The 117,000-nt window shown below is 45.9% G+C and overlaps 4 protein-coding genes across 6 annotated transcripts; 2 read left to right on the top strand and 2 right to left on the bottom strand.

Annotated features, from left to right (window-relative positions):
- Nucleotides 1–3,963: 3,963 nt before the first annotated feature.
- Nucleotides 3,964–18,301, bottom strand: med21 (mediator complex subunit 21). The gene is made up of 4 exons (XM_055650519.1): nucleotides 17,961–18,301; nucleotides 16,275–16,389; nucleotides 15,058–15,158; nucleotides 3,964–5,425 (listed from the first exon to the last, which is right to left on the bottom strand). The coding sequence occupies exons 1-4, from the start codon at nucleotides 18,000–18,002 to the stop codon at nucleotides 5,249–5,251; spliced, it is 435 nt and encodes a 144-aa protein (XP_055506494.1). The 5' UTR covers nucleotides 18,003–18,301; the 3' UTR covers nucleotides 3,964–5,248.
- A 2,926-nt stretch (nucleotides 18,302–21,227) lies between these two features.
- Nucleotides 21,228–47,440, top strand: tm7sf3 (transmembrane 7 superfamily member 3). 3 transcript variants are annotated; one of them, XM_055650516.1, is made up of 12 exons: nucleotides 21,228–21,571; nucleotides 30,093–30,244; nucleotides 32,498–32,645; nucleotides 33,537–33,657; nucleotides 37,642–37,810; nucleotides 38,623–38,791; nucleotides 39,532–39,618; nucleotides 41,049–41,129; nucleotides 42,804–42,956; nucleotides 43,404–43,501; nucleotides 44,912–45,074; nucleotides 46,020–47,440. In XM_055650516.1, the coding sequence occupies exons 1-12, from the start codon at nucleotides 21,490–21,492 to the stop codon at nucleotides 46,280–46,282; spliced, it is 1,686 nt and encodes a 561-aa protein (XP_055506491.1). In that variant the 5' UTR covers nucleotides 21,228–21,489; the 3' UTR covers nucleotides 46,283–47,440. The 3 variants fall into 3 exon arrangements, with proteins under 3 accessions (XP_055506491.1, XP_055506490.1, XP_055506492.1); XM_055650515.1 differs by having other exon boundaries at nucleotides 21,230–21,571; nucleotides 38,614–38,791; XM_055650517.1 differs by lacking the exon at nucleotides 21,228–21,571 and adding an exon at nucleotides 28,812–28,939 and having other exon boundaries at nucleotides 38,614–38,791.
- A 982-nt stretch (nucleotides 47,441–48,422) lies between these two features.
- fgfr1op2 (FGFR1 oncogene partner 2) lies at nucleotides 48,423–60,918 on the bottom strand. Its single transcript, XM_055650518.1, has 6 exons — nucleotides 60,824–60,918; nucleotides 56,740–56,876; nucleotides 53,181–53,298; nucleotides 52,101–52,243; nucleotides 51,017–51,130; nucleotides 48,423–49,312 (listed from the first exon to the last, which is right to left on the bottom strand). Exons 2-6 carry the CDS (start codon nucleotides 56,872–56,874, stop codon nucleotides 49,178–49,180), a joined length of 645 nt encoding a protein of 214 aa, XP_055506493.1. The 5' UTR covers nucleotides 56,875–56,876; nucleotides 60,824–60,918; the 3' UTR covers nucleotides 48,423–49,177.
- A 6,039-nt stretch (nucleotides 60,919–66,957) lies between these two features.
- On the top strand, nucleotides 66,958–107,680 carry slc17a8 (solute carrier family 17 member 8). Its single transcript, XM_055650514.1, has 12 exons — nucleotides 66,958–67,200; nucleotides 73,158–73,416; nucleotides 76,540–76,658; nucleotides 81,824–81,938; nucleotides 86,570–86,657; nucleotides 92,266–92,352; nucleotides 93,473–93,615; nucleotides 94,875–95,024; nucleotides 98,765–98,897; nucleotides 101,024–101,134; nucleotides 103,104–103,231; nucleotides 106,924–107,680. The coding sequence occupies exons 1-12, from the start codon at nucleotides 67,100–67,102 to the stop codon at nucleotides 107,275–107,277; spliced, it is 1,788 nt and encodes a 595-aa protein (XP_055506489.1). The 5' UTR covers nucleotides 66,958–67,099; the 3' UTR covers nucleotides 107,278–107,680.
- The last annotated feature ends 9,320 nt before the right edge of the window (nucleotides 107,681–117,000 follow it).

Here is a 117,000-nt window from a genome sequence, read left to right as displayed (position 1 = left end):
GCCCAAAATTGCCCACATTACTCCAAATACGGCCTGACCAGCACCTTATAGAGCCTCAACATTACATCCATGTTTTTTTATTCTAGCCCTCTTGAAATAATGGCTAGCATTGCATTTGCCTTGCTTAACCTTCAGGGAATCTGGCACCGGCACTCCAAAGTCCCTTTGCACCTCAGATTTCTGGATTCTCTCCCCATTTAGAAAATAGTCTAATGGTGTTCCATTGCCGAGGTAAGATTAAGTTTGTGCGGGTCAGTTTAAGAACCTGAATATTGTGAGAAAGCACGTTGAACATGGTGTCAGAGGAAATGTTAGAGGTAGGTACAATTACATTTCAATAGTACTTAGATAAGAATGGTTTGGAACGATATAGACCAGGCATGGACAAGAGGGCAGCACAGTGGCTCAGCCGTAGAGTTGCTGCCTTACAGAGCCAGAGACCCGGGTTCGATCCTAACTAAGGGTACATTCTCCCTGTGACTGCATGGGTTGTCTCCGGATACTCCTCGGTTTCCTCCCACACTCCAAAGATGTACAGGTTCGTAGATCAATTGGTTTCTGTAAATTGTGTGTTAGCATATGGGGTGGTCACTGGTCGGCACAGACACGGTGGGCTGAAGGGCCTGTTTCTGCACTGTACCACTAAAGTCTAAAGTATGACTGGCTCAGATGAGCTAGGATCTGTGCTGTATTTATCGTGACTCATGATTGGGGGGGGGGGGGGGAATTGATTAGCAGCTGATGTGCCATATGGTATGTACAGAACAGGAGCAGTTAGCAGCAAAATGGTAAACAGTCCATAGGAGATCACGGTTGTTGAGTTAGTGTTGTGCAGTGTTCACGAGCCTGATATTTGCTGGGAAGAAACTGATTGAACCTGGAGATCACAGTTCTCAGGCTCCTGAACCTTCTTCCCAATGGTAGCAGCAAGACGAAAGTGTGGCCAGCATGGTGTGGATCTGTGCTGATACTGGCCGGCTTTTTGAGACAGCACCTCCTATAGATCCCTTCGATGGTGGGGAGATCTATACCCATGATGAACCGACAGTGTCTCTCAATTATCTTCTTAATTCCTGGGTATTCGAGTTACCGAACCAGGCTGTGATGTAACCGGTTGGTATGTTCTCTACTGTGCAACTGTAAAAGTTCAATAGAATATTAATCGATATACTAAATCTCCTCAATCTTTTAAGGAAGTAGAGGTGATACAACAAATAGAACTGGTAAAACCTCTCATGCATACATTAATTCAGAGTGCTTGTACCCAATTAAGTGCCTGCTTCAAGCTTGCTCCTTGCCAAGCCACATCATGACATATATGCAGAGTGACGATTCATTCGAAAATTGCAACGCGCTTCCTTGATTCGTCATTGCCACAAGAACTGTGTCAACATTGGTGATTAGATTAGCTAGAACAAGTTGCCTGCTGGTAACTAGTAGAGATAGGGAAAGATTGGACCAAATGACGGGAGTGTCCCGGGGAGCTCCGTGAGTCCAAACCACCAGCCGAACAACCGCGCCCCGGTAGACACCGACTCGCCGGAGAAGCCTGGCGGTGAGGCCTGTTTGGGCCGAAGGAGCAGTGAAGGGCGCCTTGGTGGCAGCTTGAGCCTCAGCAACAATGTGAGCTTCGGCGGCCGGCGGTGGGAGGGCATCGCGATCAACGGTCGATGAGCGTGGGGGTGGGGGTGGGGGGGGGAGGAAAGAACAACGGGGACTCGACGTGTACCTTGTTGTGTATTGTGACTGTTTGGCAGACCAACTTCTCTCCGTGGATGAATAAAGTTTTGTATTGTATCATATATACCCCAAGCACAAATTTAGTGTGCACAAAGCCCATTTTGATTGGATGCAAAACTAACAAATAGCCTTAAATTTCTAAAAAAAATAAATTTAACTATTTGCAGGTGCAAAGTTGAGTTAGTTGTCTTATGGACAAGTTTGGTGAAGTACAGGTACACACGGCTGGTAAAGTTGCATGTTCAATCTTGGAGTTACTCCTTTATAAAACTAGACACAAATTCAAATTAACACATTCCTCCGAGCATGAGATAATCCATCACACCTCTTAAAAGATTACTCAGTCATGCAAACCGGTCAGAAAACTGACCTGGGGGTTTCAGGGGAAGGTGCCACAAGCTCGTTATGACAGGAAAGTAGTCTGGAAAATCAGGGGCAACATAAATAAAAGTTCCTCATAATAAACTGAAATTATCACATGCTTAACATCTAATCTTACAATGGGTGGCTGCACTGGCCTTGTAGTTTGAAGACAGGGATTAATCAAGGATAATGAGCATGGCTTTTTACACGGGAGATCCTGCCCAATTAATTTGATTTAGTGTTACCTGAAGTAATGGACTGTTTCCACGAGCACAAGCTGGTAAGGCATTTGACAAGGTCAAAAAAGGAACTCATAGGATCTGGGGCAATTAGATCTAAAGTTTTCTGGTTTGGAGGAGAGATGGGGTGTTGCTGGTTGAAGTTTGTTCTCGCTCTGCGACCTGCGTGCAAAATCAGTGTTGAGACCCGTATCTACATTAGGCCGGGAATAAAACATAGAATAGTGCAACACTGGGATAGGCCCTTCTGACCACAATGTCTGTGCCAAACATGCTACGTCAAATTAATCCCGTCTCCTTGCACATGATCCATCTCCCTCCATATGCTTATCACGGAATACAAGGCTGGGAGATTGTTAGGGCAAATCAGGGGCACTGTATTAGTTCTAGTCACCACATTTCAAGGATGTCATTGCTCTACAGCGGGCACAGGAGATTTACCAGGATATTAGACAGTCCGAATCCAAAGAAGAGTCTCGACCCAAAATGGTATCTGTTCCTTCCCTCCACAGATACTGCTTGACCTACTGGGTTTCTCCAGCACTTTGTGTTTTCCTCAAGATTCCAGCAACTTCAGTTTTTTGTGTTTTCACAAAGGCATTGACTGGGGTGAAGAGCTTCAGGAGAGGTTGGATAAACCAGATTTGTTTTCTTTGGACCACTCAAGCGAGACCTGACTGAGGTACATAAAATGAGCATAGATAGGGTAGATTGTGAGAAACCTATCCCCTTGGCAGAGTTATCTATGAATATGTTTAGTGGGCATTTGAAGTGTTTTCTCACATAGGTTGAAAGCTGCAATGCACTGCCTCAGGGGTGAGAGGAGTAGAGATTCTCACAATATTTAGTACTTCATTGGCCATCTGCAGTTCATGGCATAGAAGACCGCAGACTTAGTACTGCAAAATGTGATTAGTGCAGATGGATATCTGATGGGCAGCATGGGCCAAAGGGCCTATTTCTTAGACATTCACTCAATAGAGATTGGCCAGAGTCAGGAACAGCTTGGTCCCCATTGTGATCAAACTATTGAATAGTCTTATTCTAAGTTAGGGGATAGGCCAATGAAGTTAGCTAAGTTCCACATAGGTTAGACAATCATTATAATTTCATTACTTTATCCTAAAATGTCCTCTATGAATTCACCTTGATGCAAATTATATTCAAATCTAGACATCTTCCAGCAGACAGAAACATGTGCAGAGCAGACAAGATTGCCATGTGTTTAACGTGTTCATACTCACCTTTTTTTAATTTCCACAGATAAATGACAACTATATTGTTCATTTCACACTATCTACTTCAATCATTGAGTGAGGAACCTAGCCTACAAGGTGAACAAGTTTGTACCCATGGAAACACTAAAACTGCTGTTTTGGCAGACAACAAAAGAGGCAGGTATACAAATAAATTGAAAATGAATCTACATCTATCAATTTTTTTCTCATTAACATACCCAATATTGGGGCCATCAACTTATAATATAATAATTCTGAACAAATAAATCTAATCATTGACGTTATATATTAGTCAAGTATGATTAATAAACATATGTTATGTCGGAGGTGCTGATACACCGTATTGGCGCAGACCATCACAAAAAAACAAACAGGTAATGAGATTGTGTGCAATTTCTTTACATTTTTGCGATTTTATTTTCCCTTGAGGAATTGTCAATGTCACAGGTAATTGGACACCAATCATGGAATACAGAATACACTTCAACTGTGCACTGTAGCCCAACAGGAACTATTCACATGTTAGCAGCGTGATGATGCAGAGGGAGTAGGATTCAAGGCAGATGACTGCTTCCTGACAGCAGACATCCCTGTGACTCACTGCAGCCCCAGCAAGTCCCTCAAAGTTCAGTCACAACTTTAAATACAATACATAGGGAAGAGAGAGTACAATCTGCCTTCTGCTGGTTTGGGGGAGGGGAGAATAGGTGGTTATGAGGCTTTGTGCACCACAAGAGCTGGTCACCAAGTCTTTACAGATACATTTTCATTGGTAGCAGGCATGGTTACTGCCTCAGCCATGCATTGCTGTTGTTGTTGCATTGCCCAACAGACCAAGCTCACCATATTGTAGTGTGCGTGATACTCATACCCACCCTTGCCATGAGACAAGGCTCTCTGCCTCAAACATGCAGGTAGTGTGCAGGAGGGTGATCTGGTGACTGGGTCACTTTCCACCCCCATGGCTGTGCTCCAATCCAAGAGCATCAGTAATTGTAGTTTTACCCCTGCACGTACTTATCATGGTTTCAGAACCCAGTGATAAAACATTTCTCACCAGACAGCATTCCTGATGTTGAAATGGATACAACATCTGGCAGGACAGGTTTTTGAATGAAACTGGTCAACATCATACAGAGAATACAGCCTGCTTAGTTGAACAGTGGTTATTGTGATATTGTACAGAGTGTGTGAAGGGTAGAGGGAAGCAATTGTGTATTCACTTTGACAGATTGATTGAAAAATACAGCATGGAAACAGGACCACCAAATCCATGCTAATCATCGATCACCCGTTCACACTAGTTCTATGCCTAGCCACTTTTGCAACACTCCCTACACACTTGGGGCAATCTACAGGCAACCTACAAACCTGCATCTCTATGGGATGTGGGAGGAAACCAGTGCCCAGAAGAAATCCAGAGAGAACAAACAAACTCCACACACACAGCACTCGAGGTCAGGATCAAATTCGGGTCTCTGGCTCTGTGAGACAGCAGCTCTACTACCTGCTGCCATAGACAGGAAATTTTCTTTCCGGCTCAGCCACAATCAAATTGATGGTTAAATATTTTACCAAAATCTTTTCAGTCGTCCATCTGCAACGAAGCAAAAGTCTGTGGTTTCTTTGCATGCCAGTCTAAGCAGCAGAAACAGTTGCTTGCCAGTGCTAAGATTCAGAGGCATGGTGGCTATAATCACTGCTTCTTGTGCCGAGCTGTGACTGGGCAATGTCTGCTAACGCGCACTGAATCTTCTCCAGAAGCACATCTCCCCGGTACACGACTTCCTCCAGGCGGGCTGCTGCCTCGTGGTTCTCCTCCTCCAGCTGACGCAGGCTTGCAGCCTAGACATTGGAAGACACAACAGGATGAGACCAGGGTGCAGAGAATGGGCGCTCAGTATAAACACTGGAAGAACACCAACAAATGAACAAGAGAAATGAACATATTTGCTTGGGCAGCATACAACCCAGCGGTATGAATATGGAGTTCTCTAACTTCAAGTAACTCTTGCTTACCCTCTCCACTGACTGGTTAGCATGCAACAAATGCATTTTCACTGTACATCAGTACACGTGACAATAAACTAAACTAAAAAATGTAAAGCCGGCGGGAAAGATATGGGTAGAAGGAGACGGGAATGAGAAAGAGGAATGATAAAAAGAAATGGCAGACTCGAGGATGGGAGATAAACACAAGGAGTGGAAAATAGAGCTAATATTGGTAGCTGGATAATTATAAGCACACTGAGGTGGGGTGGGGGGGGAAGAAGAGTGGTGATCGGTAATATTACTTGAAATTGGAGAATTCAATGTCCATACTATTGGGTTGTATTAAATTAGATTAAACAACTAAATATTAATCTGTCTGCAAGGGGTCTCAAACTGCATGGGGGTTTACTGTGCACAAATCAGTCACCATTTTTCTTGCAGGATTACTCTTCATAAAATAATTCATAAGCAATGCCAAAGACTGCAATAGTAGTACATAAAACAAGTTTATAAATCAAGAAAGGAACTTATTCCCCGGAAGCACATTGCTTGAGATTAGCTAATATATTAAAACCACTGGGTGCTGTACTTTCTACTTCTGCAACAACCCCTTGCATGTTTTTTTTGGGAGGATAGTTGATACATTTGAAAAGCATGGACTTGCAATCCACCGTAACTGTTCTGCTAGTCATTTAACTAGAGCTTCACCGTACTGCTAACAACATGCCTGTTCTCCTGCTCTTAACTTGGTCCCAATATACTATTCACCCAGTCTCTACTTCCCATTCCTTTGTCTTTACTGACCTAGAACAGCTTATGGGCTGGGCACTTCCATTAAACGTCATCACTCCGATTTTCAAATCCCAAGCTCTTTGCCTCATTGCTCGTTCTAAATGCTTTCAAACAGGCAACGGAGAGGCAGTCGTGCCGAGGAGGATGGGTCGCGCCATGGGGAACAAAGAGGGACTTGGCAGGGAAGGGGGTGGGATGCCAAGAACAAAGAGGCCCTAGCAAGGGGGTGAGGGGTATGGGGGTCGCAGAGAATAAAGAGGGAATAACATTACTTTAATGAGTACTTTTGTGACTTTGTTGGCGTCAGAAACATGGCGACTCTGTACTTTGTGTATTATATGCAAAAACAAAGAATTTCACTGTACCTAGGTATAAGTGACAATAAAGTATCATTGAATCATTTAAATTCATGTGCCTTTATCCCACAGGTATCAGATCTTCATATGATCATAAGATCATAAGTGATAGGAGCAGAATTCAGCTCATCAAGTCTATTCCACCATTCACTCATGGCTGATCTATTTCTCCTTCCTAACCCCATTCTCCCCATCACCTCTGACGCCTGTACTAATTAATTGACATCTTCTTGCCAACAGACTCTCAATCTTCCTGCCTGAACAGTTCTACACCTTTCTAAGGTTGAGTCGTCTATCTGAATGCCTCTTCACGATGCCAATGAAAATTCCACAAGGACAAACACCTTGCAACGCACAAAGTTCTGGAAGAACTGTGAAGATCAGGCAGCATCTATGGGGGGGGAATAGAGATGGGTGCAGACTTGAAACGTTGTCTGTACATTCCCTCCACAGATGCTGCCTGACCCAGAGTTCCTCTGGCAGTTTTGTGTTTTGCTCATGATTCCAGCATCCACAGTCTTCATCTTGCAATGTGCCACTCTATTGAAAACACCCTCTAAGGCAACAAAGCTGCACTGGTTAACAGAGTCTCAGATCAAAGTGTAATCATTAGGTTACTAGTGGCACTCACTTCCCAAACGCAATCAATTAACTCTAATCAGCTCACTGTAGCCAGTCGTGGTAATAAACCCAATTCACAAACTCCCCCTTGCATTTTGCACACTGCTGACACAATCCCAAACACCTTTCTACTCTAAATTTATCTCACTGTTCCCACTCAAATATTTTAAAAAGCTAATTAGTGTAGAAATCTTACACAGGAAGCCTTTAGCCCATGGCAACTGTACCAACCTCCTCTCCTCAACCCCACCCATTCAATTACATTGAAAAGGACCCAGTAAAGATTTACAACAATGTTTCCGTGTTTGGTAGGTTTGTGTTATAGGAGAGGCGGGGAAGTATTTTTTACTCCTGGAGAAGATGAGGCTGAGGGGAGACTTTATATCATCATGAAGGTCATTGATGAGGTGAATAGCCAATTTTTCATGTGGAGGAGATTTAAAAATAATTGGGGGGACGACTTCGTCCACACAGAGGGTGAAGGATATATGGAATGAGCTACCAGAGGAAGAGTATAGACGGGTACTATTACGACATTTAAGACTCGTGGATAGAAAAATTTCAGAGGTATATGGACCAAGCGCAAGCAAGTGAGACTAGCTTTGTTTAGAAACTTGACAAGATGGGCCAAAGGGCCTGCTTCTGTGCTGTGTACTTCAATGACTCAAATAATTCTTGTTTCCTTGAAAATCCAAAGCAAATATTTGCTCTGTGTGTGTGTGTGTGTGTGTGTGTGTGTGTGTGTGTGTGTGTGTGTGTGTGTGTGTGTGTGCTGACAAGGGCAAACATTTTAGTGCACCAATATTTGACAGGCAGCCGGCAAGAGTTTGCAGAGATATTTCCATGAACAGCAATGCTTTGAACACTTAATTATTCTGTCAGTAGAGGAAGAATGTGGGATTTGGCATGCAAGCCCTCCCCGTGTTACTTCAAACAACGTCATAGCATATTCAACATCCACCAGCAGGTGGAAGTGCATACACAGCCTCTGTTTATCACCGCTTCCACAAGATGGCAGCCTTGGCAGAGACCCATCACCCCATGCTACACTGCCTTCAGCCTCCATTGCCCCGTCAAGAAAGGCTCACACCCCGACATCTGCTGTTTCAGAAATTACTCGGAAGCAAACAAAGCATTCACAGGGAGGCACTGCTATTTTGTGGTTTCACCAGGAACTGCTTGGACACAAAGAACTTGAAAACAAAGTGCTGGAGATGCTCAGGCCCAATGAAAAAGTTTTCAATCTAAATGGCATGGGATTAGGAAATCAGGAGGTGCAGCAAGGATGGCTTCAATGAAAAAAAGCTTGCAGGTACAGTAAGATGTTACGATGAAAAATGGTACAACTGCCAGCATTGACGTTTGACAGCTTCTTCCTAACAACCATCAGACTATGGAATTGTCCTAGTTGCACTAGAAACTTCAGGATTTGTTTTGTTTAGCACCATATTGTTTTCGTTATTAATTGAACTTTAAAAACAATGATGTTACCTATTGATAACAGTGCCTACAAACCCAAAGTGCTGCTTCAAGTAAGAATTTCCTCCAGTGATGCTGCCTGACCCACTGAGTTACTCCAGCACTGTGTCTATCTTTGATATAAACCAACACCTGCAGTTCTTTGTAATTATGCCTCCTCTCATTCATGCATGTTACATGCTTCAAGTTACATGCATGTCCTGCTCGGTCAAGTGGATTTTGGTTTTAATTTTTTTTTTAAGTCATTAGCTTTGTTTAAAAAGGGATAGCAGAGAGAAAAAAAAATCCAGAAACCTATAAGAAACATCTTGAAAAAAACGACACGTTTTTCTCTGCTCACCAAATGAACAAACCGATGTGGACGGAATTATATCTTCATCCTCTTAAAAACGGCATAGTTCCAGCTTCATTTACAATCAATAACAATGGTATTGCATGCTAATCACGGAGAGCAATCCTTTAGCACCTTGCACGACTTCAGACGGTCAAAATGCTTCCGAGTGGTCAACTTTGAAAGTGTGGGCACTGTTTAATGGAACTGTGGCAGCACTCAGCAAGCCCCACAAACATGGTGAATGAATATTACAAGAATCAGAAGGGTCTTCAGCCTCCTGTGGCACCACAGTCTAAGCTGACAAGGGCAAATTTTGACATGCTGGCCTTAATCAGGCAGGGTATTGATTGTAGAATTTTGGATAGACACAAAATGCTGGAGTAACTCAGCGGGATAAGCAGCATCTCTGAAGAGAACGTTTCAGGTCAAGACGCATTATGTACAATTGTACAAGATCTTGCCGAGGCTGCACTTGGAATATTACATTCAGTTTGGGTCACCCTGCTGTAAGAAAGATGCCATTAAGCTGGACAGTACAGAGAAGATTTACAAGGATTTTGCCAGAATTCGAGGGCCTGAGCTATAGGAAGAGGATGGGCAGGCTAGGACTTTATTCCTTGCAGCGCATGAGGACGAGGAGTGATCTTATAAGGGTGTATAAAATCACCAGGCGGCATAGATAGGGCGAATAAACAGTCTTTGTCACAAGGCAGGAAAATCAAGAACTTGGGAGCACAGATTCAGGGTGAGAGGGGAAAGATAAATTAGTAACCCCTGGGGCAACCTTTTCATACAAGAGTGGGTATATGGAATAAACTGCCAGATGAATAGTTCAGGCAGGTACAACACAACATGTAAAAAGCATTTAGACAAGTACATGGATAAAATGAATAGGATTTAGATGAATTTGTGCCAAATGGGCAAATGGGATTAGGATATCAAGTGGGATTAGGATATCTTGGTCGGTATGGGCAAGTAGGGCCAAAGGACTTGTTTCCATGCTATATGATTAGAACTTGAAACATTAACTCTTTCACATATACACATGCTAACTATTTTATGTTTTTGAAGTAAAGTTGAAAAATGAGGCCTGGCCCAGGAAGAACGGTAAATTTATCTTAAAGGTTGAGAAACCACAAATATTTCCACTTAGAGATTTTGAATTTAGAGAATTTAGGGGTTTCACAAACATGCTGGGGGGGGGGGGGGGGGGGGGGGGGGGGGGGGGGGGGGGGGGGGGGGGTGGTCTCTGAGCACAACAGGATGCGAGACTGGTGCCTACGGAAAACAAAACAGTGCCACTAACATTTAGTATTTTAATTTAGGTATAAAGTAGGATGTGGCTTTGTACTGAATAGATTAACTTATGATCTGCAGTACCTGCCAAACCCACAAGCTCCAGCACAGAAAAGGGCAAGGGCAATCTCATCATGTTGGCTCACATCTTGGACGACAAGCTAACAGAAAAGACAACGCATGGCACGGGAGGCCCTTCTATCCAGCATGATTGTGCTGGATGAAAAGCTCACCAACGTCGTACCATCTTCCAGTACATTACCCAATAATGTCAGTTCTTCACTTTTCTTCACATTTAAACATTTTTATATGGCTTCTACATCAACCAACCTGACAAGCTGAGAATTTTATGTTTCTTCTCCAAGTCAAGTCAAATCAAGTGAGTTTATTGTCATGTGTCCCTGTATAGGACAACAAAATTCTTGCTTTGCTTAAGCACACAGAAAATAGTAGGCATTTACTACAAAACAGATAAATGTGTCCATATACTCTGATCTAAATATATACACACATGAATAAATAACTGGTAAAGTGCAAATAACAGAAAGTGGTTGTTAATAATCAGAGTTTTGTCCGAGCCAGGTTTAATAGCCTGATGGCTGAGGGGAAGTAGCTATTCCTGAACCTGGTTGTTGCAGTCTTCAGGCTCCTGTACCTTCTACCTGAAGATAGCAGGGAGATGAGTGTGTGGCCAGGATGGTGTGGGTCTTTGATGATACTGCCAGTCTTTTTGAGACAGCGACTGCGATAAATCCCCTTGATGGAAGGAAGGTCAGAGCCGATGATGGACTGGGCAGTGTTTACTACTTTTTGTAGTCTTTTCCTCTCCAGGGCGCTCAAATTGCCGAACCAAGCCACGATGCAACCGGTCAGCATGCTCTCGACTGTGCACCTGTAGAAGTTAGAGAGAGTCTTCCTTGACAATCCGACTCTCCGTAATCTTCTCAGGAAGTAGAGGCGCTGAAGTGCTTTTTTGATAATTGCGTTAGTGTTCTCGGACCTGGAATCCTTAATCCTTAAACTCTATATAGACAGCACCCATAGTCAGGATGAAACCCAGGTCTCTGGCACTGCAAGGCAGCAACTCTACTGCCACGCACTGTGCCGCCTCTGTTCTGTTTAACAGAAAACATCCCACAGCCACTATGTTCTACATCTGGAAATGTCCTCAAATCTCCACTGCACACTCGACAATGCAATCATACCTATCCTATAATGTTGTGACTAGAAGCATACACCAACCTCAAACTGTGGCCCAGATAGCAGTACTCAGTGGCTCGGCAGCATCTACTGGAGACTCGAGTCTCAGATAGCATCTTGCATTTCAGTTTTCGATCTTTGAGATTGCTCAACTAGGCCAGAAATTTCAGATTCTCCCTACCCACAAACATGCCGTAAAAGCACAAATTAGGACCAATAAACAAAATTTAAATTTAATGCTGTATTCATACCAAGCATTTCCATGATTGCAGCAATAATCTTACGTGCTGATCCATGCTCTCAGGTCATCTGTCTTACATGCAAGGCTCCCTGCATTAAAGTAAACGCATACCCTTCATGCTTCCACACTCGTCTATCTGCTTTGCCCACTGGACTTGCCTGGTCTAATTTTGATATATGATTCCAAATCCACAACTGCACTATCACTCCGGGAGCATCCTCTCCTCCAAGACCACCTCCCATGAAACCAACTCCGCCCCCAGGACAGAGCCAGCCTTCCTGATGAGTTTGTTAATCCTATTGCCGTCCGCTGCCTTTGCCCTGCTGCCCCAGCACACGACAGCGGGGATGGCACTGGCTACCACCGATTGGTAGAACATCTGCAGCATCTTACTACAGACGTTGAAAGAGTGGAGCCTTCCCCAAAGTACAGCCGCCTCTGCCCCTTCATGTACTGGGTCTCAGCGTTCCTGGACCAGTTCCAGTTTACTGTCCAGGTACACTCCAAGGTATTTGTACTCCCTGGTAAAGTGCACATCCACACCATTGATGGAGACAAGGGACAGGGATTTACCTCTCCTCCTAAAGTCCATCACCTTAGTCTTATCGGTGTTGAGCTGAAGGTGATTCAGCCCACACCACTCAGCAAAGTCATTAACTACACCTCTGTATTTAGCTTTCTTCCCCTCACTGATGCAGCCCACAATTGCATAATCAACTTCTGTAGGTGGCAGAGCAATGAATAGCTGCAGGGGACTTCCCGCCCTTCCTGATGGTCACCCACATATTATCTGGTTGAACTTTGGTGTGACCACTTCCCAAGGATCTCATCTACATTACTCTCTGCTCCCAAATACTCCTTGACGAATCCAACTGATCCATGCAGTCTGAGCTGAGCTGCAACAGGAGGTTTCCTGCAAATATAGTCGTCGGGCACACTCAACCCGATCGCCCACATTTCACAGGATGAGCATCCCACTCTGTTCACTGCCATTTCTACCCCTCAATTACTAATAAGACTTTACTTTGACTTAGCATATCACTGCTCAGCCACCACATGGAAGCCGAACAAAACACAAGGCATGAGAATTTTGGGAGTCCGTGGCACACGAGGGTAGAAACATGCATGCTTCTACAGAATGATTATATTAAACGTGACGGTATGGACACAAGACTCAGGGTGCCAAGCTGCTGTTGTAAAAGCTAAATACAATTAATTGTCTGCACCAACCACATCTATACTGAAATTAAACAGACCTTTGTTAAGTTTCCTCTGCAGGGGAAAAACACATTTCACTTTGAAAGTGATAATTCCGCTTTACATCATGTGCATGAATCACATTGCACATTTTAACTGCAACGTAAAATTGTTATGAAACAGGATGAAGTATGACAACTGTATTTCTTCATACACGACCACATCACAAGAAAGTTTGCCAAGTAGTTTTATTCTTCATGTTTTCTCAATCGTTGAACATGCAGCTTCTTATCACATTATTACCCATCGCTAACTGCCCTCAACGACATGAACTGCTGCCGTTCTTTTGGTGACGGCATACCCTTTACACTGTTGGGAGGGCAGACTTACACCTAGTGACAATGAAGTTGGTTCCCAGTCAGGATGAGGTGTCACCTAGAAGGGGACATGCCAGTGGTGGTGCTCCCATGCCCTGAACACTCATTCTTGGTGCTAGAGGTTGTGGGTTTGGAATGCGTTGTTGGAGTAGTTTGGGCAAATAACTTTAATGCATATTGAAGATGGCACACTGCGGCGAGGAAGGTAAGAATGCATGTAATGTGACATACAAAACAAGCAGGTTATTTTAATCCTGATATTGAGCTTCATTGAGAGTTCTTATCTAAACCTCATCTAGACAACGGATAGTTCTCCATCACACACACGTACAACCTAACCCACATGAACACTAAAAAGGATTTTAATGCGTAAGGTGGCAAGAAATTTGTCACAAGCTACCTATTCTCTTCAACTCAGTCTGAAGAAGAGATCCAACCCGAAATATCGCCTATCCATATTCTTCAGAGATTCTGCCTGGCCCACTGAGTTACTCCAGCGGTTTTTACCCATGTCCTTTTACCCCCATTCGAGGACTTGGTCTTGTAACCATTGTATTTGCATCTGCCATAAAATAGCAGTTTTGAGTGGCTTAAATGCTAAAGACACAAGAGACTGCAGATGCTGGAATCTTGGGCAACAAAATCTGCTGGAGGTGGAGGCAGCAAAGGACTGCAGATTCTGGAATCTGGGTGGCACAGCAGTAGGGTTGTTGCCTTACAGCGCTTGCAGCACTGGAGACCCGGGTTCGAACCCAACTACGGGCGAGGTCTGTACGGAATTTGTACATTCTCCCCGGGTTTTCTCCAAGATTTTCGGATTCCTCCCACACTCCAAAGATGTACAAGTTTGTAGGTTAATTGGCTTGGTACAAATGTAAATTGTCCCTAGTGTATAGGATAGTGTTAATCCATTGGAATCGCTGGCCGCTGCAGACTCAGTGGGCCGAGGGCCTGTTTCCACAGTGTATCTCTAACCTAAACAGATGGCAAACTAAACCAAATACGCAAAGGGGGGGGGGGGGGGGGGGGGGGGGGGGGGGGGGTGGAGATGGAAACAGACGGTACCTACCTCCTCCCCCACAGTAAGGGACCCACCTCCTTCCCCACAGCAAGGGACAGATTGAGTGGGTAGTGGTGGAGGGGGGAAAAAACAGGGCGATAGTGGGCTGCGGTTTAAAAGGAGGATGTGTGTGAGAGGGTAACTGGATGGATCAGAAAAAAATGGGGGACAGGAGGGGGAAAGCAGGCAACCTGAAATAAGAAGCTTGTTATTCTGCCACAAGTGTTTCTCCGCCCAACTCCCTTGGAGAAGTTAAACCATACATAAACATGCCAGAGGAGTGATGCTTCAACTACACACAAACTGCACACTTTCAATTTGACAAAGCAGCCCACTTGACTTCATCAGGGTATGAAGGAGGTTCTCAACCCGAAAGTTCACCCTTTTCTTTTCTTCAGAGACGCTGCCTGACCCACTGTTTTGTGTCTAATCTGATTGATTTGTTGCTTTAGATCTGTTAATGCAGATTTGTCCACAAATAAATCTGTTACAGCCCCACCACTGACAGAATCGCTCAGGCAGCCACTCCTACCTGCAGAGCCGCTGTTGATTCTTCACTCGGTAGCGAGTCGACTAACACATCAATGTCTTTAGCAGTCCTTGCGATCAGTGCAGCAAAGAGCTGTGCATATTCTGGGGACAGTTCAGAATTAGGCAATTACACAATTGTTCTTTAAAGTCTCACAATGACATGAAATGGTGAATAAACATGACGTGGTTGTAAAATAGCCCCCTTTGTCATCCCAAATTTGCACTGATTTTCAAAGCAGGGCTGTTGACGCAATGTGTCCACATCAGTCCCATTAGTCCCAGTCTGAAAGAGGGTCCCGACCCAAAACATCACCTATCCATGGTCTCCAGGGCTTCTGACTGACCCGCTGAGTTACTGCAGCACTTTGTGTCCTCCCAATTTTCTCATTAGTCCCACCCCAGCCCATTCCCCACAGCCCCAATATTTATCCCCTTCATGCATTATCACGTTTCTTGTGAAAGTTACAAATGAATCCGCCGTGGCCAGCTATTATAAGACGGCTTTCCAGGTTACAATCACTGCCGCAAAGAGAGAGCCTGCATTTCCCTTCGCATTTTTGACAACTTAAATACACCTACTTTTTACATCAGATTTAGAAAGACGACTTGATTTATCTCAGTCTTGACAAATATGTCATGATTTGCATGGGCCAGGGGTACTGACTACCGTACCACCAAAGGGATCTACAGGAGGTGCTGCTCAAGGCAGCGGGCAAAACCAAAATCCCACACCACCCGGGCCACGCTCTCATCTTGCTGTTACCATCAGGAAGAGGGTACAGGAGCCAAAGCACCGTGACCTCCAGGGTCAAGAACAGCTACTTCCCAGCAACCATTAGGCACTTAAAACACCATGCACAGTGTTAACCACAACCCTACCTCAGCAACAAATTATTATGGACTTTTTTACAGGTTGCCTTCCTAACCACATCCTACTAGGCAAGTTTTATGTAGAACAGTGAGATTCACTCCTCACAGCAATCCACACTGACTCTTAGAAAAACATTTTGTTTTCTACGCTTTCAACCAAAATGAATAATCACACATCTCCCCACAGTATGTTCAATTCAATTCAATTCAATTCAAAGCACATTATTCGTCCCCGAGGGGCAATTTAAAAGGGCGCATTACAGTAGCTTTTTAAAGCTACTGTAATGTTCCATCTTCAGTTTTTGAGGAAAGCTATTGTCATGCATCCTCGTTCACAGAGGCTCTTACCTTCTGTCGGGTTAGACGGCTGGTCTTTGTTTATGGCAGTCTGAATGTTTGTAAAGGATGCTGGAGGAGCACACTGCTGCAAGACACCAATAGCATTGCAGAACTGGTCTGCGAGCTAAAGAAAAATAATTTATAGTTAAATTGCTGCAAACATCGTTATCAAGGGGTATTATGGGTTACAGTAATAAAGCAACTACCATACAGATCAGCCATGATTAAATAAGGGCAAATGGGGCTATCTTATGCCCCTGTCCCACTTAGGAAACCTCTGGAGACTTTGTGCCCCACCCAAGGTTTCCTTGTGGTTCCCGGAGGTTGCAGGTAGTGGGAGCAGGTAGGGAGACTGACAAAAACTTCCGGGAACCACACGGAAACCTTGGGTGGGGCGCAAAGTCTCTAGAGGTTTCCGTTCAGGTTTCATAAGTGGGACAGGGGCATAAGATGGTCGGCATGGACGAGTTGGGAGGAGGGTAAACGGTGTAACCATGTTTTTGAATATGTGTAATGCAGCGGTCAGAGGGCCTATTCCTGTGCTGTATGTCCTCCAAACGTCAGCAATCCAACAGCGGAAACAGTGTGATGATGTAGGGCCTCCAATGGGATCCAACCACTAATCACATCATCTCCAACGGGATCCAACCACTAGTCACATCAGCTCCAACGGGATCCCACCACTGGTCACATCTTCCCATCTCCATCCATTTCTGCCTTCTACAGAGACCGTCTCCTCCGCATCTCCCAGGTCAACTCGTCCTTTCCCACCCAAACTACCCCCTCGCCAGGTACCTTCTCCTCCAACCGCTGGAGATGCAAAAGCTGTCCCTATACCTCCTCCCTCGACTCGGTCCAGGGACCCCAACAGTCCTTTCAGGTTAGGCAGTGGTTCACTTGCACCTCCTCCATCCTCATCTACTGTATCCGTTGTTCAAAATGTAGCCTCATACATTGGCGAGACCAAATGTAGACTGGGCGATCATTTCATTGAACACCTTTATTCAGTCCGCCTGGACCTACCTGATCTCCTGGTTGCTAAACACTTTAATTCCACTTCCCATTCCCACACTGACCTTTCTGTCCTTGGCCTCTTCCATTGTCAGAGTGAGGCTAAATGCAAATTGGAGGAACAGCATCTTATATTTCATTTGAGCAGCTTACGACCCAGTGGTATGAATGTTGATTTCTCCCATTTCAAGTAACCTCTGCAATCCCTTTCTCTCCATCCCTCCACCACCCAGGCCACACCAGCTTTTCACGATCTGTTTCCTTTATCATTATTCATTCATAGCATATTTTTCATTAATTGTTCTTTACATCTACTACACCATCTATATCTCTTGTTCCCATTCCCCGTGACTTTCAGTCTGAAGAAGGATCTCGACCCGAAACGTCACCCAATATTTTTCTCCAGAGATGCTGCCTGTCCCGCGGAGTTACTCCAGCATTTTGTGTCTATGTTCGGTTTCAAATAGCAACTGCAGTTCCTTCCTCCACATTGCATTACAAGATCTTGTTTAACATTACTAGTGAAAGAAGTGAGTTGCCATATCGGTAGGAGAACTCAGCCGTGAAGTGGGGGGAGGAGAGAGAACGAACAGAAGATAGGATAATAGAGATACGACTTGAAATTGGAGAATTCCATGTTCATTCTGTTGGTTAGTGGGAAGGGAAAGAGGAGAAGCCGCTCACCGAGTTGACCGCATCCTGCAGCTGGGTCAGCCGATCCGCCATCTTGCAGCAGCAGCAACAAGCCGCCTCACCATTGGACCCCACACTTAGCAACGGCCAACCAATCCGCGCCCGTCGTACTCCGCTGTCCGGGCGGGGACGGGCGGCCAATCAGCGATCGTTAACCAAAGCGAGACGGCCGCCCGGCCATCCAATCAAATCGCCCGTAGACAACAAAAGCTGGAGAAACTCAGCGGGTGAGGCAGTATCTGTGGAAAAATGCAGTAGCCGACGTTTCGGGTCGAGACCCTGCTATTGGCTGAAGAAGGGTCTCGACCGAGTCGCCTGAAGCAAATCGCCCATACAGATATATTCAGCCAATCGCAATGGGCGCTCTCACAATGAGCCAATCAGCGGTGGGTATTCTGCACGGCATCACGCCGATCCATCCAATCAGATCGGGGACAGGCGTGGCCAACCAATCACGTGTAGGGACGAGGGAAGAGCCAATCGGCCAATGTGAATCAGCCAGTTCCAGGTTGTCACGTGGCTTCTAAACTTTGGGTGTGACCTTTGTCCTGACCTTTCTCCTCCTTGAACACTTTGTCCTGACCTTGTTTGGTCGATGGATGAGGATTGAATCTTCACTCAGCAACAAAGGGCAAATCATTGGCAGATCCAGTACTGATGGCGTGCCTCGTGTCGAGCGCCACCACGGTCACTCCTCTGGTATCAGTGTCCAACAGCATCGATGGTGTCCCCACTGCCCACCCTCTTCACAATTCTTGTGGTCTCCATGTTGGCCACCACTTTGGGTGTCCCTTGTGTCGAATGCCACCACAGTCCCCCTGGTCTCAGTCACTGTTGATCACCATCTTTACTGCCCACCACCACCCTAGTATCAGAAGAAGGGTGCCGACCCGAAACGCGACCTATTCATGCTCTTGATGGATGCTGTGTAACCCACTGAGTTACTCTGGCAGTTTGTGTCTTTCCCCTGGTGTTTAATACTTTTGGACTCAATTGTTGAGAATTCAACGCCACTGGTGGTGTTACTTATGTCCATACCCACGAGAGTCCCTGAGGTCACTCAGGATATTGAAGATAATGGCCAAGAAAGCCTTTACCTCCCGAGAACGCTTAGGAATGTTGGAGTGTCCGCAACAACTCTCACCAACTTCTACAGATGCACTGCAGATAGCATTTTATCAGGATACATCACAGCATGGTTTGGGAACAGCTCCATCCAAGACCGCAAGAAATTGCAGAAAATTGTGGATGCAGCCCAGACCATCACACAAACCAACCTCCCTTCCATTGACTTAATTTACACCTCATGCTGCCAGGTCAGGCCACCAGCATTATCAAGGACAAGTCTCACCCGAGCCACTCTTCCTCTTCTCCCCTCTATCACCCAGAAAAATAATATAGAAGTGTGAAAATGCACACCTCCAGTTTTAGGGACCATTTCTTCCCTGCTGTTATTAGGCAACTGAACCATCCTACCAACAACTAGAGAGCAGTCGTGATCAACTATCTACCTCATTGGAGACCCACAGATTATCTTTGATCAGACTTTACTGGACTTTATCTTGCACTAAGCATTATTCACGTTATTCCCATGATCATATATCTGTACTGTGGATGTCCTGATTTTAATCGTATTTCTGCTGACTGGTTCGCACGCAATAAAAGCTTTTCACTGTACCTCGGTACACGTGACAATCAATCAAACTTATATGTTTAAGAAGGAACTGCAGATGCAGGAAAATCAAAGGTGGACAAAAATGCTAGAGAACCTCAGCGGGTGAGGCAGCATCTATGGAACAAAGGAAATAGGCAATGTTTCGGGCCAAAACCCTTCTTCAGACTGATGTGAGGGTGGAGGTGGGAAGAAGAAAGGAAGAGGTGGAGCCAGTGGACTGAGGGAAAGCTGAGAAGGGGAGGAGAAAGTAAGGACTACTTGAAATTATAGTCAATGTTTATACCGCTGGGGTGTAAACTGCCCAAGCGAAATATGAGGTCCTGCTCCTCCAATTTATGGTGGTCCTCACTCTGGCCATGGAGGAGGCTGAGGACAGAAAGGTCGGATTCGGAAAGGGAGGGGGGGGGGGGGGGGGGGGGGGGGGGTTGAAGCGCTGAGCCACCGGAAGATCAGGTTGGTTATTACGACCCAAGCAGAGGTGTTCGGCAAAGCAATCGCCAAGCCTACGCTTGGCCTCACCGATGTAGAGCAGCTGACATCTAGAGTAGCAGATGCAATAGATGAGGTTGGAGGAGGTGCAGGTGAACCTCTGCCACACTTGTGTCGGCTTGGGTCCTTGAATGGAGTCAAGGGGGGAGGTAAAGCGACAAGTGTAGCATTTCTTGCGGTTGCATCAAACTCATATACTGTTCAGACCCATTGACTGACCTTTCCCCTGTCCCTATGTAAAGTCACTGAACAACCAGTTGCAGTTTACCAAAGTTCCACCCGTACAGATCACACAGCAACCTAGAGATAACATGATTTGTGCAGATTATTCACACAGAGGGTGCTGAATCTCCTGAATTCTCTGGCCCAGAGCCTTGTGTGAGCTGGAACATTGTTGGTGTTTACTGAAGATAGATACAAAATACTGGAGTAACAGCAGGGCAGGCAGCATCTCTGCAGAACATGGATAGGTGACCTTTTGTCAAGACGCTTCTTCAGACCATATACTGACCGATTGCTGCAAACATTTTAGAACATAGTACAGTAATGGGCCCTTCGACCAATAATCTTTGCACCATACACAATGCCAAGTTAAACAGATCTCATTTGCATATACATGATCCACATCCCTCTATTCCCTGCACTTCCATGTGCCTATCCAAAAGCCTCTTAGACGCCACTATAGTATCTGCCTCCACCACCACCCCAAGCAATATATTCCGGGCACCCACCACTCTCTGTGGGGAAAAAAACGTGCCATACACATCTTCATTAAAGTTTGCCCCTCTCATCTTATATCTATTGGCTCTAGCGTTAGACATTTCCACCCTGGTGAAATGGTTCTAACCGTCTACCTTATCTATGCCTCTGAATTTTATATTCCGGATTTATACTGCGTTTCCGATATTTGCACGTTATCTTTTGGTTTAATACTGTTTGGGGACTAAAGCTTATACATAAGGCTTCATAATTGGTGGGAAAGATTTAAAAACAAAAAGCATTGCAATTTTCTGAGCAGCAGTAACATTGGTGGCAATTCGTCAGCGAATCAAACGAACGGCCGGAGGGCAGGGAGCATATATACCGGATAGTGCCAGTGAAGCGTTGTATAAAGAAGCTCCCACTAAACAGCGCCGGCCGAGTCTTGCTTTTTTTTTAAATTTAGTTGGGTGCAGGCGTCTGGGGGGTAAACCCGGGCTAACCCAATTGGGATTGGTTAGGGGTTGGGCTGGACAGCGAGTTAGAGTTAAAAGTTGCTGGATAGTCGGCTCCCGAACACAAATAGTTTGAGGGTGAGGTTTCCTCCTACAGCCGGCCGGGGGAGAAGCCGTCTTAAGTGGCAGTGAGAGCCGGGACATGTACTCCGTCTTGGGGCCGGGGAGTGTGGGCTGGGTCGGTCTTTTCTTATTCCAGCTCGCCCTGCCACAAACTCTGCCAGGTGAGTCTATCTCTCTCCGTCTGTCTCTGTCTCTCGATATATATCTATAGATAGATATAGCCGGGCAAATATGTGTGTGTGTGTGTATATCGCTGCGACTCCAAACAAATTTACCGCTGAAGGGAGACACAAAATGCTGGCGCATCTCTGGAGAGAAGGAATGGGTGACGTTTCGGGTCGAGACCCTTCTTCAGACTGACCACAGAACATTACCACAGACCCTTTAAGCCCGAATGGCTTTAAAGCGCCGTCCCGCTGACACAAAACTCGATCCACGCAGCTGAAAGTGAACTCTCTGCTACTTATTTGTTAACGAGCCCAATAACGAAGCAGTGAAGTTTGTCACTTCTCAGTAAGTGTCTGGACACGAGATAATGTCTTACTCTACTTGCAAATGTTTTGTAGGTAACAAACTTCTGCGGACAATCGAACCCAGCTTTAATCTGTTTAATTTATTTCTTTAGCGGAGGGCTGAATGCATTGTTAGATTTTTTTGTTGCAATTTTTTGCAAGAAAAGGAGCAGCATAACAGAATATGTGATCAACACACACACACACACCCCACCCCCCAACACCACAATGCTGTTGAGTATCAAACCTACAGTGTGTTTATCGAGACACATACTCCAGCTCTTCGTGACTATCTTCGGTTTAAACCAGCATCTGCAGTTCCTTCCATCACAAAGTGTAGGAGTAACTCAACTCAGCGCGTCAGGCAATGTCTTTGGAGAAAAGGAATAGGTGACATTTCGGGTTGAGACCCATCATCACCAGAATCTGATGAAAGGTCTCGACCTGCAACGTCACCTATTCCTTTTCTCCAGAGATGCTGCCTGACCCCTGAGTTATTGCAGCATTTTGTGTCTATCTTGCTGTAAACTGTAGTTAGCACTGGGATAGGTGATTGGTCTAACATTGTGTGTGTGCTGTGATTTTAGTGTGCTACTGCCAGAGGCTACATAGTGAAAACATAAACACAAAATGCTGAACGTTGGCAGGATTCGGGGAGACCCAATAGAAGTAGTATATAAAATAAAGTAGATGATCAAAACCTTTTGCCCAGGGTGGGAATATCAAATGCGAGAGTTCATAGCTTGAAGGTAAGAGGGGCAAAGATTAAAGAAGATGTGGAGGGCAGTTTCTTCACACAGAGGGCGGTGAGTGGCTGGAATACACTGCCAGGGGTGGTGGTGGTGGCAGATATGACAATGGTGTTTAAGAACCTTTTAGATAGGGATATGGATCATGTGCAGGCAGAGGAGAGTTTAACTTGGCGTCATGTCCTCCCCTCTCCATCAGTCTGAATAAGGGCCCCAACTGAAAATGAGGTTTGTACATTTCGCTCTGCAAATGAACAGGGTACTGATTTGGAATGATCGGCCATGATCATATTGAATGGTGGTGTTGACTCGAAGGGCTGAATGGCCTATTCCTGCACCTATTTTCTATGTTTCTCTACATCAGCTATTCAATGTAATTGTCAAAGCATCCAGTCATTGGCAGACTCTTCCATGCTAGTGGTGTGTGTTGTGGAGGCAGATGTTTTGCTGTAACTACAACACTATAATGCAGTAACACTATATTCTGCAATCTGGTATTTTTCTCTTTACACTATCTGTTGCACTTGTGTCTGGCTCGATTGAACACGTATATATAGTATGGTTTAATAGCGCATGAACTGAAGCTTTTCGCTGTATCTTGGTTGCAAGTTCTGATAATAAACCAACTTGTGGTCTGACAACTTTGCAACCAATCCTGCTTGGTGTATGTGAGGCAGTGGTAGATGGTAGGCTCTATCTACTGTGAGCAGTTTCTAGTAGCACAAGGAGACTTTAATAGGCAGCGAGAGTTGTGCAGGGAAATCTAAAAGGGACAATGAGCAGCAATGGGTTTTTTAAATTGTCACGTGTGCACTGTACAGTGAAATTCTTTTTGCATAGATCACACCTGCACGAGTCGCCATATGTTGGTGCTATTTACCAAAAGAAAAAAAGTCCACAGTCTGGGCCATGTGCTGGATATATTGCCCCAGGCTGCTGCAGTTCAGTTCAATTTATTGTCGTGTGTTCTGAGGTACTGTGAAAAGCTTTTATTGCGTGTTAACCAGCCAGTGGAAAGACAAAGTGTTTAAGAAAGAACTGCAGATGCTGAAAAATCGAAGGTACACATAAATGCTGGAGAAGGTTTCGACCTGAAACGTCGCCTAGTTCCTTGCTGCTGCACCCGCTGAGTTTCTCCAGCATTTATGTGTACCAGTGGAAAGACGATACATGATTACAATTGAGCCATTCACTGTTTACAAATGCAAGTTAAGGGATTAATATTTAGTGCAAAGTAAAGTCTGAACAGACATAATCCATGGGTCCCCAATGAGATAGATAGTAGTTCAGGACTGCACTTGTGGTTGTGTAGGATGGTTCAGTTCCCTGATTACAGCTGGGAAGAAACTGTCCCTGAAACTGGAGGTGTGTGTTTTCACACTGCTATACCTGTGGCCTGATTGGAGATGGGAGAAGAGGAGGTGGCCGGGGTGCGACTCATCCTTGTTTACACTGGTGGCCTTGCCGAGGCACCGTGAGGCATAAATGGAGTCAGTGGAAGGGAGGTTGGTTTGTGTGATGTTCTGGGCTACCTCCACATTTTGCTGCAATTTCTTGTGGTCTTGGATGGAACTTTTCCCAAACCAAGCTGTAATGCATCCCGATAAAATGCTTTCTACGGCGCATCTGTTGAAGTTGGCAACGGTTGTTGGTGACATGCCAACCACCTCCTCCGTTGCCCACGACCGGCTCGGCCCGTGAACCGACATCCCTCTCCTTGCCCAACCGCCTCTGTGTCCCGGGTGCGTCTCCTGTAGCTGACCTTGAAGGCGCTGGAGGCAACACACCGGTCCCTCTCCCACTACCTGCTCTTCGAGTCCGTGGCTGCTGGCTCCCCGCTGGATCTTTGCCAATGCATCGCTGGGTCTTGCTTTGTGGAAACTGATCCAACTGCAGTCATCTAGTGGGCGGTTAACTGGACAGGGGTATACCAAAAGCTGAGACTGGATGTTAAACTCTGGTCAAGTTCATGATTCTAGAAGATAATGGATGACCTAAACCATTTATTTAAAATTAAAAAAAAAAAAAAAAAAGTACTGGAGCAGTTCAGCGGGTCGGGCAGTACCTCTGCAGAACATGGATAGGTGATGCTTTGGGTCAGAAGAAGCAGTCCTAATCTACTGTCTACCTCATTGGTGACACTTGGGCTATCTTTGATTGGAGTTTACTGGCTTTACATTGCACTAGGCATTATTCCCTGATGTAAATTTGTTGTTTCTGCTTACCCCCCACCACCCCACTTGTTGGGCATTGAGTGCCTTCCCTCCTGTGTTGCTACCAACTAGGGTGGAGTGGGGGAGGGGAGGGGGAGGGGGGGGGGGGAAGAAATCTTTAATTTAGTGAGACAGTGTGGAAACAAGTCCTTCGGCCCATAGAGTTCATGCCAATCCGCAATCACCCCTACATTAGTTCTATTCTACACACTAGGGACAATTTACAGAAGCCAATTAACCTACAAACCTTCACATCTTAGGAGTGTGGGAGGAAACCATAGCACTCCGAGAAACTTTCTCCCTGAACCTTTCCAATCAATGTTCTATTTAAATACTTGCCTCTACAACCACCCACTGTGTGGGGGAAAAAAGAGTTACCTACTGGGTTGCTATTAAATCTTTCCCTTCTCACCTTAAACCCTTGTCCTCTGGTTCTTGATTCCCCTACCGTGGCTAAAAGACTCTGTGTGCTCACCCTATCTATTCGCCGCGTGATCTTGTACACCACTATAAGATCATGCATCATCTTCCTGTGCTCCAAGGAATAAAATCCAATCCAGCCTAACCTCTCCCTATAGCTCAAGCCTTCAACTGCTGGCAACATCCTTGTAAATCTTCTCTGCAACCTTTCCAGTTTAATGACATCCTTCCTGAAAACAAGGTGACCAAAATTGAATGGGTAATTCCAAGTGTGGCCTCGACAATGTACAACTGTAATGTGACTATAACTTTATACTCGATGACAAAATGACACAGTGCTGGAGTAACTCGGTGGGTCAGGCAAAATCTCTGGAGAACATGGATAGGTGATATTTAGGGTCGGGATCCTACAGGCAGAATCTGTCCATGTGCTGGAATGTCTGGACTTTCATACGAAGAAAGACTGGATACTAGGCTTGAGGGGGGATCTTATAGAAACTTACAAAATTCTTAAGGGGTTGGATAGGCTAGATGCAGGAAGATTGTTCCCGATGTTGGGGATGTCCAGGACAAGGGGCTACAGTTTAAGGATAATGGGGAAATCCTTTAGGACCGAGATGAGAAAAACATTTTTCACACGGAGAGTGGTGAATCTCTGGAATTCTCTGACACTGAAGGTAGTTGAGGTCAGTTCATTGCCTATATTTAAGAGGGAGTTAGATGTGGCCCTTGTGGCTAAAGGGATCAGGGGGTTTGGAGAGAAAGCAGGTATAGGATACTGAGTTGGATGATCAGCCATGATCATATTGAATGGCGGTGCAGGCTCGAAGGGCCGAATGGCCTACTCCTGCACCTATTTTCTATGTTTCTATGTGATGTCCTCTAGCACTTTGGGTCTTTTTTTGTAAACCAGCATCTAGTGTAGTGTAGGAAGGAACTGCAGATGCTGGTTTAAACTGAATATAGACACAAAAAGCTGGAGTAATTAAGCATCACTGGATGGAAGGAATGGGTGACGTTTTGGGTCGACCTGAAATGTCACCCATTCCTTCTCTGCAGAAATGCTGCCTGTTCCGCTGAGTTACTCCAGCTTTTTGTGTCTGTGTAGTTTAGTTTATTGTCACGTGTACTGGGGTGCAGTGAAAAGCATTTGTTGTATGCTAACTAGTACAACTGTTTAGCATACAATGCAGAAAGACAATGCACCATTACAATCGAGTCATCCACAGTGTACAGATACATGATAAAGGGAGTCGCATTTCGTGCAATGTAAAGTCTGATTAACGATAGTCCATGTGTCTCCAATGAGGTAGATCTGTGGTTCCTTGTTTCTATGTTCATTGCCCTGACTGATGAAGGCAGGCATGCTATAAACCTTCTGAGCCACCCTATCTACCTGTGATTCCACTTTGAGGGTGCTATGTATCTGTGCTCCTTAATCCTTCTGCTCTACAATACTCACCAGGGCCCTACCATTCACTGCGAGGGTCCTGCCCTGGTTTTGATTCCCAAAATGGAGCACCTCAATCGGAGTACGGAGGGAAAGCTGCTTTGGGCATTCACGGCACATTACAAAATGATGCCACGTTTGTTGTGAAATGGACACAGTAGGGTCCTGTGACAGAGGCCATCATGATCCAATTACTGCACAGTCCTTCCACCCAACCCCAGCCCTAGAAATGGATGTCTATGCATTGTCCATGCTGAATGCCTCTATAGAAACCCTCATTCCTACCCCATCAGGCGACACGTTCCACAGCAGAACGTGTGAAATGGGGCATTTGTAAGCTTCATTGGGTGAGCTTGCTCTGGCGCCATTGACATTTATCCATGGATGTGGTTGTCTGACCTCTATTAAAGGCATCCAATGTATTTGCAAGCTTCAGTTGGGCGTTCTGTGTATGTTTACTGTGACATCCCTCGAGGGCTTGCAGTGATGGGGAAGTGGGCCTGAGGGGGAGAAAAGGCTCAATATGTTGTTCACGCTGTGGCATCTTGTTTTTGGGTTGTTGACTGACTTCATGCCACGGGTGTAATGTCTGAAACCATTTGTAAGAGTGTGCATTCCTTAATCTTGCAGCAATGAAGCAGTGTTCTTTGGCTATTGAGCTGCCAACTTGAAATTGATTAAGTTTGTGAATGAGGAGCCATGCAGCATAGAAACAAACCCTTCGGCCCAACTTGCCCCCGCCAATGTTGAGCATGACTCCCCATTCTCACCTGTCCCAATTTGGCCCATATCATGTAAATATTTCCTATCCATGTACCCGTTCAAATGTATTTTCAGTTTTGTTATTGTTGCACCTGTCCACTAGCAGCTAAAATAGACAGTGCTAGAGTACCTCAGCAGGTCAGGGAGCATCCCTGGAGAACATGGATTGGTGATGTTTTGGGTCAGGACAATTTAGCAGCTCCATCCATACACCCACCACGTTCTTTATGGGAGGGGGAGAGTAGGGAGGTGAAGTTACCCCTCAAGTTCCTATAAAATCTTTCCTCTCACTTAAAGCTATGCCCTCTGGTTCTTGATTCCCCTACCCGGAAAAAAATACTCTATTCCTCTCACGATCTTCTACACCTCTATAAGATCTCTCATCCTGCTGGACTCCAAGGAATAAAGTCCTAGCCTGCCCAACCTCGCCCTGTAGCTCGGGTCCTCTGGAAGTTTAATGTGCCCTAATTGGGTGCGGAGGGGGAATGGAGGGTGTATATTACTTAATCTTGCAGCATTGTCTTGTGCTTGGGTTAGTTGCTTGCTGTGCTGTGTGCCTGAGTGGGTTTCTGCTGCCTCTTCAGAGCTCAGTCTGGTTGCATCTGGACTTACTTGGAAATCCAGAGCCAGCTTGCACATTCTTTGTGTAATTCCTAACCATAAGATTAGGCTCTAGTTGTCATGTTTCATTTAATAGATGGTTGCTCATTACTGTACACCTCACAGTGTCAGCATAAAATTACTGGACTTTTTAGAACAAGTGTGTAGTAAGGAGCTGCAGAAGGTTTGAAGAAGGGTCTTAACCCGAAACTTCACCCATTCCTTCTCTCCAGAGATGCTGCCTGTCCCGCTGTGTTGCACCAGCATTTTGTGTCTACCAAGAAACTGCAGATGCTGGTGTACACCGAGGATAGACACAAAATACTGAAGTCACTCAGCGGGCCAGGCAGCATCTCTGGAGCAAAGGAATAGGTGAGGTTTTGGGTCGAAGAAGTAAAGGGCCTGTTCCACTTGGCCGTCATTTATGCAACAGGCTGGTAATGACTGACGAGCGACAGTCGCACGCGTCATCATGCGTCCGCACAGCCCTCTGGAGCACGTGACATCATTTGAAGATAGACACAAAATGCAGGAGTAACTCAGCGGAACCAGCAGCATCTCTGGAGGGAAGGAATGGATGATGTTTCGGGTCGAGACTCTTCTTCAGTCTGAAGAAAGGTCTCAACCCGAAACGTCACCCATTGCATCTCTCTAGAGATGCTTCCGGTCTCGCTGAGTTACTCCAGCATTTTGTGTCTATCTCCAATCATCTTGGCCCCGCACTGGGAGTAGGAGTGGGGGCGGATCCGGATCCGGATCCGCAACGGCCATGAGCCCCAGGCCGAGCTCGGTGAACGTTTGCCTGCTTCTGCTGCTGTCGGAGGTGAGAAGTTGCACTGTGCCAGGGTCTTGGGCCTGTCCCACTTTGGCTGTCAGTTACGCGACAGGCCGGTAGCGCGCGAAGATTTAGTGCAGGACAAAGTCCACACCCCACGCCACTCTACACTCCTCCACACCACTCCATGCACACGTCCTGCGCTACCCACACGCTACCCACACGCTAGCAGGTCGTGTAAATGGCGCACAAATGACGGCCAAGTGGGACAGGCCCTTAACTCAACCTGAAACTACACCTATTAATTTTCCCCTTGTTAGAACAAGATTGGATTCAGAGCTTGAAGTGAAACCATGGGTCATAACTAATATTCAAATGTTGAACATGTCCTGGTTTTATTAAACTATCGCTTTGCTTTTAGTGTGAAATCGATTGCCAATTATGACTATGTGGAAATGTAAAACTAATTTTTAAAATTGTAAACTCGCCCCTAAGCAGTGTGACCTGGAGATAAAGCATCCTCTTGTGTAGTCATCCAAAGGCACATGATCCAGCATTGGCTTGTGATATCTCAGCTACACAGTGTTAGAAGTTTCAGCCTGTAAAACTGAGACATTGTTCTCCAAATTGAATTTTTTTAAATGTTTTAAGATGTAGCGAAATCCAAATATGTAAAATTCTGTCACAAGTTGTGTATAAAATCATGAGGAGAATAGATAGGGTGAATGCATGGTCTTTTGCCCAGAGTAGGGGAATCAAGAATTAAAGGGAATAGGTTTACGGTGAGAGAGGAAAGATTTAATTGAAACCAGAGAGACAACTTTTTCATACAGAGGGTGGTAGGGAATGAGCTGTCCGAGGATGTAGTTGAGACAGGTAAAAATGCATTTATATATTAGATGGAATGGAAACATTTTATGGGATATGAGTCAATTATAGGCAAAAGGGATTAGCTTAGAAGGGGCATCTTGATTGGCATGGAGCCGTTGGACAGAAGGGCCTGTTTGAGTGCTGTCTGAGTCTGACTCTAAACCAGCTGCTTTAATTCTGAAGAAGGGTCGCCACCCGAAATGTCACTATCCATGTTCTCCAGAGATGCTGCCTGACCTGCTAAGTTACTCCAGCACTTTATGTCTTTTTTTGCAAGCCAGCAACTGCAGTTCCTTGTAACCACATCCCACTTTGTAAATCTCTTGCGCAGGTCAAACGGAATTTGAACTCGGAAGGTTTCAGGAGATAACTTTAATTAGGAACATGTCGTTGGAAGCCATTATGTTGAACATTCCTGAGAACGTAACATTCATCACCATTCAAGTCCACGCCCAGTATGCGGACATGACTCTCTCCCTCAAGGTATGTTTGGATTGTGGGAACACTGAGAATTCATCTTCCTCAGCTTGGATTAACGGTTCTGTATCCAACTTGTATCATTACTTGCTTTTCCCTAACTCATCCCGATCCTTGGCCACATGCTAACTCCTTACCATTTGCCCATTGCTACTTAGAGCTGTACAGCTTTGGCCCACTTTGTCCATGCCGACCAAGTTGACGTATTGGCCTTGTCCCATTTGCCTGCATTTGCCCCATAGCCCTTTAAATATCTTCCTCTCCATATATATATAACCAAATGTCTTTTAGAAGTTAGCAGCATATTTGGCACACAAATTGTGAGCCGAAGGGTGCGTTCCTGTGCTTTACTCTTCTATGTTCTAAGTCATAATTAGATCTGCTTCTCCAGCTTCCTCTGGCAGCACATTCCATGCACCCACCATCCTCTGTGTGAAAACGTCGCCCCTCAGTTTCTTATTAAATCTTTCCCCTCTCACCTTAAACCTATGTCCTCTGGTTCTTGATTTCCCCTACCCTAGGTAAAAGACTCTGTGCATTCGCCTCACACCCTCCTGTGCTCCAAGGAATAAAATGTCCTCGCCTGCCCAACCTCTCCCTATAGATCAGGCAGACATGTTCTGGCAACATCCTTGTGAACTTTCTCTGCACTCTTTCCAGCACCAACTGCTGCCTTTTGATGCTAATCAATTGAAGCCACAACCTGCAAGGCGGTAGCTTTGTAACTGTGTGGCTTTGGCTGAGTGGGAGGAAACGGGACCATATGACAGTCTGACGTGGGGTTTTACTGGAACATGAAACTGTACAGCACATCCACGGTGGTGCAGGCCAAGTCATTGGGTATTTTTAAAGCGGAGATTGATAGTTTTTGATTAGTAAGCGTGTCAAAGGTTACGAGGAGTAGGCAGGGGAATGGGGTTGAGAGGGAAAGATCGATCAGTTGTGTTTGAATGGTGGAGTAGACTTGATGGGCTGAATGGCCTTATTCTGCCCCTATGACTTAAATTTGATCTTATAGTGGTATATGATCTTATGTGTCAAGGGTGTTTAAATGTCCTATATACCATCCATGGATCAATGAAATTCTTATGTCCGGTAGCTCAACAGGCCCATTAACACAACAGCACACTGTTCTGATCTATAATAACCAACAATACAATAAATTAATAACCATAATAGTGCAAACCATAAGTCCATAGAAACAGCACAGCACAAAAACAGGTCCTTTGGTCCACAATGTATGTGCAGAGCATGAAACCAAAACCAACTCTTATCTACCTGCACCTGATCCATTCCCTGCATATCCATGTACCTATCCAAAAGTCCGTTAAACTCCACTATTGTATCTGCCACCACCACCACCCCCCCCCGCCCGTGTGTTCCAGGCACCCACCTGTGTGTCAGAGGGGGAAAAAAATGCCCCAAACATCTCCTTTAAACTTTGCCCCTCTCACCTTAAACCTAGTGCAAAGAAAGACACAAAACAATGAGAAGTGTGGAATAGTCAATCTTTTTCCCAGTTTAGAGGACACTAATGAATAAATGAGTGATTTATGAATGATACTTATTGTCACATGTACCTAGGTACAGTGAAATGCTTTGTTTTGAATGCAACCTGGGCAGTATACAAGGTTTTATCAGAGTGGTAGTTATATGGAACGAGCTGCCAGAAGTGGTGGTCAAAGTCGATGCGTTGTATTTGGACTGGTACTTGAATACAAACCCATCGTTGACAAATAGCATTCATACAGATGTGAATCACGGTCGGCATGGGCAAGTTGGGCCGAAGAGCCTGTTTCTGTGTAGGAAGGAACTGTAGATGCTGGTTTACACCAAAGATAGATACAAGATGCTGGAGTAGCTCAGTGGGTCAGGCATCTCTGGAGAAAAGGAATAGGTGATGTCTCGGGTCGAAAGGAGGATTTTGACCTGAAACATCACCTTGTCCTTTTCTCCAGAGATGCTGCCTGACCTGCTGAGTTACTCCAGCATTTTGGGCCAGTTACCCGTGTTCCACAGTTCTGACTGATGTGAGAAATGTGAAGCAGCCTGGTTAGAGCAGCCAACTCTCACAGACATTAATGTGCGGTTGACTTAATTTTCACACGCCAATGTCCCATTTCACTCGGGCAAAAAGGAGGAACTCGGCAGGTCAGGTAGCTTTTGGGGGTGGGGTGGGGTAATTAACACAATGTTTTGGCTCCAGATCCTTCATCTGAATAACCCATTTCACTGTCTAATCCTTTCCTCTTATTCCAGATTCCTGAAAATGTATCTTCAACATTGAGTCCTGACCCAAGCTTGCTGCTCAGCCTAAAACCAAGAGAAAGTACGTTCACGTGGCACCTCCAGACCCAGGCCCAAAATGTCACTGCAATGTCCGTCATTCTGCCCTACACAGCACGAGGTTGGCACGCTTTACCTTGTATCAAGTTTGTGACTTTGTTTTTAACGTTAAATATTTTTGCCAGGGCAGCCAACATTGTGTATCTCATTGCACACTAGAATATTGCTCTGGTACTAGAAAAGAAATTGGCTTCTGGTTAATAGTTAGGATCATGAGTTTGCACCTGTTTTTTAAACGTGGGGCTATAGTCTTGTGGACTGCTTGAAGTGGAGTCTTGATCAACTTTCGCCATGCATTTAGACTGGAAACAAAGCACTTAAAGCAGAGACTGAATCAACGTAGGAGCAGAATTAGGCCATTCAGTAATGGTCCGTCGAATCTACTCTGCCATTCTATCATGGCTGAGTGTTCACTTTATCTATGCCACCCATGAGTTTGTACACCTGAATAAGGTCACTTCTCGGCCCACTATGACTTTATTTCAGACTTTAGAGATACAACGCGGAAACAAGCCCTTTGGCCCACCAAGTTTGCATCGACTAGCAATCATCCCCTACACTAGCACTATCCTACACACTATGGACAATTTACAATTTTTTTTTTTTTTTTTACTGATGTCAATTAACATACAGACCTGCTCATCTTTGGAGTGTGGGGGGGAAACCGGAGAACCCAGAGAAAACCCACTCGGTCTCAGGGGCAAACTTCGTACAGACAGCACCCGTAGTCAGGATTGAAACTGGGTCTCTGGTGCTGTAAGGCAGCAGGCCTACCGCTGCGCCGCTGTGCTTCGAAGAAAATGTTCCAGCATAAAAAGTAACATCCTGCTGTGCAGTGTTTGACAACAAATCAAATTGTTTGCCTAGAGCATCTTTGCTCCTGTGGTGTATGGCGTTTGTTTATTGCTGTGTGGAAGGCAAGATTCAATAACACCTCTCACTCCTTTGGCAGATCCTGTACCCGGTGGATGCAGCCTGGGGTCCAACTTGACAATTGATCCAAACGTACACTTGGAGTACAACATGTATGAAGCCACGATCAGTTTTGCTCCGGCAAATGTTGGCTACACAAGGTATGGTCACTTTCCAGGTTTTTAAAAAAAATGATACGAAGTGCCTGGAGTAACTTGGCGGGTCAGGCAGCATTTCTGGAGAACATAGACAGGTGATGTTTTGAGTCTGGACCGTTCAGACTGATTGTGGGGGGGGAGAAAGGAAGCTGGAAGAGAAGAGGGGCAGCACAAAGCCTTCAGGTAATCAGTGGATGGACACAAAATTCTGGAGTAACAGGGAGTAAAGGCAACATCTCTGGAGAAAATGGATGGGTGATTGTTCAGGGAGGACCCTTCCTCAGACTGAAGAAAGGTCTGGACCTGAAACATCACCTATCTCTTTTCTCCAGCGAATGGTGCCTGACCCACTGAGTTACTCCAGCACTTTGTGCCTATCGTTGGTATAAACCAGCATCTGCAGTTCCTTTATTACATTAGGTAATAGGTGGATACAGGTGAGGGGGGGGGGGGTGGCTTTGATAGGCAAATGGTTGGAAAAAGGCCAGAGATGAAAAGACAGATGGTCAGAAACAAAGGATAGAAGTAAAACCTTTGTCACTTTTCATAGAAATATAGAAACATAGAAATTAGGTGCAGGAGTGGCCATTCGGTCCTTCGGCCAGCACCGCCAGATCATGCCATCCAACTCAGTGACCTGAACCCTCTGATCCCCTTAGCCACAAGGGCCACAGCCAATGAACTGTCAACTACCCTCTGCGGCAGAGACAGAGATTCAGGATTGGTTTTAAGTATCCTTAAGCTGTGACCTTGTCCTGGACTCCCCTTCTTCAGGTAGTGAATTTGCCCCTATCATCAATGCCATGAATATCATCGATGCTGCTTTGCAAAAGGGAGCTTGCATTTGTGTAGCATTCTATGTGTTAATGACACAAAGCTGCCAGTAATGGAGGTGAGGAATAGACAGTGAGTCTGACTGAAAGTGTGCAGGAGCTACAAAAGGGGAGACATGAGGAACTGCAGATGCTGGAAACTGGAGCAAAACAAAGTGCTGGAGGAACAGTGGCTCAGGCAGTATCTGTGGAGAGAATGGGTAGTTTGAAGAACGGCCCTGAACTGAAACATCGCCTGTCCATTCCCTCCACAGATGCTTCCTGAGCTGCTGAGTTGCTCCAGTACTTGGTGTTTTGTTAGAATAGCTGACATTGACATTGACAGCCTTGAGCTCTGGAAGTGAAAGGAAAGTGGAGTGGGGACGGGGAAACTCCCCTCCACTAAACCTTGGACAATGAAGCTGTGGCAATAAAATAAATGACAGCAGATGTTGTGAGTTTAATTGTGAAGCGTGGGTGGGAAGATGTCCTTTAATGATTCATCTCTTAAGAATGTCATATTTCCTTCAGACGGCACAATGACAGATGTGGGCTGGTCCTGTCTAGAGTCGGGAATAGGATTACTTTATTGTCACGTGACTAGGCACACAGTGAAATTCTTTGCTTGCATACACAATGTATGCAAATAGCAGCCACCTATGATGCTGACAAAGTTTCAAAGCAACAAAGGCTCCTCCTTTTGTTACCCCCCACCCCTCCCCCCCACACACAGCGGTTCCCCCATGCCGGGTCCTCCTTTGTTCTTCCCCTCCCCTCTCATGGCGATCCTCCACACTCTCATCGACCCGCAAGGCTTCACTGCTGCCGAGGCCTCACCGCTGTTGACGTCCCACTTTGCGCCTCTGTGGTGCCGACCCGGGCCCCAGCCATGGGCTCTGTCGGCTGCTCCGCTGACCCAGACTCTGACCGACCCGAGCTTCTATGCGGAGATCCGGGAGGCATTAAGACCGTGGCGCCTCGATAAAGGCCTCCGGTTGCGTTCCCAGTCCACAACCGCGGCCCGTCGGGAAGCCTGTCAGTCAAACAGCATGGAAACAGGCCCCTCAGCCAAACTCATCCGTGCTGACCAAGATGCCCCATCTATGCTGTCCCATTTGGCTTGTATCCCTCTAAACCCTTCCTATCCATATACCTGCCCTGCCCCTTATCTCTGCAATTCTTGCCCCAATCTGCTCATTCTTGCACGAGGTTATTGACGAGATCATTCACTGAGTCTGAAGCTGTGGACTAATCACCCATTGCATAAAGCTGCTCCAGGCGAATCCCAGAGGGAGTGCCACACTGCCAGCGGTGCTGAAGATGGTTGGAAGATTCAGCACGGACACAAACACCAGAGATGCCTTGAAATTCACCCTCGTGCATGGGGCGACACAGTGGTGCAACAATAGAGTTGCTGCCTTGCCGCACCAGATACCTGGGTTCCATCCTGACTATGGGTGCTGTCTGTACAGAGATATGTTCGCCCTGTGACCGTGTGAGTTTTCTCCGGGTGCTCCTGTTTCCTCCAACATTCTGAAGACTTGCAGTTTAATTGGCTTTGGTACAGATTGTAAATTGTCCCCTTGGGTGTAGGATAGTGTTAAAGTACGGGGATTGGCAGAAGGTTCTGTTTCTGCACTGCATCTCTAAGCTAAAAATAAATCACTAAGTACTTTGGTTTTGAAGACTACAATGTTTACAATAATATATTCCCCTTTGCTCTACCTATTGTACTCGAGGTTGACTTGAAATTATTAACTCGTTCCTTTACACACTGATGGTCGCAGTATTTTTTTTTTTTGGTCTCCTGGATTGCAACCTCTGTCTGAATGATGACCAGTGCTGCCCATCTGTCCTGCCCCACTGTTCAAACAACAGGGCTGTCCTCTGAAGACGCAGTCAAACCTGCAGTCAGCCAAGGCTACCCGCGGTTTGTCATCTACTCTCAACTGGGGCATCATGATGCAGCTGGGCAAGTCATCAGTGGGACCACACTTGGAGCAGTGTGCTCAGTTCAGGTCATCCATCGAGAGGAAGGATGTCATTAAGTTGGAAAAGGTGCGGAAGAGATTCACCAGAGGTTGTTATGTGGGCTTGAGTTATAGGGAGAGGTTGGGTAGGCTGGGACTTTTTTCTTTGGAGTGTAGGAGGCTGAGGGGTGACCTTACTGAGGTGTACAAGATCATGAGGGACATGGATAAAGTGAACGGTCATAGTCTTGTTCCCAGGTTAGAGGATTCTAAAACTAGAGGGCACTAGCGTGAGGGGAGAGATTTAAGAGGGACCTCGGGGGCACCATTTTCACTAGGCAGTAGTGCGAATCTGGAATGAGCTGCCAGAGCAAACGGTATCCACGTACAGCTGCGATGTTTAAGAGATTTGGGTAGATATGTAAAAATGAAGGGTTTAGAGGGAAAGGCAGGCAAATCGGACTGCCAGGATCCCAACTTGGTTAGCTTGGACAAGGATAACTGAACACATTGCATCGAGTGTGGCCTCACCAACGTGTTGCACAACTGTAGCTGGAAGGGTTGCCAAACTCACTCCCAAATAAGGGACCAAAGGTCAAAATAAGGGACAAATTCCCAATGGCCATTCGTTGACTGACTCGGCTGTGGCTGAGTGAATGATGAGTTGGCCCAGGTGCTGGTCTGCACACAAAGCCCAGCCAGTGGGCCAGCTGAGGAGTTTTGGCCTAGGCGACATTGTGTACAAAGTCCGCCCCCCCCCCCATCCAACTTGTGAACCGATGATCGGCCATGAGAAGGAGGGTTGGTGGTGTTGGCGTTAAGCAAAGGTCGGACAGCTGGCCGGGCTGCCGACCAATGGGATCACGGGTGAGGCGCTGCTGCTGCACTCCATGGTCTACACTATGTCAGGATGGGTGAGGCGCGGCCGGAAGAGGCGCTCCGACCCGACAGTCCCCTCGACCCGAGTAGTAGCAGTCAAACACGGGACAAGGGTGGTCGCGTATGGGACAAACCAATTAAGCCCAATGTACGGGATGTCGCGGCTAATACGGGACAGTTGGCAACTCTAATAGCTGGTCCTAATTGACCATTTTAGGCCTACATCCTCTCGTAGTAGGATGACCAAAACTGAACACAACGCTCCAAGTGCAGCCTCACCAAATGGAGTGGAGCAGAACTGATGAAGTGAGCATTTGTTGTTGCAGGGGAGCGGCTCCACCTACATGCGAGGCCACTAGACAAGCACCCCACTGGCGGCTCCAGTACAACGTCTACCAGTATTTTCTTCCTGAGGGTGATCTGTCAGAGACGGTCCTCTTTGCTTCTCTTCAGAAGATGGCTGAGGTTCATCAGGTGGAAGCCAACGGAGTCAAGGTCTGGTGTGTGTTTGTCATTCCTTGCCCTGATGTCCAAATGGAATTCACCCACCATCTGTTTGGTGTCATGCATAGCAAGGCGGGCCAACAATGTTTTAATGATTGTGTAGATGGCCCACAGTTTGAACTCCAAGAAAATTCTAAACACTTTTTAGTAGAGCAAATAATGGAACTGCCAGACTTTGGATTTCTATTTGAAAAATTAACAAGCTCTGTAGAAGACTATAATGCTTGCAATAATATGTTGAAGTTAAAGTTATGGTTTAGTTTTGTTTATTATCAACTGCATGATGTCGCCAGGACTCGATGACCAGACGGAGAGGTTGAGCAAGCTAGGGCTCCATTCCTTAGAGTGCAGGAGGATGAGCGGTGATCACTAGAAGTGTACAAAATAGTGAGAAGAATAGATTGGGTAAACGTACAGAGTCTCTTGCCCAGAGTTGGGGAAATCGAGAACCAGAGGACATAGGATTAAGATGACGGAGGAAAGATTTAATAAGAATCTGACGGATAACTTTTTTTACATAAAGGTTGGTGGGTGTATGGAACGAGATGCAGGAGGACCTAGTTGAGGCAGGTACTATCGCAATGTTTAAGAAACATTTAGACAGCTACATGGATAGGATAAGTTTTGAGGGATATGGGCCAAACGTGGGCAAGTGGGACCAGTGTACATGGGCCATGTTGGTCAGTGTGGGAACGTTGGGTCGCTGGGCCAGTTTCCACACTGGATGACACTGTGATTCGAGTTCTGTGCCTATCCACCTGCCCTGTCACTAAACCACTTCCCTTCCGTTCCAGCTGTTCCAGCTGGGTGGCCAAGACGAGACCAGCATCAGGGTGACCTCCATCCGTGGGCAAGGAGTGATTTACAATGTTATTGTTAAGGATCCAGAGATGAACACATCCGCGGCCTACACCCTCGTTCACATGTATGGGTGTAGCTTCACCGCCAAAGTGGACAACTGCTACACTCTGAGTACGTATCACACCTAACATAGGATTGATTTAATTTTACAATTTATGAGATACAGCGCGGAAACAGGCCCTTTGGCCCACCGAGTCCATGCCAGTCAGCGATTACCCTGTACACTAGCACTACCCTACACACTAGGAACAATTTACGTTGCTTTATCAAAGCCAATTAACCTTTGGAGCGTGGGTGGAAACTGGAGCACCCGGAGAAAACCCACGTGGTCGCAGAGAGAATGTGCAAAATCTGGGATCTGGCTTTGATGCACCTGCTGTCCTGTGTGTGTTTAAAAATAAAACTCACCACGTGCATCTCCTTTAAACTTTGATAGACACAAAAAAGCTGGAATAACTCAACGGGTCAGGCAGCATCTCTGGAGAGAAGGAGCAGGTGACATTTTGGGAAACTTCACCTCTGGGGAGGGGAGGGGGGGAGTTGTTGGCCAGATGGTTGGACAAAAGTCAGAGATGAAAAGACGGATGGCGAGAGACAAAAGGATTGACCATTTTGCCCATCTCACTTCAAGCTGTGTCCTGCCACCATAGATGGTTAGGCTGCTGATGGCCAGCAGTCTGCAGTGGGCTGGGAGTTGGGGAAAGGAGGTGAAGAGAATTACTCTGAGACTGTGGACAGACCCAGGCACCTTGGAGATGGGCTTGGCCTCTGTCAACACACTCCAAAGCTGCCGCTTATTAATTGGAACTCTTGCATTTGGATACTCACCCACGAATGTCTTTTCTTTCCAGGAAGCAGTTCAACAAGGATATTTTTTGTACTTGTCGGACTCTATGGATTGTTCATTTGCTTCTTTGGGCACCAATACCTGAAAATAGGTGAGTTTGTGTCGGGTCCAGAGCAGGCTTCCCTCGTGTGCTGCTCCAGGTAATCTTGCCTCCACTATTCTGCTTTGTTGACGATGAGCATTGTTATAAAGCAAACTGCTGTGGCCCCTCATCTAAAGAAAGGACTGGTCGTTGTTTCATTAGCTTCATTATTGGGTAGGCATCAAAGGGCAGGTTATGTTGAGCTTGGGGCATGTATAGATAGGGTGAATAGAGTCTTTTGCATAGAGTAGGCGAATCAAAAACCAGGGGAGATGGGGAGACTGTTTAGTCGCCGACTAACCAACCATGGAGCAGGTAGCACGGGATTACATGGTACCCGTGGCGGTGGAAACTTTCTCCCCCCCCTCCCTCCCGACCTGACCAGCCAGGATGCCTTGCTCAAAGATGAATCAGCAGTGTGGAAACAGGCCCTTCGTCCAAGCTGACCAAGCTGACCAAGATGTCCCATCTAAGCTAGTCACATTTGCCCATGTTTGACCCATAACCCTCTAAGCCCTTCCTGTCCCAGTGTGTTTAAATGGTCTTATTGTACCTGCCTCAACTACCTCTTCTGACAGCTTGTTCTGTACATCCACCACCTGCTGTGTGGAAAAGGTTGCCCCTCAGGTTCCTATTAAATCTTTCCCCCCTCACCTTAAACCTATTTCCCCTGGTTCTTGATTCTTCTACTCTACCCCAAAGACTCTGTGCATTCACCCTATCTATGCCCATTGTGATGTTGTACTCCTCTATAAGATCACCCCTCATCCTCCTGTGACACAAAGAATAAAGTCCAAGCCTGTCCAACCTCTCCCTCGAGTCCTGGCAACATCTTCTCTGTAGAGGCTAGGGAAAGGTGTGGAGGATACAAGCGAAACATGGTATTTTAAGTACCAAATTTCTCTGCTGTTGCTGAAACAAGGAACTGGAGATGTTGGTGTACATAAGGTGCTGGAGCTACTTAGCGGGTCAGACCGCATCTTTGGAGAAGGGGGGCCTTTTGAGTGGGGACCCATCTTCAAACTGATTGTGAAGTTGGCGGAAGATGAAAACTGGAGGAGAGGAGGGTCAGGACAGAGCATGATTGGTGGAGCAAGAGAACAGAGGCAGGACTAAGTTATCCACTGTTATTGTCTTGCACGTGGCACTGTTGGTGGTGCAGCGGTAGAGTTGCTGCCTTCCATCGCCAGAGGCCTGGGTTCGATCCTGACTACGGGTGCTGTCTCTCCGGAGTTAGCACGTACACCCCGTGACTGGCGTGGGGTTTCTGTAGGTGCACTGGTTTCCTCCCACATTCCAAAAAACGTATGAGTTCGTAGGCTAATTGGCATGGTAAAATTGTAAATTGTCCTAAGTGTGTGTAGTATGGTGTCAGTGTAGGGGGTCGCTGGTTGGCTTGGACTCTGTTGGCTGAAGGGTCTGTTTGTGTTGTGTTGCAGGTCTCTTCTTCTTCGGATTTATAATCCTGGCGTTTCTCTCCTTCGTTCTGATCATGCGGACATCTTCCCTGGGCTACAGCGGTAAGTCAGTGAACGGCCAGTGCAGACCGCTTGAATCTAGTGAATGTGAAATGAAAACCACTCGCTGCACAGTCTCCATTATTGGGCCTTAAACTGAGGAGTTCAGTGTTGGTCTTTAGAGATACAGAGTGGAAACTGGGCCCTAAAGATTCATTACTCTCAGAAATCACCTCCAGACCAGACTCTCAAATGTACAGGCTTAAGGTGAGGGGGGAGAGATTTAGGATGGACCTCGGGGGCAACGTTTTTTACTTAGAGTAGTCCGTATCGGGAATGAGTTGTCGGAGGATACTATAGAAGTAGACACAATTAGGACATTTGAAAGACATTTGGTCATGTATATGGGTAGGAAGTGTTTAGAGGGATATGGACCAAATGGGTCAGCATGGACAAAGTTTATGTTCATAGGTTATTGGAGCAGAATTAGGCTGATGCATCTTTCCCTGTCAGCCCAATTCTCCTGCCATAACCCCTGACACCCGTACTAATCAAGAACCTGCCAATCTCTGCATTTAAAATATCCATTGACAGCCTCCATAGCTCTCTGTGGCAATGAATTACACAGATTCACCACTCCCTATAAGAAACTCCTCCTAATTTCCTTTCTAAAGGTATGTACTTTTATTCTGAGGTTGTGGCCCCTGGTCCTAGACTCTCCCACTAGTGGAAACATCCTCACCACATGCACTCTATCCAGACCTTTGGTGGGCTGAAGGGCTTGTTTCCATGCTGAATAGTTTTGTGCCCAACCATGCTAATGCAAGGGTTTGGAGGGGGGGGGGAGCCCAGAAATGGAGGCCTTGCTCTAAGCAGTGGTCTCGGTGCACCTAAAGGTTTGAGTTTTCGTAAACATCGAATAGAAAGCATAACTCATCAACTAGCTTAATTGTTTTAACCCTGACCTGCCTCCTTCAAAGACTGATGCGCCTAGGTCTGTCCTTGTAATTGTTTTTCTGAGTCCACTTCATCTTCCTCGGGTCTGTATTGTGATTTCAGATCAGCCACATAGACTGGGATGCAGTGAAATTCCTTGATCACCTGAAGCCCAGAGTAAACTGTATACGTACTGTAATGATAGAACAGCAATAGATAAGTGTACAAAACAGCAATATGGTTCAAGATTATAGTGTGATCTGAAGTAGTGCAAAAATATTAAAGTACAGTACTGGACTAATACCTAGAGTTAAAGTAAAACATAATGCACGACAATGCCACAAATTATATTCTGTACTCGATCTTTCCCCTTGGCTCTGCCCTTTTGTACGTGAGTTTGACGAATGCATTTATGTACAGTATTATCTGATCTATTTGGATAGCATGCAAAACAAAGCTTTTCACTGTACCTTGGCGCATGTGACAATAATAAACCTGAAGAACACAAAGTGCTGGAGTAACTCAGTGAGTCAGGCAGCATCTCTAGAGAATATGATGGTTTGGGTCGGAATCCTTCAGATTGATTGTACGGGGAAAAAAAGCTGGAAGGAGCAGGAGGGGCAGGATAAAGCCTGGCAGAAATGTCACCCATCCATTTTCTCCAGAGATGCTAAGTTACTCCAGCACTGTCTCATTTTTAATAATGCTGTGGTGGTCCAGGGATGTTTTAACCTCTTTTGTGTCAATGGAACCACACTTTTGGCATGGTCTTCCTGAACATGGTCTTCTTGTTTCACCCAGTGGTTCTAAGTCTGACGAGTGCCTTGGGTTACGTTGGGGGAGGATTGATGGTCGTTATCTGGTGGCGCTTTGGATCGGTGCCCTTGTCCATGCTGCTGATCGGGTTGGTGCTTGGATTCCTGCTCTCCTCCATGGTCATCTTCACACCCGTGGGTGAGTTATTGCGGAGTATACAGATTTGAATCTTTGCGTGGTGAAATCCCTTGAGCCCTCCTCTAATGTTATTACCGTAACAACATGGGCGGCACATTGACCAACGGTAGAGTTGCTGGCTCGCAGCGCCAGAGATCTGGGTTCAGTACTGACTAGGGGTTCTGTCAACAGAGTTTGTGCCTTCTCCCAGTGACTGCGTGGGGTTTTCTCCGGTTTCCTCCCACACTCCAAAGACATGCAGGTTTGTAGGTTAATTGGCTTCTGCAAATTGTCCCTAATGTGTAGGAGAGAACTAGTGTACGGGTGATCGATGGTCAGCGTGGACTCAGTGGGCCGAAGGGCTTGTTTCCACGCTGTATCGCTAAACTTAAAGTCTAACATTATAAGATTAGATTGTGAATTCAAAGTTTAATGCTGATGAGCCTTTGCTTTTTCTGCCTTTCTCAGGAAACTTCAAGGTGTTCCAGGATGATTCTGTCTTCTGGGTGACGTTTATGGGTCTGGCTTTGCTCGTTCCCCTCCTTTTCTTCAGCTGCCCGCGAGTTGTGAGTGTTGTGTTGGGGCTTTCTAGGCCATCGTTCAAAAATAAGTTGATTTTGTCGGGGGGGGGGGGGGGGGGGGGGGGGAGAGAAATGTTAGAATCAGGACACTTGAGTTGTACTCATTGTCCAACAGAGCTAATGACTGAAGTAGACACAAGGACCAGCAGATGCTGGACTCTAGTTTAGTTTTAGTTGGGTTTGTTATTGTCACGTGTACAGTGAAAAATCTTATTTGTTCTGTCTTATCCAGTCAGCAGAAAGACTATACATGATTACGAACAAGCCAATGACACTGTACAGATACAGGATAAAGGGAGTAACGTTTAGAATGAAATGCTGCCGTTGGAGTAGAGGTTTAAGAGTGGAGCGATAGTGATGAATGATTGCATATCACTTCTGGGACCAGCTGCAGAGAGTCACCTGGGTTGGGCTCCATCTTGGATATTTTTTTCATAAGCAATACACAAAGTGCTGGAGAAACTCAATTGTACTGTGGAGAGAATGGAGAGGTGCCTTTTCAGGTGCCTTCTTTCAACACAAAAGTCTGAGGAAAGGTCCCAATCCAAAACGTCGACTGTCCAGTCTCTCCAAAGATGCTGCCTGACCTGTTAACTCGTCCAGCATTTGTATTTTTGCAAGATTCCAGCATCTGCACTTTCGTGTATCTCAACAAAATATGTATAATAAAATATCAGCTATTCTTGGTAAACTAGACCATGATGGTGCTAAATCAAAGCCTGTGATGGTTCAGTGCTGAATGTGGGTTGTGCAGGCTGGTTCAATAACCTGATCATTCATATGGGTAATGAGGTCACCACTAACACAATAACAAATAAGTGATATTTTCGCATATCTAATGTAAAGATTTGTCTTCTAAAGATGGCAAAGTGACATCACAGCTGTTTGAGCCACTGCCTCGCACCTCCAGAGCACCGGGTTTGATCGCGGCTACCGCTGCTGTCTGGAGTTTGCAGGAACGTTTGCGTATTTTACACTATCTGCTGCACACATGAATGGTACGATTTGACTGGATAGCACGCAAAGAGGCGGCACACTGCTGCAGTGGTAGAGCTGCTACAACGCTGGAGACCGGGGTTTGATCCTAATCTTGACAGAATCCCTGTCTATTTGGAGTTTACATGTTCTCCCTAAGTCTGCATAGGTTACCTCCAGGTGCTCTGGTTTCCTCATATGTCCCAAAGATGTGCAGGTTTTTTGTAGGTTAATTGATTTCTATAAGTTTTCCCTCGGTGTATAGAGTGTGGATGGGAAAGTGGAATAACATGGAACAAGTGTAAACGGTTGATCGATGGTTGGTGTGTACTAGGTTGGCTGAGGGGCCTGTTTACCTGCTGTATCTCTAAACTAGGCTGAGAATGCATTCATGACCACAATTCTCTGTTCTGTTTTTAGTTGAATATATTGGCGTGTGGGATTATTGGCTCCTACGCAGTGATCCTTGCGATCCACACCTTTGTGTTCACCAGCCTTGCCTACATCACACTCAACATCCTCAAACGAGCCCTGAATGATGACTTCAAAGTCGCCTACTCAAATGTTCCTTTCCAGAAAAATGGTAAGCTTGGAGTGAGATCCACTGGGTTCCTGGTTTGAACTTTGAGGGACTAACATGTGATTGAGAGATGGGTAGGAAGAGGAGGTCTACAGAATTCCCTTTACCATCTTCTCAACTGCATCATAGTCGGGAGAGGTTTATTGTCACATGTCACATTATTAGTTGGAGCTGCAGCACGACAGGTTTGTGACCAAATTCAATAGATAATATATAAACAAACAAGGTTCAATAAATAAAAACCCAAGATGTAGGTCCACCACTTTTCTCTCGGCAACTGGTGGTTCAGCATCTCCTTTAATCTGGACAAAATTACAAGAGTGCACTTCAAATCCAACCCTCCTCCTCCCCCCCCCAGAAATATGCCAGAAGTGTGGCACCCAGGCCGGGTGAGGCAGCTGTTCTCCGCCTCATCGGGACTTCTGCGGCCGATCAGCAGGTCGGATTTGCTCCATGCGGCCGGAGCTCTGGAACTCCTTTCGTTCCAGTCGGCAACTTTCGAGGCCGACTTTGCGGACCAGTATCTGATGCCATGACCTCTGGTCAGCAAAACAGATTTTAAAAAAGCCAGGTTCTGGACCCAAAGGTTCCAGAAAATCAGTGGTGGAAAGTCTAAAGTCCCAGGTGCAACCAAGGCAGTTCATGGTTTGGAGTTTAGATGGTGTTCATCATGTTCAATAACCTGATGGTCTTTGGAAAGAAGCGACTCCTGAACCTGGATGTTCGGGTCGTAGTATCATACAGCACGGAAACTGGCCCTTCGGCTCAACGTGCCCATAAGATCAGCTTTGATGGGACATCTTTGTCTGTAGGGATGTGTTGGTCTGAAGGGCCTGTTTCCATGCTGTTTCAGGTGAGAGTACTATTGCAGCATAGTTATCTATGTATTATATAATCACAGATGCTATTGTGTCTTTTTATTTCTCCTTTATTTTATATGCAATGCAGACTTCATCTTGATATCGGTGTGGATGGTCTTGCTGGTAAGTGGAGTAATATTCCAGTTTGCCCGTGAGAAGGATGAACTAGTCTTCCCACCTCATCCATACCAAACCTGGAAACGGGATCGGGAGCGCCGCAAAACCAACGTCTTGGACCCCAGTCACCATGTTCCACCCATCAAGGAGCGGGTGAGGAATGCACTGGCTACCTTTAACCAACTCTTCATCAGACAACAGCCTGTGGGCGAACAAACGCCGCTGCTCCTGTAGACTACCGTTACAAAAAATCAGCTGCTCTTGGAACAAGACCTGCCAATTCTTCTTTACCTTGTATAACCAGATGGCAGGCGGACATTCACGCACACTTGCTGTCTCCAATCCAAGAAGAAGCTATTGTACGTTTACCATTTGCTAAATTTCTTTGGACTATCCCGAGAGACTGATTAATTGGCAAGCGAGGATGAAACTGACACTTGTCCTGTGAAGCTTGAAGTTCAGCAGGTTCTTTAAAAAAAAAAAATGTTAGTGAACCAAAGTATTGGTGGTACAACATCACCGGAGACTGAATTACATGGCCACTTTGCACATTGTTAATATTGGTACTAATACTACCCTTGGAAAAGTGAAAACGTGTTTCTCTTTCCCAAGGTCTAATGTTTGTCAAAGTTGTCAGGACAAGTGATGTACAAAGATAACATTAAAGGCACACACACTTGTGCAATGGACACATAATACCTCAATTAGCTCTAGAACAACATTTCTGACCTAAGTACTAATACAGTTATATACTACAACGGTTATCCATGAGATATTTTTGATCTTTAGCTTTGGCATCAATTTAAATGTTTGCATTAGAGATTTAGTCTGAATGTTCCATAAAAGATAACTGTTTAAAATATTGAAACTATGCAGTACCTTTTTCTTGCCCACAATACCTTCACCTTGGAGCAGTCCTTTCTCCAAACCCAACCCTGTTCTGTACAAACAATACACACAAAGTGCTGGAGTAGCTCAGCAGGTTCAGACTCCGGGCATCCAGAGATGCTGCCTGACCCACTGAGTTACTCCAGTAGTTTGTCTATCGTTGGTATAAAACAGCATCTGCAGTCTTTTGTTTCTACAATGTGTTCTGTACAAGTTTAGCACAGCCCACGACTGGCTTGGAAGGAGAGGGATTCTAAAGGTGCGGTTATGTTGACTTTGCCCTCCATCCCAATTTAAAGCCCCTGTTCTACAATTGATTTGGAAGGGTGGGGAGGAATGTAGCCTTTCCTTTACCTAGATTTGGTTTAGTTGTGGAGTTATCCGAGTAATTCTAGCATCGATGTATGTGAATGTTACAATCTTGTTTGGAATATTGTTAACACTTGAAGGAATTTCTATTTTGTATAGATTTTATACTGTATATTAATAAAATTTGATTATAGTGTCTCTGGGTCCCCGCAGAATGTTCCAAATGTGATTTGTGACTTTCACCTGAAGGTGTATAGAACAAGTGGGGAATTTATAGGGTGAATACATAGTCTTTTACAGAGAAGGGGAATCCAGAACTTGAGGATGTTTATAGTATTGGGTGTTAATTCTGTCCGGTTGAACATAATGTGAACACTGCCTGGGTTCAAATTGAGGACCAGTCTCAGCCATGTCACCCTCTCCATCAGACAAGAGGTACAGAAATGTGATACCTTCAGATTCAGGAAGCTTCTTCCCAGCTGTCATCAGGCAACTGAACCATCCTATCACCAAATGACGTGGTCCTGACCTCCCATCTACCTCATTGGGGACCATTGGACTATCTATAAATCAGATTTTACCTTGCACTATACATTGTACCCTATCCTGTAGCTGTACACTGAGGATAGCTTGGTTGTAATTGTGTATAGTTTCTGCTGACTGGCCAGCACATGACAAAAAGCTTTTCACTGTACCTCAGTGCATGTGTCTATAAACTAAACTGTCATTAGTCCAAGTTTTTGAATCAAAGGTCAATTACATTTGAATTAGTGATTCTATGTGCTGCTCTTCACCCTAGCCAGAAGGAATGGATGTGCTTGCAAATCCATGCAAAATTCAGGGAAGTTGGTGCTTTCATCGATCAGGGCAATTGCCAGCAGAGGGCAGACTTGTTCCTTTTGCATAATAATGGTCAACAAAACCAACACGTGGAACTGAACGCCATGTGCAACCCAAAGTTCATTCTGAAGGATCCCAACCCGAAACATCACCTGTCCATGTTAGCTGAGTTATTCCAGCTCTTAGTATCTTCTATGAAAAGGTTTGGTCCCTGTTTTCAAGCATCTAGTGTTTTCATTGGGGGCCAGACATTATGGGGCAGAGTGTAGGTGCAACAGCACTATTCCACTACTTGTGCAGAAAGCCCCCCCTCCATGTCTCTGCCAATACAGTCCACAACAATTTATTCAACCAGTGACAATATATTTACTCTTTATTAAGCAAAAATATACACATCCACAGACAGCCTATTGTACAGATATTGTAGGATTAACAACCCAATCCAAGTCAACAATCTCACATTGTGAATAAACTTGGTTTAAAAAATAGAACATTCTATAGATCTGAATGATTGCATTCCATATAAATTTTGCTATGACCATCCATTTATCACAAATGCAACCGATTCCACCCTTGGTCAGTTCAATAAATACTTCTCCAATTTGTGTAATAGTAAAGTTTGATACAATCTCTGATTAGCTTCTTGAACCCTGCCCCCCCTCTCCCTCCCCAACTACTGCCCACACTTTATTACAAATTATTATTTTTTTGTATAGCCAAGGGTTCAATAGCTACAAAATCTACGTGTGAACTGGAGATTGCTTTGTTCCCTGAGGCCTATGCTTTTTTAACTTGCTCTCTGGAAAACGGGCAGGTTGGAATGAGGCCAGAGAGATCCCTGGACTAAATATAAGATGCTGGCCACATCACACTAAATGTGTACAGATTCTTTTTGTCTTCTCTAAAAGAACAAAGTCGGAACATACAACGTAAAATAAGGTACGTTTGTCAGTTTAATTAACTAGCCACGAAACTCATTTAGCTCCAGAGATGAACGGTGACCTGTACAGTTGAGGCGTTGGCTCAATGCGCCGGGATAAAATGTCCACAGGACAGTGGGTCGGTGAGGGCAAGTGGTGGGTCTGCACTGCCTCAGCTCTTCCTCATGCTGAGGTTGGCATTTGTCACTAAACCAGATAACGACCTGCTTTCCAATATGTCTTCCTTCAAGCAGTGGAACGATTCTTTATTTACTTGTAACACCTCCCTCAAACCTTTATTTTCAAACTGCAAAGAAAAGAGAGCTTTAGACAGTGAGTAACACCAGTCAAGTGTGTCCTCATATGTATTTGCAGGTATTTTTTAATAATTCCAATGTACTTTAGATTATCATATGTAACTGCAACGGAACAATGAAATACTAATTTGCTACAGCTTTACAGATCCGTAAATGCAATAACAGAATATATGATCAATATTACAATAAATTAATACGTCATACTTATAGAGCATGCAAAGAGGCCCTTCAGCCCATCTTCCCATGCCAACCTCGTTGCCCCATCCTAGTTAGTCCCACCTGCCTGTATTTGGACCATATCCTTTTTATACCTATCCTATCCATGTACCTATCTAAATGTGTTTTTAAACACGCATAAAATGATTCCAACCAAAGACACAGCCCATAGAAGATCCTAGTTAATGAGGTTAGTGTTGTGCGGTTGTTCAAGAGCCAATTCCAGAGCAGTTGTGAGATGCCAGCAACAGGTTGGCATCCTAAAACAACAGCGTCCTGCGTTCATACTGGCTTATTTCCATTTGTTTTGTGTACAATTGAGTGCTCGCTATCTTCCCTGCGTGTGCACTGTCAGGATGATGTAGATTCTGTTTTCTTCCTCCCTATCTCACTGTCCACTCTGGGTGCACCAGCTACCCATGCAGGGTAATATTTAACAGGACTGCACAGTATTTAATGTCTCTGCCTTGCAGCTCTAGTGACCCGGGTTCGATGCTAACCTCAGGCGTCATCTGTGTGGCACAATCTTCCTGTGACTGCATGTGGCATCCCCCCCCCCCCCCCCCCATACTTCCAAAGAGCTGCTGGTAGGTTACTTGGCTGATGTCAATTGCACCCGTTGTATAAGGTCAACAGCAAAGAGAATGAAAGGAAAGGAAAGATGATTGCTGTGCGGGGAAGCAGCAAGGATACAGGGAAATAAGAAGGGGAAAATGGGACTAACGGCTAAGGTTTATTGTCACAAGTACCATGATATAGTAAAAAAGCAGTTGTGATGGGAGTGCTCAGCTGGAAGTTAGCACAGACACGAAAGGCTGAATGGCCTCCTGTGCTATAATGATAAAACATCAGCAATCTACCAAACCTGTAAATGGAAAGGCAAGCTGCTGTCAAGTAAAATCAATTTTTAAAAAGAACCTTTAAGGTTAACCTGTCATCTTTCTGGATGATGCTCAGGCCCTTAATGCCGTTCAAATACTCTCTAATGCCAAGGAAATGTTAGGCAAGTTTTCAAATTGGTCTTAAACAGACCTCTAATAATAGCAAACACAATCTGAATGTATTGTAGACATATAGACATAGAAATTAATTAAAAATTAACACATGGTAGTTGTGGGAATGGTGGCTGTATTTTTTGTCAATTTTGTTTTGAATTAGACATTGAGATACGGTGTAGAAAATGATAAAATGCTAGAGTAACTTAGCAGGACAGGCAGTATCTCTGGAGAACATGAATAGATGACGTTTCGGATTGGGACCCTTCTTTGGACACCCCAGTCCTGATCTGAAACGTCATCTGTCCATGTTCTCCAGAGATGTTGCCTGACCCACTGCAGCACTTTGTGCCTTTCCTTATAAACTAGATTCTGTAGTTCCTTGTTTATACAGGGAGGGTACGGTGTGATTTCAGTGAGGAGAGAGCGGTTTAAGCCTCTCTGAATGTGAAGGTTCAGTTGTACGTGAGGCGATGCACCCACCTCCAGCTGGACAATCCGCTCCTGCTCCTTGAAGAGGCGCTGTTCATCGATTTCAATGGCTTTTCTCATCACCGTGGCCATCTCATTGATCTTATCCACGTGGACCTGCAGCTCCTGTGGGGAACAAAGACAGGACATCAAGTCTCATACCACTTGTGCTACTATTAACAAGCACAACGGGTGCTGTATGTGTGGAGTTTGTACATTCTTCCTATGACTGTGTGGGTTTTCTGCAGGTGCTCTGGTTTCCTCCCACATCTCCAAGGCGTGCAGATGTGTATGTTAATTGGCTTCAGTAAAAATTGTAAATTGTCCCTAGTGTGTAGGATAGTGTTAGTCTATGTGGTTGGTGTGGATTTAGTGGGCCAATGGGTCCGTCTCCAGAGTGTATCTCTAAAGTCTAAAGGATAATAAATGCTGGCTTTGACTCACAGAGATATGTGTTGCCTATTGTGTAGATCTCTATCACGGCTGAATCTGTACTTTCGCTGGAACAAGCAAATGTTTATGGAATGGACTAAACAAACTGCTGGAAGAGCTCAGCGGATCGAAGAGCATCTATGGAGGGAAATGGACAGATGGTGCTTTGGGTCAAGAACTTGGACGAAGAGCGGCGAGAGAAGAAAGCCAGTATAGTGCAGAGAGGGGAAGGGTGTCAGTCATATAGTGTGGAAACGGGCCCTTCGGCCCAACTTGCTCATGCCGACCAACATGTCCCAGCTACACTAATCCCACCTAACTGTGTTTGGCCCAAATCCCTGTAAACCTATCCAATCCATGTACCTATCTAAATATTTCTTAAACGTTGCGATCGTACCTGCCTCAACTACCTCTTCCAGCAGCTCATTCCATACACCCACAACCCTTTGGGTAAAAAAGTGACAGTTTCCTATTCAATCTTTCCCCCTCACCTTAAACTTATGACGTCTGGTCGGATGAGGCAGGGACCAGCAGGCAACTTTGGTGCACTCCAGAAATGTGCTTTGCTTCAGTGAAACATTCATACGAAGCAGTTAAGATGCACAAAGCGAGGGAGCAATGGATGAAGCAGAGGGAGCTGGAGGGAGAAGGTGCTGCCACCTACCTTGGAGTGCTGCTCCTTCAGCTTGGTGACCATCACTGGGTCATCCTTCTTGCTGGCCATCAGCAGACGGAACATCTGCTCCCTGTACTTGCTCATGATCAGCTCCAACGCAGACTGATGTTCCTCCAAAGACGTGCGCAACTCTACAAACAGAACATTCCCATGAGAACTGAAGCCGTCTGCTAACGCTGGTCTGATAGCCCAGACAATTACACCAACCAACCACCCTTCCATTGATTCCATCTACACTTCACGCTGCCTCAATAAGGCCACCTGCATAAACAAGTACAAGTTGCACCCTGGTCACTCCCTCGTCTCTCCCCTCTCCCATCAGGCAAGAGGTACAGAAGTGTGAAAATGCACACCTCCTGGTTCAGTGACAGTTTCTTCCCAGCGGTAATCAGGCAATAGATGTTGGGCAGTCATGTTGCAATTGTATAAGACGTTAGTGAGGCCGTATTTAGAGTATTATGTTCAGTCCTGGGCACCATGTTATAGGAGAGATGTTGTAAAGTTGGCATGGGTTCAGAGAAGATTCACATGGATGCTGCCAGGTCTCGAGGGTCTGAGCTATAGGGAGAGGTTGAGCAGGTTGTGACTATTCCTTGGAGCGCAGGAGGTGATCTTATTGGGGTGTATAAAATCATGAGGGGAATAGATCAGGGTATACGCACAGAGTAGAGTAATCTGGAACCAGAGGACATAGGTTTACGGTGAAGGGGGAAAGATTTAATAGGAACCTGAGCTGTGATGTTTTCTTCGTTAGGAACCCTTCTTCAGATAAAAGATAGAGGAGGTCCGAAGAAAACAAGGCTGGAACAAAACTGATGACCTCAAGAAGAGTGGAGTCTATAAAGGCTGAGGAAGATGTGCTAATTACAGGGAAACAAGGATGCGAAGAGTGGAACAACTAGGGTGGGAGAAGAGAGGCGGGTAAAGGAATGCAGGAGTTACTTGAAATGAAAGAAATCAATGCTCATACCGCTGGGCAGTAAGCTGGTAAGAACGCGGATACGTTGTGCTGAGTTTCCCGGCACCGACGGTATGTGGGAGACAGATACGGGCACAGTACAGACTCACCTTTATTTTCCTGCTGTAGGTCCCGGATCTGCCGGTTCTCCTGTTGGATTCCCATCACCAGCGTGGAGCGAGGCCGGTGCCGGGCCACTTCATTCAGCTCCTGAATATCTTCCTGGTACTGTAATCAAGCCAAAGAGAAAACATAAATCATAGTTCCCCTGAGAGACAATTAACGGAAAACAGACGTTATTCTCAAATTAGTCGGCACTCAAAAATAGGTCACCGAGAACAGAGCTCTGCAGGAGGGGATAAACAGAGCTCTGCAGGAAGGGATAATCAAACCAATATCCCCAAGACAATTCATTAGTCTTCTTCCCCTATTACAAAAACAGTCATTTTCTCCTTGTGCCCCTTCAATTCCCTTTTTTTTTTTAAGTAGAAATGCTGGAATAACTCGGCCATTCAGACAGCATCTGTGGAAGAGAAATTTGTCAAAGACCATTCATCAGAACTGAGGAAGAGAGAAAGTAAGGTAGATAGGTAGGAACGAACTGCAAATCGAAGGTTGACACAAAATGCTGGAGTAACTCAGCGGGTCAGGCAGCATCTCTGGAGAGAAGGAATGGGCGACACCTCGGGTCGGAGAAGTCTGGGGAAGGGTCTCAACCTGAGGTGTCGCCCATTCTTTCTCTCCAGAGATGCTGCCTGACCCGCTGAGTTACTCAAGCATTCTGTGTCTACCTCAGAGAGAAAGTAAGGTAGGTTAGAAAGAGTCATAGATTCATACAGCACGGAAATGGGTCCTTCGACCCTACTCATCCATGCCGACCAAGATGTCCCATCTAAGCTCGTCCCATTTGCCTGTGTTTGGCCTGTATCCCTCTAAATCTTCCCTATCCAGGTCCAAAATGTCTTTTAAATGTTGTAATCAAACCAGTCGCAACCACTTCCCTGAGCAGCCCGTTCCACATACCCACCACCATCTGTTCCACCCGGCACCTTGTATGTACTCTTTCCAGCTTAATGACATTTTTCCTATAGCATGGTTACCACAGTATTCCAAGTGCAGCCTCACCAATATGTTCTTTTCTAATGCAGCATAAGGCCATGTAAAGAATAGATTCTGTAGTCATTGACCAAACATACTTTTGATCACCTTGTTACTGACTGCAAGATCTCACTATGGCTGCAGAGTAGAAAACTGAACTTAATAATCAATCAGAAGATATTAAGTGCTTTGGAATCTTTATGAAGGAAATGGCAGGACTCCGCAGACACTATTCATTACACTGTATTACACCAAATGGCTCCCATATTCACTATTAATCGGAAGGCTCCATCCATCAGTACTTTACCCATGTTGTTGTACAGCTGAAAAAGCACTCGAGAATTAAATGCACACACAATGAGAGATTTATCACTTTGGACGAGTGGAAACAGTTTTGAGCATTTTAAATACTCCCCGTTATTTTTGGGTGATACCCTAGCAACAGTCTCCTAACTCCGCCTATCTGTCATTTTGAATGCTTTAATTTTGTGGATGTTACTTTATAGAACTAATTCTACATTAGAACAGGCTTATATAACACCTTTCTATTCTGGGATTGTATTGTGGGTGCGTTCCAACTCTACGGTTACACATTCTAAACATTTATTATTTAGCGCTGTGGCACTGTGAGCTTAAAAACAATCTTGCAAACATTTAAACGCAAGCTTAAATTGATAACTTTCCATGGAAGTAGATTTCCGTGTACATGTCATGGTTGATTGTTACTATAAAGATTCAAGTCCCTCAAGTGACGACCTTTCCTTAATATATTCAACATTATGCTACTTATGTCAAGTTCATTTCCTTTCAAAAGGCTTATCATGTTTATGAGCTGGTCATTGAGCAACTGCTGCTCTTAAAGAGAGCAACCCTCAACAATTACATTCGGGAAATGGTGGATCTAATAAGACAGTCAGAACTAAAATATCGTCAATCTCAATGACCTATATAGTATGGAAACAGGCCCTTCGGCCCACCTCATGTATGCCAACCCCCACCTCATGTATGCCAACCGTTAATATAGTGGGTTAGTCCCATTTGCCTACATTTGGCCCATATTCCTCTAAACCCTTCATATCCATACATCTGTCAAAATAGCTTTTTAAAGTATAATTGTATCCACTTCTATAGCTTCCTCCAGCACTTTCCAGATCCTATGAGCAGCAGCTCGTTTCAGATACCGATTCCCCCGAATGAAAACGTTGCCTCGGAGGTCCCTCTTAAATCTCTCCGCTCTCACCTTAAAACTATGCCCTTGTTTTAGAATCCTCTTCCCTGGGAATTCACTTATTTCTATTTAGGAAAACCTGAACAATATCCATATAATTGCTGCACATTGAAATGTCCAAACCTGCGGGGCCAAGGACAAAGGTGAGGAAATGAGTTCCGACTATTATGGTATTAACAAACTGGTGGATTGTGCATTACACAGTATTGCTGTTTACAAAGCAAAGATGTCCTGTATTCAAGGTATTTACGACACAGGTTGAGGGGAGACCGTTGCCCATAAAATCATGAGAGGCATAGATAGGGTAGACAGTCAGAACATTTTTCCCCTGAGTGGAAATGTCAAAGACTAGATGGCAGAGCTTTAAGAGGAGAGGGGCACAATTTATTGAGAACCATTTAATTACATTGCTAAGGATGCTACCCATTGTCAACATCTGTTTTGGCCGTGTACAATCCAAGATTATCATAGACTCACATCACTCTGGCCACACTCTCATCTCGCTGCTACCATCGGAAAGAAGGTACAGGAGCCTGAGATCCATGACCTCGAGGTTCAAAAAACAGCTTCTCCCCAGCAACCATCATCCTTGTGAACACTACACAAAACTAACCTCAGCAACTATGAACTTCTAAGGACTGTGCACTATGGATTTCAGTTTTTGCACTGTTCTGGTTACCTGATTTTAGTTATTAATTTGTCGTGTTATTATTATAAATCAGCAATGTGTTATTGCATAAATGGGTGTTAAGTTTTAGCAAGTAAGAATGTAATTGTCCTGTTGATGGTACATGTATGACATAGAAACATAGAAATTAGGTGCAGGAGTAGGCCATTCGGCCCTTCAAGCCTGCACCACCATTCAATATGATCATGGCTGATCATCCAACTCAGTATCCTGTACCTACCTTCACTCCATACCCCCTGATCCCTTTAGCAACAAGGGCCACATCTAACTCCCTCTTAAATATAACCAATGAACTGGCCTCAACTACCTTTTGTGGCAGAGAATTCCAGAGATTCACCACTCTGTGTGAAAAATGTTTTTCTCATCTCGGTCCTAAATGATTTCCCCCTTATCCTTAAACTGTGACCCCTTGTTCTTGACTTCCCCAACATCGGGAACAATCTTCCTGCATCTAGCCTGTCCAACCCCTTAAGAATTTTGTAAGTTTCTATAAGATAATGACAACTAAACGCTCTTGATTACAATTTACTCAGGATTCTGAGCACATAACTTCATATTACCACTTACATTTCTTATGCGTTTCAGGTTTCTGAAGAGTTTGTATTTTCCTTTTCAAGTATTTTTGTAGTAGAGGTAGGAAGAATTCCCATCTCACCTGCTTCATGGCCTCCACCCTCTTGTTGAGTGCAGTGGTCTGCTCGATGAGAGCCTCCGCCGCATTGTCATGTTCTTTCAGCCGTTCCACCAGCGCTTTTGCATCTGCCAAAACCTTCTCTATGGTGCAACTCATTGCTGCAGGAAGAATAGATCATGTTACTTTACACCTGACAAAATGACTCAGAAAACATCCCAAAAATAGTGTACTTCCCACACAAAAAAAATCACAGTGGTGAAGAACTGCACTGCTATTTGGTGGTGGTGTTCAGTCCACTGCTCCTCTATTGGCTTTTTGGAACAACTGAACCAGTTGTTTGGTTTATGACGTGCACAAATGTACAGGGAAAAGCTTTTGTCCGCATGCTCTCCCGTCAAATCAAATCACACTGTACATGAGTACAATCAAGCCAGACACACGCACTATCGGTAGAACACTGAAAAAAATACCAGACTGCAGAAAATAGTGTTAATTCGTTGTAGCATCACAGGTACAGAGGTTCAATCTCCACAATGATGTAGGCTGGGAGATCAGGTCTATATCTGGGACCATGTCAAATAGTTTTTGAAAGTCCAGATACACCACATCCGTTAGTTCTCCCTTATTCATTCTACTTGTTACACCCTCAAAAAATTGCAGAAGATTTCTTCTTCATAAATCGATGCTGACTTTGACCGATCCTGTCACTGCTTTCCAAACGCGCTGCTATTACATCTGTAATAATCGATTCAAGAATCTTCCCCACTACTGACGTCAGGGTAACTGGTCTATAATTCCCTGTTTTCTCTCTCCCTCATTTCTTAAAAAGTGGGGTTACATTAGCTACCCTCCAGTCCACAGGAACTGATCCAGAGTCTATAGAACATTGGAAAATGATCACCAGTGTATCCACGATTTCTAGGGCCACCTCCTTTACTCTGGGATGCAGACCATCAGGCCCTGGGGATTCATCTGTCTTCAGCCCCAACAGTTAACCCAACACCTTTTCCTGACTAATGTGGATTTCCTTCAGATCCTCCCTCCCAATAGATCCACGGTTCTCTAGTATTTCTGGACACATAGTAGTTAATATGTACGCCAAAGAATTGAAGCACTCGACCATCTTCACTTCAGCCACATTAGTGTTGATTGGATCATGCATTCAACCATGCTTCCTGTAAGTTATTAATTATTTCTCCATAGAATATTCTTCTCTGGTGGACTATTTCTTTCCCCCCCCCCCCCACATCACATATTCATGTTCTCCAGAGATGCTGCCTATCCCAATGAGTTACTCCAGCATTTTATGTCGCATGGTGCAGCAAGCATAGTGAATCAACAATGAGCACTCACTGTGTGATTCGTTGCCAGTTGGTGTACATTATTATAGCTTGATTGAGAAATAACAGTTGAGTAAGAGGATCTTTGATGAGTCGCAGAATCACAGGCAGTTTGGGCCCAAGTCAATATCAATGAAGAACACTTCAAATACTGCACTGCTCCCTGGTGCTGAGCTGGAGTGGTGGCCAGCATTGCACTCCTCCTGCCGTGGAATTTAATGTGAAGGAGAGTCTTGCCTATTGAACTGCACACTGACAGGCAGAATCATGGATGTAAACACAATCTTTCAACTGCTTCTGCGAAACATCTAACCGAAGGAAACAAGATTCCACTGCAGCAGCAGAAATCCTCTTGTATTTAACTACTTTCATTACCACACTCATTACCAGCCTGTCCACCAGCATTCCATTTGAGTGGGCTTTCATTTCATTCTGCCGAGGCTGCTATTTTGTATCAGGTCTGAAACCTGCGGACTGAGTGGATCAGTCTGTATCGTACAAGTTTAATAATGGCTGTATTTCACCAAGGGGCTCAACAACCCTCAAGAACGATATCCCCCGTTCATTTTCTTCAAGGTATGCTGTTAAAGATTGTAGAGCATAATGTTATGGTAAGATGGGCAAAGTTTAAAGGAGAGGTCTGGACCAAGTTTTTTTTTCACACTGAGTAGTGGGTACGTGGAACATGATGCATAAACATAAGCTATACATAAATACAATCGAGCCAAACTCAACCACAATAGGCTAAGCAAAGAGAAAGATACACAGTGCTGAATATAGTTAACAGCATTGCGGGCACATGGGTATGTACTGAATGGAGGTATTTGGATCATGTGCAAGCTGAGGAGATTAGTTTAACTTGGCATCATGTTCAGCACAGACAATGTGGGCCGAAGGGCCAGTTCCCGTGCTGTACTCTTATTCTATATGCTTCCTTTATTTTTTGCTTTTTTGCAATATTATGCAATGCCCTTGAACAGAACAGCCTGCTATGTTGATACGTCAACCTCAATTCTGTGGGCCTGGAGTACATAAAGCAATAAAAAACTGCAGATTTATATCCCTAAAGGAGATCAGTGAAACAGATGGGTTTTATGTTTTACTCGCATAAGCAACAGCTCAAGACCAAAGACACTGGAAGGACTTTATGAACCATTTTCACGCAGCACTGATTGCACACCGAGCAGCAGAGCGAGATGGTCTTGTTGCGAAGAGGTGCACAGACTTGACCCGACCACTAACCCCACAGCCCCTTGAAGCTCTTTGTGAAAATGATTCTCCTGCTCACTATTCTTTAACCTTGTGTTCACAGTGCTGTGTTCTGGAACCAGAGATGAAAGACAGGGAATTATTCACAGAACTCAGTGGGCCAGGCAACATCTGTGGAGGGAATGGTCAGATGACATTTCAGGTCAGGACCCTTCTTCACACTGATGGGAGTACGGGAGGGAATGGTGGAAAAGAGAGGTGGGGGTGGGGTAAAGCCTGGCAAGTGATTTGTGGGTAAAAAGTTTGATGCAGATCACAGACCTGAGAAACAAAAAAATTAAGTCTAAAGAGCAAGACGCAAGGACCTGCAGATGTAGAATCTTGATTAAAACCCAAAGTGCTCGAGGAACTCAGTGGGTCCGGCAGCATCTCTGGAGGAAAACGGACAGACAACATTTGCAGCCTGCTGTGTTCCTCCAGCACTTTGCTCAGGTTTGAGGAGGAAGGCAGGGAAATGAGTTGGATTAGTTTAAGGAATCAGCTTGCTTCTGTACAGCCACTGATAATTTTGATGAATCACAAGGTAATCTCCTGTGGCAATTATCTCAGATTATAAACAGCACACAGTGTCATGTAGTGTACTGCTCATTTAAACTCCGACATTCTGCTCTTATTTTTAACATTACACTTGATGACACTTGATGACAGCTAGGACAAGGGATTCACCAATTAACTTTGCACAAGGAACGTGTAACACAGGACGTATTTATAACCAACGAGATTTAATGAAAGGCCAAACTTTCTCTGGAGTCAAAAATACTAATTTTTGTTAATTCATAATATTGAACTTTCAAATGTTTCTGATCAGAAGGACCCTGGGAAAATGCACACATTGATGGAAGAAGAGGTGATCAGTCCTGAGCCTGCCTTACAGTCATGGTTTACTCCATCCATCTGTTATCTTAAGACATACTCTCAGTAATGAAAAGGCTATCGAACTTTGATTAATTCAACTAACATAACTGGCAAACAACAACCAACACAGAATCCCAAGACTCAGGGATTGGGGGGAGCGTGAGGAGGGATAGGTATTGGGGTGAGAGGAAAGGGGGGAACTTAACAGAGGTGAAGTGTCAAGTGCAGGACGGGTGGAAGGAGGAATTGGAGGGGAGAGGGGAAGGAGGAGACGTATTAGGGAGTGAGAAGTGGGTGGCTGTGGGTGGAGGTAGGGGGAAACATGAAGAGGGAAGGAATGAAGGAGGGAGTGAGAGTAGGGGTTAAGTGTCAGGGGGTGAGTTGGATGGCTGCGTCAGTGGGGAAGGGGGAAACATGAGTGGGGGGGCAGGGAGGAGAAAGTGGAAGGGTGATGGGGGAGTGGGAGAGTGGGCGAGGGCGGAATGGTGGTGGTGGGGGGGGACCGGATGTTGCAGCTCCGGTCTCCGCGGACACCTCGAGCGGCGATACCAGTCTTGAGCCCTCCCTCCCTTAGCCCCAGCCGGGATCTGTCCCCGGGCCTCCCCCCTCATTCCCGAACCTCCTGCCGCCGCAGCTCTCACCTCATCTAACCGCCGCTTCCATCCGCCTCCCGGCACCCAAAGCGCCGACCGGAAAGGCCCGGGTTTGCGCCTGCGCACTCGTCGCGCAGTGCGTTGTGGGTATTGTAGTTCACTACCGCTCGCTGTGACGTCGGGTGGGAAGGAGACTCGGTCGGCCTGGTCCTCCCGGCCACAGACGGCGCTGCAGGTCAACTGTCAACCACCCAGGGGGTGACAGAGTGAAATGGAGTCTAGGCTCTGGACTCAAATGTAAGCCAGACTGAGAGGCCTTATAACAATCCAGTATTTTTATGGTCATCATTTTATTTGTAGAATGTATTTAAATTCAGCAGCTTGAGTGGGAATTTAACTCAGATCTCTGGAGTGGTCTGACCATCACAAATGAAATGTGTGTGGACTTCATTGGAGTTGTTACGGTAGATATCAAAGATCTTATGCTCTGCTATATAGGATCTTTGGTAGATATAACCTGCTTGGCGAAGAAATATTATGGGACTGCTGTTCGAAAAGCCCAGTACAAGTGCTTAAGGGAAGGTATCCCACGCCAGGGGGCCACATGTGTGGCACGGGTGGGGGACAGTTTGGTGGAATTTGTAAAAACAATTGTATTGAACAATTTGTATAGTCTCCGAAAATGTCGGATGAATTTTTTTTCGCACGGTTCATGAATTGTATATATTTATCAATTGAATAAAGTCTATTTTGAAATTAAAAAAAAAAAGCCCAGTACAAGTGCTCCTCACTTTTCAACCACCATGGTAACCAAAGTAACTGGGAAGTGTAGCAGCCAGTGTGAGCAAAGCAAGATCCCACAAACTGTAATAGGGCAATGAGCACGTGTTTAGCAAAGATCCTCTAGGATCTTTGGTGTTTAGTGCTGTGCCTTAATGGACAAGGAATGGCTGCTGAGTACTTTGGGATATCTTGTGTTCATTAAAGTTTTTGTGGAGGTGCAGGTTTTCCATAAGAGCACACCACTTTGGACACAAACAATCTTCAAACTTGCCCTTGATTCTGCTATTTGTTGGGGTCATTCTGAGAGACCAAAATGTGGATGGTAAACAGGATTGCCATGTGAAGGAGGCGTTCCTGTAAGACTATGTGTGCATTGGAACATAATCCTCGGCACCAGGCAGGGCAGAGAGAAAATGTGTAACAGCTATGCAGAGTCAGAGTATTACCTCAGCTTGGTTATGTTTCGCACCATGGTCCATCATCCTCCAACTGCATCCTCTTCCAGTGTCTGCACCATTCTCCAGCTCAATGGTATGGCCTCTCCTACAGATGCAATTGTGATCGAGTCTCACAGCACAGAAACAGGATCTTTAGCACTATCTAGTTTATTTAGAATAACTGGTAATATACAATACATTTATGGTTGTTTCTTCTAATCTTACTTAAAAGTGCAGTAGGTAAGAATTTAGTTGTTCTGGTTCAGATAAGTGCATTTGACAAAAACATACTTTTGCTCTAGATACTAATCACATGTACCAGCACTTGGACCTCAGCCTTCTGTCTGCTTCCCTCAATCCTGATGCAGGATCCTGACCCAACCTGCTGAGTTCCTCCAACAGTTTGCTCTTTGCTCCATATTCCAGCATTTGCAGACTTCTATTCCAGTGCCTAGGCATTTCCAGTGGTCGTAATTATAGTAGCTGCCTCTACCACCCCCTCAGGCAGTTTGTTCTGCATTCCAACTACCATCTGGATGAAATATAAATCATCCTCAGATCCCCCTATATCTCTAAATCCTTTCTAAATATATGCCTGTAAGATTTAGGCATCTTTGCCAAGGGCAAAGGTTTCCTCTTATCTACATTAGATAGAGTGTAGATAAATGTAGATTAAATGCTCCTCCTAACTTTGATTAACTATCAGGTCCTCTTTCTCTCATCTCTGCTCCAAGGAAAACCAACCCACTCCACCCACATGAGTGAAATGCCCCAAACCACCGTTCTAGTGAATCTCCAACCACCGTTCTAGTGAATCTTCTCTACACCCTCTCCAGTGCAATCTCGTCCTTTCTGTGGTGTGATCAGAACAGTACGCAGTACTTCAGCTATGAGCTAACCAACATTAGCTGTAAAGTTGTACTAAAACCAGCAGAAGGAACTGCAGATGCTGGATTTGGGTTGGGACCCTTCATCAGACTGAATGACAGACCCTAGTTCTTAGATTTAAACTCCAGATAATTAAGACAAGGACCTTCTTCACTTTAGTGAAACAAGGAATTGCAAATGCTGGTTTACAAAAAAGGACACAAAGTGCTGGAGTAACTCAGCTGGTCAGACAACATCTCTTGAGAGCATGGATAGGTGATTTAATCAGGTCGCACCAGGAACAAAACAATTACATTCTTACTCAATGCAGCTTTACAAACCCATAAATGCAACAAGACAACACATAAATATGCAATAATCAATAATACAACGAATAATCAATCATGCAAGGTAACCATTATTGCATAAGCGGAAGTACCTAGTGCAACCGGGTACCTGGTGCTGAGGGAGGGCTGTGGTTAGTGTTGTGAAGGCTGGTTCAAGGAGTTGATGGTTGATGGGCAGTATCTGGCCTTGAACCTGCAGGTCATAGTTCTGAGATCCAGCAGTCACATTACCTAACTCATTTTCAAATTGTCATACCATCACACTCTGTGATTTCATGCGGGAAGGCAATGAGTTTTTTAAATATGACTATAAGATATAGGAGCAGAATTAGGAGTAGACTCGATGGGCAGAATGGCCTAATTGACTTACGAACATGAAAATTAGGCCATTCAGTCCGTTGAGGCTGCTCTGCCATTAAATCATGGCTAATCAATCTTTTCTTCTCAAAACCATTCTCCTGCCTTCTCCACATAACATTTGACACCATTACTCATTAAGAACTGATCAATCACCACTAAAAATACCAAATGACTTGGCCTCCACGTTTATCTGTAGCATTGAATTCCACAGATTCACCGCACTCTGGCTGAAGAAATTCACCCTCATCGAGAGAAAAGATTGCGTTTGCTCAAAACTAGTTGTATCCACTGGGTGGCGCTTCGATGGCAGCCTCGCCTACAGTTTGTCTGACCCTTTCTTTTTTTGTTATTTTTTGTGTGTTTTAAAAGTTTGTGTTAATGTTCTCTGGTTTGTTTTATGTGGGGGGTGGGGGAGGGGGTCTGCAGAAACTATTTCCAATCTCTTTCCTTGCCGGAGATGCGATTGTTTTCCGGATCGTATCTCCGGTCGCTCTGCGGCCTAACATCATGGAGCTGGAGGCCTTGCTCGGGACTGACTTTAAGCCCCACCGTGGGGACGTGGACTTACCACTGGAGCCGATTCCTTGCCCGGGATCGATCCTCCAACCACAGGCTGTGGACCTTAACATCAACGAGCTCGCAGTCTCGGTTTGAGACCGACGTCGGGAAGCTCCAAAAGCCGCACGACGTTCGACTAGCCCTGACCCGGGCTTGATCGCTCCGACGAGGGGACCCGCCGCTGGCTACGAGAGTAAGATCGTCCCGTCAATGGAAGGTTAGAGGCCCTCGACCGCTGGAGGACAAAGAATGGAACGATTTAACTTTTTTTCAGTGAGGAATGCGGAGGAGTCACTGTGGTGGATGTTCATGTTAAAATGTATTTTGTGTGTTCTGTTGGGTTTTTTTGGAATGGCTGTATGGCAAATGCAATTCCTCGTGTGTTGTAAAACATACTTGGCTAATAAAGTATGATTATGATCTTTGCATAAGAGTTAATCCCATACAGAGAATATTCTGGTTCTATCTGATACGTCCCGCATCTAACTTCTAAATTGTAGAGAAACATTCACAAAACCCAAACAAGATCTGCATTATCAAATGAACCAGTAAGTTACAGTACAGCTAAAATAACATCTAGAGCAAAATACAAAGTGCTGGAGGAACTGAACAGGTCAGGCAGTATCTGTGGAGAGAACGGACAAGCGACCGTTCTTCAGACTGGTGGAGTGGAGGAAGAAAGCTGGAAAAGAGAGGTAGGGGTGGGACAAAGCCTGACTAGCGATAGGTGGATACAGGTGAGCAGGGGAGGGGGTCAACCACCTATCTGCCAATGACTCACTCCCCCATCACCCACCTCACCTGTAGTATCACTTGCCAGGTTTAGCCCCATCCCTACTTCTCTTTCTTGAAGTGGTTCTTTAACAGGGATTTCTTGTTAAATTTAAGATTGAATTTCGGGATAGCTGACCCAAATTTGACCCATGCACCCCAGGTCAAACTGCCCTGATCAATGGAGAACTGCGGATGCTGGAATATTGATTAAAAAAAAACAAAGTGTGGTGGAAGAACTCGGCGGATCAGGCAGCATCAGTGTAGGGAATGGACTCTTATTCAGAATGACCATGGCTCCCAATTTGGACATTGCTTTCACGTTGGAGACACCCTCCACTCCATACCCATCAGTCTGAAGATTTTAGAAGGATGACGGGGTGTTCATTGAAACTTGATGAATAGTGAAAAGCCTGGATAGAGTGCCTGTGTTTCCATCATCTCCACTAGTGGAAGAGTCTAGGACCAGAGTGCACAGTATCAGAATAAAAGGATGTATCTTTTTATGCCCCTGTCCCACTTAGGAAACCTGAACGGAAACCTCTGGCGACTTTGTGCCTCACCCAAGGTTTCCGTGCGGTTCTCGGAGTTTTTTGTCAGTCTCCCTGCCTGCTTCCACTACCTGCAACCACCTACAACCTCCGGGAACCGCACGGAAACCTTGGGTGGGGCGCAAGGTCTCCAGAGGTTTCCGTTCAGGTTTTCTATGTGGAACAGGGGCATTAGAAAGATGAGGAATTTCTTTAGTCGGAGGGTGGTGAATCTGTGGAATTCATTGCACCAGACAGCTGTGAAGACCAAGTCAATGGGTATGTTTAAGCCACAGATTCTTGATCAGTAATCAGGGTGTCGGGTTATGGGGAGATGGCAAGATAATGGGGTCGAGAAGGAAAGATAGATCGGTCATGACTGAATGACGGAGTAGACTTGATGGGCTGAATGGTCTAATTCTGCTCCTAGAAGTTATGAACTTGTGAAATGTCTGCCCTTTCTCTGCACGGATGCTACCTGACTCACACAGAGTTCCTCCAACGCTTCTTGTTCCAGATTCCAGCATCTGCAGTTCATAGTGTCTCTTGAAATAAAAGCTTCCCGTAACTGTCTTGATTAGTAAGGGTGTCAGTGTCAGAGGTTATGGGGAGAAAGCAGGAAAATGGGGTTAGGAGGGAGAGATAGATCAGCCATAATTGAATGACGTAGACTTGATGGGCCGAATGGCCTAATTATGCTCCTATCTCTTAAGATTTTATGAACTTGAGAGAGGGCTTACTTCATACTCTTTTTTAAAAAACGATCAGATATCATTATCAGAATGTGTATTTTTAGTACATTTACACGGAACATCTTTGCAAGTTGAAGCATGAATAAAAAAATACGGGGCAGGCGGGTAGAATGGTTAATGGGACTCCGGTGTGAAATAATTAATGGCGTGCAGAGCGGCGTTGGGTGTGTCTGGGAGGTTGATGAGATGTTCTGTAAATGCAACTTCTTAAAAGATTCATGGACCTTCCACTTCTAAGGGGGAGGCTTTTACAGCGCGTTTCCATCCTGACTATCGGTTACACGGACAAAAGAGAAGTGAGCCGAGTGAGTGTTGCTAACATTAGACCGCCGCCCGCGTCAACTTGACGGACTACATCTACATGACCGTCAATTTTTAATGAACACCCCGTCCGCCTCCGCTCTCTTACCTCGTTGGGACAGCGAGAGAGAAGTGATCGCAGGAGGTACAAGGACTCCTGCATTCCGCTTGGTAGAGTTGGTTCCTCTGGGTATTTTGGGGAAGGAGACGGGTTGGGACTGGTGTGAAACCGGTGCATCTGCAACAATATCCATAGATGGTTAAAATCTGCAGGGACTCCGCCGCCGGAGTGGTCTCGCCAGCATCTCCACTCCATCCTCACTTCCCAAAGCAACTGGTTGGAAAATAGAGAGAGAGGGGAGCGAGAGGGGGAGAGGGGGTGGTGGGGGAGGAGAGAGTACTAAAGGACATTAAACGTAGTAAGTTAGCTGGTTAGGCAGCATCTCTGGAGAGAGATAGAGATAGATAGATAGATAGAGAGCGAGAGAGAGGACTATCTCACGCAGATCCGGTTTGCAGTCGGGGGATCATGGACAGCGCTCTTGCCGCTTTCACACTGCCGATTCACCACAAGTATTAGTTGTGAAGACGAGGACTGACCTCCTCCGAAGCGGCAACGATGCCTTTCGATGGACTTGCAACTCTGAAGAACAAATTCTTCAATCCAGTCAAGGTGGAAGCCAAGTACGCCGTGGGAGACTCTCTGGGGCATCTCCGAAGGTACCGAGAGTTTAAAACAAAGTTTATAATGTCAATACATCCCCCAGTTTCATGTCGAGACAGCATACAATTCGCGTGTTTTTGAACGACGCCCTTCTGTACCTGCAGTCAGAACACAGTGGGCTTGCAGGCTCGAGTTATAGGGACAGGTTGGATAGGCTGACCCTTTTTCTTTGGGGACTGAGGGGTGGCTTTTTGAGGTGTACAAGATCATGAGGGGCATGGATAAAATGAACGCTCACAGTCTTTCCCCCAGGGTGAAGGAGTGTAAAACTAGAGGCACGGGTTTAAGGCGAGAGGGGTAAGATTTAAGGTGGATTTCAGGGGCAACATTTTCATTCTGAGGGTAGTTGGTATCGGGAATGAGCTGCCAGAGGAAGCTATAGAAGTGGGTAGAATTATCATTTAAAAAATGTATTGGGACAGATACATGGAAAGAAAGGGTTTTGAAGGATATGGGGCAAACGGAGGCAAATAGGGCTAGCGCAGTGTGCGAACTTGGTCGGCATGGACATGGTGGGCAGAAGGGCCAGTTTCCATGCTGTATATCTCTATGACTAGTGCAAATGTACCCACATGGGATCGTTATCCAGCTTTTTGTGTCTAACTTGGGTTCAATTCTAACCTTGCCGAACTTCTCGGCCATTTTAATCATCTTTTCACATGCTTTTACCTTAAAAACCGAAGATTAAATCTGCCGATTTCGTATAAACTTTAAAGAAAAGAGAACTTATCTCATCTACACACATTTCCTTAAAGGAAGGTCCGGGTAATTGGATACAGTCAGACTCCAAACATTTAACTTGGACTAGATATTATTATTTAATTTGGAATGATAATGTATACAGCAAATCTGGTTATAGATTAATATATTAAAAATATTTGTGGACTGCGCCTCCTTAGATGAATAAAATAATAGTATTTGAACGTAGATTGACAAATAGATGGACAGATTTGTGGAATCCCCAGCAGACTGGCAGTTAATTAGTAATATTACATTGAACAAACATCCTCATTTTATTATTGATGGCATGCTTACACTTTTCCTCATTAAAATATCTTGTAAGAAAGATTACAAGATAATAATCTTCCACTAAAATGCATCAAAATATTTATCATCTGACCCTGTTCTTACCATGTTGATTATTTCGTGATTGTACTCAGTTTTGGGTAGTATTAATAGTTTTATTTCAAGAATATCATTAGCTGCAACAAAGACTCACAAGATCGGGTACAATCGCCTGGAAAACAACAGACTGTCATGATAAATGTTGGCTGTTCAGGAGTGGTCAATAGAGATTTATTCGCAGAGGGCTGACTAATATTTGGAATTCTCCATCCAGATGGGTCAACAGACATTGGAATAATGCCAGAAAATGGTGCCAAGGTCAAAGGTCAGCCACAAATGGCAGAACAGGCACAATCATAGAACAGTACAGCACAGGAACAGGCCCTTTGGTCCACAATGCCTGTGCCGGGCATGATGCCAAGATAAACTCCTCTTGCTTGTGATCCATATACAGTACCTGCTTTTGATCCATACACCTCAACTTCTTGCATATCATTGTGTCTATCACAAAGCATCTTAAATGCCACAATCATAATCTGCCTCCCCCACCACCTCTGGCAGCACGTTCCAGGCACCCACTACCTCTATGTAAAAAAACTTGCCCCGCACATTTTCTTGAAACCTCACCCTCTCACCTTAAAACTATGCCCTCTAGTTTGACCTTTCCATACTGGGGAAAAGTTTCTGACTGTCCACCCTATCTATGCCTCTCATTATTTATAAACTTCTATCAGGTGTCACTGAGGAGATTGGTCTGCTCTTGCTTCTGTTTTTAAAAAAAATATTCTCATGCTTTTATGTTGTGCCTTTTATGTTAAAATTAAACGGGGGAATGCGATAAACATCCAGTGAAAACACAAGGTGCGGGAGTAACTCGGGGGGTGGGGTGGGGAGGATGGGGGGGGGGGGGGGGTGGTGGTGGGTGGTCCAGGCTAGTGGAGAGAAAGGACTGCTGACATTTCAGGTCAGGACCCTTCGTCTGACAAGGAATGCTTGGTGACGGTGAAGCCCCCACTCTGATCTCCACTCGGGTCGAGAGCCTGTTCAAAACTCCAACATCCTCAGCTGTATCAGTGTTGCTCCTTCACCGATTTGGTTGACTGATATGAACATTAGGAGTCTACAAATTGGGGCATGACTTCTCAGGAAGGAAGTCCAGACACAATTTGGTGAGGTACAGGTACAATTAAAACCCCGCTTGCAGCAGCACCACAGGCACAGACTCAGACCAACGCTCACAAAAACAAATTATACGTAACTTACCCGTAAAATTTCTAAAAGAAAGATGACTGCAAAAAAAGAAGACATCAGTGCAAAAACATAATCAGAATTCTTGATTAGTAAGGGGGTTTCTTGATTAGTAAGGATATCAAAGGATATGTGGAAAAGGCAGGAGAATGAGGTTGAGAGGAAAAGATAGATCAGCCATGATTAAATAGTGGAGCAGACTCGATGGGCTGAATGGCCTAATTCTGCTCCTAAGAACATGGAAAAAAAACAAGTTCATTTGGGCCGTGCTGTACTAATCTATTATCTCTGAGTTCCTCCTGTTCCAATCTTTGATTCCTTCCAAATCGAACCATTATCCGACTGGCAGCCTTGCATTTTGGAAGCACCTCTGTAACCTCTCACTCTTCCTTTAAGATTTCCCAGCTTTGTGCCAATTTGGAACTTCTGTGAAGCTCTTGGTGATATTTCCCCAATGTTAGTGTGTGTAATGGTTGTAGCTAATGCCACACAGAGATTTGAATATTTAAGGAGAAATTGATATGCCAAGTGGTCGAGATGGGCTGAAATAAAATTGCAGTAATTCCTCATTGCTATCCGAGCCCAGGGTTGTTTTACACAATGAAATCTGCTCCTACCTGCAACATTTATAATTTATATGAGCTTTGGATGGTTAATGCATCCCTGTGTGCATCCACAGCAGCCTCGTCTAGGTAGTTCCAACCCTTTTAATTGATAGCGTAACGAGGTGCTGGAAGAACTCAACGGGTCAGGCAGCATCTGTGGAGGGAATGGGCCAATTCTGTTTCAGGTTGGGACCCTGCTTCAGGCTGATGCTCCTGACCCAATGAGTTCCTCCAGCACTTTGTGTTTTGCTGAAGATTCCCACATCTGCAGTTTCTTCTGCCTTCCTCTTGAAAGATTGATCTGTTTAAAAATACACCATGGAAACAGGCCCTTCAGCCCACAGAGTCCATGCTGACCATCAATCACCATTCACACTAGTTCCATGTTAAGTCAATTTCTCATCCACACCCTGCACACCAGGGACAATTTATAGAAGCCAATTAACCTACAAACCTATACATCTTTGGATGTGGGAGGAAACCGAAGCACTCGGAGGAAACCCCCGCAGTCACAGGGTAAATGTCCACTCAGACAGTACCCGGGGTCAGGATCAAACTCGGGGTCTTTGGTGCAGTGAGGCAGCAAGAGGAACCAGTAATCAGCTGTGCACTGTCCGCCTTGTAATTGACAACCCTTTCTGGTCACACTGAATGCAGTACACCCACCACCAAAAACACCTGAGGACTTCACAGACTGCTTATTCCAATGGGTTGGGGCTGTCTCAGGGGTTCCTGTGGACTGGTAACAGCCTCAATCTGTGGCTTCAGGTGTACCGTGAATAGTTCTATATTTATGAAACCCTTTGCGTGTGATTACTGGTTCCTCTTGCCCCTCATAGGTAACTTCGTGAATAGTGAAACGTGTGGACAGAGTGGATGTGGAGAAGATGTTCCCACTCGTGGGCTAGTTTAGGACCAGAGGTCATAGCCTCAGAATAAAATGACGTACCTTGAGATAGGAAATGAGGAGGAATTTCTTTAATCAGAGGCTGGTGAATCTGCGTCATTGGGTATTTTTAAGCCACAGATTGACAGATTCTTAATTAGTATGGGTGTCAATGTTGTGGGGAGAAGGCAGGAGAATGGTTTTGAGAGGGAAAGATAGATCAGCTGTGATTGAATGGCTGTGCAGCCTTGATGGGCCTAATGGCCAAATTCTGCTCCAATAACTCATGAACATGAATTTATTATTCACTGACAAAAGAATAAGGTGGAAACAAAGAACTGCAGATGCTAGATATACAATAGCACAGTGCTGGACAAACTCAGCAGATCAGGGAGCTCTTTTCATGCCGTTGTGTTGTAAACTATTGAAGTGAATATGAAGTGCTCTTCAGATTTTGAAGCACAGGTAGCTCTTTCACTCTCATGCCTGCTCTGTCCACTAAAAGCGCAGCTTGACTCAGTGCTACCTTCTTACACTAACCTCGTGTCCCTTGATTCTCTTAAAATACAACAATGTATTGATCAGGTCTTGACTAGACTCTGACCAAGCTTCCACAGCTCTCTTGGGTGGAGAATTCAGAAAATTCGCCTCCCACTGGGTGAAGATATTTCTTATAATTTCACTTCTGAATTTTAATTTTGTTTCGGTTGGTTTAGACATGGAAACATGCACTTCACCACCCAGTCCACCCTGACCGATCACCCTTTCATACTAATTCTATGCTATTCCTCTTTCTCATCCACTCCTTACACACTAGAGGTAATTTACAGATGTCAATTAACCTACAAACCCTCATGTCTTTGGGATATGGGAGGAAACCGGAGCACCCGGACAAAACACATACGGTCACGGGGAGAACATGCAAACTCCACACAGACGAAACCCGAGGTCAGGATCGAACCTGGGTCTCTGGTGCCATGAGGCAGCAGTACTACCAGCTACACCACTCTGCCGCCCTTGTATCTGAGACTGTGATCCCTGATTGTCCCCGTCAGGGAGATGTCGATCCTGCCTATCCTGTCAAACCCCTTGCATTCCCAGCTTCCATCCTTCTAAAGCCGAGATTCCTTGCTCAGTCTGCTGAATCTCTCCTCACAGGGCAAACACAGGGAAAAAACTGGCGAACCTTTCCTGCACAGCACTTGCTGTCTCCACATCACACAGACCACCCTCCCCACCATCGACTCAATTTACCTTTCTCGCTGCATCGGGAAAGCAGCCAACATAATCCAGGACTATTCACACCACAGTCATTCCCTCTTCTCCCCTCTCCCATCAGACAGAAGATACTAAAGCTTGAAAGCATGTACCACCAGATTCAGGAACAGTGTCGTCTTAGCCGCTGCTATCAGTCTACTGAATGGTTCTCCCACCAGCCAGTGTGTAGTCAGGGTGTAGTCAACCTAGTTTGTTATTGACCTTGGACTTATTCTCTGTAACTGCAATGCTATAATCCAGGAACAAAATCTTCCCATCCGTTATCAGGCTTCTGAACGGTCCTTCCATAAGCTTGGGTACTGTCAGATTCACCTCTACCCTATTGCGGACATCGGACTTTGTCTCTGGAACTGATGCGCTACAATGCTGAGAACTATATTCTGCACTCTGTATTTTTCCCCCCCTCCCCCTTGCTCTACCTGTTGTACTTGAGTTTGACGATTGAATTTATGGATGGCATAACCAAGCTAAACCTAAACCAATCGCTGTAACACTTATTCTGGATGGTATTCTCTGATGTTATTGATAACATGCAAAGCAGCCAAGGACTGGTGGGCAAACAGCTAAACCCCCGGGCCGGTGTTTGAGCCGCGGGACTGTGTAACACTATATTCTTCCGGGGTGGGGTATATTTTCGCGCAGAGGGAGCATTATCTTTTGTACTTGTGTGATGGTTTCCATTACTGTCCATGTAATGTGTGTTTATTGTTGTTTTATTGTATTGTATTATATGTATGACTGCTGCAATTTCATTCAGACTAAGTCTGAATGACAATAAAAGGCTATCTATCTATCTATCTATCTAAAATATCTCGGTACACATGACAACAATAAACTGCTACTAACACCAATGCTCACCCCCCCAACGCAGGGCTGTAGATGGCACGAATGCGGAGGAGGAGGAGGAGATGGAGCTGAATGAGGATGGGCAGCCGGTGAAGGCGGGGGTGCTGAAGGGGCGGACCTTGTGCGACTGCCAATGCTTCGGGATGCCCAAGCGTTATGTCATCGCCGTCATGAGCGGCCTGGGCTTCTGCATCTCCTTCGGCATCCGCTGCAACCTGGGCGTGGCCATCGTGGAGATGGTCAACAACAACACCGTCTACATCAATGGCCGGGCAGAGATAGAGGTGGGTCTCGCACACAGTCACACAGCACCCGGACAGGCCCTTCGGCCCAACATGCCCATGCTGGTCAAGATGCCCCATCTACACTAGTACCACATGCCCGCATTTGGCTCATCTCCCTCTAAACATTTCTTATCCACGTACCTGTCTAACTGTCTTAATCATGTTTTTATTGTACCTGCCACAGCTACACGTTCTGGCAGCTCGTTCCATATCCCCACTCAGCGTGAAAATATTTCCCCTCACCTACCTATTACCTCAAACCTATGTCCTCTGGTTCTTGATTCCTCTACCCTGGGTAAACAACACTGTGCATTTACCCTATCTCCCTCATGATTGTATACACCTCTTGGTCTCTCATGCTCCTGCGCTCCAAGGAATAAAGTCCTAGCCTGCCCAATCTCTCCCTACAGCTCAGTCCCTCAAGTCCTGGCGACATCCTCGTAGATCCTCTCTGCATCTTCTTCCGGGAAAGGCTGGCTAACAATAATAATAATACTAATAATAAAAATAGATGCAGGAGTAGGCCATTCAGCCCTTCGAGCCAGCACCGCCATTCAATGTGATCATGGCTGATCATCCCCAATCAGTACAAAAAATTCTTAAGGGGTTCGACAGGCTAGATGCAGGAAGATTGTTCCCGATGTTGGGGAAGTCCAGAACAAGGGGTCACAGTTTAAGGATAAGGGGGAAATCTTTTAGGACTGAGATAAGGAAAACATTTTTCACACAGAGAGTGGTGAATCTCTGGAATTCTCTGCCACAGAAGGTAGTTGAAGCCAGTTAATTGCCTATATTTAAGAGGGAGTTAGATGTGGCCCTTGTGGCTAAAGGGATCAGGGGGTTTGGAGAGAAAGCAGGTACAGGATACTGAGTTGGATGATCAGCCATGATCATATTGAATGGCGGTGCAGGCTCGAAGGGCCGAATGGCCTACACCTGCACCTATTTTCTATGTTTCTATGTTTATCCCGTACCTGCCTTCTCCCCATATCCCCTGATTCCGCTATTTTTTAGAGCCCTATCTAGCTCTCTCTTGAAAGCATCCAGAGAGCCTGCCTCCACTAAAAAAAAAAAAAAAAAAAAAAAAAAAAAAAAAAAAAAAAAAAAAAAAAAAAAAAAAAAAAAAAAAAAAAAAAAAAAAAAAAAAAAAAAAAAAAAAAAAAAAAAAAAAAAAAAAAAAAAAAGCCCTCTGAGGCAGAGAATTCCACAGACAAAGGAGAAAGTGGGAAGGGGAATAGATATAGTACAAAGTAATAGGATAGAAAAAGTGCTGGGGGCACTCAGCATGTCAGGCAGCATCTGTGGAGGGAATGTGCGGGTGACGTTTTGGGTCTTTGGACTGACGGGTATGAAGCGGTGGGTATGTCCTGGTCTCCCATCAGTGGAGGAGCCGGGGCCGACTCGCCGTTCCTTCCTCACACTGCAGCGGTTGAAGGCTGCAGCTCACCGCCAACCTCTCCAGGGCACGTGGGGATGGGTGATCGATACCAGCCTTGCCATAATCCCAAGAGGAAATTAAAAAAATTACATTAAACTCCCTTGACAGCTTGTTACTGAAACATATCGGAGAACATTCCCAATTTAGCTTGTTTGGGAAGTGATTCATGCAATCTAATTTGCGGAATGTAATAGAGGTTTCAAAATGGACACCCCGCGAGCTGCCAGGCATGACACGGAATGACGTCAACTCATGATGAGTTAAAGGTATCAGAGAGAGGGCCCCTGGTGTCTGAGCCTTGTGGGTGGGCAGATGTACAGGTGAGGAGGGGCTGTAGTTAACTGGACACGGCACTGATGGTAAATGTCACCGAGGTTTTAATGTGTTTACTCGAGACGTAATAAGATTTACTGAAATGTTAGAGGATGCCTGGTGGGAATTGTTGAGTCTTAACAGGCACAGAGCATGGGCTGCTGCTGGGTCACGTACAGACGGAGCTCTTTAACAGTGCGATAGTTTACTCCAACAATCTATGATCTAACGTCTGAAGAAGGGTTTCGGCCCGAAACGTTGCCTATTTCCTTCGAAGCTGGGCAATATGCAACAAAACACAAAGTGCTGGAGGAACTCACCAGGTCAGGCAGCATCTGTGGAGGGCAATGGGTAGACGACGTTTCAGGCCGGGACCTTTCTTCAGACTCATTGAAGTAACGGGGAGAAAGCTGGGAAAGAGCTGGGGTCGGGCCAAAACCTGGTAAGTGACAAGTGGGGATTGACTCGGCGGGCCAGGTAGCATCTCTGGAGAAAAATAATGGGTTGTGTTTCGGGTCGAAACCCTTCTTCGGACCCAGTAGGTCAGAGTGATAGGTGGATACAGATGAGGGGGGGGGGGGGGGTTTGATTGCCAGATGGGTGAAGAAAAAGTGACAAAGGCTAGAGGTGCAAAGGAAATATGGTTATATGGAAACGAAAGAGATAAGGTGAGGAGAGGAGTGAAATGTAAAGCCAGAAGGAGGGATATGGGTGGAAGGGGGACGTGGGTGGGGGGGGGGGGGGGGGGGGGGGGGGGGGGGGGGGGTAGGGAGAGGGGACAGAGTGAGTGTGATAGTGGGAGAAACAGACATGCTCCAGAGACAGGAACGAGAGAGGGGAAGGGGGACGTTACTTAAAATTGGAGAATTCAATGTTCATACCATTGGGTTGTAAGGTATCCACGCGGAAAATTAGGTGCTATTTCTCCAGTTTACACCCAGTCCCACTCTGACAATGCTGGAGGCTCAGCACAGAAAGGTCTGTGTGGGTGACACAAGGAATCGCAGATGCAGGTCTATTTTTTTAAATGGCAGGTGGTACCTGAGTAACTCAGCGGGACAGGCACCATCTCTGTGGTACATGGTTATGTGACATTTTGGGTCTGAATCCTTCTTCAGATTGGAATGGGAAATGGAGTTAAAATGTTTAGTAATCAGAAGATCCAGCAGGCCTTGGAGGACCAAGCGCAAGTGTTCGCTTAGTCTACGCTTGTCTCACCAACGTAAAAGAGGCCATATTGGGAGCGCCTAATAAAGTAGATGAGGTTAGAGGAGGTGCACATTAAACCCCATCTCATCAGGATGCAGAATAATATGATGGTCAGATATAATGAGGACTGTAACACCCTGTTCCGTCTACTTTTCTCTTTTCAGAAGCCGCAGTTCAACTGGAACCCGGAGATTGTGGGTCTGATCCATGGCTCCTTTTTCTGGGGTTACATTGTGACTCAAATCCCAGGGGGATTCATCTCCAACAATTTTGCTGCAAACAGGTAGGAGCTTAGTGGTGGAGCTGAAATTCCTCAAGCGACCACAGTGAACTCGGCCCAGGTACTGGAAGGTTGACATGAAGCATGAAAGGGTGCAGAAGAGATTCACCAGGATGTTACCTGGGCTCATTGGGCTTGAGTCATAGGGATCGGTTGGATAGACTGGGACTTTTTCCTTTGGAGCGTGTGGGGTGATCTTATTGAGATGTACAAGATTATGAGGGGCACAGATAAACACCAGGATAAGCCAGTGTCAGTAACCGGCTAGACACTAGAGGGCACAGACTTAAGGTGAGAGGAGATAAATTTAATTTACCTCAAGGACAACGTTTTCACACACAGAGTAGTCCATATCATAATAAACATAATCGTAATAATACTTTATTAGCCAAGTATGTTTTGCAACATGCGGGGAATTTGATTTGACATACCAATAAAAAGCAACAGAACACACAAAATACATTTTAACATGAACATCCACCACAGTGCCTCCTCCGCATTCCTCACTGTGATGGAAGGCGAAAAAAAGTTCAATCTGTCCCTTCTTTGTCCACCACTGGTCAGGGATCCCTAACCTTCCGTTGACGGGACGATCTTACACCCGTAGCCGGCAGCGGGCCTACTTGTCGGGGCAATCAAGCTCCTGCATCAGGGGAATCTCAGCTCCCCGCGCCGGCAATCTACCCCGGGTCGGGGCTAGTCGAGGGTCGTGCGGCTTTTGGAGCTTCCCGACGTCGGTCTCAATCTGAGACTGCGAGCTCCTTGATATTAACCTCATCTGGAATGAGTTGGCAGAAGAAACTATACAACAGAGAAGGAGAGAGAGGGGGATGGAGAGAGAGATAGCGAGACGGATGGAGGGAGAGAGAGAGACGTATGGAGAGAGAGAGAGATAGATGGAAAGACAGAGAGATGGAAATAAAGACAAAGGTGTATATATATAGAAACAGACGGAGAGGTAGAAAGAGGCAGATTGATATGGAGAAACATAGACAAAATGTTGGAGTCAAAGAGATAATTTAATAAAATAGAGAGGGAGAGATTCAAAAATAGAGACATGCAGATTTTTTAAAAGGCAGACAGAAATAGGTAAAAGATTTGAAGAGCAAGAGAGGGATATGATGGGGGTGAAGAAGGGGAAAGATTTGCTCTGAGAATATTAGCCGCCAACTCCACTCATCCCCACATGTTCAGCTATATAAAGTCAAGTATTCATTGCTGGTGAGGACTTTCTCCCCAGAAGAGGCAGCATTTAATTCAGCAATGTGTCACTTGGGGCAAGCCTACTATCAGCGAGCAACTGAGTGAAGGGGCCTCTGTTTAGGGGTTGTTGGTGGAAGGATGATTAGGAGTCTCAGGTCGGAGAAGGGTCTTTGCTTTAAGCGTCTGATCAGCGGCGGTGACGATGTAACGCCCCCTCCATATCGCACTGAAGCATCAGCCGAGATTATTAGTCGAAACCTCTGGAGTGGAGCCTTTGGAATGGAAATGTCACCTCTTTTGACACATCTCACTTTGAGGGGAATGCGATAAACACAGCCTTGCAAATTTAAATGAGGCCGTCCGTGTTCAATCTCTCTCCCCCTGCTGCATGAAGGGTTTGAAGAGCTCATTGTCTGAGAGGCACGTCACCACTTTCCAACCTTGTAAAAGATCAGTGAGATCTTTTCTCTCCACCGCATGATATTCACTGCAATATAGGTGTGCCTGCACTGGGAAAGCAGCAGCTAGCAGGCTTCAGTGACTATTTTTATATTGATTTCGTTAATGTTCTTATTTGATTGTACAGAGGGCAACTAATTAACAATGGATGAGAACCATCTACCCCCTACCCTTCTTTCTTTCCCCCCCTCCTCCCCAGCCCAATGTCCACCCATCTCCTGCTATCTCCCACCACCCAAGTAACCCTGTCCCCCCCCCCCCCCCCCCCGCTGTACACTCCTGTGGCTCCCCATTTCCTTATAGTTTCCCTCTTTCCCTTTCAATCCATATCCCTCCTTTACATTTCCCTCCTCCTCTTCTTCTCTCCTTATCTGACACCCTTTTGTCTCCATTTCACCTCCAGACGTTGTCACTCACTCCACCCATCTTGCAACCACTGCTCTCCCCTCGCCTGTATCCACCCATCACTCTCCAGGCTTTGTCCAGCCCCGCTTCACTTTTTCCAGTTCTCTCCATTAGAACTGAGGAAGAGTCCCGACCCGCTATATTGTCTGTCCATTCCCTCCGCAGAACTTGCTGAGTTCTTCTAGCCTGAAGAAGGGTCCCAATTCGAAATGTCACCCACCCTTTTTCTCCAGAGTTGTGGCCTGACCTGCTGCGTTACTCCAGCACTTCATGTCTCTCTCTGGTATAAAGGAGCATCTGCACTTTGTTTCCAAAATCCAGTCATTTCACGGTCACCTGCTTATCTGCTCCTGATTTATTTAATTAAACACACTTGCATTTCTCATTTGCCACTTTGGGGAATTTAACTTTTATTTCCAGTTCAGTGATCTGGGCTGTGAATCCTCAATCTTGCTGCATAACCGCTAGGCTGCCGTGCCTCTGTCTGAGTTGTAACGGCTGGCTCTGTACACGGGGAGAGGATATGCTCATTCACTGTAGTCACTTCTGCTTGGGTAGCTCACAACCCAATTGTATGAACATTGAGTTCTCCAATTAGTCCATAAGTTATAGGAGCAGAATGAGGCCAATCAGTCCATCGAGTCTACTCCACCATTCAATCATGGCTGATCTATCTTTCCCTCTCAACCCGATTCTCCTGCCTTCTCCCCATAACCCCTGATACCTTTACTAAGAATCAAGAATCTGTCAACCTCTGCCTTAAAAATACCCAATGAATTGGCCTCCACAGCCGTCTGTGGCAATGAATTCCACAGATTCACCTCCTTCTGATTAAAGAAATTCCTCCTCATCTCCTTTCTAAAGGTACTATTTTAGGTTACCAACCTACAAATATCTCCCCTTTATTTTTCCCCTCGTCCCAGTGCCCCACCAGGATGCACAATAATTTCCTCCCTTTTCCCCTCCCCCTCCACCCCTGTTTCCCTTCCTGGTCCCCTTCCACTTATATTCCTTTGACTTCATATTTCATGTCTCCTCTCCTCTTATCTCACATTTTTCATATTTTTCATATCTGGCCTTTGTCCAACCTTCTGTCTCTCACAAAAAAGGCCGCACCTGTATCCACCTATCACTTGCCAGGCTTTGCCCTGCCCCCCCCCACCTCTCTTCCAGCTTTCTCCCACCCACTCCATCAGTCAGAAGAAGGGTCCCAATCGTCACTCGTCCATGTCCTCCACAGATGTTGCCAGATCCATGGTCTCCAGAGATGCTGCCCAACCCTCTGTTACTCCAGTACCTTGTGTCTTTATTTTTTGTAAACCAACATCTGCAGTTTGTCGTGTCTAGCCGGTCACTGATACTGGTTTATCCCGGGCCTTGTCAGATGATATGGCCCATGTAAGGTGAGCGATCTGCTGCCAAGGCTGTGAATTATTCACCGTGCTATATCCCTGCCTCTGTCTGACAAAGCCACTGTTATCAGAACAGCAGAGCAGACGGTTGAATTGAATACTGGTAATTATCCTTGGGGGTGGGGGGTGGTCCTCGATGGCTACACACAGGGGGAGATTTTAAGATCACGAATGGCTCCACTTATTTGTGAAGCCAAATATCAATTATCAAAGAGACGTTGAATAAAGCCGAGTAAAGACATTGAATAAAGCGCAGTAGTTGATTTGCTGCATTACAGCGCCAGAGACCCAGATTCGATCCTTACCTCAGGTGCTGTCTGTAGCACGGAGTTTGTACGTTCTCCCTGTGACCACGTGGATTTTCTCTGGGTTCTCTGGATTCCTCCCACATTTCAAAGACGTGCAGGTTTGTAGGTCAATTGGCTTCTGTAAATTGTCCCTAGTGTGTAGGTTGGTGCTAGTGCATGGGTGTTCGCTGGTTGGCACAGACTCGGTCAGCCGAAGCGCCTGCCCTCGCGCTGTCATTCAATATGCCCATGGCTGACCTGTCCCAGGCCTCAACTCCATTTTCCAGTAATCCTCAGTTTGCTGATCTTACAAAAATGTAGCTCTCTCTTCTACCAATAGTTTTATCTTCAGGCCTGAATAGTCATAGAGCTGTACAGAACGGAAACCGGCCCTTTGGCCCAACTTATCTATGCCAGCCAAGTTCCATAGCCCACTAAACCCATCCTAACCATATGTGATGTCCAAATGTCTTTTGAAAGACTCAATGGTACCCTAGCTCAGGTCCATTAGGAATAGGTAGTAAATGTCACTGCTGCTTGTATCTTTAGTGGAAACCAGCATCTGCGGTTCCTTCCCACATAGGATAAAGCAGCAGTTCCACTGTTCATGGTGTTAACAGGCCAGGTGTGGAGTCAGCGCATGAGAGACCTGAGACCGAGAGACCTGAGCGTTTCAGAATCAGGAAACACTCATGATTTGTCAAGTGCATTTATTTTCAAAATAGAGTGGGCTTTGAAACCAAGCACAAGGACCATTGTCACCAAGGCATTCCATAGTGATGGTGCCAGCTCCACTTTGCTCTCCCCATCTGAACTCAGGCCTTGCTTCCAGCAGTGGGCCATTTGCAGTATTACAGTCTCGTTTGTTGTCACGTGTACTGAGGTACAGTGGAAAGCGCTTGTTGCGTGCTATCCAGTTGCCGTGAGTCAACACCCAGACCCCTGTTCTTGTGTGAAGCTCTCCACCACCCTGATCTCAAAGTGCCAACTGTGACAGTGCTGCAGTTACTCAGCAGCTCAGGCAGCACCTCCGGAGAAAAAGGATAGGGGCGATTACAAGGATGCTGCCTGGATTAGGGGGGTATTAGCTATGGGGAGAGGTTGCCCAAACTTGGGCAGTTTTTTCTGGAACGTCGGAGGCCGAGGGGAGATCTGATGGAAGTATGTAAAATTATGAGAGGTATAGATAGGGTAGACAGTCAGAACCTTTCTCCAAGGGTGGAAATGTCAAAGACAAGAGGCCATAGCTTTAGGTGTAAGTTACCACAGGAATGTCACAGTGTAGGTCGCCATGTGAATGAATTGCTGAACACTGTTTTCTAAGATGGACTGAAGCTCGAACACTCAAATGAGTGAATATACCAACACTCCCCCTTCTAATATCTTTCTTCTTTTATCCTAGGGTTTTTGGAATAGCTATATTCCTGACTGCGACACTAAACATGCTCATCCCATCGGCAGCGAGAACGCATTTTGGTTGTGTTCTGTTTGTAAGGATACTTCAGGGACTAGTGGAGGTATGGATTGCGATCTACTTTGACAGTGGGTGATGGTGAACCAGGGGCAAAGGGATAAACAGTCATAAAACCGATTGATGCACAGCAGGCTTTAATGTCATGTGAAGCATTATTAGTGTACTGGCATGTCCATGACAGCAGGTAAAAGCATTCAGGGCCATAGAGTCACACAACGAGGAAACAAACTCTTTGGCCCAACCTACCCACGTTGACCAACAAATCCCATCGACACTACTCCCACCTGCCTGCGTTTGGCCCACATGCCCCTAAACCCAACTTGTCTAAACCTATCAACGCACCTGTCTACATGTTCCTTAAACATTTTGACAAAAGTTAAACCTGTCATCAACTACCTCATCCGGCAGCTCGCTCCATGCCTACTACCCTTTGTGTAAAAACATTGCTCCTCAGGTTCCTAGTAAATATTTCCACTCTAACTTTAAACTGATGAGGGATACGGATAAAGCAGGAAACATTTCCACTGATTAAAGGTAGATAAAATTAGAGGACATGGGTTTAGGGTAAAAAAGCTTAGAGGGTTTGAGGGACCTCCTTCACCCAGAGATGTGTGAGCACCTGGGACACGTTGCCGGAGAAAGTGGTGGAGGCAGAGCCACTGACAGTGTCCCAGAAGTATGTAGATGAACACTTGAATTGCCCCGGGATAGGAGGCCACGTGCCAAGTGCCGGGAGATGGAATTAAGTAAGAAAGAGTGCAGAAAAGATTCGCCAGCATGTTGCGAGCTTGTGTTAAAGGGAGATGTTGGATAGGCTGGGATGTTTTTCTTTGGAGCATAGCAATGACCTTATTGAGGTGTACAAGATCATGAGGGACATGGATAAAGTGAACACTCATAGTCTTTTTCCCAGGGTAGAGGATTCTAAACCTAGAGGGCACAGGCTTAAGGTGATAGGGGAGAGATTTGAGAGGGACCTCCGGGGCAACTTTTTCCGTCAGAACGTAGTCCGTATCTGGAGTAGCTGCCAGAGGAAGCTACAGAAGCGGATACAATTACAATATATAAAAGATATTTGGACAGATATGTGGATAAGAAGGGTTTAGAGGTATATGGACCAAATGCAAGCAAATGAGGGGCAGCACAGTGGCGCAGCAGTAGAGTTGCTGCCTTGCAGTGCCAGAGACTCGGGTCTGATCCGGACCACGGGTGCTGCCTGTATGGAGTTTGTACGTTCTCCCTGTGACAGTGTGGGTTTTCTCCGGGTGCTCCAGTTTCCTCCCACACTCCAAAGATGTGCAGGTTTGTAGATAAATTGGCTTCTGTAAATTGTCTCTAGTGTGGAGGAACGATCTAGTGTACAGGGCTGGTTGGTCAAAGTGGACTAGGTGGGCTGAAGGGCATGTTTCCACACTGTATCTCTAAAACAAAAACGAAAAGTACAATGTTTAATAGACATTTGGACAGATATGACTAGGAATGGATTACAGGTCTATGTGGCACATGCAGGCAAAGATGTCTAGCCCAGTAAGCCAATGTGGATAGCCTGGGCAAGGTGGACTCAATGGCTTGTTTCCATGCTGTACAGATTTAAATCTCTTCTCCTCTCAGGCAGTGCCTTGGTCTGAGGATGATTTGCTCCCTCTCTGGTTTAGTGGGTTCTGAGGTGGCTGATTTGGGAACTGGGAACTCAGCCACAAATCGAGGTAGAGGCCTATGGTGCTGCTTCATGTTTCTTGCATAGGTACAGTAGTTCTGCGTCATAACTGAACGACCCAGTTCCCACTGAGGCAGAGAATTCCAACGGCTTACAATGCAACCAAGTAAGGAATGGCCAATGATAGACACAAAGCACTGGAGTAACTCAGCGACTCAAGCAGCATCTCTGGAGAACATGGATAGGTGATGTTTCTTCATACCCGAGTTTGCAGAAGGGCCCTGACCTGATACGCCGCCCATACTTTTTTTCCAGAGATGCTGCCTGACCCACCGAGTTACTCCAGCACCTTGTGTCTGTCTTTGGTATAAACCAGGATCTGAAATTCTTTTGTACACAAAAAAGCTGGAGAAACTCAGCGGGTGCAGCAGCATCTATGGAGCGAAGGAAAAAGGCAATGTTTCCTTTTTCCTTCGCTCCGTAGGTGCTCCATAGATGCTGCTGCACCCGCTGAGTTTCTCCAGCTTTTTTGTGTACCTTTGATTTTCCAGCATCTGCAGTTCCTTCTTAAACACTCTGAAATTCTTTTCATCTACATTTAGGAATGAAAAATCCCTGCTCTTGAAATACCGGAAACCTTGAATAGGCAGCTTTAGTGTGTGTTTGCGTGCTTGGAGCTTATGTCTCCTTTGATATTAGTTAGTCTTGCTCCAAGCGTAGTTGTAATGCTACAGCTCGCAATGTGACAGAGCTACATCCAAACTCAAGGGTGGTGCAGTTAATATCCCAATGTGCATGTTAATGGAACATTGGCTAACTAATTAAATTACTCACCTGGCTATATCAAGCTCACTGATCAATCATTTAAAATTAAGAGGTTGTTTAAATTCGGTGGAAAGTGCAATGTTAAGCAATGATAAACCCAATCCTATTCTTGCCAAAGGTACTAAAACTCGGTTGTTTGTTCATTATCTTCCCCATCTTGTTATCAGTGGTAATTGTAAATTCTGGGTGATATGATTCAGACAATTGCATGCAATGATATGATAATCTGTTGAATGACTGACAGTTTTCTGTGTTCCTCTGGGAGATCTTCCTTAAACTTAGGGGGCTTTAGGGGGAAGAGAACGTGAACTGATTCACACGTTGATTAGTACGGGTGTCAGGAGTTACGGGGAGAAGGCAGGAGAATGGGGTTGACTTGAGAGGAAGAGAAAGATCAGCCATGATTGAAAGGCAGAGTAAACTTGATGAGCTAAATGGCCTACAAGTTTCACGGGTGCCTGCCGTTAGCGCCACGAGTCGCTAAGTTGCGTCCACGAGTTCCGACGTTCCCTCTACGTTAATTGTACGTAGTTACCACGAGTTTAATTTGTTTTAAACTCGGGGTACCCCGTGGGTCAACTCACACCGTGAGACAGGGGTTTAATTCTGCTCCTATCCCTTATGAACTGGATCCAGGGTTCTTTGCAAAGAAAGGGAGGTGCCTGCGGAGACTGCCTGCTCTTCTGGAAGATTTGCCTGCTCGCCTGTGATTTGGGTAAACCTCTGATTCACTATTGGAGATGTTGAGCATAGGGTTATACCGAACTGAAACGGTCTGAAGAAGGGTCTCGACCCGAAACGCCGCCCATTCCTTCTCTCCAGAGATGCTGCCTCACCCGCTGAGTTACTCCAGCATTTAGTGTCTAACTTCGATTTAAACCAGCATCTGCAGTTCTTTCTTACACAAACAGACCCTTTGACCCAACTCGTCAATGCCGACCAAGATGCTCTATCTCAGTTAGTCCCAATTTGGCCCTATTCCACTAAACCTTTCCTATCCATGCACCTATCCAAGTGTGTTTTAAATGTTGTCGTTGTACCTGCCTGTATTACCTCCTCTGGCAACTTGTTCCACATAATCACCACCCTCAGTAAATTGTGGCTTTGGGACCTTTGGGAATTTTGGCAAGGTTCTGGCACAGACTGTAGACCACGGCTGCATTGGAGCTCCTGAGCCTCCCTGACTTTGGGTGCACCACACACAACACTTGAGGAAGTGAGACACAAGAAACTGCTAGATGCTAGAATCTCGAGCAAAACACAAGTGTTCGAGGAACCCAGTGGCATCTGTGGAAGGAATGGACAGACGACATTTCTAGTTGGATTCACTCTTCCGACTGGTTAACTTTAGACTTTAGATACAGTGCAGAAACAGGCCCTTCGGCCCACCGAGGCCGCTCCGACCGGCGATCGCTGTACACCAGCACCATCCTACACACTAGGGACAATTTTACAATTCCACTGAATCCTATTAACCTACAAACCTGTAGGTGCCTGTATGTATGGACCAATTCCCCACATCACTGCACTTCAAAATGATTCCATTGTAGTGAAGTACTTTGGGATAATCTGGTTAATAGAAGACATCACACATGTCTGATGAAGGGTCCCATCTGAAACATCACCTATCCATGTTCTCCAGAGATGCTGCCTGCTGACCTCCTCAGTTATTTCAGCACTTTGTGTCTTTTTCTGTGAGGCAGCATCTGCATTTCTTTTTTTCTACATGACATACATTGCTAAGTTTGCAAGGCTTCTTGTTGCACTCGAACTGTGGAGTTACTGATGTATCCAACTATATTCCCTCCAATATATGCTCAACAGCACTGGGCCAGGTATGATCAAACTTGAGCTCTGTGTGGCTGGATCACAACTGTGGAATTCATTGCCCACAGTCGGCTGTGGAGGCGAAGTCAGTGGATATTTTTAAGGCAGATTCTTAATTAGTATGGGTGTCAGGGGTTATGGGGAGAAGACTGGAGAATGGGTTTGAGAGGGAAAGAGATCAGCCATGATTGAATGGCAGAGTAGACTTGATGGGTCAAATGGCCTAATTCTGTTCCTGTAACTTGAAATTATGAAGTAATTAGCTTCCTTGCCTAGGTAATGCCTGGTGGTGTGAGACTAGATTTTATTGTAAGTTCTGGTTCCCAATGTGCAATGGTTGTTAATGATGTTTCCTGTTTTTGCAGGGTGTGACTTATCCAGCATGCCACGGACTATGGAGCATGTGGGCTCCACCTATGGAAAGGAGTCGTTTGGCTACCATATCTTTCTGTGGTCAGTATCTCTGCTCTTGGTCTCATTTTGTTATTTCCTCCCAAGCAACGGTTCAATGGTTTCTTTATTATCTCATGCACCAAGGATTACAATGAAATATGTTTTCTGCATACAGATCAGCAAGACTATGTATTGCCATACATAAGCACCATCCCCTGGTTAGTACAGAATGTGCACAACAGCCCACTGAGTATATGCAAGAGGCGGCATTTTGCAGTCTCAGCTGCAGTTGGCCACAAATGCCAGCTGCAACCATCGCCTCCATTCCTGTCATCTAGTGAACCGTCGTCCCTTTCCTGCTTGCACAGCCCTCTTCAGCCCTTGTTCCCTGGGGGGCCCTCTCCCAGAGCCGGCATCCAGAAGGCAAAGCCTTGGTTCTTTTTACCAGGTCTTTTGTGCAGCATCCGCAGCCATCTCCCTCCATCCTCTTCTCCGATTCCCGGTCTTCCCGAGCAGGGTGTCGGGCTTGGCGGCTATCCCCCCCCGGGCAGGATCCCGGTTAGCGATGGGCGAGCTGGGCCTACTGTTAGAAGCCAGGGCTCGCCGGGAGACAATAGACAATAGGTGCAGGAGTAGGCCATTCGGCCCTTCGAGCCAGCACCGCCATTCAATGTGATCATGGCTGATCATCCACAATCAGTACCCCGTTCCTGCCTCCTCCCCATATCCCCTGACTCCGCTATTTTTAAGAGCCCTATCTAGCTCTCTCTTGAAAGCTAGAGGGAGACCTTCTCTCCGCATGCACCTCGCTGGGAGAAGCAATGAATCGAGAGCCATTAGTGCCATTCAACGAATCTGCCCTTTGAAAGACTCTCTCAGGTTTTGGACACCATGGCTTGGTTTGGATTATTATTATTATTATTTTTGTCATGTGTACCCGAGATACAGTGTAAAACTTTGCATGCTATCCAGGCAAATCATATGCTACTCTATATGTGTACAATCAAATTCAGCTCGGGCAGTGCAAAGAGAAAAGTACCAGAGTGCAGAATATAGTGTTACTGCGTTATAATGTTACGGTTTGAGAGAAAATAGCGTGGCAGGCACGGACAACAGAGAGTAGGTTTACAGGTGTTGATTTGCATTGATGCATGCTCTTATTTCCCAAGTAAAATGAAATAAAAAGTAAAATGATTCAGGAAACTGTTGCAACGTTAATTAAGCAGGGGCTGAGGAATGCGTCAGGCACTGCCTTAAAACACCATTGTAAGTAATTAACAGACATTGAAAAATCAACAACACAAAAGAATAATGTGATACTAAGACATGTCTAGTTGTAGCAAGTAAATTAATTAATGTGGAGACTCTTTGAATGAAGGGAAGGGCAATTTTCTAAAAGAAGAAGAAAGACTAAGGAGAATATTTTTGCTGAAACACAACGTATTGGAGGAACTCAGTAGGTCAGGCAGTATCTGTGGAAGGAACGGACCAACGGCGGTTCGGGTTGGGATCATTCTTCAGGCTGATTGAGTAGGGGGGAGAAAGCTGGAAAAGAGAGGTGGGGGGGGGGCGGGACGAAGCCTGGCAAATTATAGGTCATTCAGCAGAAGAGTATCAGGAATCACAGCCGCTGCCTGACCTGCTGTGTTCCTCCAGCACATTCTGTTTTGCTCAAGATTCCAGCATCTGCACTGTTTAGACGTTGAGACAGCAGTAAACACCTGAAACACCTGATGCTTAGCTATGAGTGTTAATGCAGGAATGCATGCATGCATGAAACATAGAACAGCACTGAATGGGTTGTGGGGAGAAGGCAGGAGAGTGGGGTGATGAGGGAGAGATAGATCAGTCATGATGGTCCGAATGGTCTAATTCACCACATGACCTTAAGGAACAGGCCTTTTGGCCCACAATGTCTGTGCCAAACATGATGCCAAGACCTACTCTTCTCTGCCTGCACATAATCCATATCCCTCCATTCCCTGCGTATCCATGTGTTTATCGTATCTAAATTCACTGGCATTGGGAACGGTTACTGAGAAAACATCATGTTGTATCTGGTATCCAGTATTTCTTTCCTTTACTTTATTTCTTTCTCCCTATTCATCTCTTTCCTTTTCCACAGTCCCTCTATATTGATCCTTCATTTCCATTTTGTTAAGGCGATAGACCCTTGGTTATTCTAGAAACAAAGAACTGCAGATGTTGGTTTAAACCAAGGGTAAACACAAAGTTCTGGAGTAACTCAGTGGGTCAGGTAGCATCTCTGGGGAGAGGGGATGGGTGATGTTTTTACCTGGGACCCCTTGTCAGGCAAGGGTCCCGACTCAAAACATCACCCATACTTTTTCTCCAGGGGTGCTGACTGACCCGCTGAGTTACTCCAGCACTTTGTGTCTACCCTTGGTTATGTGGTTGGCAGAAGCCCATGCAGTGTAAATTGGCAGCTGTGTTTACCTTGTTAACACCTCAGAAGAAAAAAAACCTCCTTATCTGTGAAACACTTGGGGATATGGAGTAGGGCCTGGTGTATAACTATTATTTTTCTTCTATTTCACAATCTTGGTTTGTTAAATAGGCCACTAATGACAGACCACAGCCACACGATTCATCCCCCACCCCCAACTCCTCCACAGACATGAGGTAAATGTTCACCTGGTAACTGGTATCTGATGGAAGAGATGCCGGTTGCTATGGAGACTTATTAATATTGCTTCAGAACGGAAGCTTTTCATACATCCGTTGTGCATCTAACATGGAACGACTGCCAATATAATCCGCTCTGCCAGAACAGCCAACAATGTTTTAAAGTTGAGGAGCTATGAAATTTAAAGATTTTGTATTTTCTTTTCCAATTCTGCAAAAACTTTGTTCAGTCTGTTCAGTTCAGAGATGCAGTGTGGAAGTAGACCCTTCGACCCACCAAGTCAATACCGACCGATAATCACCCACGCACTAGTTTTATCCTAGAGATTAGGGACAATTTACAGAAGCCAATTAACCTACAAACCTCTGTGTTTAAGAAGGAACTGCAGATGCTAGAAAATCGAAGGTACACAAAAATGCTGGAGAAACTCAGCGGGTGCAGCAGCATCTATTGAGCGAAGGAAACCTACAAACCTATACGACTTTAGAGTGTGGGAGGAAAGCAGAGCACCCTGAGAAAACCCACGAGGTCACGTGGAGAATGTACTAACTCTATACCGATAGTATCCTATAGTCAGGATCGAACCTGGGTCTCCTGCACTGTAAGGCAGTAACGCAACCACTGCACCATCATGCTGTCCCCATTGTGGACCTGATTTCATCAAACCTCTTCTGCCCATGTTGTATCTTTAGTTTAGTTTGGTTTAGAGATACAGCCTGGAAAAACAGGCCCTTTGGCCCACCGAGTCCGCACTGACCAGCAATCCCCACACATTAACACGATCCTACTACAGTGGGGACAATTTATATACACACACACACACACACACACCAAGCCAATTAACCTACAAACCTGTACGTCTTTGGAGTGTTGGAGGAAACCGAAGATCTCGGAGAAAACCCATGTGGTCATGGGAAGATCGTACAAACTCCATACAGACAGCGCCTGTAGTCAGGATCAAACCTGGATCTCCAGTGCTGCAAGCGCTGTAAGGCAACAACTCTTCTGCTGCGCGACCATGCTGCCCTCACTGTCACCAACGAGATTGGGGTTGGTGCAGGGAAGTGGCATTGGGGTGGGTGGTTAGCCGTGACACTGGTGAATGGTGGACCAGCACAAATAACCTTCTATTGTTTGTTGTGTTCCCTGTGAAAGTCCGGATCCCTCAGTATACCGGCGCTCACTGGCCGACTGTAACTCCCACTTAATCAACAACTCTGCTTCACAACTAGAACATAGAACGGTACAGCACAGGAAAGGCCCACCACCCCACAATGTCTATGCTGAACATGATGCCAAAACCAACTCTTACCTGCCTAGGAGGGAAATGCAGATGATGGGTTAGACCGAAGATAGACACAAAATGCTAGAGTGACTCAATGAGACAGGCAGCATCTCTGGATAGATGGAATAAATTATGTTTTGGGTCGAGACCTGAGACCTTTTCCAGACTGGCCCTCCATTCCCTACATTCCAGTTCTGCCAACCCAATCTGTGGTCAGCTGTGACCTGTGAACATCCAGATCAGCATTGGTGTTGGCCCATAGTTTTCTACCCCTGGGTAAGTAAGGGTGTCAATGGTCATGGCGAGAGTGCAAGAGAATGCGGTTGAGAAGGAAAGATAGATCAGCCATGATTGAATGGTGGAGTAGACTTGACGGGCTAAATGGCCTAATTCTGCTCCTATAACGTGTGAATTTATGAAGTGCTAGTAAATGGGATTAGTGTAAAGTGGTATTCAATGGTCGGCATGGACATAATGGGACAAAGGACCTTGTGCTGTAGAACTGAATGAGGTTGAGAGGAAACCTGGTAAGTATATAAAATTAGAAGAGGCACAGATAGGATAGGCAGTCAGAACCTTGATCCAAGGGGGGGGGAAATATCAAATACTAGAGGACATATCTTTAAGGTCCGAGGGAGAAAGTTTAAGTAGATATGCAGGACAGGTTTTTCACTCGGGGGTGGTGGGTGCCTGGAACACGCTGCCAGGGGTGGTGGTTGTGGCAGATGCGATCGTGGGGTTTAAACGACTTTTACATAGACACATGGAAATGCAGGGAATGGAAGGATATGGATCACGTGCAGGCAGAGATTAGTTTATCATGGCATCATGTTGGGCATAAAGGTTGCGGGCCGAAGGGCCTGTTCCCCTGCTTCTATAATTCTATCAGTGGGGTTAGTTTGGTTTAGTTTGGAGATACAGCGCCGAAACGGGCCCTTCGGCCCACCGAATGCGCACCGACCAGTGATTCCTGCACCTTTTACACTATCCTACACACACTAGGGACAATTTACACTTATACCAAGCCAGTTAACTGAAAGAAACCGAAGATCTCGGAGAAACCCCACGCAGTCGCAGGGAGAACGTACAAACTCCGTACAGACAGCACCGGAGACCCGGGTCGGTCTCGGTCACTGCAAGCACTGTAATGCCCCTGTCCCACTTAGGAAACCTGAACGGAAACCTCTGGAGACTTTGTGCCCCACCCAAGGTTTCCGTGCTGTTCCCGGAGGTTTTTGTCAGTCTCCCTACCTGCAACCTCCGGCAACCGCCTGCAACCTCCGGGAACCGCACGGAAACATTGGGTGGGGCGCAAAGTCTCCCGAGGTTTCTATTCAGGTTTCCTAAGTGGGACAGGGGCATAAGGCAGCAACTCTACTGCTGCGCCACCGTGCTGCCCTCGCTCAGGAAACAGGGGAGTCAGAATGGACACGTCAAGCGAGGGAGTCTATCGTTGTGAATTCACGAGAGGCTGCAGAACCTTTCCCCCATAGCCCACTACAATTGTGAACAACGATGCTTTATTAAAAAAAAAACTCTTCTGCTTCTGTCCCCTCCACTTTCCTCTTAAACACAGCGCATGATCACACTGTCACTGCTCACCCCCCCCCCCCCCCCCCCCCCCTCAACCCCCTCCTTCCCCTACAGATTCTGTGGGGACGATCCCTCGCAAGGTACGGTGGTCTTCCTGCAGAGCGGCGGCTTGTTCTCATTGTTGTGTTGCTCCACTTCCTCAGGTTCCTATGCAGGGGCAGTTGTCGCCATGCCGCTCGCTGGATTGTTGGTCCAATATAAAGGCTGGTCTTCTGTTTTCTACGTTTACGGTGAGTCTCGCAGGACCCAGGAGGAACAAGTGACCACTAATTCAAGGGTTGAATGGTTCAGCAGAACTTTATTGCCACATGCACCTAGGTACAGTGAAATTCTGCTCTCACATACAATTCGGTAAAGTCCTGCTATACATGAGCACAACCAACCCAGGTACATGGGCATAGAAATAGTAGATTATACACAATAGCACACAAGAGTCGCCACTTTTCCAGTGTCATCTTGTATTGCACACAAATCATTAGTTAAACCCGTTTGATGAGGAGGCTTATTTAATATGTAGGAAGGAACTGCGGATGATGGTGTGAGGTCAGTTTTTAATTTATTAATTTTGTTTCAGAATCTATACATTGCTGGCAGGGCCAGCATTTATTGCCTTTGCCTGTTTGCCCTTGAGAAGATGATGGTTACTTTAGTCTAGTTTAGAGATACAGTATAAAACCAGGCCCTTCTAGCCCACTAAGTCCACGCCGACCATCGATCACCCATTCACACTAGTTCTATGCTATCCCACTCTCTCCTCCATTCCCAACACACTAGGGGCAACTTATAGCAGCCAATTAACCCACAAACCCACACGTCTTTGGAATGTGGGAGGAAACCGGAGCACCCGGAGAAAACCCATGTGGTAAGATGGAGAACGTGCAAACTCCACACAGACAGCACCTATTGTCAGGATCGGACCTGGGTCTAGCGCTGTGAGCCACCATCTACTCGAACCATTGCAGTTCTTCCACAGAAGGTGCTGCTGGTGAGGGATCTCCAGGATACAGACCCTGCGACAGCGAGGGACCGACTGTATATTTCCAAGTCCAGATGGTGCTTGACCCAGAGGGGAACATCCCCTGCACCCTTGGTGGAGGCCGCGGGCTTGGTGTTGCTGTCCAAACAGGTAGCCACAGCTCTGCCAGCTGGTGAGTCTGGGGCAGGGCTTCACCAGATGTCAAAGCCGTTCTGCGATTACTGGCTGATGTCAGGACCCAGGGTAAGACGGTGCCAGGACCACACACAAACCGCCAGCTCCACCACCACAGAACATCAGCCCCAATGTAACCTCCTGGGCCACCACTTTTTCAACCACGTACAGACTAGTCATCTTCCTTTCCAATTCCACAGGTGTATTCGGGATGATATGGTACGTATTTTGGCTACTCCTCGCCTACCAAAGTCCAGCCAAGCACCCGACGATAACCAGCGAAGAGAGGGCGTACATCGAGAACAGCATTGGGGAGAGAGCGTCTCTCACCAACGCCGGCCAGGTGAGACCTCCGCATGAGTCAGTAGCCTGGATGTTGGACACAAAGGATGACAGCGCAACATTCATGGTGGACGCACAGAAGGTTTAGACCGACAGTTCTGACAGTCAGCAACTAGCCACTCAAAACCTCTCTTGCTGTTTATCCCAAACTCTGTAACTGACCCAGACTTCTGATCCAGGTTTCTGAATGCTTGTCCAATAAGTAATACTATGCGATACGCCAGAACTTTATTTATCTGCCAACAGTCATAAAACGCAAAATACTGAAAAATGAAATTAAAGTGACGAGTGGAAAGGATTGGGGATGTGCAAAGGTGTGCAAAGATTGGGGAGTGGGAGGGGGGGGGTGGGTTGGTGGGGTGGGTTGGGGAGGTTAGGCAGGCTACAACACGACTGAAGGGCGAGGAGAAAATGCAGTCAAAAGGCACAAAAATCTCCTACCTGGAGACTTTACAAGCAAAGATTGGCAATGAGCCAGGAAGGAAAGGACTCAGTGGGTGAAAGATTGGTTAGAGAGACGTAGGTTTGCAGAATGAGTGAAGGGGTGCAGAACTTTCAGAAGCACACAAAAAGGAGAGCAGCTAGAGGAACACAGTGGGTCAGGCAGCATCTGTGGAAAGAAATGGACAGACTACATTTCGGGTTTGCATTGGGAGAAGGGTCCAACCTCAAAAGTCACCAATCTATGTTCTCCACAGATGTTGCCTGAGCCACTGAGTTACTCCAGCACTTTGTAACCCGAAGATTTATAAAGCTGCAACTTGCATGGTTGATAAATGCACTTGTATTAAACGGGGATATAGAAAGGTCATTTGGCCCACCAAGTCGATGACTGCTGACAGAACAATCCCATTAACCATGTGTAGGAAAGAACTGCAGATGCTGGTTTAAATCGAAGGAAGACACAAAATGCTGGAGTAACTCCAGGCAGCATCTCTGGAGAAAAGGAATGGGTAACGTTTCAGGTTGAGACACTTCTTCAGACTGAATTAACCCATTAACCATGTTCCCCCACAATTAACCCATCAATTCACGTGTGTTTGGGATGTGGGAGGAAACTGGAGCATCTGGTCGCAGGGAGGACGTGCTAACTCCGCACAGACAGCACGGGAGGACAGGATCTAACCCGAGTCACCAGAGCTGTGAGGCCATGGTTCTACCTGTAGTTCCACTGGGTGACACAAGGGAGAGAGGAAATTGGTTGCTCACACGTCCTGGCATGTTGTGACTGACTGTGCCCCATGTCTGTCCCTCAAACAGAAATTCAGGACGCCCTGGCTGAAGTTCTTCACCTCAATGCCGGTCTACGCCATCATCGTGGCCAATTTCTGCCGAAGTTGGACCTTCTATCTGCTGCTCATCAGCCAGCCGGCCTACTTTGAGGAAGTCTTTGGTTTTCCCATCAGCAAAGTAAGCAAACATTTTCCCATCTCTTCTTCCGCTGTGGTGCCTCCACTTTGGGTCATGGTCTTGCACTGAGGGCTTGATGTCTGGTCCGAGTCATGACCCAGATCACATTGCCATTCATCCCATCCCTCACCCAAGCAAGTACCCTGACCCAGCCCATCCTGACCACCGGCTCTAACCCAACACAATAACATGTGGATTGCGAATGTCAGTGTTCCTGTTATTTGGAGCCAGTGGCTTGATGTCTGGGCAATAACTGGGGCGAACCCTTGATTCCAGTCACTAGGGCAAAATGCAAATTCAGTTTGGGATGGAGAACATCATCAGGAGTTCTACCTTTTCGAAAATACATTTCTAAAACACTTTACACAACTTTAGAACACTTAAAACTCTTAATAGTCAATCACATACTCCCTCCTCCCATTCCCTTTCTCTTTTTCCTTCTCGCTTTTTGTTCCTTTCTTTCTCTTTGTTCTTCACCTTCTGTCCGTTAAACGTTTTTTCTCCACCTCCTCCTCTGTCGTTCTCTTTCTGATTCCTGCTCTTTTTTTCCTTTATCTATCTGCCTCTTTCTTTGTTCATCTTTGTTCTTTATTTGACTTTCTCTCTCTCTCTCTCTCCCTTTCTCTTTCTCTCTCTCTCTCTCTTCTCACTTCTTTCTTTCTGCCTCTCTCCCTCTCTCTTTCCCTCTGTCCCCTTTTTCCCTCTCTCTGTCTTTCTCCTTTCCCTCAATCTCCCCCTCTCTTTCCCTCCCTTCCTGTCTCTCCCTGTATCTCTCCTCTTTCCTCTTTTGCTCTCGCTCTCCCTATCTCTTTTCTCTCTCTCTCTCTCTCTCCCTTTCTCTCTTTATTTCACTCCCTTTCTCCATCTCCTTCCTTCTCCCACTTACTCTCACTCTCCCCCTCAATCTCTCTCCAATCCTCATTAACCATATAGTCTGGCGATTACACCATGTCTCTCTTCCAAGTAAAGAGTAGTCCAGCCATTATGAGTTCCTCCAACTTCCTCTGTGGTGGGTTTGGAGAATTTAGGGGACTTCCTGAAAGCAGAGTCGGTGGAATTCGCCCCGCCATCTCCAAGCCCAGCGGCAAATTCTGGATTGAGTTCCGGTTGTCTGAGAATAAAAAGAGTGGATTAGAATTCACGCTCGTACATCATGTGGAATATCCTAACATGAAGGGTTTAGTACGTTCCTGAAATTAATAAAAGCATTAAACATCTGGTATCTGATTGAAGGAGTTGCCAATAACATCACAGAAACCTTTTCATTAAACTATTATTACCACATCCCCTTCACCTCGGCTTGGCGTAGTTACAGCCATGATCCTATCTCTCTCTGGATGACAGGAAACTGGTGGAACTTTAATTAAATAGGGGCCAAGGAATACGCAAGGAGCAGCCTTAAAAACCCATTACATGTAAATAATAGACAATGAAAAATCAAAGACACAAAAGAACAATACGATACCATGACATTGCAAGATGGAGCGGGTATAACTAATTAAAGTGGGGACACTATGAATGAAGGAAGGGCAAATTACTTAGAGGGGAAGAAAGATAGAGGAGAATATTTTTGCGCAAAACACAAAGTGGTGGAGGAACCTAATGGGTCAGGCAGCCTCCGTGGCGGGTATATACAGACTAGGTTTCGGATTTGAATGTTTATTCAGACTGATTGGAGTGGTGGATAAGATAGATGTTCAAATCAGTCTGTACAAGGGTCCTGGTTCAAAACGTCGCCTGCCCATTCCCTGCACAGATGCTGCCTGACCCACTGGGATTCTCCAGCACTTTGTGTTTTGGCCAAGATTCCAGCATGTGCAGTCTCGTGTCTCCAAAACACTGGGCCGTTGGGTTTCACAGGTACCTGCAACATCTGTAGAATGACACAACAGCTGGCTTGTAATCACAGGGGCATGAAGTCATACAGCATGGAAACAGACCCTACAGCCCAACTTGCCCTTGTTGACTAACATGCCCCATCTACACTGTCGCACCTTCCTGCGTTTGACCCATCGATATTACTAAAAGTCCAGAGGGACTATAAAACCCGGAAGTGTTGAGTGCCTCAGTCAGTCTTTGCAAGATAGGGGAGCGAGAGGGTAACGTCTCTCAGTCTGAGCTGTGAATAACACTGAGCACATGTCCGCTAAACTGTGAGTGGTTTTACTGACCTGTCAGTGCCCTTAATGTGGTTTGAAAATATAGTTTGGAAATGCTAAAGCTGTGTTGCCTTTGGTTTGGAAATGCTAAAGCTGTGTTGCCTAATTAAAGTTGCCTTGCCTTCTATATATTTAAAAGTCTAATCTTGACCACTTCCTGTTTGCGCTTCATATTGATTTTAGAAAAAACGCTACCACGTACACCTGCGATTTTTGGCCATCTTACTCAGTCCCCCTCTGCTCATCAGGTGCCGAGGATTTTTCCCATCGATGAAAAATAAGAGTTATTAGTGTTTAAAAAAATGTTGAGATTCTCTCTCCTGTCAATCACGCCATGAAGGCCACACCCCTTCTGGTGGAAGGGGGGGAGGGACTATAAAACCCAAAAGTGTGGGCATGGCAGTCTCTGCAAGATGGAGGAGGAAGAGGTTACGACTTGCTGTCTGTAGTGGCCTTGCACCCTGCTTGAAAAGGTATGAAACTGCACTTGAATTTGGTGGCCTTGCACCCTGCTTGAAATGGAATTTCAAGGAATAGCTGTGAGTCAACTGCCAGCCCACCAGCCCACCAGTGAGTGAGCTGCCAGCACAACAGGCTTGAGTGACTGAGCCGCCAGCACACCAGGCTTTAGTGAGTGAGCCGCCAGACCAAGAATCCATTCAGCCCACAATGTCCATACTAGCCCTCTGGAAACCAGTCACTTCAGCCCACAACACCCATACTAGCACTCCAGAACCCCCCCCCCCCACTGGCCACCAATATTGGAATTAGTGGAGAGGTGGAATATTGCGTTGGTGTGTGATGCTGAGACCCAACGGGTCCCACTTAGTCTAGTATCTCTCTAAACCTGTCCTATCCATATACCTGAACTATTGTTTTTAAAAAGTTGTAATAGTACTGGTTCAACTACCTTCTCTGGCAGCTCGTTCCATATACCTCCAACCTTTGGAACCCCTTAGGTTCATATTAAATCGTTCCACCCTCACCTTAAATCCATGTCCTCTGGTTCTTGATTCCCTTACTCTGAGTAAAAGACTGTGCAATTACACTACCTATTCCTCTCATGAATTTGCACACTTCTATAAGATCACCCCTCATCCTCCTGAACTCCAAGGAATAAAGTCCTAGCCCCTCCCCCATCCTCTCCAAGTACCTGTTTAGACATTAAAGATACACAGTGCAGAAACAGGACCTTTAGCCTACTGAGTCCTTGCTGACTAATGATCAACCCATACGCTAGTATTATCCTACACTCTAGCGACAATTTACAATTTTACCAAAGCCAATTAGCCTACAAATCTGCACGTCTTTGGAGTGTGGGAGGAAACTGGAGCAACCGGAGAAAACCCACGCGATCACAGGGTGAGCGTACAAGCTCAGTACAGACAGCACCCATAGTCAGGATCGAACCAGTCTCTGGCACTATAAGACAGCAACTTTATCACTGCACAACTGTGCTGCCCCTGTCACTATTGCAAATCGAGGGTCTTTATAAATTGTCACCAGAAGCTGAGCTTGTACATTTACTGAACACCTGGTCTTTCAATGATACCAATGGGTCTTGAACCATCTTGCTGGCAGGTGGGCATGCTGTCGGCTGTGCCACACATGGTGATGACCATTGTTGTGCCAATTGGAGGGCAGATCGCTGACTTGTTGAGGAGCCGGAATATCCTGTCCACAACTGCTGTTCGGAAGATCATGAACTGTGGAGGTAAGAGGGGGTCTACATTCCCAGTCATTGCTTTCAGAATTGCCGCCCCATTGTCTGCCAGATGTGGAGGAAAGATCCAGGATGAGGTTGACAACCCACTTAGGTTGTGGCATGAGGGTGGTATGAGGTGCAAGAGTGGTGGATGTAGCCCAGACCATCACACAAACCAACCTCGCTTCCATTGACTCCATCTACATCTACAGTTAATTCCCAGCTGTTATCAGGCACCTGAACCATCCTATCACCAACTAGAGAGTGGTCCTGACCTATCATCTACCTCAAAGGTAGACACACAATGTTGGAGTAACTCAGCGGGACAGGCAGCATCTCAGGAGAGAACGTTTCGGGTTGAGACCCTTCTTCAGATTGATGTCAGTAAAGGGGGCGAGAATCCAACATTATCATCTACCTCATTGGAGACCCTCGAACTATCTTTATTCAGATTTTACTGGACTTTATCTTGCGCTTATGCCCTTTATTTGAGTGTTATCCCCTTTATTCTGTATCTGTACGCTGTGGACAGTTTGGTTTTAATCATGCATAGTCTTTCCACTAACTGGATAGCATGCAACAAATAAAAAAGCTTTTCACTGTACCTCGGTACACGTTACAATAGATAAATAAGATATTAAAAGCTGGAATAAACTAAAGGAATGGGGTTGGACGGAAATATGCCTTTGGTCACCGACACTGATCACAGGAGTGTTGGATGACACGTCTGCATCTTCATTCCTTGCCTTTTGTTTCTCATGTATTAGTTAGTTTATTTAGTTTAGTTTATTATTGTCACGTGTACTGAGGCACGGTGAAAGCTTTCTGTTGCTTGCTCTCCAGTCAGTGGAAAGACTGTACATGATTACATTCAAGCCATTCACAGTGTACAGATACGGGATAAAGGGAATAACGTTTAGTGCAAGATCAAGTTGAATATAGCCTGATTAAAGATAGTCCGAGGGTCTCCAATGAGGTAGATGGGAGGTCAGGACCGCTCTCTAGTTGGGGAGAGGATTGTTCAGTTGCCTGATAACAGCTGAAGTGCTTGAGGAGCTGGGCTGTATCATTCAATAGGAGCAGAATTAGGATGAAGCGAAAGGCGCAAAGATGTAAAGGTCGGTTCTGTCAATAGTTGTCATGGAGAGGAGGACACGGTCATTGTCTCGTCAAACGGCTCCAGACAATTTCCTGCCCCACAAATTATAGACACCACTGATGTGATCAGCTGGAGAGAGGCCTGACAGGCAATATATCGGAGAGGGAGTTGCCCAAACTCCGCACCTGGACCACATCTGGCAGAACATGGCTGTCAGAAGGGAGGTGCGACTAATAGAGGTCACAGCATCCGAGAGGATGAGAACTAGGTTCAGGATGTGTCTGAAGAAGGGTTCCGACCCCGAAACATCACCTATTCCTTTTCTCCGGAGATGCTGCCTGACCCGCTGAGTGTCTCCAGCACTCTGTGTCTACCTTGAGGTTTAGCCTGATGGGCAGATGGGTGGAGTAAATGAAAAAGGCTGGCGGTGAAAAGGAGACAAAGCGGTGGAGAGAAGAGGGGGAGTGAAATGTAAAGCCAGAGGGAGGGATGTGGGTGGAAGGGGGTGGGGTGAGGGAAAAGAGGGGGAACAAAAGGGAAAATAGGGGATGGGAAGGGAGATGAGTGTATGAAGGAGGGGAAAGGAGCATGGTGAATGGAGATGGAGGGAGAGATGGAGGGAGAGATGCATGTGCACTAGGGTGGGGAATGGGGAGGGGGGCACGGGAAAGGGAGGGGGGGCAATTGCTAATGGGGACCTGGTGCGATGCAGGATACGAGCAGAGAATCTTGGAGAAACAAGGAACTGCAGATGCTAGTTTATACTGAAGATAGACACAATGCTGGAGTAACTCAGCGGGTCAGGCAGCATCTTGAGAGAAAAAGGATAGATGACGTTTCAAATCGGGACCCTTCATCGGACTCATTCAGGTTCAGAATTCGAAGAAGGGTTCTGACCCGAAACGTCACCCATCCGTTTTCTCCAGCGATGCTGCCTGAACCGCTGAGTTACTCCAGCATTTTGTGTCTATCGGAGAATCGTTGAGACTGTTTGAGCTGACGATTCCAGCCACTGACATGGTTTATTATTCCCCAGGTTTTGGCATGGAGGCCACTTTGCTGCTGATTGTTGGATTTTCCCACACCAGGGCAGTTGCAATCTCTTTCCTGGTGCTCGCTGTTGGATTCAGTGGATTTGCCATTTCAGGTGGGTTACCTCCTTTCCCCATTACCCCCTTTAACCCCCTCTCCCCATCCCCTTCACTCAAATCTCTTCATCCTGCTTTACATTTTACTTCTCCTCTTCTCTCCTTATCTTCATAGGTTCATAAGTTCATAAAACAGGAGCAGGGTCAGGCCATTCGGCCCTTCTAGTCCACTACATCATTCAATCTTGGCTGATTTGTCTTTCTCTCAACCCCATTCTCTTGCCTTCTCCATGTAACCTTTGACACCATTACTAATCAAGAAACACCGTTACTCTGGCTCCTGGCATTCACCAATTTAAGCTTAAGAATATACAAAACTACTATGGAGCAAAGAAAAGTGCTGCAGGAACTCAGCGGGTCAGGCAGCATTGACATTTCGTGTCGGGACCCTTCTCCAGACTAATGGAGTAAGGGGGGGAGAAAGCTGGAAAAAGAGGTGGTGTGGGATGAAGCTTGGCAAGTGATAGGTGGATACAGGTGAGGTGGTGATTGGCAGATGGGTGGAGTAAGTGACAAAGGATAGAGATGAAAAGGAGACTAAAGGGTTTCAGATAAGGCAAGACGAGGAGTTGGGAAATGTAAATGTGAAGCTGGAGGGAGAGATGGGGGTGGAAGGGAACGGGGGGAGGGGGAAAAGCAAAATGGATATGTATATGGACTGGGAAAAAATGCAGGGCTATGGGGGTGGGGTGTGTGAGTTTAGTCTAGTTTAGTTTAATTTGGAGATACAGCATGGAAACAGCCCTTCAGCCCACCAAGTCCGCGCCGACTAATAATCACCCCGTACACTAGTTTTATCCGACACACACGGACAATTTACAGAAGCTAATTATCCCGCACGTCCTTGAAATTTGGGAGGAAATTGGAGCGCCCGGAGGAAACCTATGCGTTCACAGGGAGAACGTACAAACTCCGTACACACAGCACCCATAGTCAGGCTCAAAACCCAGGTCTCTGGCACTGTAGGCCAGCAACTCCACTGCAGTGCCACCATGCTGCCCTTATCGGGTGGGTGAGGGAAAGTATTTTAAAGAACTGGGACAGACACAGCGGGACTGAATTCCACGTACAATTCGCGGGGATGGTAGTTTCCTAAAGTTGGGCAGGCCTGGGGTGCGTGAGGCGTGGAATAATTGAATCTGCCACGGCTGAAGGACAGAGTAAGCTTGAGCTCCTGGAGGAGAGTGACGTTGGACATCCTCCCGGTAAGTCAGGCGTTGTCGGCCAGCGGAGGCCAGTGAGATCCCTCCTGAACAAGGACCCCCAGATCCCATTGTACTTTCACTTTTCCTAACTTGACACCATTCAGATAATAATCTGTCTTCCTGTTCTTGCCGCCAAAGTGGATATCCGCACATTTATCCACATTAAACTGCATCTGCCATGCATCTGCCCACTCACCCAACCTGTCCAAGTCACCCTGCATCCTGATAGCATCTTCCTCACAGTTCACACTGCCACCCAGCTTGGTGTCATCTGCAAATTTGCTAATGTTAATCTTAATCTCTTCATCTAAATCATTAATGTATTGGTTAAATGTGTAGGTTATTGTGGGCATGTTGGGGTGAAGGGCCTGTTTCCATGCTGTATGTCTCTATGACTCTAGTGGGAGGTTCTAGAACCGGAGGGCACAGCCTCAGAATAAAAGGGTGGCGAATCTGTGGAATTCATTGCCGCAGACGGCTGTGGAAGCCAACTCAATGGGTATTTACAAAGCAGAGATTAACAGGTCCTTGATTATTAGGGTATCAAAGGTTACGGGTAGAAGGCAGGAGATTGGGGTTGAGAGGTCAAGATAAGTCAGCCATGAACGAATCGCAGAGTAGGCTCGATGTGCTGAATGCCAAAATTCTGCTCGTATGACACGAACTTGTGAACACATGAGCATTATTAATTATAAGTTGGAGTGGAGCGCTTGCAGGTTCCAGAGCCGCTCTCATTCATTGATGTGTTTTTATGTTGACTCAGGGTTTAACGTGAACCACCTGGACATTGCTCCGCGCTACGCCAGCATACTGATGGGAATCTCCAATGGTGTGGGCACACTGTCGGGAATGATCTGCCCACTGATTGTTGGTGGAATGACCATACACAAGGTACAGAGTCTCTTGCCCAGAGTAGGTGAATTGAGATCCGGATAACATAGGTTTAAGATGAAGGGGAAAAGATTTACTAGGAATCTGAGGGGTAACTTTTTCACACAAAGGGTGGTGGGTGTATGGAACAAGCTGCCAGAGGAGGTAGTTGAAGCAGGGACTATCCCAACATTTAATAAACACTTTGTTTAAGAAAGAACTGCAGATGCTGGAAAATCGAAGGTACACAAAAATGCTGGAGAAACTCAGCGGGTGCAGCAGCTTCTATGGAGCGAAGGAAATAGGCAACGTTTCGGCCCGAAAAGTTGCCTATTTCCTTCGCCCCATAGATGCTGCTGCACCTGCTGAGTTTCTCCAGCATTTATGTGTACCTTTAAGAAGTAGTTTGACAGGTACATGGATAGGACAGGTTTGGAGGGATATGGACCAAATGCTGGCAGGTGGGACTAGTGTAGGGGTGGGGCACATTGGCCAGTGTGGGCAAGTTGGGCCGAAGGGTCTGTTTCCACACTGTATCACTCTATGACTATAAGGTACAACCAAACCTACCGTCCGTGGGTAGAGTCGCTACCTCACAGCACCGGACACCCGGGTTCGATCCTATCTGTACGCAGATTGCACGTTCTCCCTGTGATCACGTGGACTTTCTCCGGATGCTCTGGTTTTCTCCTGCATTCCAAAGACGTGCTGGTTTATAGGTTAATTGGCTTCAGTAAATTGTAAATTGTCCCTAGTATGTATGATAGTGCCAGTGTACGGGGTAATTGATGGTCGGCATGGACTCAGTGGGCCGAAGGGCCCATACTGTATCCCTAAAGTCTAAAGGGTGTTCGGGGGGGGGGGGGGGGGGGGGGGGGGGTGGTTTTTCACCTGGGGGTTATTGGAATCAGGAATAAACTGCCAGGGTCAGCAATCGCTCACCAGGAGACTCTCCTACACGTGAAGCCTGGGAGGTTTACAGGGCGGTAGAGGGCGGTCAGTGTCAATTGAGAGATTTAAGGAGCTAGCACAGGTCTGTTGGGCTGAATGCCCTCTCCAAGATCCCGTGATTCAATTAATTGAGCCAGGAATTGGATTCGAAGTCCTCTAGCATGGCTGCTTTCAATCCCTTCAGAAGATTGGTGCGTTGGGCAGGATTCAAGACTATCTGACATTATCCCTTCACCACTGTTGCTTCAAGCTGCCTGGGAATCAATCTCTGGAATGCCCCCACTCAACATAGAGTCAGGAAGCAGGCCCTTCAACCCATCATCCATGCTGACCACTAGACACCCATTATTTTTTACTCTAATCCAACCCCGACCCACTATATTCCCCACACATTTGCACCAGGTCTCCACACTCCAGCCCCGTCTACCAACCAGCTCATTCATGGAACGAAGAGGGATTTAGATACTCAAATAGACAAAGAATAGAAAGATTCGGACCCTAGCAGGGCCAGTGGGATTAGTGTAGCTGGGCAACACAAAAGATTACCATTGACATAGTGGGCCGAAGGACCTGCTTCTGTGTTGTGTGACCCTGCACAACATGAGGGAAACTTATAGGAAGAACATGAAAAACTCCAAATTGACAACTCCCAGAGGTCCGGATCGAACATCCGGATTCAGGAACAGCTTCTTCCCTGCAACCATCAGGCTATTCAACATTACAATTTCCAAATAAGCTCTGAACTACATAGCTTTGGGGGCGTTGTTTATGTCTTTGCACTATTATTGTTTGTTCTATACATGTGTGCATGTGTTTATGTATGTGCGTGTGTGTATGTGTATATATATATATATATACATATATATATATTGTATATGTATATATATATATATATATATATATATATATATGAATGTGTGTGCATATATATAGATATATATACAGTGGTTGCAAAAGTATTCATACCCCTTGAACTTTTCCACATTTTGTCACGTTACAACCACAAACGTAAATGTAGTTTATTGGGATTTTATGTGATAGACCAACACAAAGTGGCGCATAATTGTTTAATGGAAGGAAAATGATACATGGTTTTCAAATATTTTTACAAATAAAAAACTGAAAAGTGTGGCGTGCAAAAGTATTCAGCCCCCTTTACTCTGATACCCCTAAATAAAATCCAGTGCAACCAATTGCCTTCAGAAGTCACCTAATTAGTAAATAGAGTCCACTTGTGTGTAATCTAATCTCAGTATAAATACAGCTGTTCTGTGAAGGCCTCAGAGGTTTGTTAGAGAACATTAGTGAACAAACAGCATCATGAAGCCCAAGTAACACACCAGACAGGTCAGGGATAAAGTTGTGGAGAAGTTTAAAGCAGGGTTAGGTTATAAAAAAATATCCCAAGCTTTGAACATCTCACAGAGCATCCGAAATCCGAAAATGGAAAGAGTATGGCACAACTGCAAACCTACCAAGATATGGCCATCCACCTAAACTGACAGGCCGGGCAAGGAGAGCATTGATCAGAGAAGCAGCCAAGAGGCCCATGGTAACTCTGGAGGAGCTGCAGAGATCCACAGCTCAGGTGGGAGAATCTGTCCACAGGACAACTATTAGTTGTGCACTCCACAAATTGGGCCTTTATGGAAGAGTGGCAAGAAGAAAGCCATTGTTGAAAAAAAGCCATAAGAAGTCCCGTTTGCAGTTTGCCACAAGCCATGTGGGGGACACAGCAAACATGTGGAGGAAGGTGCTCTGGTCAGATGAGACCAAAATTGAAGTTTTTGGCCTAAATGCAAAACGCTATGTGTGGCGGAAAACTAACACTGCACATCACCCTGAACACAACATCCCCACTGTGAAACATGGTGGTGGCAGCATCATGCTGTGGGGATGCTTTACTTCAGCAGGGACAGGGAAGCTGGTCAGAGTTGATGGGAAGATGGATGGAGCCAAATACAGGGCAATCTTGGAAGAAAACCTGCCGGAGTCTGCAAAAGACTTGAGACTGGGGCGGAGGTTCACCTTCCAGCAGGACAACAACCCTAAACGACAGCCAGAGCTACAATGGAATGGTTTAGATCAAAGCATATTCATGTGTTAGAATGGCTCAGTCAAAGTCCAGACCTAAATCCAATTGAGAATCTCTGGCAAGACTTGAAAATTGCTGTTCACAGACGCTCTCCATCCAATCTGACTGAGCTTGAGCTATTTTGCAAAGAAGAATGGGCAAAAATTTCAGTCTCTAGATGTGCAAAGCTGGTAGAGACATACCCCCAAAAGACTTGCAGCTGTAATTGCAGCGAAAGGTGGTTCTACAAAGTATTGACTCAGGGGGGCTGAATACTTTTGCATGCCACACTTTTCAGTTTTTTATTTGTAAAAAAATTTGAAAACCATGTATAATTTTCCATCCACTTCACGATTATGCACCACTTTGTGTTGGTCTATCACATAAAATCCCAATAAAATACATTTACATTTGTGGTTGTAACGTGACAAAATGTGGAAAAGTTCATGGGGTATGAAAACATTTGCAAGCCACTGTATAGTGCGTATACACACATACATGCATACACACAATATATATATATATACTGTAAAGCACTGGACTCCTGAATGGGTCTCTGGTGCTTGAGGCAGTAGCTCTACCCGCTGCACCACTGTGCCGCCCTCCCTCTCCCTCTCCCCCCTGAGCGCATTGTAATGTGGTGGTCGTGTCTGAACCCCGTTTTGTCCTGTCCCCCATCTGTCCGCAGACGCGTGAGGAGTGGCAGAACGTGTTTTTGATCGCCTCGGTGGTCCACTACAGCGGCGTCATCTTCTACGGGATCTTCGCCTCGGGGGAGAAGCAGGACTGGGCGGACCCCGAGCCGAGCAGCGAGGACAAGTGTGGCATCATCGACCAGGACGAACTGGCGGAGGAGACGGAGCTCAACGACACCACCTGCATCACCGCTCAGAAGAAGATGTCCTACGGCGCCACGAACCAGGTCAACGACTCGCGGAGGGAAAGCTGGAGGAAGAGGCGAGGCCAAGCTCAGGAAGAGCTGCCGGATGAAGCCAACAGCTACCACTGTGAGAACGGCAACTTCCCGGACCCGTCGCAGTGAGATCCAGCGCGCCGTGACTGGGTATCAAAGTTCAGCGCAGAATCGGTTTTGTTGCATTATAAACATCGTATTTAACAACTTCATAAACATTGTTGGACTTTTTTTTAGGATCTCGCTTGTAGAACTGGCCACCCCTCAAACTGTACCGATGGCTGTAATTGCTGGAAAAGATGTCAGGCCACACCCGTGAAGAAAATATTGTATTGAAGTCACGTCATACAAACAGGCCATTCGGCCCGCATCTGCCCGTGCTGGTATACTATGCGTGTTCCATGCCCCTCTCCCTCTCTTTCTGTCTCTCTGTTGATTCATTCAATGGATATGGACATTGCTGGCAATGCCCGGGTTTGTAGTTGCATCTGTAATTACCCCAGGACTGGGGGGGGGGGGGGGGGGGGGGGATGGGGGAGGGAGGAGATGAGGATTGGTAGGGCTGGAATCTTCAGTAGGCCAGACCGGGTAAGGCTGGTGGAGTTTCTATCCTTCAAACACATTGGTGAAGCAATCCTGTAGTTCCAAGTTCAACAGGTTCTCCCTTCAATTTAATGCCCCTTATGCAGTGGTGGGATTCGAACTCCTATCCTTGGATCAATTGCCATTCCAGTAACTTCACCAACATACCACCGTCCATCTCCCCCTCATCATCTCACCTTCTGGTCCTTGTTCCCTCATACGCCTAATGCCGGGTTAAGGCAGCGGGTCAGGCAGCATCTCTGGAGAAAATGAATAGGTGATGTTTCAGGTGAAATCCTTCTTCAGACTGAAGGATCAGAGTATTGGATTGTTTTGGCCACCCTGCTACAGTAAAGATGCCATTAAGCTGGAAAGGGTGTAGACACGATTTACGAGTATGTTACCAGGACTAAGGCCTGAGATATATAGGGAGTGGTTGGGCAGGTTAGGACTTTACTCCTTGAAGTGCAGCGGGCTGAGGGGTCATCTTATAGAGATGTATAAAATCATGAGCGGGATAGATAGGGTGAATCTACAGAATCCTTGTCCCAGGGTAGGAGAATTAAGAACCAGAAGATAGAGGATTGAGGTGAGGAGGGGGGGGGGGGGGGGGGGGGGGGGGGGGGCTTTAATAGGAACATGAGGGGTCAATTTATCTCACAGAGGGTGGTGGGAATATGAAAAGAGTTGCCAGAGGTGGTAGTTGAGGCAAGTACTATAACATTTAAATGACATTTGGTCAGGTACATGGATAGGAAATGTTTAGTGGGATATGGGCTAAATGTAGGCAGGTGGGACTAGCTTGAATGGGGCACCTTGGTCAAGATGAACGAGTTGGGCCGAAGGGCCCGTGTCCGTGCTGTGTGACTCAATCACTCGTTGGCTGCATATTCTGGGAATTCCACATTCTCCCCTTTCTTGCGTAATTAGGAGACCATTTGGTCCGTTGCACCCATGTCGGCCCACAACACACCAATCCCACCGCTCCCATTTCTCTCTCACATGCCATTCAGCTTTCCTTTGATAGTTGTATTTGCTCGGGCATGTCTCTGGGATGTGGGAGAAAACTGGAGCACCTGGGAAAAACATGTGCGGTCACAGGGAGAACATGCAAACTCCACCCGGGCAGCATAGGTCCTGAGAGGTGTAAGGCAAAATACATTTGCTGTGGGATTTACAAGGCCATCTTACACACCTGGCCTCCCCTGTTCGTGAAGCACCCTGTCCACATCTGCCTTGTCAACGACCTGCATGAGCCTACAGATGTTCCTCCGCTCTTCAATGCAGAAAAACATTCCCGTCACTGGAAATGCAACCAAGTTCTAATTAGAAGTTTGGCGGCACTATTGTGCGGCGATACAGTTGCTGCCTTACACTGCCAGAGACCCGGGTTCAATCCTGACTACGGATGCTGCCTGTACATAGTTGGTACGTTCTCCCTGTAACCGCATGGGGTTTTCTTTGGAATTCCTCCCACATTCCAAAGACGTACAGGTTTGTCGGTTGATTGACTTCTGTAAAATTGTAAATTGTCCCGGGTGTGTGTAGAACAGTGCTGGTGTACTGGGTGATCACTGGTCAGTGCTGACTCGGTGGGCCGAAGGGCCTGTTTCGGCGTTGTATCTCTAAAGTCTAAATTAAAGATGTAACATACAGAATATACATGTATATGATATTCCTCTCCAATGACCCTTCCTCAATCTAAGTGTCCTACCCCAGCAGTTACCATCAAAGATACTAGATATTTGGTTAACATGGCAAGGGAGGACAGCGTTGGGACAATTAATGAATTCCGTACCGCGAAGGTTCAATAGCATGTTTAACCCATGTTTCCGTGTGTCTCCTGGTTGGATTCCAGCGGCACGTGTATCTCCAAAGTCCACGCGATGTACTGTTGTTGTTCAGATGTGAGCTGGATTTAGATGTGAGCTTTATTTGGATTTATTGATCTTGCTGTGAGTTTTCTGATAATAAACAATGTGTCATTTACACCGCGACAATCCAGACGTTACGTGTAAAAGGCTGAGGTTGTAAGTACAAGGGGTCCTGGGTCACCTCTGAACTCCTGACCACCAAATTCTCCACAACACGGAAACAAACAACAAAATTCCAGTGCCGGGGCAGGCCCTTCGGCCCACAATGATGCCAAGTTAAACTAATCTCCCCTGCCTTTATGTGAGAATATCCCTCCATTCCCTGCATATCCCTCCATTCCCGACATATCTACATAGCTTCATAATGCCGCTCTCGTATCTGCCTCCACCACATCACTCTCAGTGTGAAAGGAAAACCTGCCTCACAAATCTCATTTAAACACTTCCCCCCTCACATTACAACTATGTCCTCTAGTATTTGTCGTTTTCATCCTTGGGGGGGAAACAGACTCTATCTACCCTATCTATTATTTTATACCCTTCTGCCAGGTTGACCCTCAACCTCCTCGAGAACAATTCTAGTCTGTCCAGAATGTCCCCGGCATCCCCTCTCTCTCTATCCTTCTCCCACCCAAATCTGAAGCACCTGCTTCCTATTTTCATCCTACAAACAGCTTACAATGGCCTGCTTCCTTTATCACCGTTACTTGTTTGCATATCATTCATTCGTTGTTCTTTATCTCTCCACGTCACCGTCTATATCTCTCGTTTCCCTTATCCCTAACCAGTCTGAAGAAGGGTCTCGACCCGAAACGTCACCCATTCCTTCTCTGCAGAGATGCTGCCTGTCCCGCTGAGTTACTCCAGCTTGTTGTGTCTATCTTCTAGCCTGTCTAACCTGTCCTTGTAGCTAACACCTTCTGATCCAGACAGCATTCTGATAAACCTATTTTGCACCCTCTCCAAAGCCTCTCCATCCTTCCAGAAATGCGGTGACTAGGACTGCACAGCATATTCCAAATGCAGCCGAACCGAAGTTTAATACAGCTTCCCTGCAAGTGGGAGGTCGTGTTGTAACGGTGCACATGGTCTAACCTAATGGGAATAATCTACACTGCCGGGCACCTTGGATGCTACAAGCAGAAGAGCAATTATTCCTTTCGTTCCCGTGGTAATGAGGGAAAGTGCTTGCTTCCTTTGATAGGGCTCGAGTGGCCGGCTCATTCATGTACGTCAGTTCTGTTGCCATGACACCTGCTTTCCTGTTGTATGAGTGATTATGTCATGCCAACTTTGGAGACTGCTCGAGTCCCCGTCTTTGATGTCCTTCAGTAATTAAACACAACTCACGGCTGTAGACACAAACCGTCCATGAGCAGGGACAATGCAATCACGGAATCACAGGAAATGCAATCACGCTAAAACTCATCTCCGGGTTCTGTACGAGCGCAGGTCACTCAATGTGGTTCGATTTCGCCACAGAGCACCAAATGCATTCTTCGATGCAGCCGTTCCTCGATGTACAGAAGGGTTGTGTTCCTAAAAACTGTTTTGTAAAGTGAAGTTCCAGGAAATGAAACAGCTCCCCTGAAAAAAAGTCTCCCAGCGCTGGGGATTCCCTCGCATTCATGCCATTACAATTGGAAACATAGAAAATAGGTGCAGAGTAGGCCATTCGGCCCTTCGAGCCTGCACCGTCATTCAATATGATCATGGCTGATCATCCAACTCAGTATCCTGTACCTGCCTTCTCTCCATACCCCCTGATCCCTTTAGCCACAAGGGCCACATCTAACTCCCTCTTAAATATAGCCAATGAACTGGCCTCACTACCTTCTGTGGCAGAGAGTTCCAGAGATTCACCACTCTGTGTGAAAAATGTTTTCCTCATCTCGGTCCTAAAAGATTTCCCCCTTATCCTTAAACTGTGACCCCTTGTTCTGGGTTTCCCCAACATCGGGAACAATCTTCCTGCATCTAGCCTCTCCAACCCCTTAAGAATTGTATAAGTTTCTATAAGATCCCCCCTCAATCTTCTAAATTCTAGCGAGTACAAGCCGAGTCTATCCAGTCTTTCTTCATATTAAAGTCCTGTCATCCCAGGAATCAGTCTGGTGAACCTTCTCTGTACACCCTCTATGGCAAGAATGTCTTTCCTCAGATTAGGAGACCAAAACTGTACGCAGCTGTACAAACCACATTAGTTTAGTTTAGAGATACAGCAGAGAAACAGGCCCTGCAGCCCACCGACTCCACGACGACCAGCGATCACCCCGTGCACTAGCACAATTCTAAACACTACGGCCAATTTACAATTAACCCTACAGACCAAATTGTGTTTGGATTGTGGGAGGAAACCGAAGCAGCCGGAGAAAACCCACACTGTCATGGGGCCAACATACAAACTACAAACAGTCAGCTCCCGTACTCAGGTTTGAACCCAGGTCTCTGGCGCAGTGAGGCAGCAGCTCTACCACTGCGCCACCCTGCCGCCCAATAGAATTAGTACATTAAACAGTGGGTGGTATCTTAAATCATAAATTCATAATCTTAATTCTCAATTCAATCTTATTTAATCATTTCAATCTTCATTCATAAATCAAATGATGGTAATTCAAAACAATACTTCACATCTAAAGTTGGATCTGTTTCTGTTGTGGGGATTGTAGTGAGGCCTAATATTTAGTGTCAACCTGGGGCGCAAGCACCAGTCTTAATAAATCGCCCGTTATCGCAACTCAGCGTGGCCTTTCCATTTTGCTCCTAGAGTTTCCCTGATGATTCCAACTTAGTCGGAACTCCATTTATATCTGCACTAAATGTTGTACACCTCATCGTTTACCTGTGCAACGTGGATAGTTTGAAATGTTTAAGAAATATTTAGACAGGTACATGGATAGGATAGTTTTGCAGGGATATGGGTGAAAAGCAGGCAGGTGAGACTAGTGTAGATGAGGCATGTTGGTCTGCGTGGGCAAGTTGGGCCAAATGGCCTGTTTCCACACTGTATGACTATGACTCGGGTATAGTCTTTTCTTTGACTCTTTAACTGGATAGGGCATAATCAAAAGCTCTTCACTGTACCTCGATACACGTGGCAATGATAAACTAACACGAGCAGCACAGCATTGGATGGAGGTAAACGGTTCTAGTTGCAAGCAACCTCAGTTAACAAACGCTACTAAATTAAACCGCTCCAGGACTCACTCACGCTGTTCCTGTTTGAAATTTACAGACATTGGCCAAATCGAATCACTTTCATTATCCGGCGGTCTTTGAAAGATGTTTAATTTCCTCTTGTTTGTGTGAGCTGTTTTAAAGGAGATGTCAAATTATGAAGTTATTGTAAAAAAAAATATCGTCAAAGAAAGTGGAATAACAATGAACTAGTGTGAACGGGTGATCGATGGGGTGGGCGGAAGTGCCTGTTTGTAGATAGATACAAAGTATTGGAGTAACTCAGTAGGTCAGGCAGCATCTCTGGAGAATATGGACAGGTTCTTCAGACACCTGAATCGGGTTTTGCAACTATCCTGGTGGGATCTGGACTTTTCTCCCCTGATCACCAGCCTGGTTTTCTCTGCTGTACATGGGTGGACGAAGGGGAGAGTGATTCAGTGAGCTCAACCCAACACGTGTAGCTGCATCCATTGGACATGGGTCAGGGAGCCACACTCTACGGTGGGGGAATAGATAGACAAGGAGGAAGGGTTGTCCACTATGTTTAGTTGAACAGAAGCCAGTGATGAGCAGAGCGATGGGTGAGTGTGATTAGTTTAGAGATACAGCGCTGAAACAGGCCGCTCGGCCCACTGAGTTCGCGCTGAGCAGCGATCACCCCCTACACCAGTTCTATCCTACACACTAGGGACAATTTTACAGAAGCTAATTAACCTACAAACCTGCATATCTTTGGAGTGTGTGAGGAAACTGGAGCACCCGGAGAAAACACACGCGATCACACGAAGAACGTACACACAGCACCCGTAGTCAGGATCGAACCCGGGTCTCCGGCGTTGTGAGGCAGCAACCCTTCCACTGCGCCACCGTGCCGCCCCTTACGCGATGTCTTCACTATCAATGGTATTCGACTGAATTACGAGAAAGCTTAGAATAAAACTGAACCGAACAATGGAAAAAAACAAAGTATTTTTCAGAGAGTTGGGCAATGTGTGCTGGTGCTGAATGTTCGGGAGATAAGATAAGCATCAGAGACTGCTCCATAACAGCGCGACGGGAGTGAAGCTGCCCTGGCAAAACTTCAACAGGTTTGATATTACCGTGACAAAGGTTAAGTTCCCCCACTACTCGTATTTGTCAACTTTTAGCAGCTCCTGATGCTGGCTGCAGGAGTGAAGTAACACGCTGTCAATTATTAAGCAGCTGTTCAAACCAATTTCTCTTTCGAAATCATTTCGTCAAAATATTTATTTTTCCAGCTGATTTTCTCTCCTCTTGCAAATACTTCCCTCTCCCGCCAATGTCCAGTCGCTTCCTCAAGGAATCACAGCACAGTACAGCATAGGAACAGACCCTTCGGCCCATTATGTCTCGGCTGAATATGATGCCAAGTTAATCCAATCTACTCTGCCTGCACGTGGTCTCTATTCCCCCCCCCCCCCCCCCCCCCCCCCCCCCCCCCCCCCCCCCCCCCCCTAATTCCCTGTCTGCAAGTGTCTGTCTAAAAGCCTCTGAAATGTCACACCACCCTGGCAGCGCGTTCCAGGCGCCCAGCACCGTCTGTGTAAAACAACTACCTGCTCATCACCTTTAAACACTGCCCCTCTCACCTTAAAGCAAGCCCATCACACAAACCAGACTCCCCACCATTGATTCCATCGACACTTCACGCTGCCTTGGGAAAGCAGCCAACGTAATCAAATACTTTTATCCCACCCCGGTCATTCCTTCTCTCTGCTCCCGTCCTGCATAATGTATAGAAACTGAAAGCGTGCACCACCAGACTCAGGTACAGCTTCTTCCTCTGTTATCAGGCGTCTGAACGTTTTTTTCCATAAGCTTGGGTACTGTCCGATTCACCTCTACCCCATTGCGGACATTGGATTTTGTCTCTGGAACTGGTGCGCTACAATGCTGAGAACTATATTCTGCGCTCTGTGTCTTCCCCTTTGCTCTACCTATTGTACTTGAGTTTGAACTGATTGTATATCTATGTATGGAATATTTGATCTGTTTGGATGTCTTTCCACTGTACCTCGTACACGTGACAGTAATTTAAAAGAGGAAACCTAAACCTTAAATCTATGCAGTCTAGTATTTCACATTTCCATCCTGGGAAATTTTCTATCAGGTGTCCACTGAACCTCTGGTATTCCAGAGAAAACAATCCAAGTTTGCCCAACCTCTCCTTATAACTAATACCCCCTAATCCAGGCAACATCCTCCTCTTGTACTCCACAAAGCCTCCACATCCTTCCTGTAATGGAACGATCAGAAATGGACAGAATATTCCAAAAGTGTCCTAACCGAAGTACTGTAAAGCTACATCATGACATCCTGCCTCTTATACCCAAATCCCTGAGCAATGAAGGCAAGCGCACCGTACACCTTCTTATCGCTGTGTCCACTTGTGTTGATACTTCCAGGGAGCTGTGATCTTGGACCTCAAGAAACCTCTGTACATTAATGGTGTTATGGGTCCTGGTCAGTATCAAATATAACATCATGGTTTAAGAATGGAGGGAGTCAGAAAACAGGAATGAGGGATCATTTTTACTGACTACATTTGTTGGTAAAATATGGTCATCTATCATTAGGATCACACAGTGCATTGCAGCACTTGGAAAATCACAGTGGTGGCATCAAGGAGATATAAAGTGCTGGAGGAACTCAGCAGGTCAGGTAGCATCTGTGCAGGGAGTTGACAGATCAGTTTTTGGGCAGGTATTCTATTTGTCGGTTGTTGTTTGCCAAACTACTGTGATGACACGGCTTCCCTTAGTCGAGTGGCACATGATGAAAAATGTCCACGAGAGCCCCGAGTACCGACGAGTGGCCATTACCGTATAAAAACTCTGAGTTCGAATCAGGGCAAACTCGGGAGAACTCTTGGAATGAACTCGTACCGTGGGACAGGGGTTTAATTAACTGGCTGCTGGAAAACACCGGCAACCTCGAGTAAACAGAGGCCTCGGGCAAACGCCGCTGCTGGGTCGGATTATTGGACCAATTCACCCGAACCTCATCAGCCCCATAAGCCCCGGAGAGCCAGCCAGGAGGAGAGAGGGTAGGGAATGGGGGGAGAGGAGGTCAGGGAAAGGGCGGTGGGGGGCAGGGATAGGGGAAGAGGATGGCTGGGAAACGGGGAGAGAAGAGGACAGGACAAGGGGAAGAGTGTGGATCAAAGGTTTGAGTTTAGTTTAGTTTATTGTCAAGTGTACAAACATGATAACAATACATGATGACAGTGGCTCGATAGTCTTTCCGCTGACTGAATAGCATTCAACACAAGCTTTTCACGGTACCTCGGTACACGTGACAATAAACTAAACTCAATTCAACCACTTGATCCCAAATTCTGTCAGCCCAATGAATTCAATTCCATATCATAAAATCATCAGCAGCTGTTTACAATCAAAATTACTGCATTACACACAAATAGGTTTTCTGAATTTTTACTCCATATATTCTTCCAGAGCAAAGTTCAAAACTTGGGTCTGAACATTATCGGCAGAAATGTCAGAAAGCATATCTGTGGATGTTAAGTAAATATCAAGTTGGACAATATGTATTTAGTGCAGGGCCAAGATCAGTTTACTGCCCACGGCAAAGTCACTTTAATACTCTGCTCATTAGGGTCAAAGGCAAGGTCAGCCAATATCATGCTGCACGTTGCGAGAGGGGTCTGAGGGTGCCTTGGCCCAAGGCAATGTCTTCTGCTGGCAGCTACAAAGCCAGAGTCATCGAGCACGGAAACAGGCTCTTCAGCCCAACACGTCCATGCCGAACGAAGACTCGACCGCTGCACCACGGTGGCACCCCTTTCCTCTCTGTCAAGCATTTAGTCAGTAGTATTATTATTATTATCTGATTGTCAAATGCGTTCTTGTGGGGACGAATTGCTCGGTTGAAGAAAATACATAAATGCACCTGTAGAATATGGAAAACCTATAAGCAATATTTACTTTGATTAGCATGGACAAGTTGGAACAAAGGGCCTATCTCATACAGTGGTGGACTGGCCAGGGTGTCAGCTTGCCCGATGGCGTGGGCCCCTGATGAAGTGATAGCATTGTAGTTGTGGGTGGCCCCCCATTGTCTCCTGGCAACCAATATGTTTTGACCCAGTCCGCCACTGGTCTCATAAATTCATAAGTTCATAGGTTATAGGAGAAAAATTAGGCCATTCGGCCCCTCAAATCTCAACCCTCTCAAC

The sequence above is a fragment of the Leucoraja erinacea genome, chromosome 19, assembly GCF_028641065.1.
Source record: "Leucoraja erinacea ecotype New England chromosome 19, Leri_hhj_1, whole genome shotgun sequence".
In the NCBI taxonomy this organism is placed as follows: Eukaryota; Metazoa; Chordata; class Chondrichthyes; order Rajiformes; family Rajidae; genus Leucoraja; species Leucoraja erinaceus.
Note: the sequence above shows the minus strand (reverse complement) of the source record. Positions and strands in the feature narration are given on the sequence as shown.

What these genes read in the sequence shown, in the direction of transcription:
- slc17a8 (XM_055650514.1), top strand. Translation starts at nt 67,100, where the DNA reads ATGCCTTTCGATGGACTTGCAACTCTGAAGAACAAATTCTTCAATCCA. An exon ending in CAGTGGATTTGCCATTTCAG is followed by an intron (nt 101,135 to 103,103) that starts GTGGGTTACCTC and finishes ATGTTGACTCAG; the next exon opens with GGTTTAACGTGAACCACCTG. An exon ending in GTGGAATGACCATACACAAG is followed by an intron (nt 103,232 to 106,923) that starts GTACAGAGTCTC and finishes ATCTGTCCGCAG; the next exon opens with ACGCGTGAGGAGTGGCAGAA.
- med21 (XM_055650519.1), bottom strand. Translation starts at nt 18,002, where the DNA reads ATGGCGGATCGGCTGACCCAGCTGCAGGATGCGGTCAACTCG. An exon ending in GCCGTCTAACCCGACAGAAG is followed by an intron (nt 15,159 to 16,274) that starts GTAAGAGCCTCT and finishes AACTGTCCCCAG; the next exon opens with AATATGCACAGCTCTTTGCT. An exon ending in AATCAACAGCGGCTCTGCAG is followed by an intron (nt 5,426 to 15,057) that starts GTAGGAGTGGCT and finishes TCCAATGTCTAG; the next exon opens with GCTGCAAGCCTGCGTCAGCT.
- fgfr1op2 (XM_055650518.1), bottom strand. Translation starts at nt 56,874, where the DNA reads ATGAGTTGCACCATAGAGAAGGTTTTGGCAGATGCAAAAGCGCTGGTG. An exon ending in TGAAGGAGCAGCACTCCAAG is followed by an intron (nt 51,131 to 52,100) that starts GTAGGTGGCAGC and finishes TGTTCCCCACAG; the next exon opens with GAGCTGCAGGTCCACGTGGA. An exon ending in AGCGGATTGTCCAGCTGGAG is followed by an intron (nt 49,313 to 51,016) that starts GTGGGTGCATCG and finishes TTTTCTTTGCAG; the next exon opens with TTTGAAAATAAAGGTTTGAG.
- tm7sf3 (XM_055650515.1), top strand. Translation starts at nt 21,490, where the DNA reads ATGTACTCCGTCTTGGGGCCGGGGAGTGTGGGCTGGGTCGGTCTTTTC. An exon ending in GCAAATGTTGGCTACACAAG is followed by an intron (nt 33,658 to 37,641) that starts GTATGGTCACTT and finishes TTGTTGTTGCAG; the next exon opens with GGGAGCGGCTCCACCTACAT. An exon ending in TGTTCCTTTCCAGAAAAATG is followed by an intron (nt 45,075 to 46,019) that starts GTAAGCTTGGAG and finishes TATGCAATGCAG; the next exon opens with ACTTCATCTTGATATCGGTG.